A 144179-nucleotide genomic window follows, 5' to 3' on the forward strand; every position below is an offset into this window, starting at 1 on the left:
TTCACAAAATACCTTGATGACCTGTTTCATTTTTTTTTTTTTGGTCACATGCCTTTGTATCCCAACTAGTAGTGTTGATTATAAACAGCAAACTACATTGATGAATTGAGCGTTTTAATATTCCCAGATCTGCCGGGACAAAAGCTTAAATGTTACCCAAGAGGGAGTCAGGCTGTCACTGCAGCAGCACAATAGACGAGCACAGACAAGCAGACAGAATGGAAGATAATCATAGCACCAAACAACCACTATGGCAAAGATACGTCAGATATAGAATTTAAACATAACAATACACCATCCAAAAAAAATATATATATATATATAAATGTACCATCTAAATTAGATGTGCTATTGTGCCTTGCAAGCTGCTCCAGATCTGAGAGAGGAGTTATACAGAGATGTGGAAATATGCTTGCAGCTATTCATGTGTGAGGGTATAGCTGTGAATACCGAAATGGATCTGGATAGCAATAAATATTCTAGTGCAAAATATACATTCCAGCAATCAGCTCTCTTCGATTTAAAGAGGGGATATCTGTCGGTACATACAGTAAATATCCCCTCATAAATATGAGTTACAGTGATTCACATTCCCAAAGGAGATAATTGTTGCTATATACGTTACACAAATATGGCAAGTTGAGATATGTACAGTTAAGGAAAATGTTATAGATATGGGAATTGCTCATGAATAAATAACCAATGAAGCAGACTCCCTGGAGGACTGTCACAGGAACACCTACTTTCACCAGCGCCATGCCGTTAGCAATGGCATCTCACAGCAAGAGGGTCCCGGGTGCGATGCTAGTGCATCGGTGTGTGGAGTTTGCATATTCTCCACATGTGTGTTTGTTGTTTTTTCCACGTACATTCAAAGATATGAAAGTTAGCTGAGCTGGAGTCTCATCACTCATAGGTGTGAACATAGTAAGTTTCTGTGTGTGAAGGCCCTGCGATGGACGCCAGCCTCCTTTGACCCTAAACTGGGTTAAACTCATATATGGACATGTTACCTCCGGCTTGGTCAGGCGTCCCTACAGATACAATTGGCCTTGTCTGCGGGTGGGAAGCCACATGTGGGTATGTGTCCTGGTCGCTGCACTAGCGCCTCCTCTGGTTGGTCGGGGCACCTGTTTGGGGGGGGGACTGGGGGGAATAGCGTGATCCTCCCACAAGCTACGTCCTTCTGGTGAAACTCCTCACTGTCAGGTGAAAAGAAGCAGCTGGGGACTCCACGTGTATCGGAGGACGCATGTGGTAGTCTGCAGCCCTCCCCGGATCGGCAGAGGGGGTGGAGCAGTGACCGGGACGGCTTGGAAGAGTGGGGTAGTTAGCCAAGAACAATTGGGGAGAAAACGGGGAGGGGAGTAAAAATAAATAATTAATAAATAATAATTTAAAAAAAACTTCGTGTATTGAAAATGGATGGATATGGACGTCTACTTTCAGAAGATGTAGGGTGGGACAAGCAAAAAAAAAGCCCCCTTCAAGATGTTTTTTCTTTCCCGCATTGCTACGTTTTGAAATACGTTTGAAAATAGTTGATTTAAATGTAGATTTAACGTTTAGAGTGCAATAAACTGCTTGCAACATCCTGAATGCATTCAAACAAAGCAATACAACGGGTGGCCTACTTCCCTGACGGAGCTGATGTTATGTACTATTTCAGGTGTGTGCCTTCACATAGTGAGGATGTGCCCCTGACTTCTTGGCATTTCCGATACAGGGAGCCAGTGTAAACTGCGGCTCAGAGTAGGTCACCAGCATCATCTCATGCTAGGGCCGCTGTGGCGGCAAACATTTTACCCCTGAATATTTATCAATTTGGGGGATGAGTGGCGGGCTGAAAGGACTCCATGGCTGCCTCAGTTCAACATGAAGAGCATTAGAGGAATTGTTCATGATTGAGTTAAATTTGCAACTCATCCTCCCCTTTGCAGCCAACTGCAGACTGTCTAGACTCAGACCTACAACAGAGATAATTAGACAGCTCTTTAATCCTGTCACAATCCCCTGCCTTGAACCTTCCCAGCACACAACAGCAAAGAAAAGTGGCCACTTCTAACAGTTTGAGCATTTCGAGTAGTCTGTTTATCTGAATGATTTGAATCCAAGAATAGGCGTGCAGTGTGCAGACGTCACCAGTCACGTCCGGTTTGTTTGAGAGGCAGTATGCACCCTATGGGAATCCAGGGGATTTACAGCCTCCGTGTCATGTCCTCTACCTGTTAGTGATAGGGGATAGTGGTGGGTTTTATTAACTCCTTGCTCCATCTGAGGTCCATTGCAGCTCTTTCATCTTACTGACATTGACGTAGGTGTTTTTTTTTGGCACCACACATCGAGGCTCTCAACTGCACTCCTACGCTCCTCATCCTCGTCTTGCTGACGCATCCCACGGAGTGAGGGGTCATCTGAGAACATCTGAAAGTTGCAAGACCCAAAGTTGAAGGTTGCAGCTGAAAGTAGTTTTTTTGTGTGTAGTTAATGAGCGCCTCCATTTCTACAGTTCCACAACTTCATCAGTCAACTAGTCTGTGCAACCCCTGCTTCGAAAGAAGATGCCATGGCCCATTGATAAAAATAGCTTGTCAAATACAGTTTTACACAACACAACCAAAGCCGCTCATATTAATCAGCCCGAAATACATTTCGATGGGCGCTGATTTGCACGCATTAAGACAATGTGTGTATGTGAAACCTACACTGTAAAAATGCCATGTCAAAAACTGAAACAAAATTGAGCATGTCCAAGTAAGAAAGACCCAGATATAAGAAAAATAAAGTGCAGTAAGATATAAGATATCTCAACTAGGTACAATTAAATCATTTGTTAACCCCAGACCAGAAATCCTGAAACAAGTTAAATTGCATTGATTTGAAGATATTCTATGAATAGAATAGAATAGAATAGAATAGAATACTCCTTATTAGTCATTTTGTACATACAAGTGAAATTTATTCTTTGTATTTAACCCATCCTAGCTGTGTAGCTAGGAGCAGTGGGCAGCTGCAGCGCACGGGGACCAACTCCACTTCTTCTTTCCACTGCCTTGCTCAGGGGCACAGACAGGAGTATTAACCCTAACATGCATGTCTTTTTGATGGTGGGAGGAAACCCACGCAGACACATGGAGAACATGCAAACTCCACACAGCAAAGACCTGGGATGGCCTGGGGTTCGAACCCAGGACATTCTTGCTGTTAGGAAACAGTGCTAACCACTGGGCCACCATGCCGCCATTGTCAGCATTTTCCAGTTACTTCTCCTGGGTGGTCTATCCTCCGTCTGTCTAATCCCATATCTAGTCTGAATCATAATTTAAGTTTAATTATGCAAGCATAGGACAAAAACACTTCTCTACAAAATACCTTCTTATTTTACTGGTAACAACGCTCATGCTGAAATTGGGATCTACAACCGTGTGCCATTGACAAGCGTATATGAATGTATTACAGGTTTTTATTCAAACCAGACACTCCACCGGTTGGGGAATATAAGGATCCAACCCTGAAGAGAACAAAACTAAAATGTTAAATCAGCTGGGGCATTGTTTGGCTGAAATGACTACCTCCCTACAGATGGCTCTTGATGGCACATGGATGGAGACCACTGTGCTCTAGCGTGAATTTAGCTGTGGTTGTGTAGCACCAATACTTCTTGGAATGAATGAAGGATATCTAGAAAGAAGAGACAGACTTATTTACATCCAACCATCCATCCATCCATTATCCAAACCGCTTATCCTACTGTCAGGGTTGTGGGGATGCTGGAGCCTATCCCAGAAGTCATTGGGCGGCAGGCGAGGAGACACCCTGTACAGGCCGCCAGACCGTCACAGGGCCGCCACACACACACACACACACACACATGGGTGCGCGCACAAGCACACACACACACACACACACACACACACACACACACACACACACACACGCACACACACACATTCGCGCCCAAATGTGTAGAAAATGCGGTCACTTTATAGCAAGCAAGGTGCATACTTTCAATTGGTTAGGGACTAGACAGACGGAGGATAGACCACTTTGTAACCCAGGAGAAGTAACTGGAATATGCTGACAAAGTAGTGCAGGGACCTCTAAGAGGTGAGAGTTTTACTAGAAGGACACCTGGTTAAAGCTGCAACAGCAGAGAGGCAAGAATATTGAGGAAAGGGAGAACCTTTTTAATTCCAAATGTAGGGCTGAATATACTGTATTACCCCCCCTCCCCAATTGTACTTGGCCAATTAGTGCAGCGACCAGGACACATGCCCACATCCGGCTTCCCACCTGCAGACACGGCCAATTGTGTCTGTAGGACGCCCGACCAAGCCGGAGGTAACACGGGGATTCGAACCGGCGATCCCGTGTTGGTAGGCATCAGACCGCTACGCTACCTGGACGCAGCCATAATTAGTTTTGAGGGTAGCTCGAACAATATCATCTCAAAATAAAATCATATTGGCATAAGCAAAATATGGACCAAAACAAAAATAAAAAAAACAAAACAACTTATAATTAAAGTCATTAATATTATGGTAAACAAATATTGTAAGGAAGGAAGCCCTTCCCGCTTTTCATAACTCTGCTCACGCTTCCCCTGTAAGTTTAATGTGGTGGGAATATAAACCACCTCTGAAATTCCTAAATTAGGATACACACAGGGAACTATTTACTGTATGTGTACAAATTTGTTGATCACATTTATAATTCACATCTCTCAAAGAAAGATCCAGCGTAGTCTAGCATCCCACCAAATCGTTGTATTCAAAATATACCAAACCACCGAGGACCCCATCAAAAGCTTGCATCAAATAACTATCTACTTCAAAAAAAGAGCCAGCGAGAGAAACAGATTTAAAACATCAAATGGATACAGCCTGCAGCATCTTAGAGAGGCCAAAACACTTAACCTCCTCTCTGTGTTGCATTTCACTCTATATTTTCATTATTTTACATTCTGGTGCCCCAGAAGTGTATTTGGTACTAATTGGAGTGGATGTCTAGGGTACCCGTCATCAAATTGAGCAAATTTTTATTTTGGATCCCCCCTTTTTTTTCTCCCCAGTTGTACTTGCCCAATTACCCAACTCTCCGAGCCGTCCCAGTCGCTGCTCCACCCCCTCTGCGGATCCAGGGAGGCCTGCAGACTACCACATGCCTCCTCCAAATACATGTGGACTCGCCAGCCGCTTCTTTTCACCTGGCAATGAGGAGTTTCGCCAGGGGGACATAGCGCATGGAAGGATCACGTTATTCCCCCTCAGTCCCCTCCCCCCAAAACAGGCACCCCAACCGACCAGAGGAGGCGCTAGTGCAGCGACCAGGACACATACTCACATCTGGCTTCCCACCCGCAGGCACGGCCAATTGTGTCTGTAGGGACGCCCGACCAAGCTGGAGGCAACACGGGGATTCGAACGGGCGAGCCCTGTGTTGGTAGGCAACGGGATAGACGACCACACCACCCACACGCCCCCAAATTGAGCATTATTATTGAGCCCCAAAAGTGCATCCGCTCAATATCAATGGAACGGTAATTCATGTAGCCTGCATATAGCCAAATTATCAACCTTAAGAGAAGTTGTTTCAGCAAGTATTTTCAGGTCCAGGAGTATTGTCGTGTTTAGGTCACTCACTTCACCCAAAAAGGAAACGATAAGGTCTCCATCTCTGTCAGGTGTGTTTCAGACTCACCGTGTGCAGAAATAAGAGATCGTCTGGTTTCGGTGTTACGCCTACCATTGCTGCTTATGGCCAGTCCTAAACCGCAGATCTTGGAAGAGTGAAATCTTTACTAGCTGTTCAGCTGGAGCAGGTGTGCAAGAGAATGTACCGTGCATGACAAATGTCCCGACTGTCCCATGTCCTCCTCCATGGTGACCTTTTTCCCTTTGGATTTTATGCACAGGAGATGTCTTTTTTCCCCCTTTTTTTGTTCTCCCACATGCACAACACTATAATGAAGAAGCTTGTGAAAGTCAGCCTGACATCAGAATGAGATAGTTCTGGTTTCAGAAAGGGGCGGCGGCGCTATTTTGTTCTTGAGGTGAACTGTTGGATCTGTTTAATTAAAGGAACAATCCAACAACGCAGATTATCCTTGTCTCTCCTCCATACGTGTGCCTTTCACACTGTCTGCTCACAAGTTTGTGTCGCGGCACTCTGGGATCAGGGCCCGGGAGCGTGACACAGTTTGTATTCAGTCTGTGCAACAACCAGAAAAGCACCAGTCTTGTCTGTCGAAAAGGCAATGATTCCTCTCAGCTGGCATCTTTTGCACACAAATACGATATGCATCTCACTCCGGGATGGGCCACTTTGTAAAGGGAAGATTTGAACAAACCTCTGAGATGCAGTCATGCTCATCCTTTTGCTGCAAGACCCATTTTAAGAAATTCTACCACATACAAAATTCCACTGGTAATTTCTTTCATCTACTCTGTCCTTAACTTACTCTAATTTATAATCTTGTGCCCTCAGTTCAGGACTTTATGTACATCAGTCATGGTCTGCATAGATATCTGAAACCTGACAGTTTAATACCTGGAGGTTTTATACAACTGTGTCCTCCCTTTCTGACTCAAAAAGAGAAATTTACATCATCAGACATTTCTAGATAGTGTGTAAAGGTACAAAATACATGGACAGTATATTCATAGCTGAGAAAGAGTCAGTACTTTGGTGACGAGCCTGTATGAATTTCCCTGGCAGGGCTTTACGCTTCTAGCTTACATTATAGTTCAGAGTTGAGCTTTTTAGCCAAGATCCTCCATGATTGAAATTCCCAATCAGTCATCAATCTACATTATAGACTGGTTTCCTCTTGTCTAGTGGAGGCTAACTGAAACAGATTGAGACAGCTCCTGCACACTGCATCACTAATGGCTGCCAATGAAAGACGTCTCGGTGCTGTTGACCCGTATGTGGAACAGGAGCACGTCCCGGCTCAGAGCGATGTGGGGAACAGCTCAATAGCCTCCTCAGCATCAGTCAACAGTCCATGACATGTTCATCCTATTGACTAAATGTTGCCCAGAAAACAGAATCTAATCAGATGGTTAGGCTCTAGTTCTCCTAATGGTTCCCAAGTACAGCTTAATGTGAACAGCATTCAAAGCTCTGTGCATAGTGATATTGTATATTGTACACAGTGGCAGCATTTACATCTTTTTTTATGATGACGGTTGGCAAGAGCCGAGAAAAAACAAGTCTGCTGTAAAGACTCCCGCACATGAGAATTGACTGACAGCAACAAGGACAGCATACACACTTCTGGCTAGAGCTTCTTTAAGAACCGGAGAGGAGGGCACACAAGACAGAGGCACAAAGTTATTGCGAAGATGCAGAATATTATTTATGCCCTCTACATAGTGAATTGATAATACAAGATCTGTGACATGGTTGGAAAAGGATTACTGAAGCAATTCTTCGGCTGGGCTTGCATGGGCTGATTAAATATATAGCTGCCATGCAGTAAAAGACAGTGACTAGGGTGATTGTTATAGTTCTGGGCTTATAAAAAATGCATGACCAGACTGAATGTTCCTTAAAGCCCCTGTCAGGAATTCTCAAACTTTTTGGGTAAAATAACCCAGCATTACACAGCAACAATCTGATGATGGGAAGATGTTGGTTGAGAGAGACCTACTATTTAAATGACTATTTCCTGCATGTTTGCCTCCACCATCCAAGGGAAACAATTGCAATTTTCAACATTATCTCCATTAGCAACGATGATACTGAGCAGTCTCTGAAACAGCGTCTAAATTGTGTGGTCTTCCGGTGACGTCAGACTGACAGAAAATCGGGAATCACTGTCTTTGTATGACATCCGGTGCCATTCGCTACAGCAGCCGTATGTAGCATTGTTATTCACATCTTCTTATACATGTAACTGTGCTGTTTCGATGTTGTCTTGTACTTCATAGTACTTATATTAGTAATGAATGGACCGGAGACCAAGGCATAACGTTGACCCTTTACTAGGCATATCTTCGAGTCCCAACACTCGCGCATGCGCGCTCATTACATATCAAAACCCGCTCACTACAGACGGAGCCCACCGATAGCACTAAGCCAGGAAGTAGCCGAAGTAAGAAATGTAGTTTTCACATTCACGGCTCGTCCGCCAGTGACGTCACCCCCCCCCCCACACACACACACACAATTTCGGTGGAGTTTCAGGGACGCAGGACTGCTCGGTATCATGGCTGCTTATGGGGGGGGGTTATCTGTACAACTGTATTAAACAGAGACATAATGTTGAGAACTGGGATTGTTCCCCTTTAAGTTAAATTTAGAATCAAACTTGATTATTACCAAACAAGGAGCCTTGGCCATGCCCGGCCTGGAGACTATAGCCTCTGAAATGTTAAAAGTATTGTTCTACTAAAATCCAGTTTAAATCAAGCGTATTGCTAATGATCCCGTTCCCCGTCGGGGTCGAGAGGAAGATGGGGGGGGGGGGGTTGTTCCTTTCTCCTATCGTGCAGGATATCCAGCCTCCAGCCCCTCCTCTGATGCATCGTTTGCATCAGTACTTGGGAACACTTGTCTGCGCGCCACAGCTCATTCATAGAGCCGACTTTACGAGGCGGTGACGTCCGAATCCCGAGGAGTTAAAATGATATGTTTACGGCACATCTGAAATCGGAAACAACGTAGAATGGAGGCAAGCCTCGGCGGCTGCTGCCCTCACAGCCTGGTTGCAAAGTGGATTTTGCTCTTCGCCACAACTTCCATCCTGGCCATAACAAAGGCGGAGGTGAGGTGCATCCCAACATGCCGGCTGCCTTTTATCAAATCTCCTCCGCGCAACCTCACGCCCACGGACTGGGTCGACAACGGCGAGGTAGCAGCAGATGAATTTACGAGATTTACCGAGTCGCCAACTGGTCCCCCAGCCGGGACGGATCACAACATTGCGGGATTTCCTGTGGCTGCAGAAAGTTCGCTTCGTCTGCAGCAACTGCTGGGCGACAACTCCATCTGCGGCGGAGAGCACGCGTTTAACGGCGGGCGAAAACTTTCCCGTCCTGAAGTGTCCGGACCGAGCGTCTCGTCCACAGGGGTCCCTTCCCCACGCGTGGGTAACCTGACAGAGACAAGCAGCAGTTACAGGAGACGCCACATCTTCCTTCACAGAAAAAACAAGGCGCACGTTGACGCGTTAAAGGGGAACAAGACCGGCGCGTTAAAGAAGCGGTGCCGAAAGCGAAAGCGCAGCGCTCCGGTGGCGCAGAGTAAAGGGACTTGGTCAGGATTGCGGTGGGGCAGCGAGGACGTCTCGCCTTCAAGCCAACAGGAGGTTCATCTCACAAGTTCGACCTTCGCACTAACCGGAGATTCGGCTCATAACCAAGCAATGGTGCACTGGTCTGGCCAAAACAGCAGCGTAAGTACAACCCCACGCACCGTGCGCTCCGGCATTACGCACGGCGACCCCGCATAAGACGACACGCTTGTGAAAGTGTCTTTTTGACGCAGCCAGTTTTTGACAACCAGAATTCATGGGGCAGATCATTTTTCTTTGGTAACCTAACCGCTGAATGCTTTGCACAAGTTGAGAAAAAAGGAGATGGACACGATGGGGTTTTTTTTTTTTTTGCTGTGAAGACACTGACGGTCTGCACTGTATGAGGGAGTCGGTCTGAATGCGTGCCGTTCTCCCCAACCTGCCTTCTCCACTGCCCCTCTCTCTATCGCCCACACCCACAACATGCACGCACGCACGCACGCCCACACACTTTTATTTCTCATTCCTGACAAGCGCAGATACACCCACCACACACACACACACACTCACTCACCACACACACATACACACACACACAAACACACACACACACTTTTATTTCTCATCCCTGACAAGCGCACAGATACACCCCCCACACGCCTAAACATATTAGCAATAGATGCAAATACATCCATCTAGACAAACATGTTGATATACACTGTGCTGCGTATGCTCATAGGCCCATGACTAATCATGCATGCATGCTACAGTCAAATCCCTAAGCATGCACCTAGAAACCATGCTTTCATAAGTTTATCTGTTGCATTAGTTGATGTGGCAAGTGTTTTGCTTCGACACGCTAAAAGTAGAAAGAAAGACATTTTTTCCTCGATACGTTTTAAACTGGATATTTGTTGAATTTGCTTAGACACAACCCATGCAAGGTGATTCAAATGCTCAAAATCAGAACTTATTATTAACTGAAAATGTGTCATCATCAACAATCTGTGGGACTTTTTATTTATGAGCAGCTGCATGCAGCCCCAGTCACTACTCTGAGACATATTTTTGATTTTTTTTTTTTTGCTTTTCGCGTTTTGGTGCTACAGATAGAATTAAAAGGAGAAGAATGTACCACTGGGTTTAGGAATAATCTTACATTGAAAGTGAAACTATGCAATTAGCAGTGTACTTATTTAACATCAATCTATATCTAGGCAACTATCTCTACATCTATACATTATTTATAAGTCTATAAAACAGGTGCCAGATCCTAACAGGTTTTAACATGACAGGTGTAACAGAACCTAACACTTTAGCATCACAAAACCATCCTCTGTATGTGTTTGCTCTCAGCTCAGCCAATTAATGTTCTGAAATACCATTATTATAGCAAAGGAAAGCAGAGGCCATTCACTGCAGCCTTCATATATCACCACCTGCCGTTTACATGCTGGGTTGAAGTGTGATGTGTTGTTCAGTAAGAACCAGGTTTTGTGTCCAAGAATGCGTTAACAATTTTAGTAGTTACACATCCCCCGGGTAATCAGCCGGACACACTGTAGCCCTCACTTTTACACAGATGCAAGTGGCAGCCTTCAGACTATGTAAAAACACCATGAGGGATGATTTGTAAAATGTGCAGCTCAACCTTCTCCCGCTTTTCTATTCTGAACAACCAGCGGTGGTGAGCTCACTGTTAGCTTGCATCCTCTGTGACTTCAGCACATTGTGAGGATAGAGGTGATATCACACCTCGGTATTCTGCAGTGTAGAGGCTGCTAGCTTTTTGCAGGAACAGGTTTTTTTTGTAATGTTTCTTTTTTTGGGTGGTGCCCTGCATTCTTCAACCCAACGAGGTATATTTGCTGGATGCTGTTTGTAAGACCAGCCATCGTTCATTACAACCACTTGACCATGACTCCCATTCTGATTCTCTTGTCTTTGGGAATGGCTAATATTGGCTTTGAGACATTGTTGGAGGTCTTTGAGGTCACTAAGAAAAAGAGTTATCTAATTTTGTGCTGATGCAGGGCCGCCGGAGGCACCATCGCAAGCCGATTCCTCAGGTTTATGGGGAATGTCTTCCTGCCTGCATCCGTATTGTAATTTCATGGCTTGAAGGGAACCGAGATGGGCCTAGTGGCTCAGCTGGGGCTGTATTAGTATAGATTCACTGGTGCAGTTTGGTGTCCATTTTGGCCCAAAATTATGCCTGTGCCAACGCCAGACGCAGGTGCGATGAGCTGTTTTCGTGCAGTGATCTAGAGGAGGACACATGGGAACGTCTATCTAAATGTGTTACCCTATGCATTTCCATGCATCCATCCATTATCCAAACCGCTTATCCTGCTCTCAGGGTCACGGGGATGCTGGAGCCTATCCCAGCAGTCATTGGGCGGCAGGCGGGGAGACACCCTGGACAGGCCACCAGGTCATCACAGCCCCCCCCCCACACACACACACACACATTTCGTCTAATTGAAATAAATCACTAAACCAATAGCAACAAGTGCAACCATCTTAATATGTTAATCAGAAAAAATGTCTGTGGAAAAATCAGCCTATCTTGGCAAAGTGAATGTCTGTCTGGTCCAATAGGATGTATCCACAGTTAGAAATGTCTAGTGCCCGACATCTAGTTGGGCTCTAATGAAATTGGGTTATAGGGGGTTATAGGGGTGAAATTGACTCCTGTGCCCCGGAATGCCTGTGGTGATTCTGGAAGTTAATTTCAATATCAATCATATGAGCGATACTGGAGGAGATCTTTTTTTTTTTAACTGAACCACCGGATCAGGACAGAGTGAACTCCACTCCCATGTCAGGATCAAAACTATTGTGTCAATTTTCAATCTCTGTAGGGTTGTGCGTGGCGTGAGAATACCAAAATCATTTGAATTGACTGCTGAATATTGATTTTCTGGCATGCAATTTAGAATATATTTTGCTTTCTTACAATCTATAGGGATGGAGTACATGATCGGATGAGGGAAAGAATTTACCACCGCTGAATTTCATACATCCAAGATAACCAGGGAGGAATGCAGAACTGACTGTTCTAGTTGGCTTCCCTCTTCATGTATCGTGAAAAAGACAATAAGATGTGGCACAGCACATTTAAAGGCTATGGAGGAGTTGATTTGATCGGCCAAGCCGAAGCCCACCCTAACTCCATCTGGTTATAATATATTCATCCCAATCCAACCTCTTTGTCAACTACGCCATACTGCACCAAGGTTACGTTTCCGTCTCTGGTCACCAAATTACCAAAAACATATTGGACACGTCCAAGTGCACCAGCACGCTGCACTTTCAACTGCATCTGAACTTGCACCCAGTTAAACGAAAACAGTGCCCATTGTGTGAACGAAATCGTTTCTCTTTATATGTGTTTAATTTTTTCCTGTTATCTTTTTGTATGCAGGAAGGGGTGCAATGGCTTCAGTAAGGGGATAGAATTAAGTTTAATGCGCAACGCTAATTTCTTACTTCACACATGACCAACAGATTTCAGAAAGGGGCGCTGAAGGAGTGAAAAGTAGTTTCAAAGGACCCATCCTGTTCACAGTGGGTGCAACTCTTCGGCTGTGCTGAAAAACATGCCCACTTTATGTTTAATCTTGCCTGCATTGATCAGACCCCCCTTAGTTCACAGTCAAGGCTCCAGGCTCAGCAGGATAGGAAGGCTTTGCTGATGAACTAACTACCCAACACTGTCACTTTAACTAAAGAAGCAAATGATATCCAAAAGAGCGGGGAGCCAGTCGAGAGGACTTCTCAGATAAGCTGTAACTACATGGCTCTTTTTCAGTACATGAGCATGCCAAAATGTCAGACAGCATCTAGTCTTCTTGATGACTGCAATATGGTTTGTTTGCTGTCCATTGAAAATGCTGGATACTTGCTACCCAGAGATGAAAAATCCTGGCTGCTGAAGTAAGGTGGCCAGATTTTCAGTCCCAACCCAGGACGCAACGCAAGACTGGCAATGTGTTTATGTGTAAATCCTGTGCGTGCACACGCATGGCAATCAAATGCATAATGTGCATAATTATTTCAAAATCCAGTTAATTAGCAGTCACACATCAGTTTGTTTCCCTTCATTTGTATATAGCTTATCGCCATTTACGGTTTAGTATCAGAGCATTTTTAACGTTTTAATTGCATTAGCTATAGGCTGTGAATAATCCCAAATAACATCATTAAAAATGCATAGAAAAATCTACCTGCAGCGCTATGGTAAAGAAGAAATGGATGACAAAATGTTTAAAGTAAAACAATAATCAGAAGAAGGGCCTGCGTATCAGCCATGGTAGTCTTCAGTAACATTAAATGGGGATCCATCAGGCAAATACTTTGATATTTGTCTGACAAATGATGTTGTTGACGGGGCAGGCAGAGAAATTATGGTGGAGCATGCCGCTAGCCAACACAGACGATATTGTGTCGCTACATTCTGACTTTCACCCGCTCAACTTTTGCCTGATATCAGACAGAACTGTAGGCTCATTACACTCCATTTCCATCTTGTCTGACATGGCCTCCACTCTAACCGATTTCTGTGGGAGAGGGGGATTCGATTTTCCCCAACCAATCACTAGAGACCAACGTATCCGCCTGAATCTAACATCATTTTAAGTCGATACTGATGTGTAGCCATGCCAACATACTGGTTTTGCCGGGGGGGTTATGCGTGGAGCAAAGTAAAAACAATGACGTTCAACGATATTGAGAAGACATGGCGTCTAACGCTTGACAACAGCGTTAGTCTTGCCCATGGCGCTGATTGGCTAATCATTAGTTGGATAATCACTTTTTCAACTGAGAAACTGCTGTTTCACGCCAGGATGCCAGACGAAAAGAATCAGTCATCTTGGTGGAGTGGGCGGATTCATTGTTCTGGACCCAGGCACACAACCTCGGAGCATTTTACATCCACATGGAGCCAGCCCAAGGTAGTTTGGGGCCCTAGGTGAGTTATATTTTGGGCCACACACAGGGTTGGTCCAGAGGGGGAGTAACCAGAAAGATACTCCCAGGATTCAAAGCGATTTTGAATTTCTAGGCTAAAAAGTCATTTCCTGCTATGTGGAGCCTTAAAATGTGGCTACAAGAAGGTGTCTATTAAAGCTGGGTTAGGTCGGTTTTTATGGCATCATTGGGCAACAATTCCATTAATAACCTTTCAGCATGTTGTAAGTCAAGTGGTCTTGGAGGAAACTAGATCTCCACACCTCCTCTTGGCTCTGTATTCAGGCTTTAAAAAAGTCCAGCCCGGTACGGAAGATTTTAGCCAATCACGGGTCATTTCGAAGAGAGGGCATTCCTACTGGCTGTTCTATAAATGCAGATGCACATGTACACGATCAATTCACATCCACCCTGCCCAGCCGGTCACTTGTGGTTGTAGCCCTAACCCTAAAAAACCAACCACCGGACCAACTCGAAATGGATGCTTCACATGAACAATATTAGTGTAACTAAGAGACTCGGTGAAAAAAATATCAACTACGATACAAGTTTCATGAGTTTCGCTTTGACATTTCCCGGTTGTACTTGAGCGTAAGGGGCTGAAGAGCGATGCAGAGGTCATTTGGTGGGAGGGATTTAGCAGAGTGATAGGAGGCAACAGAGAGAGCGAGGCGGAAGGATTTGCATTGGAATGTTCAATGTTGCCTACTGCAGCTTTACTGCAGGTATCCCCACCCTTATAAACAATACAGGTTATACCTGCAGTCAGTTGAGACTGAAGAGGTCACCTAGATGAATGATGAAACGTTTCTCTCTCAATAAATGTGTCCAGATGAACAGATTCAACTTTCTGTGATTTTCTTATCTGGATTATTGAGCATGCATAAAGACCTTCAGTCAATAGTTTCTGGCACATCCATTAGCAGCGATAATTTGGGATTAACCACTAATTAGACTCTCAAATCTCTTTAGAGGGATAATTTCTGCCCACTCCTCCTTACAGAACTCAGCCAGTTGATTGATGTCTGAGGGGTATCTGTCATGAACTGCCCACTTCCAGTCCTGCCACAGCATCTCAATTGGATTTAGGTTGGGACTTTGACTTGGCCAATCCAAAACACAAATCTTTTTTCTTCTGAGCCATTCTTCAATAGATTTGATTGAAAGCTTTGGGTTGTCTTGTTGGAGGGCCAATTTTCGGCCCAGGTTTAGCTCATTGACTGATGGCCTGACATCCTGTTCAAGAATCTCCTGGTATACCTCAGAATCCATGGTGGAGTCGTTCAGGCCCAGAAGAGGAAAAGCAGCCCAAGATCTTGACATTCCCATCACCATGCTTGAGTTGGGATACGATTTTTTTTTTAATGCTTGGTAGAGTTGAGTTGTCACCAAACATAGCAGTTTTGATTGTGACTGGAAAGGTCAATTCTGGACTCATATGTCCAGAGAATGGACTTCCAAAATCCTTCAGGTTTATCCAGGTAGTCTCTGTTGAAGTTAAGATAGCAGAGGTTTCTTCCTAGCAACCCCCCCCCCTTGAATTCCATTTCAATCCAATGTTCTTGTTGTTGAAGCATGAATAGTTACCTCAGATGCAGCAAGGGAAGTCGGCAAATCTGTAGATGTTATGTTCGGTTGGCTTTTACCTGATTTATTATTCCCAGAAAGTTGAATCAGTTCATATGGACACGTTTAGTGGGAGAAACGTTTCGTCACTCATCTAAGTGACTTCATGTCTCAGCTGACTGCAGGTATCCCCACCCTTATAAACAATACAGTGGCATAATGCTCAAAACCTGCACAGTTGCATCACAACTGAAACCAGCAATTGGTTTCATATGTAAATTGCCGAGACCATTAATTAGAGTTAAAATGGCCATGTGTACTATTCACAGAGGATTAGAAAACAGTTGCAATGACAACATTGTAAGATGGCGACAGATGCATTCTTCATCTTCTGTAAGTAATACTCCTAGCCATTTTAACTCTAAATAATGGTCACAGCAATTCGTACAGGAAACCGATCGCTGTTTTCGGTTGTGATGCAACTGCCAGTTTTGGTCGTTGTATATAAGGGTGGTTTATTGTTTATAAAGGTGGGGATACCTGTAGTCAGCTGAGACTGACGAAGTCAGTTAGATGAGTGATGAAACATTTCTCCCACTAAAAGTTGTGTCCAGATGAACTGATTCAACTTTCTGGGATTTCCTTACCTCAATTATTGAGCTTGCATCAAGACTGATTTACTGTTGTTCTTGTGGCTCATGGGGATATTTTGGAAGGATGTCCACTTCTTGGCCGAGTTGCTCTCATGCTAAATGCTCTCCATTTGTAAGTTATTTGCCTCACAGTGGACTAACGAAGCTCTAATCTTTTTGAGATGATTTTATAGGCTTCCCCAGACTGATGTGCTCCCATTACCCTCTTCCTGATGTCCTCTGATCTCCTTTCCTCTCGGCATGGTGTGCTTTGCATTCACCTGAATGGGTAACACCAAACTGACCAAGTTTCTTATCTCCATTTATTAGATTCCTGTCCAAACTCTTCATGAAGATCTCTCCTTTGATTGGCTCATTTGGTACTACCCAATTATTTACCCACCTGATTCTACTTACTTACTTGATTTAACCAGTGTATCTTGAGGGGCACTTATTTTTGGACCTGCACAAATTCCTTTTTAATTTTGTTTTTCTACTACATGCACGATTACCTCTAAACCAACATACGGGACTAGTAACCTGGTATGTCAGCTCAATAAGACCGGTTCTGATTAAATGAAGATTTCAAGGTAAAAACTAAAAAAGAAAAGAAAAAAAAGATCTATAATTGCACAAGGGGTTCACATACTTTCAAACAGCACTGTATCAAAAATACATGTCTGTGTTGTTACTTGTCAGGCCAGTTTTCTGAGGAACAGTTTATAGTGATGTTTCCCCTTCTTCGCCATTTCGCTCTCTCAGAAAGTAAGTTACAATAGTCAGCCTGTCTTACTGAATCAACAAAGCTGAAGAGAGCCAGAGAGTTGCATGGACTCAGTATAGCAAAATATTCACAACAAATGTTGACACTGGCTGTACACAACATTTAGTCTCAAGGACTTTTTTTCGTGTAGTCAGTCAGTACCTCGTGTAGGAGATAATCAATGGAAATTAGCACGGCATGGCAACTTAGACTTTCATACAATCGATATTTATTTTGTCTTTTACTTTGGGAGAGGTTAACATTCTTTTCTAGAGTCTGCTGTGTGATGTGAACTAATGGTGAATGTCACGTTGAAAAGAAAACACACAGCCCTCAAAAATCAGACTTTTTGGGCAACCAGGTAAAGTAGCGGTTTACTCAACCAACACGGGGATCTCGGTTCGAATCCCCGTGTTACCTCCGGCTTGGTCGGGCGTTCCTACAGACTACCACATGCCTCCTCCGATACATGTGGAGTCGCCAGCCACTTTTATTCACCTGACAGTGAGGAGTTTCGCCAGGAGGACGTAGCACGTGGGAGGATCACGGTATTCCTCCCAGTTGCCCATTCCCCCTGAACAGGCACCCCGACCGACCAGAGGAGGTGCAAGTGCAGCGACCAGGACACATACCCACACCCGGCTTCCCACCCGCAGACATGGCCAATTGTGTCTGTAGGGACGCCCAACCAAGCCGAAGGTAACACGGGGATTCGAACAGGCGATCCCCATGTTGGTAGGCAACGGAATAGACCGCTACGCTACCCGGACGCCCCTATACAGTAGTGTTCTACAGACATACCATGACGAAGAGGTGTTGTAATCCTGTATGTGTTTATTGCAAAGCACTCGGGAAAATGGTCATGTGGGTAAAGGGTTTGCTTCCAGGTGGTTCTGGATGAGGTTTTGGTTTGTGTGTGGCTTGGAGGGGGGAAGGAGAAGGAGGGGGTTGCAATTTGTGTTGTGCAAAACCCCTACCTCTCTAAATGCTCATGCACAGCCCTGCACAACAGGATACACATGATTTTTGTCTAGCCATATTCGATTGTTAAATTGCTTGATAGTTAATGGATGAGTTGACCTGTAATCCATGAGAGAACCAGCAGCTCTGACTTCAAACATCCAAGCTGCACCTCAACTTCTGCTCTGTAAGAAACCATCGCCTTTGTTAATCAAGTGACATAAAAGTGATGTGGCAGACAAAAGCCTCTGTATATTACACTTTTAACAGAGACAGGAAGGAAGCATGCTCAAGTGCATCCATACAGGCGTTTTGATTTGGGCCTCAGTTGCAAAGGCTATCCCATTAAACAGGAATGTATCCTTGCTTTTGCGAAGGTGAACATGAGCATGATAGTTAATGCCTCCTGCTTCACTTTTTCCAATGCAGAAATTACCTCAATCAATCAGTTTTTTGGCAGTGTGATCATTTTCTTTAGACCATTTATTCTCACACTGACATCTAATTGTGCCAATTTTTTTTTTTTGCAAACATGTTCTCTTACCCCCCTTTTATGCATTACAATCCTCAGATTTGGTGTTTCAGAAAGCAAGCGCTAATTTGAATCTCGTTTAAATAGAAAATGGAAATAATACCCATGAATACGAAAGTGGCGAGGCAGTTCACTACTGTACCCTAAAGTAAAGTAGATAACGACACACGACACATTACATGACACATTCATTTCACAGCTATAGCTACTGACTGCTTTCTTGCCTCCGCTAATGTCTTCTGATGGTGTATGCTTGATGATTATACCACATCTGGAGAGCCGAAAACTCAGTCAAGATGAGAAGTAGGCCTAACACAAGAATTACCAAGCTGACAGGAGCTATAACATGTGACTAAAACCTTTATGACGTATACTGAATCAGTTATGGCATATCTACAGACTGTCTATAGCTGTGTAATGAATGTGTCGTGTAATATAGTTAACATAAATCATTACTGTAAAATGAATATATAATATATATAATTTATATATATAATATACATATAATAATAATAAAACTAATAATAATAGTATATATAATTGATGTAATTTATGTAATACTATATACAAATCAGGTACACCAAAACAAAAATTTGTCAAGTTGATTGTGCTTTCCTGGCTTACCTTCTCTATTTCTGTATTAAATCATATCGTTAATATTCTGGTCAGTTACTTCAGTTACTATTGCTTTTATGGAATCATCCATCTGTTTAATTGTGCTGGCTAAATGTGATGACAGTTTTATTGATGAGGTTACTTAATTCCAATAGCTGATAAGGCTGGATCGGGGTGTTGGTGTGGATGGGAATGAATTGTAATATGTATGCTGTCTTGCCTTCAATTTGTCTCTCTCAGGTGGTCTTCATCCCTCTCTAATAGAGTACTCCCCTCTGTCTTGGCAACCCTATGTCTTTTCCTCTGCATACCTTCATTTCACTCTGGTAATCTCTACAACCTGAGCCCCTTAAGTCTCCATTAAGCCCCTATTCATTTCTCAATAACGATCAGTCATCCCAGCACATTTTACCTCCAAGGCCTGAGATTTGCACAGGATTTGGGGCTTGGAAATCAATTTGCACATTCTTGTATTTCAAGTAATCCTACTTGGAGATGTTTTAAGGCCAGCTAGCTGTGACTCGTGTACCACATATTAACTAAAGTTAAATGTCTTACAGCTACGTAGACTCTGAGGGGAGGTTTGACACTTTATGTGGTGGAACTATGCAATGAGGGCCCTGATGATGGCCATTGATTTCAAAATGTTAGCAGCTTCAGTGAGGGTGATATGCTACATTGGCTCCAAAAACCCATCAACTCCAGAAACCCAACATTCTGGAAAATAAACAAAATAAATATTATATCATTGTATTGATGCATTAAATATTTACAGCCTGCCACGAAGCTTCACCTTACATTCTGAATGTCTGTCAGAACACATGAACGTTTTCCAGCTGGCATTACAGTGGATGCAAATTATATCCGACTTCAAAACTGGAACCTTCCCAAGGAAATGCATAAAGTTAATTGCCTACAGGAGAGGGAGGAAGTTATTTGTCCTACTTTCCAAACTGCTATGGTTTTTTTCCCCTACCCATTGTTTGTGACAATGTCCAGCACCCTTCGATTTTTGGAGGGTATGAAGGCCATTCTACAAGAAAATCTCTGCAACCTAATCTGGACACCTATTTATTGCCACGGTTTTCACAAACTACACAGATCATCCCTGAATCAACTCTTAACAATTAATCCTTTTTTCAGTTTTCGATTACATAAGCCCGGACACAGAAATTCCTCACTTTGACCAAAAGGCTCAAATAATTAACAAAATATAGTGGGGTGAAATTGCATTTTATGTGAATTTATTTTGGTCATCCTGTCACAGCTGGTGCAAGCAGCATAAAAGGAATTCAGGGGAAGGACCCAAATGCTGTTGACTGAGGCAGGCTGATACAGTTCAATGATTTGATACACAAAATGGTGGCACAAAGGCTTGCGGGGATGGTGAGACAGGCAAGAATCAAAACCGGAAAAGGAAGTCCAGGCAAACAAGTCAGACAAGGAGCAAAAAAGAATCAAAAGTCCAGTAAACAGGCAAGCTTCAAAACAGGCAGGTAACAGGGCTCAGATAACAGCGGCTAGAGAGCAAGACATGAAGCACACAGCAGCTTTACAATCTGACAAAGACCCCCGGCAGTGGAGCGGTGTGAGCAGTGAGGGGCTGATGAGGGAAGGAGTGACAGGTGAGGAGTGACAGGTGAGGAATGGGCGGAGCTGGCCAGGTAACTGCAGCACTGATGAGAAATGGGAACAGGTGTGTTTATTTTGTTGTTTGTTTGTTTATTTGTTTATTAACGTCAACATTTTTTTAAATGTATAATAAAAGAAAACAAAAGAGAAAAAAATCAAAACAAGCAAGCAATATCATCATCAAACATTTGTTTTAAATCTCGGCAGTTCGAAAAGGAGTTGGCAGAAGTTTAAAAAAAAAATTCTAGTCCTTCCCCCTTTTTCTATTTTAGTATTTCAACAGTGAACTGTGTGATTTAAATGAAAACTCAGTCATCTCCCACCAGTGACCATGACGTCTATATAGTAAACCACACAAACATCATTCATTCAACACAAGAACAAAGCAAGTGAAGAGCAACATCAAAACAACTCAAGAACAGCTCACACAAGATGTCCCAGCCCCATCCCATGTCTGTTCAACATATTATTTTTAAAGTCTTTTAAATTTGATTATTGATTCACATGTTTTCATTACATCACTGTAATTATTCCATATCTTGACACCTTTGGTTGACACAATGGTATTTTGCATTTGTCCTTACCGGGTTTTGTTTAAACGTACATATTCCTCTCAGGTCATAATTACTTTCCCTCAACTGGAACAACCCCTGGACACTGTTGGGTACTTTATGATTTAACACTTTGTACATGATTTGAGCAGTTTTAAAGTCCACCAGATCTTTGAATTTAGTGTTTAGTTTGATAAAGAGTTGGTTTGTTGGTTCTCTGCAGTTGGCTTTGTTTACTATCCTTATGGCTCTTTTTTGAATAATAAAGACTTCCTCCTTTCCCAGTGTGTTGCTGGGAAAGGAGGGAAAGTCCGAGGGCATCTGATGGACTGCTTGAGAATGTCAGGTATAGGAAGTATGGTGTGTGTGTGTGTGTGCGCTTGTCTGTGTGCGTGCGTGTGTGTGTGTGTGTGTGTGTGTGTGTGTGTGTGTGTGTGTGTGTGTGTTTGTGTGTGTGTGTGCCCTGTGATGGCCTGGCAGCCTGTCCAGGGTGTCTCCCCGCCTGCCGCCCAATGACTGCTGGAATAGGCTCCAGCATCCCCATGAACCTGAGAGCAGGATAAGCAGTTTGGATGATGGATGGATGGATGGATAGTTCATGACTCAGTCGGTGCATAAAATTTGGTAATGATTGATTCAAATGGGCATGGCTTATTACAACAAATCTAAATTTCAAGACATTTCACATTCCAAACGTCAAAAAATGAGAACAAAATCAACCGCACACCCTACAGAGCTAAAACAAAAGTTCAGCACATCCACTGATGTGTGACAAAAGTGTCTCACGACAAACTATGGTCTATTCAGAAGTCTGCCATTCTATATTTTCCAAAATATTTAAAATCAACATCTATATCTCCACCACTCTTCATTAAAATGCAACCAAAATTGACTCAGAGGTTGTTCAGATGCTCAATATCACATGTTTTAAATGGTGCTCAGATATGCCAAATGATGAGTCTGCAGAGATATTCAGTGTCTTACTGTAATTAGTGCTAAATTAATATTTTCTATTGTCGTAGCGGGGTTGAAGAGACAAATACAGCTGAACACAAGCAGTTGTTTCTCACTCTCATTCACTGTAAGATTTTCTATACACATTGTTTTCCATTATGCAATCATTTAAGGACAATAGATATAAACTGCAATTGAACTGAGTTTTATGCAGGAAAAACAACTTGTGTTTATGGGGTTTGTGTGTGTGTATGTGTGTGTGTGTGTGTGTGTGTGTGTGTGTGTGTGTGTGTGTGTGTGTGTGTGTGCGCATGCAAAATCAACCCCAGGCGTAAGAGCCAAGCTTCTGGCCAAGCAAAATGTACAAGGCCTCAGGAGAGGTTAACTAAAACACACCTTGTGGACCGTTACATGCACTTAACCTTGTGAACTGACTGAATATATCAAACAGTATAAATGCTTTTGGTTGGGTGGGCGGGACAGGTCACTGTCACACTGATGTCAGGGAATAACATGAGTGGGTCAAATGGGCAATCAAGCTATGCAGTATGAGGCAACTGAGGCTGTGTGTGTGTGTGTGTGTGTGTGTGTGTGTGTGTGTGCGCACGCGCGCGCGCGTCTTGTTTTGTGGAATTGATCTTGAAAATCTGGCCCACAACTCTTTCAAGATCCCTACATGGTGGTTTGTCACAGGCTGTGGGGCTGGAATGATTTGAAGGACATCACCAAACAGGTACCAGAGGATATTATCCTGAGATGGCCAGATGAATCGCTTTAGCCCAGCATGATGCATACGTTTCACTTGGACCCGTGTTTCATCTGTGAAAGGATGATGCCTGGATACAGCTCTTCATCATAGTATCTGAGCATGCACCACTGCCCAACCAGCTCTGGGCTTCCCTACTGGATTTCATTTTCTGGTTGTGGCTGTGGATTCCCTTCACTGGCTGGCTGTGGTGCAGCACTGGCCGAAACTGAAACACTGCAGTTAAGCCGCTTCTGTGTTGCGCACACCTGTAGCTGACACCACAACGTATCAGCTCTCCTGGAGCCAGAGTAATAACCTGGTGGATTCTCATCTGCTTTGGCTTGTTTTTTCCCTTGTGGTCTACACACTCTCTACACATGCAGCTCTTTGCTGGACGAGTTGCAGCACACCTTGTCTACCAAGCTTTCAAGATTGGCAGTCTCAATAAGGTTTAGCTGATTGAGCTTCACAGCCACAAAGTTCAAATTTTCTTGCAACTTACACATGCATGCGTTTTGTTCTGAGATCGTTGGATTAACGACCCCCAAAAAGTCGAAGATGGCAAAACAGAGAATATGAGATGTTTTCATCCTGTGAAGATTTTTTCAGTGCGTTCACCAGGAAACTTTTATGCATCTTGACTTTGTTCCTGGTGAGTGTTTGTTTGGTCCCTGTTGTGATTCTACTCACATCATCTCTTACATAAAACATCTTCACTCTTTTCTTGAATTCATCAGTGTTGGTCTTCTTCCTTTCAAAGTCAAGACTCTCCTTATGTTGTTAATGCTTACTCAAAAACTCTAGGGAATCCTCAGCAGACCTGTACCCTGTATTTCTGGACAATTCTCCCTGTTGTCACTTTTGCAATTAGTTGTCTTTCCCTTTCTTTAGTGACCTGCTGATATTTGTTGCTGATGTCTGTAATCAGTGATTGGTGATACAGCAACGTCCTCCTGATTCTGGGGTTCACGGGACAATTTGCTGTTAGCTCATTCACAGCACGGTGGCGCAGTGGTTAGCACTGTTGACTCACAGCAAGAAGGTCCTGGGTTTGAACCCCAGGGTTTTCCAAACTTGGGGTTCATCCAAGGTCGTCCTCTGCGTGGAGTTCGCATGTTCTCCCCGTGTCTGCGGTGGTTTTTCTCCGGGTGCTCCGGTTTCCCCCACCATCAAAAAGACAAGCATGTTAGGATTAATACTCCTGTCTGTGCCCCTGACCGAGGCATGGCAAGACAAACTGGAGTTGGTCCCCGGGCGCTGCACAGCAGCTGCCCACTGCTCCTAGCTACACAGCCAGGATGGGTTAAGTGCAGACCGTAATTTCCCCACAGGGATTAATAAAGTATATCAAAATCAAAAGTCAGCGTCCAGGTAGCGTAGCGGTCTATTCCATTGCCTACCAACATGGGGGTCGCCGGTTCGAATCCCTGTGATATCTTCGGCTTAGTCAGGCGTCCCTACAGACACAATTGGCCGTGTCTGCGGTTGGGAAGCCGGTTGTGGGTATGTGTCCTGGCCCCTGCACTAGCACCTCCTCTGGTTAGTTGGGGCGCCTGTTTGGGGCAGAGGGGGAACTGGGGGGGACGTAGCACGTGGGACGTGATCGTCCCACGTGCTACGTCCCCCTGGTGAAACTCCTCACCGTCAGGGGAAAAGAAGCGGCTGGCGACTCCACATGTATCGGAGGAGGCATGTGGTAGCCTGAAGCCTTCCCCGGATCAGCAGAGGGAGTGGAGCAGCAACCGGGACGGCTCGGAAGAGTGGGGTAATTGGCTGGATACAATTGGGGAGAAAAAAAAAGGGGGGGGATAAAAAAATTCCCCTTTGATCATGCTGAATTGGAGTGCTTCTTTAAACGTTGGCACCTGTTTATCCAGTCTTTCCTGAAGTTGTTCTATTTTCTCCTTCAACGTGTTTTTTTCTCCTCCACGTTGTTTACCGACACAATCAATAAATTAGTCAACACCTCTGTGATGGCTGCAGGCTGCCAAAAACGGCCAGCAGCCATCAACTGGATTCTTTTTCAGTCAGTAAAACTATCACATACAACCTCAACAACTAATAGCACTTGTTCTGTACTAGTTTTCTACACTCAACCTAGTCGTTTTCTAACATCCCTAACGGCTCACAGCTCTTGCCTTGAAGATGCTGGCCATGGGTACTGCTCTGGGGCATGATCTGGACTTTGTGGATGAGTGGTTAAGTTCCTCGGGGCTTCCCTCCTCTCCTTGGTTCTTTTGCAAGCTGCTCCCCACCTTTTACGCTTCTGTTGCTGTTCTCTTCCCTTTTTTCCCCATCTACATGTTTCCTCCATCTCTGGCGTTCACTCTGCAGGTATTTCTCCCTTCTTTCAGGATCGGCATTTAGGCACGCACGATACTGCCTCTCTGCCGCTGCTGACATTATGGACTCACATATATGTCTGTAGATGTTTAAATTGATATTCAATCAATCAATTATGTAATTCTAATAAGCTTATGACTGTATTCATAAAGGGATAAGATACACTTCACTAACACACACACACATACACACACACACCTTTAACATGGACATTATTACATTCAACACTGCATGTGGTGTAAGAATGTTATAAGAATGTTGATCGGTATGGCTCAGGAGGTACAGCGGGTCATCTAGTAATCGGAAGATTGCTGGTTCGATCCCCGGCTCATGCGGAGAGCGTGTCAAAGTGTCCTTGAGCGAGACATTGCACCCTTAACTGCTCCTGGTGAGCAGGTTGGTGCCTTGCATGGCAGCCTCTGCCATCAGTGTATGAATATGGGTGAATGTGAGGCATACAGTGTAAAGCCCTTTGAGTGGTCAGTAAACTAGAAAAGTGCTATATGAATGCAGTCCATCTACCATTTACCATATAATAATTCATTTAACTAAGACGGACATACACTTTATTATTTGTCATTGATGAAACATTTCTCTCAATAAATGTTGTGTCCAGATGAACTGATTCATCCAACTTCCTGTGACTAAATATTTGGGGTATGTTGGGTTGAGAGCACATATTTACTGGATTGATGAGATGACGCTATCACGAACAATGTATTTTCTCTTACTATAAGTCATGATACAATGCAACAAATAAAATGCAATGACAAGAGTGGTGAGTGAACGACTTGCTACACAGCTTTTTAAAATGTTTTGTCAGCGGTGCACTGCTGGAATCTCCACATGATTCAGAGCTACACTTTAGTATTGACTGTAGAGCCTACAGTTTGCATTACCACAAAGTTAACATTAAATTCTTCTGGTGGTTTAATAGATCCGAGTTGTTTTCGTAGCATCGGCCATTGAAGTTATAAACTCACTGAACCTCTAAAACTCTTGTGGTAATACCATATTGTGGTCTCCCTCTCCCCTATGTATGTGGTATGTACAGCACGTGTACATGTATTTACTGTATGTGAGGCAAAAGGTGAGAACAAATCTCCTCTTGTAGGATAATTAAGTATCTAAGTATGTTATCAGGCATCATTCAAGTAGATAGGATCCTACTGTAGAGCATCCGGGTAGCGTAGCAGTCTATTCCATTGCCTACCAACACAGGGATCGCTAGTTCGAATCCCCGTGTTACCTCCGGCTTGGTCGGGTGTCCCTACAGACATAACTGGCCGTGTCTGTGGGTGGGAAGCCGGATGTGGGTATGTGTCCTGGTCGCTGCACTAGCACCTCCTCTGGTTGGTCGGGGCACCTGTTTGGGGGGGGGGGGGGGGATAGCATGATCCTCCCACGTGCTATGTACTCCTGGCGAAACGCCTCACTGTCAGGTGAAAAGAAGCAGCTAGCGACTCCACACGTATTGGAGGAGGCATGTGGTAGTCTGCAGCCCTCCCCGGATTGGCAGAGGGGGTGGAGCAGTAACCGGGACGGCTCGGAAGAGTGGGGAAATTGGCTGGATACAATTGGGAGAAGAAAAAAAAAAGGGGGGGGGGATCCAAAATAAAAAAAATAAAAATAAAAAAAATGATCTTACTGTTTCAATGTAGGTGTGGTTTCACAATATCCTGAGGTCTGAAGATGGCAATGCTTTCTGCAGTTTTTATCATTTGGTGGTGTGGTATCAACTGAACAATGGTTGGTGCAAAGGCTACAAAACCCCCCTTGTATCTCACAGACGACGTGAAATAGAGTTCGATTTCCCATGGTGCAGTGAAAGCATGCTTTTGGACCAGCTGAAATCTGTAGTCTCTACGTATCCTGTTGCTGATATAAAAAAAAAAAAAAACTTCCAAGTTAAATGGATCTGTATGTAAACATGAACTGTAACACTTTGATTTAGATGAGAATATACATGCTGAGGAAAACTGCTTCCCTTTTCAAATCAAACAGAGGCAAATAGACCTGTCCGCAAAGAGCCATTACCATCTGAGGCAATTTACAAGACATCTTGAAATTTACAGCCTCTCATTCTTATTAACCGAGGCCGGTACAAGCCCGGCATAACTATGGACTTTTTTATGACCCCCTTCAAAGAAAAAACAAAACAAAAAAACTCACGTTATTTACGAGGCAGGCATTACTGGGCCCAGTATGACTGATAGATTCATTGTTTACATATTAACTCATTTATTTATAGACCGGTTGTTGTTTTCAGAATGGGAGAGACCTCTGCTGAGTGGATGAACGCGTTTCTTCTGACAGGAAATGTGCGCCACTCTCACCCAAGTAACACACGGGACAGTTACCTGATATGAAACCTGAGATTTAAAGCCATGCCTTTTAGGATATTTGAAAGAAATGAGCATGGATGTTTCGGCCCCATCGTTTCAGAGGTGCAGCCAACACCCCACTGCAAACCGATGATGCAATCCTTTCAAGCCACAAATCTTTTTGATTTTTTTTCGTAGGTGATCCTCATGCTGACAAAATACTTTGACTTCAACACTGGCAGAGTAACTGAGAGTTCTCTATGGAGGTAAGACTGATTTTCATCACCATAAAGAATTTAGCCGTAATCCCTTCCCAGGATGGGAGTACGGGAGCTGCTTGGAGACATATGCAGAGACTTAGATAATGACTGCTCACACCATCTGCACGTTTCCCACCTGCACAATTTACTGCTTTGACAGACAAGCTAGCAAACAACAGATGGCATTTTAAAAATGTGTCCCTCTGGAAATCCTGAAACCTACAAATATTTGCTTTCCAACGCTGGATTAAAACATTTAACATAGGCCTTTTTATGCCAGCTTGTCTCCAAGATGTCATCAAGGAAGTGAGACCAATATAAATTGTATTTTCGATGGCAGCATATAATAACATATAACACTTGAATACAGTTGTCATGGTTCCCTAACCAAGCACATCACACAGGCTATTGTTGTTTATTCCAGTAATTAAAAACATCTCCATTCAGCTAGCAAATTGCCTCATGACTTTTGTTGCTGTAATTTTATGCTTCCCTGAGACACCTAATGACACTATTAGTGTTGCAAATAGTAGACAGAAGTTCCATTTCCTTCTCCACCATCCCATTTAATTTGTCATATAATTTCATTTCAGGTCAACAGACTATGGGACCACATATGAGAAACTCAATGAAAAGGTTGGGCTAAAAACAATACTGAGCTACCTGTATGTGAGTCCAAACAACAAAAGAAAGGTAAGTGGCTGAATAAGTATCATACATGTGCCAGCATGAGACAATTTAAAACCCTTCTATAGCCACTGTCTCTTATTCACATTGACTTGGACAAAAATGTGGCTTTTGGGGGGGCGTCCGGGTGGCATAGCAGTCTATTCCGTTGCCTACCAACACGGGGATCACCGGTTCGAATCCCCGTGTTACCTCCGGCTTGGTCGGGCGTCCTTACAGACACAATTGGCCGTGTTTGCGGATGGGAAGCCGGGTGTGGGTATGTGTGCTGGTCGCTGCACTAGTGCCTCCCCTGGTCGGTCGGGGCGCCTGCTCAGGGCGGAGGGGGAACTGGGGGCAATAGCGTGATCCTCCCACGCACTATGTCCCTCTGGCCAAACTCCTCACTGTCGGGTGAAAAGAAGCTGGCGACTCCGCATGTATCAGAGGAGGCATGTGGTAGTCTGCCGCCCTCCCCAGATCGGCAGAGGGGGTGGAGCAGCGACCGGGACAGCCCGGAAAAATAGAGTAATTCGCCAAGTACAATTGGGAGGGGAAAAAAAGGGGGGGGACCTTCTCTAGCCACTGTCTCTTATTCACATTGACTTGGCTTTTTTTTTTTTAAATCAGCTTCACTGGTAACGCTCAAGATGTTTTACGTTTCATGTGTGGTCACACTAACGTGCCTGTAAAGCTATCTTTCACGCACTAAAACCCATGTAATTGTCACTTCAATTACTGAGCTTTCGGGGCAGAAAGACCTTCATCAGGGCATTTACCCACTCAGGAACACACCATCCTCATGAAAGCATGTGCTCAGCTCCCACAGATGCCATCGCTATATGTCTGTTTTAATGCAGTAAATTGCACAAGCGCACCTAAGCCCTGTGGAACAGATGCTGTCAAGGCGAGCCGCTAATTCCCCCAGCTTCTGTCTCGTCTCATCATAGATCATGTTACTGACCGACCCGGAGGTGGAGAGTAGTCTGCTCATTAGCCTTGACGAGGGGGCTTCCTATCAGAAACACAGCTTAGCCTTCGACATCCTCAGCCTCCTCTTCCATCCCGAGCAGGAGGACTGGATCCTAGCTTACAGCCATGACCAAAAGGTAACACGGAAAAGATCAAATCAAATCCAAACAGTGAGAACTCCTAATATGACCAAAGTGTTTTCGGGGGATATTAACAAATTTGACTTCCTTTGTGATAAACACTTGTTGGTATTACAATCTTGGTTAGGTCCTTCCTGTAGATGTTACCGTCCACTGTGTGTATCCATCTGTTGTGTAACATGCATGCTGGACCAAGATCAAAATAACTATCTTACACAGTCAGCGTTTTGTAGAACAGGCAGTCATCATAGCTGAAACCCATTACTTTGCCTAAGATGGTGTAGGAAAAACTACTTAACAGCTTTTCAACAGCAGTTAAATGCTTCACAGATGGAAGCTAAAAATGTGTAAAAATCAGATCTTAAGAGCTTTTAAGATTTAAGGAGAAACTTGAGGAACACTAGACAGTACAGCATACAAAACAACATGAGACAAAATAAAACCCAGGAAACAAGGAGTCTTAAGCTGTTGTCAAAAGATCTCAGTTGCTTCTAATAATTTAACATCACATGGAAAACTGTTCCATGATTTAGGTGCAGAGAACGCTCGGTCCCTTTAACTTCAGCTTAACCCACAAAAGGACAAACGGCTCGATTTAAGGTATCCGAGAGCCTTGCACTGAACATGGGCGGCAATCCCATGATGGTGTGAGGTGCTTTAGCATGCATTGCTTTGCAGATGAATAAAAAGCATTCTGATTCTGAACTTCATTTGCAGCCAGTGAAGAGAGCTAATATGCAGTAATGAGAGTCTTATGTTTGGCATTAGTTGGTAGATGAGCAGCTGGTTTTTGGACAGGTTGGAGTGAAGCCACAGCAGCTTGGCTCAGGCAAGTAAACAAGCAACAGTAATGGTCCAAACACAATGACACAAAAGCATGAATCACTTCCCCTTTTCAGAGAGGGACAGATCAAGTCTGAGTTTGGTACCAACACGGACTTCACTAACAGTGGCATAGGAGCAGAGGCAGCTTCTCATCACAGATCCTAGATGGAATATTTGGTCTTTCCTGAAATATAATATGACTCATATTATTTCTATCATCAGCAAATATCAGCACAATGAACAGCACTAATTAAAACATAGTGAACCATAAAACTAGGCTTACACTTGTAGACCTCAACAAATTATGCACTGATTACAGCAAATCTATTAAGGACACTTGAAGACGGTAGATGTCAGCAGACCTGCTGTGTATCTACTACTTTTCTTTCTGAATTAAATTAAATCTTGCATGCTTTGAGTTGCTGGTGTTGTTCATATTTCTGAATGATGGAGGTCAAAATTTAAGTAGTATTATACATAGCACCTTCAAGCAAACCATGAAGACTGGTAGTAAAACTGCAGGAATGGGTCCCAGATGAGACAGGGGACAGTCGAAAACAGAGACATGCACCAAAAAAACTAAAACAAAAAACGAACACACACACACACACACACACACACACACACACACACACACACACACACACACACACACACACACACACACACACACACACACACACACACACACACACACACACACACACACACACACACAGCCACCCACACTTAATTATTCTCAGTGAGAACCTAGCTGTCCGCTTTACTCAACACTGCAGACATCAAACTCTGCATCCCCAGCCGGCCATTGGAGGACTGAAGTTTCACCCAGAAAAACAGCCAAGAGCTGAAAATTGAGATAAATGGTACAATGGGGTAAGATCAGAGCTCGGTTGACAATCATCAATGGGTTTGAAATTAAGATGCTCCGTAGGAAGTTTTCCTTCAGGTTAATCCCGTATGTTTTTGAAAATTAAAGTGGCATTTGTTTTCCCCGTGTCTGGCTTTGGGATTTGAAACTCACAAGTTTTGTTTTGCACTTCCCGCCTAATGACTGTCATTTCTTAAATACTCCCAGCCTGTAAAGATAAGCCAAATTGATGTCGGTAATCATAAAATGTAGAGATTAGGACGTCGCTGCTAAAGAATGTAACTGCTTAAATATTATGGCAAAATGACTTGTTTTTAAAATGCTTGGATGAAAGTCTAATTTTGCAATGAAAGAAATGATGGCATTATATAAAAACATTACTCATCGTCAGCGTGGCTGGTCTCCCACTGTGCCATCCTTTCTCTGTGGCACACTGCATCAACGCTTCTGTTTTATTTTTGTATTCAGAGGAATTGCTTTGGAGCTTACTCGGGGCCTCAGCCCTGTTTGTAAGTTAGACATTGATGCAATGCAACAACCAAAACATCATTCAATATGCTAGCAACTTGATTGTCAATTGTCACAAACTCGACAGCTGTTTGAGCATACTGTTTGACATCAAATCAGCAAAGATTTTTACTGGTTATTCTATTTGACTTTTTTTTTTGAACGCAACTGAGTGATATATTCCTCTTCTATTTCAGCTCTATGTCTCTGTTGAATTTGGGAGGCGATGGCAACTCGTGCATGACAGCGTTGTCCCTAACAGATTCTACTGGTGAGATTAGTAGCCACTCCCTTGCAAACACATCATGTATCTTTCTGGGACTGAGGGACTTACCGCAGTATTATCTTGTGTTTTTCTGTCGATTAACGGCAAGGTGAATAATTGAAACATGATGAATTATGCATTAATAGCATGCATGTGCATGTATCTTTTGTTTGACAAACAGTATCATCATGGCACAGTACCTTCGCTATACAATTCCCAAGCCATATTAACAATGTTGGCTGTACATATGTATGTTAGATATTGCTATTACTTTGCTGTATATTTATTCTATGTGTTTAAATTAAGTGATAATGTGTTCCACAGAGTTATCTCACTCTGTAGTAACATTGCATATACAATATAATATATTATAATATAATATGATGTATATGCATGACTTGATAGGACATTTGAGGGTGAGTAGAGCGAGAGTGGGGAGGAGAGAAAGATTAATCAAGAAGGTTAGAATTGATTTGAATATATTTAATTTGCATCTGATTTACAGACACTGCATATGTATTGAAAAATTATTATCCAGCTGGTCAATGACATTAAAATGAAACATTTATATTATTCTGAAGTCGCTGATTTACTGTATTGCTATAGATTATCTATTGATCTGTCTGTCTGTCTCCCTGTCAGGCACATTCAGGACAATAAGATGTATTATATTTCACCTCCAGAAAAATCAAATGAAATGTTCACTGACTTTCCAATCAAGAACGGATGACAAAACTAGCTTTTAGACAAAATTACAACCAAAGAAAGGCACAGAGGAAGAGTTTTTATCATCCCAATATAAACATTCTTGTTCTCTTGTTAAGGCAGAATTAATAACTTGCTTCAGTGATGTTGAACCAATTTAACCGTGTTTTACCAACGTGCTCTGGTAAAGCTCATGCACTAATAACCCACAATATCTGTAAGAAAGATAAATTGATGAGGTTAAACCTATGTGAGCCATTATTGAAATGTAGATTCCTCATTTTGCTCCTACTAATGCTCAGAGTGGGATCAGCAATGCCTGTCATTTACATTCCATTCATACCCAACGTGCACGTCTTTTGGATTGTGAAACCTTTACAAACACAGGGAGATCATGCACAAGTCCACACATAAGTCAGCAGGGCTAACCACTAAGCCACCATGTGCAAGATGTGCACCTTGGTGCACATTTTGCACATGTGATGGCATCCACACTTTGTAGTGTCCCCATGTTTGTGTGGACCAAGTAGCTGTTTTTGCTGTCCCTCAGAAACATGGCTAAGTGGCTCTAAATCACCTCATCACATGAGTAGCATGGTGAGCATGTAAGTCACAACCTACAACACCAATGACGATGAACCGTAATGACGTCTGAGCCTCCATTTCTTTCCAAGACACTTCTGCATTAGGCGGTCCACATAAGGAGTAACAATCACATGTGTGTAATGGCAAAGCACAGATTTTGTCTCGCTGAAGACAAGCGATCCTAAACAAACATGTCCGGTAGTAAGCATCCCATGTCATAAGAGAATCATTATGACTTAGTGAGGTCTTTGCAAGTGTTTCAGATGCTTTCACCATACCTTGTATGTAGACAGTTATCTTTGCAGATCCGACAAACCTGATGAACATCAGGTAATAACAGTCTTGCACAAGGCATGCACAACAACAGTGGTGTGTTTGCTAGTGCTAAGGGTTCAAACAATGTAAAATAAAGAGGGTATTATTTAAGAGCAAGGCCTGCTGTTCACTGATAGAATGGGATGAAGAATTTGACAGAAAGTCCATTAAAAAAGATGGAGCTGGAAGGCAATTACAGAGTGCTGAGGGAAGCGGGACTAGGGCTTTCTTTATTACTGTAGTTGAGACACTGCCACGGTATGGAAAATGAGAAGAAACCCATCTTCTGTCACAATAGCTGCTATTAATACAACAAGTGGTCATTCCCATCACTCTGCACTTAACTGCTGCCATGAGGGATCTCTATTTAAAGTGAATGAAATTGCTCTCTCCACCTTCTCCATAAGTTATAGGATAGGTCAGTATAGGACTTTAAGGAAAGTTAGTTGTATCGATACTAATGTGAAGTGTAATGAATAGTGGCAACCCTTTTTGTTCTGATAAAATCAAAATGTAAATCTCAATTTGTTGTTTCAGATTTTTCAGATGTTAATGGAAAATACTCATGTAATTATTACTTGTTAACACTTCGGTAATACACCACTAGACTCCATGCATACATTAATTTAGTTGATATTTTATATTTTTAATCGTCTGCCTGTTTGATTACTTAAATTGTGATGGAATTTTGAATGAAGTTGACAGATAATTGTTTAGTGCTTGATTTACATCTTTTGGTAGTATTCTGGCGCCTGAGCGCATAGCGAGACACACACCACCAGATAGATAAACACCTTTAACTTGACTGAAGCAGCACTGGGTAGCTTCAATGAGGATGGAGCATTAAGTGAGCCGTCAACGTGCACTTGTACGTCCATTTATTGAAGATACAGTGTTTCCATGCGGTCAAGTTGTTCATAGTAGTGTGAAACTGTAAATAAATCAATATAAAGTGTCTATCAAATAATGTAAATAAATGTTATGAATACAATGAAATATGAGCAGAAATAATTTCTATAAACATAGATGAACTAGTCTACTCACAAACAAAGCTTTGCCAATACAGGCGGATAGAGCCAGATGAAAAGGTCTTACACCATGCCGCTCTCTAGCTGGCTTGACATTAAACTCTTAAACGATCATGTGACCAACAACAACGTGACTCTAAACAACCAATTAGAACGCAAACATCTAAAACTAACAGGAATGGGCAACATTGTACTTAAACAGAATGAACGCATGTTACGTCACAGGTCGTATTGCATAGTGTAGTATTAAAAACTCCTTAGTTATTTCATAGCCTACTTGAGCAGGGGTCATCTTGTCTCACGCTGGCACACAAGGGAAATTGTTGACTTGCTTTAAACCAGATAATGGCAAAACACTGGTTCACGACTTTCTTTTTTTTTTAAATCGACTTTAAAAAAAATTGCTTCAAACTCTCTGCATTTGGAGGAAACTATATGTTTTGTATGTTGGTGTGTGTGTGTGTGTGTGTGTGTGTGTGTGTGTGTGTGTGTGTGTGTGTGTGTGAGTGTGTGTGTGCGGAGACTTGAAAGGTGTCTGTTTTCACCATTCTTGTGTGGACTGTCCCAACAGAATTCTGCAGGCAATTCTGTTTGAGTACGTTTCTGAATTTCATGATTTGGTTTTCGAGGTTGCACGTGTTATTTTAGTTATTTGCTTGCTCATTAGCTAGCTAACATGGGACTCTCAGATGACGGTTATCGAAACAGAATGTGCTCCTAAATTTTGTATCACAGGGAAAATAGACAGACAGATGATAGATAGATAGATAGATAGATAGATAGATAGATAGATAGATAGATAGATAGATAGATAGATAGATAGATAGATAGATAGATAGATAGATAGATAGATAGATAATTTATAAATATTAGTTATTCTGCCTCAGACATCAGTGGAAGGATAGAATACCTAACTACCTTAAACACGAAGGTTTTTAATCATGTACATTTAACTGTATGGATGCAAGTTATGTGTTTTAGGTGTTTCTAAAATGTCTGCCATGTTGTTTCCAGGTCCAGACTGGGTTTGGACAAAGAACAAGGAATGATCCACTTGGAGATTAGTGTGTCTGATGGACGTGAGTACTTGCACTGTGCGGCCTTGGTTTTATCTGTGGTTGAAACTGACCTTACGTTGCAGACATGAAAACAATAGAGACCTTGTAAAATGCATTTCAAATTTGGAAGGTGTCTGTAAAATCAGGAAACAGGAGGAAAAAAAATCGAACAGCTCATCAAATTATAATTTCCCTCGCTTTCTCTGGAACGCAAAGTATGTGTTAGATTTTTCTGAACCCATTAAGGTTCAGAATATTCCCTGATGAAAAAGGAGCAGACAACAAATCAAATGGCAGTCAGTGCTTGCTGATCACATTATTTCTTTTCAAAAGATGCTTGAGAGGTAACAGCTTTTTTTTTCAGTGCACTTAACCAAACTCCTTTTCCCATCTGAATTGGCCGAATAGAGAACCTCTTCATACGATTACTCTAATTCATTTTTCAAGGGCCAGGCTTCAACTTGCCTCTTTTCTTGGCCACAGTGCAGACAGGGCCACTTCCATAAGGCCTTCAGTGTTAATGCCCTGTCCCTGAGGAGACCAGCTCATTTGGCTGAAGCTAACACACTGGGACAGATCTCTTTGCTTTATCTATTAGTGAGGACAAAAATTAGCCTTCGAAATTTAGCCTCTACTGTCTGCCTGCACGACTGAAATAAGTAATGTTAAACCTTGATTGGGGTACCCTTTCTGTTGTTTGCTTTTCATTGACACAATTTTTACAACCCATTTCATGCTTCACTTCAGGGTCACAGTACATAACTTGTAAGCTGCAGAACTGCTCTGAGACAAACAAGAGCAAGCCTTTCCCTGGGTTCATCATCCCCGACTCCCTGGTGGTTCAAGATGAATATGTTTTCATCCAGGTGGGGTTTTTTTTTATTACAAGGTCTGGCTTCATTAAAATTCAATTAAAAGCTGTAAAATCGCTGCATTGAATCACAACTTGATGTACGCTCCCGTTTTGCAGTAACTAAAAAGGGCCATTACATTTGCAAGGGAGGGGATGGCTTTGAATTGAAATCAGATGATGTCATGTATCACAACCAAAATACTTTGTCTCCAGTTACAACGTCCTAATTAGTAAAACCCCCAGGGGTACTCTTAATCTTCTGTGGTTGAACGTATTTGAATACATATTGCCAGAGGTCAATGCGCTAAGTAAACGTAGCAGTAAATAAACATTTAGATTAAATGTGATTCATTACAAATCCCACTTTACTGCTTTACTAGGTGCCAATGAATGGTCAATCTGTCCATTATGTGTCCTATAAAAGAAATGCTTTCTACCCGATGAAGCTTCCAAAGTATGTCCTGCCAAAGGTGAGATTGCTGAAAGCATGGATTGCTCATGTTGAACATATGCAGTGGATCATATGAAGGAACAACTACATCATTAACAGTGTATTAATACAGCTTCAATATAGTCTCATGCTGCTAAGAAATAGAATATTAACCTTAATTTAGTTTTAATTAGTGATGTCTTTGACTTGAGTATAATCCATTAAAATGTCTTCCCACATTATTGTCCTTATGCAAATGCCTGCAATAATTCACAACGGTAAAGGGAAGGTCACGTTTTTATGGAAGAAAAATTTATTCCAATCAGCTGGTACAGCAGATGAAAAACCAATAATGCAGGTGTTGATATTTACTTTAAATATCAGCTAAGTGATTTGTGTAACGGGAAACAGCCTACAGCAACACTCCACGTCTAGATGTTGTGAGCCAAAAATGCAAGTCATTTCATCATCTGGTAACTGAATTACATTTTGTCTAGTATGACGAATGACAGAATTGCAATTTTAGTTTTGTAATCGTTAACTTCAAGGCTACTTAACTGGAAGGTTTTCCATAACCCTAGACCTTATTTTACTCCGACATACTATTGTTTAGATTACTAACTGATAGAGAGGATGCAGTCTTAACCTTAAGTTACATTGATCCCTCATCATTTCTCTATTCAGGACTTGCAGATAATTAGTACAGATGATAACCAGGTGGTGGCAGCAGTACAAGACTGGCACCAGAACGATTCCTACAACCTGTACATGTCTGAGCCTGGAGGAATCTTCTTCACCTTGGCCCTGGAGAATGTTGTGAGCAGTGGGGGACCTGAGGGCAATATCATGATAGAACTCTATGAGGTATGCAGCAGTGGCGCTAATATGCTCTTGTCCTGTGTTAACCTTTTCTAGGTCATTTAGGCCCGCTGCCAAACCGAGCTTTATAGCACTGGCTTGGTTATGCAATTATGGCAGTTCATGAGAACAGCAAAGCAACCATTTGGACAGAGCTATTCTTGGCCTCTTCATTGTGAAGTTCACATTTGCTCTTAATGTAGACTGCTTGGGAATGGCTTCACCTTAATGGGACAGATGGGGCGTCTGTGTAGTTTGCCCCGTAGCTTCTGAGTGTCTGTCATATCCAGGTCTGCTTGCTCTATCGTTACATTACAGTCACCTGACATAAAATAACAGTCTCACCTATCGTAATCTGCTCAAAGGCAGACACACACATAAAGTGTAAACCTAGCTAGATGTAGTACTTGAATGGCCGGGGCAAAAGCGGTCTTGGGGGCGTCCAAGTAGTGTAGCGATCTAGTCCATTGTCTGCCATCATGGGGATTGCTGGTTCGAATCCCTGTGCTACCTCTGGCTTGGTGGGGCGTCCTACAGACACAATTGGCCGTGTCTGTGGGTGGGAAGCCGGATGTGGGTCTGTGTCCTGGTCGCTGCACTAGTGTCTCCTCTTGTCGGTCGGGGCGCCTGTTCGGGGGGGAGGGGGAATAGCATGATCCTCCCCCGCGCTACGTCCCCCTGATGAAACTCCTCACTGTCATGTGAAAAAAAGCATCTGGTGACTCCAAATGTATCGGAGGAGGTATGTGGTAGTCTGCAGCCCTCCCCGGATCGGCAGAGGTGTTGGAGCAGCGACCGGGACAGCTTGGAATAGTAGGGTAATTGGCCGGATACAATCGGGGAGAAAAAAAAGGGGGGGGGGTCCTTGAAATTTCACTTGGTACATGATGCATCTGTGTTCACAGACATGCTATGAGGTAAAACATTTGTGAGATTAACAAGCAGTGGCTACACAGGGGTGCATTGCCCAAAATCAACCTCAAATACGGCAGGTTGTAAAAACACATTTTTATGTTCTAGCAGCCAAGATAGCCATCATCAATGATTACTCTTACTACTCACTGCTCCAATTGTAGACCAGCTAATTATATCAAAAGGTCACTCCATTTTCGACCAAATTATGCGCACTTTTTGATAGAAAAGCAACAAAACTCCAATCTTCACAGCATGTGGGTTTATGTTTCTCCTTGCTCACAAACACTAAGAGGCAGGAAACATCTCAGAGCTGTGCCATATGTTGTTTTGATTCCACAGAGTCCTACAGATGGTCAAAAATAGTGCTCCCTGTCAGAAAAGCTATCGCATACAGCCATCTTTTACTGTCGATGCTAGGCCTTCAGCTTGAGAAATTTTTGAATAATTTATGATTGGTTTTTTTTACCTCCTTTTATAGTTTCTCCTCTCTCTCGCTCTCTCTCTCGCTCATGTTTGCAGGTAGCTGGGATTAAAGGGGTGTTCCTGTCAAATAAAGTTGTTGAAAACCAAGTGAAAACTTTCATCACGTACAACAAGGGGAGAGACTGGCATCTGCTACATGCTCCCATCACCGACATCCGGGGGAACCAGATTTACTGTGAACAAGTAAGTGGGCCACTAACAGGGGACTGTACTGCTTGTTTTGATGCCCCTTATCTACCCACAACACCTTTTAAAATGCATCACAATTCCCCATGGTCCAGAAGGATTTGCAAATAATTTTCAATGTTTGTTTTGAGCTCCTTGGAGAATCAAATATTTGGGGGTTATCATGTCAGAATATTCCAAAAGCATCTGGTAAATTGTCAATCAAGAAAGGTACTTTTAGTTGACTTTGTAGTACTTTGTTTGTCTGATCATATTTCAGTATATTTTCCTTTCTGGCAAACCTCACCCAAGTGGTATTCCAAGCAGGCCAAAGCAAATGCTAGGAATTACTTTCTAATAATATTCGTCCATGTCTGCATCAGTTCTTACATTTTTGCATTAGGGTTGATAACAGCTGACTCCAGTCGTTCCTGCGACACTGTTTTTTTTTAATTTTTTTTTTAGCCCTTCTGTTCATTACATCTACACCTTCACGTGTCAGAGAACCCTTATACCTCCGGAAACATAGTCAGCAAAGACTCAGCTCCAGGAATTATCATAGCATCAGGTAAGGAGGAGATTTGATATGTATGTTTTATTTATACAGCCAGGTTTTTGTTTACTTGCACCTTTATTAGTTTATTTTTACCACGGGTGCCTCAATCTCTGGTTCCTGACATTTTTATTGCCGTTGTATTTGGTTCTACGTGGTCCGACTGCTTAAAACACTAAAAAAAATCCATAATTCTTTTTTTTGGTTTCTGTACAAATGTTAAAATGTTTTTTTTTTACCTAAAACTAATTTGCACTATGAAATGAAGTGCACTTTAGCTGCACATGTATTGTCTGATGCTGGAATTAATAAATAATAATAAAGCATTGCTGTTCCTCTTTGTCTTACCTGATTAAGTGCTTAATGTTGAAGAGATCTTATCTGGTGTGCCTGTGCTTTTCTTCCTTCTTCAGACAAATAGGAATCATTCTTTTAAAAAACAAATCACTGTTTTTATGCTCTTTGTATTCAGGTGTAGTTGGGCCTGAATTGACCAGCAATAACGTCAGCATATTCATCACATCTGATGCCGGGAACACTTGGAGAGAGGTATAGCACCATCGCCATAAAAAATAAAACATTTTGAACTTTAAAACAATACAACTATATGAAAGACCATGCACTGGATTATTCTGCTGATTTAGGATGACTCTGCAAAGACAGTAATCTTTTGATGAATGATGCATAAAACCGTTGCTTGTTTTTGACTTATTCCCAAGGCAATGTGTGCAGCTTTGTGGACACACGGTTTATTTTGTCTCATAACTTTTGTGTAGAGGGTGGCGGTTCACTTTTCCTTTAATCGGATATTTAAGTATGCATGTTGAAAATATTGCATACAAGCACATAGTTTTTGTTGTCGGACTTTGATTACTTGTACGGACGGAGTGAACCCAGCTCTGTTGGCAGGTCTTTGAGGAAGAGTACAGCGTGCTGTTCCTGAACCAGGGAGGGGCTCTGGTGGCCATTCGACACACACCTCTGCCTGTCAGACACATTTGGTGAGGCTCCCCTACGATCAATTACACCGTATTTTAAAATGTGTGCATCTGCAATACAAAAAGTAGCCTTTAAGCAAATTCCCAGGTTGTAGTTTTCTTATTAAATTTCCCTCTGCATGACTCAACCATCGTCCTCCCCCTCAGGCTGAGTTTTGATGAGGGCCAACACTGGGAGAAATACAGCTTCACCTCTTCACCCATTTATGTTGATGGAGTGCTTGGGGAGCCGGGCGAGGACACCCTAATAATGACGTAAGATATGAGAAAGTCCAGACGAGTCAAAGAGTTTGTTATTGGTGTCTTGTAACATAGCTCCAGAGTTGACTTGTTGATTAATTTGGCCTCCATAAAAAAAACCAAAAAAAACACACATTCTGACCATGTGAACATCAGCTTATGTGTTGCTAGTTTGTTAATTGTGTTATATGATGAACCGAAGTCTAGAAATGACAAAAGTACCAGTTCAGTCAGTAAAAAAGACAGAATATGTTGGGCGTCTGGGTAGCATAGTGGTCTATTCCATTGTCTACCAACACAGGGATCACCGGATCAAATCCCCATGTTACCTCCGGCTTGGTCGGGCGTCCCTACAGACACAATTGGCCGTGTCTATGGGTGGGAGACCGGACTCGGGGGAATAGTGTGATTCTCCCACGCGCTACATCCCCCTGACAAAACGCCTCACTGTCAGGTGAAAAGAAGCAGCTGGTGACTCCACATGTATCGGAGGAGGCATGTGGTAGTCTGCAGCCCTCCCCAGATCGGCAGAGGGGGTGGAGCAGCGACCGGGATGGCTGGAAGAGTGGGGTAATTGGGCAAGTACAATTGGGGAGAAAATAAGACAAAATATTTGGCCTCTTTGTTGAAATGAGAATGAAAAAGCATTGTATGTTTTCTTAAATGAAAACATATTTTTTTCTGATGACTTTTGTGTTTGTGCAGATTATTTGGTCATTTCAGTCACCGTTCAGAGTGGCAGCTGGTCAAAATCGACTTCAGGTCCATCTTCAATAGACGGTGTATGTCTGAAGACTACCGGACATGGCAGTTACATAATGAAGTAAGAGAGGCATGCTGTTGTTACCTGAACATTCAGTTTGCCATTTAATTCAACTTTGCAAATTTCCTTTTCACAAGTCGATATCAGCATTATTCTTTGACCTGAAACGACTATATGTAATGTTTATCTGTTTTTCAAGACAATGATGCAGTGTTTGTTACAGGGTGAAGCCTGCATCATGGGAGTAAAGAGAATTTTTCAAAAACTAAAAGCAGATGCCCGATGTGTCAAAACCAGAGATCAGCATATCTCCCAGATGTCAGACCCCTGCCCGTGTACAGAGGCGGATTTTGAATGGTAAGTATACTGCTGTACAGTTGCTTTTTTCACCATATTAAATCCACAGGGCAACATTTATCTTGTACAAAGTCTGAATTTAATGTATTAAGTCTAACTGCCAAAACATCTCCTGAAAAAAAAATCATTGCCTGATGCGTATCTTTCTGAAATATAAATGATGGTGCTTGCGCAGAATCTACTCCATTTGTCAACAATGGACATAAATTATCCACTCTCAACAACCATCAACCATTTTGGAGGATGGTTTTGTAAATGGTGTATGTTTTATTTGGCAACACAACCCTTCACGTCATCTGCACTACGCAGGTAGCATACCGTATGAGCGTCACAAGTAAACAAGTATCACACAGGTGTGACACCTCAATACCAACAGTAAGCACACAGCACTGACTACTAGACATCATGCAGGTATTCAGTGCTGAGGCCACTCTCTGTTCCTCATAGGTATGTCAGATAGCTGGTCAATTTCAGACACACAGCTCGGTTCTCAGACAAATAGTGTTTTCTTTAGCTGTATTTTATATTTCCGACTTCACCAGAGGTCAATAAACAGTGCTGGCTGGTCAAAGCTGTATAAGCCGAAATTAATCAAAACATCATAGCACTCTTGCTTCCTTTTTTTTTTTTTTTTTTTTTGGATTGTACTGTAGAGCCGAAGGAACGGAGAAGACCGTAGGTTCACACTTTAGCCGTGTAGGCAACTTTCTTTAATCCACGGTAAATCCGAGAGACAACCAAACCACAGCTCGACTGAGCGGAGGTGGCAAGAATCCTCAGAAAACTGGCTGGACAACCATAACTTAACCCTGCGTTAACCTGCCAGGGCAACCATGACTTAACCCTTAGTTCCTGGGTTGAATTCTGTCCCCAATACGTGTCCACCACATGAGCCCCCCCAGAATTCGCCCTAGTAATCGAAGTCAGGCAGGCGCGGGGGGACGACAGGCCGTCCGCGGCGGCTCCGGATAACAGGGGCCGGAGTGTCTCCGGGAGGCATTGACGCGGGCCTGTGGAGGTCGGCCTGAGGAGCAGAAGAGGCAGCTCGGGCCTCCACGGGGGGAGGAGGCGGAGCCGGGGGACGACCGCGACGAGGAGGTTGGGCTAACTCCAACGGCTGCGTCAAGTCCAGGGGTGCGGGTTTAACTCGGTCCACTGAAACATGCTCGGCCGTGCCCCCAAAATCCACCACCAGGTGCTTAGTTCCCCGTTCCAGGACGCGGAAGGGGCCGTCATAAGGGGGTTGCAGAGGGGGGCGGTGTGCGTCGTGACGGATGAACACGTAGTCCGCTGACTGCAGACCTGGGGGCACCTGGGACACCGGCGCGCCGTGTTGGGCGGTAGGGACGGGTGTGAAAGCTCTGACCCCGTCCAGCAAGGAGGCTCGTTGGTCCACAGCTGACCAGGGACGCGTTGCATTGGGCATGAAATCGCCTGGGACTCGCAGCGGCGTGCCGTACACCAGCTCCGCAGAGGAGGCTTGTAGGTCTTCCTTCGGGGCGGTCCGCAGGCCCAGCATGACCCATGGGAGCTTGTCGACCCAGTTGCAGTCCTTGAGAGTAGCCCGAAGCGCAGCCTTCATGGACCGGTGGAAGCGCTCACATAGGCCGTTCGCCTGAGGGTGGTAGGCGGTAGTGCGATGAAGCTTGACGCCCAGAGCCTCACCCACAGCATTCCATAGCTCTGAGGTAAACTGTGGCCCGCGGTCAGATGAAAGGTCGGAAGGCGTACCGAAACGTGAGACCCACGACCCAATAAAAGCCCGGGCCACATCAGCAGACGTCGTGGATGCCAGGGGAACAGCTTCAGGCCAGCGCGTAGTCCTGTCCACCACAGTGAAGAGGTAGGTGAACCCCTGGGAGGGGGGTAGGGGACCAACCAGGTCGACGTGGACATGGTCAAATCGTCTCTCCGGCACTGCGAAGCGTTCCAGGGGCGCCTTAATGTGGCGGTGTATCTTAGCCCGCTGACAGGCAACACACGAGTCGGCCCACGCTTTCACGTCTCTCTTAAGTCCCTCCCACACAAACTTAGCAGAGGTCAGGCGTGGTGGCGTCATTTAGTCGGCGGTAGTCCCCGCATGGGCGCCAACCTCCATCAGGCTTAGCGACGATGTGGAGTGGGGACGCCCACGGGCTGTCAGAGCGGCGGATGATCCCCATGCGTTCCACGCCTGGCTCTGGCGTAGACCGGGGGCCCCTTCGTAGCAATGTGATGCTCCACCCCAGGCTTAGCGGTAGGTGCAGAGAAGGTAGGCTGGGTGAGGTCAGGGAACTCAGCGAGGAGGCGGTTGAACTTGTCTGCCTCTGAGAGAGAGTTGGCTAGACCTGCATAGGCCGCTTCCCTCCGCGTACATGCGAAGGAGGAGAAGGTTAAGGCATCGACCAAGACGGCTGTTCTGAATGTCCACTAGCAAACCGTAAGCGCACAAAAAATCCGCTCCGAGGAGGGGAAGCGTTACATTGGCCATGACGAACTCCCACGTGAAACGTTTTCCACCAAAACACAGTTCTACAGACCGCACGCCGTAGGTGTGGATAGGGCTGCCGTCAGCCGTCGCCAACTGGGGGCCCCGCTCCCCGCCCATGAAGTCGACGTCAGTAGCAGGGAGCACGCTTCTCTGTGCGCCCGTGTCACAAAGAAATCGCCGACCGGAGATGGTGTCGAGGATGAAGAGTAGCCTGCTCGTATCGCCAACACTCATGGCCACTACTGAGTGTTGGCCCTCTCGTTTCCCGTCGGCCTGTAGTTGCAGGGGGAACGGCACCGTTTAGCTTTCGCACCAAATCGAGCGTGGTACATACAGAGTCCAGAGGGCTTGTAGCGGTCTGACGCTGTGGCGCCACCGTCGGGCCACGCCCGCGATGTCGGCGGGGGGCCAGTGAAGGTAGGAGCCAGCACCCCGGTATGGGAGGAACGTTGTGTAGCGACGAAGAATCGGTCAGCCTCCTTTGCCAGCTCACGGGGATCAGTGATGGTGGAGTTAGCGAGCGCAGTCTGGACGTGGGGCGGCATGTTGCGCAGAAACAGCTCCATAAACAGGAAACATGGCTTTTCTTGACCCAGTAGGTTTAACATCCTGCTCATTAGCTCCGATGGTTTGCCATCTCCCAAGCCCTGAATTGCGAAGAGGCGACGTGCTCTCTCCGTTGTTGACAGTTCAAAAGTTTCAAGGAGGAGATGTTTAAGTGCGGCGTATTTACCATCGGCCGGTGGGTCGGTTATGAAACCGCTTATCCTGGAAGCCGTAGCGCACCCCAGCGCTGCCACTACGTAGTAGTACCTGGTCTCGTCTGCTGTTATGTCTCTGAGCGCGAACTGTGCCTCAGCCTGCGCGAACCATGTAGCCGCGGAAGACTCCCAAAACTCCGGCAGTTTCATTGCAACGGCGTTCGTAGCCATAATGTGTGTGGTTTCAGAAAACTTATCCGAAAACCGACGTCGGGGTCACCAGTGTAGAGCCGAAGGAACGGAGAAGACCGTAGGTTCACACTTTAGCCGTGTAGGCAACTTTCTTTAATCCACGGTAAATCCGAGAGACAACCAAACCACAGCTCGACTGAGCGGAGGTGGCAAGAATCCTCAGAAAACTGGCTGGACAACCATAACTTAACCCTGCGTTAACCTGCCAGGGCAACCATGACTTAACCCTTAGTTCCTGGGTTGAATTCTGTCCCCAATACGTGTCCACCACAGTACCTCCTTTTTCTTCCAATTGTATCCGGCCAATTACCCCACTCTTCCCGAGCTGTCCCGGTCGCTGTTCCACCCCCTCTGCTGATCCGGGAGGGCTGCAGAGACAGCTGATACATGTGGAGTCGCCAGCCGCTTCTTTTCACCTGACAGTGAGGAGTTTCGCCAGGGGGACGTAGCGCGTGTAGTGGGAGGATCACGCTATTCCCCCCAGTCCCCCCCCCCCAGAACAGGCGCTCCGATCGACCAGAGGAGGTGCTAGTGCAGCGACAAGGACACATACCCACCAGTGTTTCCCACAGGTCTGAAATAAACTTGCGGCGGTAGCCGGCGGAAAGGGCCGGCACAAAAAATGGTTTACCACATGTGAAAAACAACAAATACGTGTGACCTTTTACACAATATTTTGATTTATCTCAATACTCATATCTGCTGAGTAAATGCATGAAAAATTTGTAGGTTAAACTAAGCTACAGTTAGTCTGTTTCTCTCTGATTGCCATAGCCCGAAGAGAAAACAGTAGCCCCCCCCCCTTATCCGCAGGGAATACGTTCCAAGACCCCCAGCGGATGCCTGAAACCGCGGGTAGTATCGAACCCTATTTAAACAGCGCTAAATGACTAACGGGCGGGTAGCGTATACAGCGTGGATACGCTGGACAAAGGGAGGATTCACGTCCCCGACGCGAGAATTCATCACGCTACTCAGAACGGCACGCAATTTAAAACTTGTCAGTTGTTTTGTTTCTGGAATTTTCCATTTCATATTTTCGGACCGCGGTCGGGTAACTGAAACCGCGGACCACTGGTATCATCTAAGCCAGGACAACTTGGCTGCATGTTGCGCAATGTTAAAGTTCCGAATACACTCGAGTCTTGTAGCTACCAACGCAGCATAGCTGCCGCTTTCTTTCATAGAACTCGAAGCTGCTGCCGGAGTCAGAGAACAGGTACACAACAAGGAGAAAAGGAGTCGCTTTACCTGTGAGTGCTCGTAAAACACCCACGTCCGCCTCCTCTAACGACGTAATACGAAAGGACGTCTTTCTGCGTCTCTTCAGAGCGCGCGCGATTGTCAGTAGACCCTTCTCGCGATAACAGAACGAACAGGTAAGGGAGGGGCAGAGCGAGGGGGAGATTGTTCACTACTTACTCGAGCTGTCTGAATGTTCTCATTCATCCTGGTCATGGTTATCCAAAGGAGTTGAATCAAGTGCAACTGGACTTATCCGTAAAGACGTTTCGCCTCTCATCCAAGAGGCCTCCTCAGTTCGTGCCTTTCCGACTAGACTAGGATAGTTACTCGATCGCGGATGGCGGCGTTCTCTCGGGGGAATAGAAATAAAAAAAAATGAAATGCTAAAATGGGCCGCCATACTTTGGCGACCGTTAATATACCTGGGCGGCCCGCCCAAGTAAAGTCTATGCGTGGGAAACACTGCCCACATCCGGCTTCTCACCCGCAGACACGGCCAGTTTGTGTCTTCAGGGACGCCCGACCAAGCCGGAGGTAACGTGGGGATTCGAACCGGCGATCCCCGTGTTGGTAGGCAACGGAATATACCGCCACACCACCCGGATGCCCCCATGCCCAATCGCAGTGTATTTCTGAGAGACCTTTTCTAATAAAAGTCTGGGACACGCTCCAATTAGAAGGGGTGTCCGGGTGGCGTGGCGGTCTGTTCCGTTGCCTACCATCACGGGGGATCATCGGTTTGAATCCCCGTATTACCTCCGGCTTGGTCGGGCGTCCCTCCCACGCGCTATGTCCCCCTGGCGGAACTCCTCACTGTCAGGTGATAAAAAGACCACATGTATCGGGGGAGGCATGTGGTAGTCTGCAGCCCTTCCCGGATGGGCAGAGGGGGCGGAGCAGCAACCGGGATGGCTCGGAAGAGTGGGGTAATTGGCCAAGTACAATTGGGGAGAAAAAATCCACAAAAACAAACAAACAAATAATAATAATAATGTTAAAGAAGGCAAAAATGAAAGTACGGTGACTGCACATCTCTGCGAGACAAGCGGCGGGGCCATTTAGTCATTGCATAAATATAATTTGCATGAACAGAATACACTTCCTCTTGTGCCTCAGGAGTTTGATGAGCACAAACATCAAATCTCAAATACTGTGGCTTGCCATGTAGTGACAACTTTTCTGGATGTTAACATCTTTCAGTGGTGCATTATGCAAGAGAATTTACTTTTAAAAAAAGAAGTCAGTTATAAAAACTCAACTCAGCTATACTGGCAAAAAAGTAAGAATCGTATAAGTTATCTTCGCTGACCTTGATATGTCAGTCAGTACCCCAGTGTGTCTTTCTCTGTTCTTCCCTGCCAACCCGAACAGTGACTATGGATTTGAGAGGCAGAATGATGGGAGCTGTGGCCCAGCCTTCTGGTTTGTCTCATCGACAGCATCTAGGGATTGCATCACCGGGGATAGTTTCCTCAACACGACAGGGTATGCCAAAGTCACTCATACTGAAAAGAGCGGTTGCATTTTAAAACTCCCTTGAAATTCAGATGCTTTCTGCAAAGAAATAGCTAGAATGTTATCTTATCCATAGCGGATTTAAAGCTGTAAATGTGCCTAAAAATGCATTATTTATCAATGTCTTCTATGGCTATGTGCATGTCTTCGTATGTAGCACATCCATGTATATGTATTCACTAGATGGTGTGTCTCTTTATATTCAACAGGAATGTTGTGTAGTGTCTTTTCACAAAAGTGTATGGTGCTCACCTGTGTCCTTCTTGGTGTGTGTTAAAGATACCGCAAGGCATTGTCAAATAACTGCACTGCGGGATCCCTATTGAGGTATAGCCCCAAGCAGCAGACATGTCCCAGTCGGGCCCCCAGGGGCCTCCAGCTCCTCACCAGTGAAGGAAATCGGGTGGCCACACTGGGAAAGAATGTCACCTTCCTGGTTTTCCTAGAAGAGGTATATACTCTGCCCACTAAACAGTATCGTGTGTTACATGTTGATGGGGGGATTCTGTGTCCAAAGCCTTCCTTTTTTGTTTTGTGTCTGGTGTTTTATGCATACACAGAGACCTATGAGAATGATAATATTAAGGCTTAAGTGCTGGCACATCCAAAATTAATGCACACTGGCAGGATTTTCCAATTGATGCTATTCTTGGCGACATTATGGAAAGCATACTCCCGCTAGGGTGCCGGCAGGAGAATCTTTGATGACGGTAACCAGCAGCATTCTGCAAAGAGAGAAATGCAAATGCTTTGCAATGACAGAAAAGTCATCTTTACTGATGGCGCGTGTGCAATTTTTTTGGATGTTTTCTGATCACAGGGTCTCGGTTCCACCACAAGTGTAACGGTGGACTTTGGCGATGGGACGTCTGTATCATATGCTAACATAAGCTCCATCGAGGATGGGGTCAAGCATGTCTATGATAAAGTGGGTATCTACCAAGTGTCTGCTACGGCCCGCAGCAGTCTGGGCTCTGCCTGGGTGTTCCTCTATCTCCACGTTTCCTGTGAGTCAAGATCTTCTCTGCTGGATGAGCATCCATGAATTGTAATTGTCAGCGGTTGTGTGATGCATAGTCTGAAGATGTCTCAGTGTGTCTGACACAACACTATTGAAATGTCTGCAGAACTGTACACAGACTGGCTGTTTGTCCTTGTTATTCAATACATTGCATATTATTATTTAACAACTACAACCCATACTGCTTGCTGCTGACAAAGGGTTTTATTTTGCCTTTCAGCTGACCCCAACTTTGCTCACATTTTTTACATTTTCCCCTGAAGGTCCACTTGAACAGGTTCATCTCATAGCTCCCTCTGTGGCCACAAAGAACAAAGCAGTTAATCTCACAACGGTGCTGCATCCTAATAGCGTGGGGACAGTCACCTATTATTGGTGGTTCGATAACAAAACTGAGGTCAGGCTTACAAAACTTTCTCTTTAATTACCGTATCAGCTTTCTATTCACTGAAAGACATATCTCATTAACATGCACAAGCTATGTTTTTCTTACACTCTCTCCCTCTCTCTCTCTCTCGCTCTCTCTCTCTCTCTCTCTGCTAGCCCATTGTGACCTTGGAGGGACAGATGTCCTTCATGTTCTCCAAAGAGGGACGTCACACAGTAACTGTTCAGGCCTCAGTCAGCAATGCTGTTCATCAGGACAAAAAGACTATAGAAGTCTATGGTGAGGCGTTTTAGGATGTCCAATAGTTTGCATTTCTCTCATTCTGTTACAAGGGCCCACCTAATTATGAATAGTAAATGTATCAGAGACCAATTTGGAAATGCATAATAAAGGTAACCCAGAGAGGATTTAGAAGTAGTATGAGGTGGTATGTGAATTATACATCTTTCTGTTTCACTACAGAATTTTTCCTATCACATGTTTTGGCTTTCTCTTCTAACTTGGATGAGCTGAACCCTGAGATGTCCGAGTGGAGAGAAGATATCAGCAGAGTGGTGAAGCGCTCCATAGTTCAGGTTAGTCATGTAGCTGCTAGATGCTATTATAATTATCATATATAATGATTTTATATATATTTCCCCCCTTTTCTCCCCAATTGTATCCGGCCAATTACCCCACTCTTCTGAGCCATCCCTGTCTCTGCTCCACCCCCTCTTCCAATCCGGGGAGGGCTGCAGACTACCACATGTCTCCTCTGAAATATGTGGAGTCACCAGCCGCTTCTTTTCACCTGACAGTGAGGAGTTTCGCCAGGGGAACGTAGCATGTTGCCGGCGGCAACACGGGGATTCGAACCAGCGATCCCCCGTGTTGGTAAGCAATGTAATAGACCACCACGCCACCCGGATGCCCCATAATTATTATATTTTGAAAGTAGACTTTATCTTTAAAAAAAACACCATTCAAATTCAGGCTTGTAAGGACCGATTTGCATTATTAGCCTGCAGAGAGAAAGATTCCAGCCCGTGGTCAGCCAGCTGGTGATATTTCAATTTGTAGAGATGTTGTCTTCAAAATATAGTCTGAATATTACATTCCATCACTTGTAGTAGCTTTTCAGCTGTTTTTAACAAGCTGCTCATCCCAACAATCTGACATACAGTAGAGCGGAACCTTCCAGAAGCACAGCTATGACGGCTGCCATTTGCTGAGTAAGCCATTGTTTGCCCTGAGGCGTTTGAGAAAACACCAAAACCTCAGGTGGAGTGAACTTTGTGGTAAAGTTCCCATGATTTCCCCTCACAGACTCTTCAGGGACATCAGAAAAAGCAGCAGCTTATGTAATAGACCTGGATAGTTAGCCCCCCCCCTCGCTCTCTCTTTCTCTCTATATATATTTATTTATTTATCCCCACAGTAGGCCTCGGTATGAAACATTCACTTTGACCTTCGGTCTTGACAGATATTACCATGACTTACACCAAGAAACTGACAGGAGACCTCTGGTTATGGTGCAAATGCTCTTAAAAGCCCTGTCCTTTACCAAAGACTGTCAAATTGAACTTACACGTTTGGCTTGATCTATGCATTATATCCTGACAGTGACTGGTACTTAGGCAAATGATATCTGAAGCAGAAAACCAAGCTTGTTTCGTCTCTCATATAGTACTCTCCCAAGTACAATTGGGGCCAGAGTGTAAAGCTGAGAACAGAGCATACTGGTAAAAATTCTGTAAATTTTGTTTGTTTTTTTTAACGATGTTTTGTTTGTTTGTTTGGTGTTTTGTCCAGGCAACGGGAATCAGTGAAAGTCAGCTCCTGGTCACAGTGCTTCCAGGTTTACCCACCTCAGCAGAGATTTTCATTGTACCCGAGAGCGGCTCAAGAGAGGAAGTCATGGAGGGAAAGTGGGCACACCTAGAGCGGGTACTGTATTGATACCTAACTGAATCAGTGCAGCCTCCCAGCACAATGCCATTTTCCATTATGAATAAATCTAACCTAAGGCGGCCAATGGGATTGCGTTCGTGAGACTTCCTCTTCACTGCGTCTTTCTCTTAACTGTGTGTTGTATCTGTGTAATACTATACGAATGCTACACAGATGCCCTCACTCTGGTCTTTGTCTTTACTGACAGGCTAGCACATGGGTTAGCGCATTAGTTTTTGGTCTAAATTGAGTTTTGTGAATGCTCACTCTGGAGTAAGGCACATGATTGTAGCATCATATCCTTTATATAAATGAATACATGTTGTCGGTCCAATCACGGTTGGATTCCGAATGGGCCTACCGGGCCCTAAGGGGCCCCTAAGCCAGAGCCTCTGCGTGAAGTCACTGTTTTAACTTGGCATTTCTTGTCCCATAGTCAAAGGGCTTAGTCATTCAGGTCAATAACAGAGCTCCAAAAGGCCTACTGAAAAACTGAAGGACACTACAGGTGAATTTATGTCTTAGTTAATATGCCATTGATGTTAATTGTGTGTATTGTGTTTACTGTAAATCCTGTTTTGGTACAGGTGAATTATGGCGGGTGAGGTGGGGTGGGCTTGGGGCTTTCACGTGTCCATGCTCAGGGGCCCATCGTCTCATAATCCACCTATGGGTCCAATGGCTTTACTTAAAGAGTAGCATCACCTCCTTGGTATCGTCTGTGCTCCACCACTTCCTCATCATGGGGGCTGCAATCAGGATGCCTGCTCTGATCAGTGGGGGCAGTGAGACTCATACCTTTTTTTCCATACACTTGGATGTGCAAGCATTCTGGACTGCGCACCTATGGAAGAGTTCAACCAGCAGGGGTGCAGTGTTGGCACATATACTACAGGAAATGCAGATATATAATCATATTTGCACAGAAATGTTGAGACGAAGCAATATATTTGGGTTTTCTGAAAACTTGTGTGCAGTAACTATTGAAACCAGCCAACCAGACCAGAGTAAACCAAAGATTTGTTGGTTTCCACAATTGATTTTTTTTTTAAATTTTGATATACTATATTAATCCCTGTGGGGAAATTTCTTTCTGCATTTAACCCAGCCCAGCTGTATAGCTAGGAGCAGTGGGCGGCCGCCGTACAGCACCCAGGCACCAACTCCAATTCCTCTTGCCATGTTTCGGGCAAGGCAACAGATAGGAGTATTAACCCTAACATGCATGTCTTTTTGATGGTGGGGGAAACCGAAGCACCCAGAGAAAACCCACCGCAGACACGGGGAGAACATGCAAACTCCACACACAGGAAAAACCTGGGATGACCCCCCAAAGGTTGGATAACCCCAGGGTTCGAACCCTGACTTTCTTGCTGTGACCTGACAGTGCTAACCACTTAGCCACTGTGCCGCCCAATGATGGATAAGACATAGAGGACATGAGAGATGTCTACTTTGCAACCTTGTTTTAGTTTGCTGGAAAAAGGGCATAGCACCTTCACAAGATTAGAGGAAGAAACCATGTGATCACTCACAGTATGACAAAAATACATTCATAAACAACATGGCTGTCCTCATATTCTTTGCTACTATATATATATATATATATATATATGTTGTTTTTTTCCGAAACCGTCAATGGTGTTGACTGCTCGACTAATGAGGAGCAGAATATTAACATAGATACAGGAAAAAATATTTTAATGCATAGCAGTACAGGCCTGTTTCATGCGTCTCGCACTCATCAGCTGCTAATGTGCGAGACGCATGAAACAGGCCTGTACTGCTATGCATTCAAATCTTTTTTCCTGTATCCGTGTTGATACATACATATATATATATATATATATATATATATATATATATATATATATATATATATATATATATATATATATATATATATATATAATTACACCGCAAGATTGAGACGGCTTGGACATGTGTGGAGGAGAGATGCTGAGTATATTGGGAGAAGGATGCTGAATATGGAGCTGCCAGGGAAGAGGAGAAGAGGAAGGCCAAAGAGGAGGTTTATGGATGTGGTGAGGGAAGACATGCAGGTGGCTGGTGTGACAGAGGAAGACGCAGAAGACAGGAAGAAATGGAAACGGATGATCCGCTGTGGCGACCCCTAACGGGAGCAGCCGAAAGTATTAGTAGTAGTAGATATATAATTACACCCCAACATTCCACTCCAGTAGAAGTTTTGAGATTCATATAAGGACCTATAATTTTATCAGATTTATTTTTTCCTCACCATTTTTTAGTCGTAACCATGTAATAGTGACTTGAGATGTTAATTCATGTTTTACTTACCTACAGTGTGGGAAAACACATTATTCCTGATCATGCTAATTACATCACAGCGGCTTCATGATTTTTTTTAGAATGGGCTTTTCCTCTTCATTGCTTTGATATTGCATCCATGAAAATTTAACACATTTCTATTGAAGATGTATGAGCATGTTGTCCTTCAAGCCTCCAAAGGAGCAATGCACAATCTCAACACTAGAGAGCAATCTTCTCTCGTGTACGTGCAACTTCGAACTGCAAAGTGGCATCCCTCAACGCCCTGTAGCGTTCTCAGTCCTGCTACCAGCATCCCCATATACCTCAAGGCCTTACTGTCACCTCTAAGAAACTGGGAGATCATTTTTCTCTCAACTGCATAGATGTCATAAACGTTTCAGCTCATCGTGCTTTTTGTTTATTGTAGCTCTCCAGTGTTTTTGCAGCATCGGGATTCCTGAATATTCCGCAGCTCTTTCGATGTTTATCACTTTCCATGGCTTATGAGGCTATGAAATATGGGTAGGGAAACAATAAAGTGGAGGTACTTTATAAATAGCAGGAACACAACACTCTTTTCCCCCCATTGTAACAGATAGTTGATGTATCTTGAGTAAACATAATTCCGTTGGCTCATAGTCAGTCTTGAACTAAGTTAATTGGTGTCTAATTACACTGATGCATCATGTAATTTGCACAATCCAGAAAGGAGACAAAATGCTGGGCAGCCAGCCTGCACTGAGAATTGAAGAGATGTATTTATCTGAAGTCTGTCTCATTACCTGGCAGAACCTCACAGACAATAGGATGATAAATTTGCAGTTCACTGTTGCCAGTCTCTCCACTGAAAGAGTGAGGTTGCAATGTTTATCCGGGGTCTGAGATTGTGTGTGTGTGTGTGTGTGTGTGTGTGTGTGTGAGAGAGAGAGAGAGAGAGAGAGAGAGAGAGAGAGAGAGAGAGAGAGAGAGAGAGAGAGAGAGAGAGAGAGAGAGAGAGAGAGAGAGAGAGAGAGAGAGAGAGAGAGAGAGAGGGAGGCAGTTTATTAAAATGTGTAATAGATTTACTGACCCTGATATGCCACTAGAATAAAAAGTAATTATTCATACAGTGTCGACCAGTCTAATTTTAACCAGTGGAAAATTTTTTAGAAAGAGCGAGTTGGAATTAGCGAGGCATGGCTAAGGACCCAAATGGGCTCTGGGAAGGCATTTTGGTCCCATGTTAAATGACTGCTTCATCTAGGTGTGAAAAGTGAGAAAACTTAGGGCACTTTGGGGAGAAAAATTAAAACAGCAATTTCATATTAGAACATGCTTTGATTTTCAATCGATATTAAGACACAGAACTTTTAAGTGACTTATTGGGCATTTTGCAAACAAGCGTATTAAAGAAAGGTGGGAATAAAAAGTATTCAATTCAATAGAAATAAAAAAAATACTTTTTTGTTTTAAAATGTCATTGTCTTTACCACTTCATAAGCAGGATGCCCTTTTGCCGGATAGGGTTTCCATGGTCACCATAGGCTGGTCTGGTTAGACAGGTTCTGCGGCGATAATTGAATTATAATTCAGTCTTTCCTGTCATATCAACATTTGCTTCTTTAGAAGCAAGCAGAAATTATGATTCATAATTCACGCTGGTGGATGAAATGACTGAGGCTGCAGTATTGATGACTGTGGAATATTGCTTCTCTGCTGTGACTAATACAGGCTTGTTTGCTCTCCCTCCCCTCTCACAGCTTTCTCAGGTCTTGCTAAGTGCTTTTAACCAGGACCTCATCCAGTTCACGCTCAGACCAGGGGTGCAGGTGAATGTGTACACCACACATTTGTCTCCAGGTGTGTCCACCTCACCTGCCGCAATTGCATACATTTTTGGCCTCCTGACATTGCTCTCCCTCAGTCCAGTTGTGAGGGGGAATCATTTCATTTCGTTGCCTCATGTGCTACACTGAGCTAGATGCAGTTTTTTTTGCGAGAATGAACTGAAGTATGGATGTGACATTTTACACAAATTTAACCCAGTCATGACCCCAATTTCCTACTGTTTTCAGGGGATTTAAAGTTTTGACCTTTTAGGGCCATCTGGTTGACGTGGCGGTCTATTCCGTTGCCTACCAACATGGGGCTCGCCAGTTCAAATCCCCGTGTTACCTCCGGCTTGGTCGGTCATCCCTACAGACACAATTGGCCGTGTCTGTGGGTGGGAAGCTGAATTTCGGTATGTGTCCTGGTCGCTGCACTAGCACCTCTTCTAGTCAGTCGGGGCTCCTGTTCAGGGGGGAATAGTGTGATCCTCCCATGCACTATGTCCCCCTGGTGAAACTCCTCAATGTCAGGTGAAAAGAAGCAGCTGGCGACTCCACATGTATCGAAGGAGGCATGTGGTAGTCTGCAGCCCTCCCCGGATTGGCAGAGGGGGTGGAGCAGCGACCAGGACGGCTCGTAAAATAAGGTAATTGGCCAAGTACTATTGGGGAGAAAAAGAGGGGGGGAAAAAGCCACAAAAAAAAGTTTTGACTTTTTAATATCACGTGGAATCTGTGTATAATATGAGAAATAGTCTGATTTATATCATGTAAAACTGTGTGTTTCCTTTTGTTTGAATTGTATTTACATTTCATCCCTCTCGTTCCTTTTCCAAGCCCCTCTTGTGGACAAAAACGACAGTAGCCACAATGGCGCTGCAATCATCATGCTCGTGTCAGTAGTGCTGATTGGCCTGGCTGTCTTTGTGCTATACAAGTTTAAAAGGTACAGTGTCCTGAATTCAATATAACTACTATATGTGAGGTAAGGTAAAAGGGAAACTCTAAGGAAGATACAGTGAAACCAATCAGCAGATATTCAGACTCGCACCGTTGCATCTATTGATGAGATGATAGATTTTTGGCATAATGGCCCCAGTTCGAGTTGTCCCCATTATGTGGGAGTCAGCACCTCACTCCTGGATCTTCAAACTTTCCAAAACTACCCAGACTCAATATATTTTCCAAGTTATGGATGTCTGTGACACAATTATAGCCTAAAGAATAAGACAGTTCTCCTCTGTCTCAATCTGTGGAATATTACTGGGAATGACAGTCTAATCAATTCAGCCAGAATGCTGAATGGGTGTCAGAGTCCTGCAGGTATCAATATTCATCTATCTGACAATGTGAGGGTTGACCTTTTGGAAATGCTAAACACAGTCATTCAGGGTGAGGCATGCTCTGCAGAGTGGCAGGGAAGGTTGAAGAGATAAGTCCTGAGACAACTTATACTATACAGTAAGGTCATGTGATAGAAAAGCATTAAAAAATACCGGATTAGAACAGTAAAATGATCTACCACCGGGAGCTTGTAGCATCCTATAAACTGCAGATAAAAAAATTTTTTAGACTGTATTAAAAAAATGTTTTAGTGAATGTCAAATACTTGCCCAGGGCATATCTGAACGTGTTTCAAATGTCACCACACCGACTGCGAAACAAAATCAGGTGAACCTGAAATTAGCAATGGAGGACTTTATCTAAAAAGCAGGATTGGAATGTATCTGAGGAGATGAAAAATTGATTGAAAACCGAGGTGCACGATACACGATGAATGTTCAAGTGCAGCGCCCATCCAATGTCCTGGGTACTAGCTGTCAAGCTGTTTTCTGCTATCCTCGCTATGCTTAACAGCAGTTTATCATAACTTCTTCGTCGTGAAACAGAACAGATGGTAGGTTCCTACTCCACTGACTTCTTCATCTATACCACAGGAAGATTCCTGGAATCAATACGTACACAGCAGAGCAGCCGGAGAAAGAACAAGAGGTGATCCCGACAGTGACCTCTGTATCCGTCCAAAACGCTGAGGGTGATATCATGACCTCACTGGAGCATGTGGATGTAAAACTGGACTCGCAAACCAGAGGTAGATCATCCATCCCCTCCGTTGTGCTTTGCTAAGTCCCTATGTGTTTGTCAAATTCTGATGGACAATAAAGTAATTTTTTTTTGTCATTGTGTCCTGATCATTAACTGTATTGTGTTCTTAAATGTAGTCTTTTATTTCTATTGGTTTGCAAGGTTGTTTTTTTTTTGTTGCATATTTGCACCTGTTTTTTTATTTATATATATATATATATATATATATATATATATATATATATATATATATATAAGGCAGGATATTAGTATTCACAGGTAGGTGAAGTGCAATGATGTGCAGAACAATGTGAGGGGAATGTCTAAGTTATTTCGTCCCCATAAATTCATTAGCGAAGCAGTGAAAGCATTTTCATCAAGGAATACCTGTATAGTTCTAGTTGATTTATTTCTACCCGCAGCTAAACAATCCGTCCTCTGACTACCCTGCAAGATAGATGTGTCTGCATGCAAAAGTATGCCCGTATGCAAATAGCTACGTAAAATTCCTCCTCTGTCTCTTTTCTTACTTCTCCCTTGCCAGACTACCTGCCATCTCACTCAGACATCAAGCACTCTGATGAAGCGCCCCATGTGTTTTAATGTTGAGAGTCTATGGCCGACTCGAAAGCAATATATCTTCTTTGGCAGTTACTTCCAGCAAGCTATGAAACCGCGGTCTCAGTGAATGGTCTCAAGTGTTTTGCTGCCCATGCATGGACGGAACAGTTCACACGGCGCTGCCTAAAACCCTCTGAGGAGACTGTACAGATTTCTACTTGCTCCTTGAAAAAAGGGAAATTTTTTTGACTGAAATTACTTGTATTTTTGCAAGGATCTTTTTATGTAAATAATATACATCTAAATTGGGGGAGGGGGAGGTGTACAAGTTATTTGTCTCAGTCGGTTGCTGCAATATTTCTGCTCAATGGGGTGAAAACAGTTGAACAAAAGTGATGTAAAATAATATTGTTTCAAAGTATTCTCCTGTCTCTGGTCTTGGGGCTTGTGTTTGTGACGTGTTCTTAGTTTAACTATGTGGAAGTAGCTTATCTGAGTAAGACAGTGAGCGAACCAGTTTCATTAAGCTTTGTCGTACAATCGGTTAATCTTATCACATGAGATTCTGATCAAATGAAACCTTGCAATATCCAGCAGACCAAGGAGGGCTCAGTCCTAGACACAGATCTGTGCATTTCATCATACCTGTCCTGCAAGAACTCCGAATGTTATACAGTATATGTCATAACAACAAAAATAAAATAATAAAATAAAATAACAAAGGAGCAGCTGGTTATAGATAGATGCCAGGCCTTGTTAAGCAAACTAAATCACACAGTTACATTGGGATTACAGTTACATTAACATGAAAAGTAACATGATAAATGTTAGATTAGAAACTGTGCGTGAGCCTTTATATGTCCTCTATCGAACCAAAAACTCACATCTGCGTTTAGTGTTACAGAGTCCACAAATGCATATAAATGTCACACTTTAAATCTGAACTGCCATTATAAGAAATTGTCTCCCCATTATGGTTATTAGACCATGCCTTGTACAGATAGGTTCTGGCATCTGAAAAGACAATAAAATTATTATTATTGTTATTTTTTAGAAAATAGTTCCCAAAGGAGCCACAATGCAGCAATGTTGTATAGTAAGAGCATGCTGCAAACGCGCTACATTGTGTTTTAGTTCATTCACCAGCAGTTGAAGACTTTATTTGCAATAATGTGTTCTCTGTGTCCACATGCAGACTACATATTTGTTTATCTGACCAAAGAAAAAGAGTGAGATCCAGTTATGCTTATTTGAACAAAGTAGAAAGGAATACCCAAGCGCATGGTTTATGTATTTATTTTATTTTTTTCAAGATATGAGGGTGAGAGCTCACTAAATGTCAAGAAAAGGTGACATAAGCATGGCACCACATAGCCAAGCTGCCATGGCACTAAAGCAGGCTTGACACTGCCATATACGTATATATAGTATATGGCTCCCCACCTGCCGCCCAATGACTGCTGGGATAGGCTCCAGCATCCCCGCAACCCTGAGAGCAGGATAAGCGGTTTGGATAATAGATGGATTTATATTTTTTTCTCCTTGATTTTTTATATATTTTTTTGCTTTTACAGTGCTTAATATTGCCTACATATTTGACACAGACTGGACTGCAAGTAACAGTATTTAGCCTGCTGATAGTCATCTTTTCACAGGTTCTCTCTTAGTTTACAGTAATGGGAGACAACATTGCCCTCAGTTTACTTTCAGGTTTGTCTCCAAGGACTGGGTGAGCAGAGGGCTGCAGATCTGCTCGTCTCCTTTGCTGCAGGGACACAGAGATAGAGAAGACATATCTCCTGTCAACAAGGCTCAGCCTACGCACAGCGCCACGGACGTTTTTGGTTGGTCAGCTGCTGGCTCTTTGGGATAAGCCCTGACGTTCTTCTTCATCAAACTTTTGCTTTTAAAGTGTTGTCAGCTTCATATGTCAGTATGACAAATTGACTAAAAACTTCTACAAACTCTCCACCACCCCCCACCCACCCCCAACCCACAGATTGAGCCTGAAGCATAAACTCACACTTCTCATCAGACAGCCCTGTCTCTCAAGACCAATATTGGAAAATCTGTTTTATTCTGTGCTTGTTATTTACGTTACAGTTTTTGCTGACTTTAATTAAGCGACATGTCAATAGGAACGTGTACATATTTGCATGATGTTTTACTCCGTCAAGATATCTGCAGCAACTCTTTGTTAGGAGAAGTATTATATCAAAAATGTGAATTACATCATTTTATGTTTGCCAAAGGCTATACAGCTCATTCAGTACAAATAACGTGATTATTCTGTGGGGTTATTGTCTTTTATGATTTTGTGTTGCACCAGATAACAAGGATGACAGAATAAAGCAGAAACACACTTTACATTTGTGCAGTATGCCTAGTTATGCTTACAATGCACAACACTGAAGACCATCCACCATTGATTTCTGCCGCTTTCCCGTGAAAGCTCTGTCAAAATCCATTCAGTTTACCACAGCATTCTGTTGCATTTGACCTTTGATTTTGTCAATCAACAGATTTAATTAGCAACAGATTTCAGAATCTAGATTTACCACAGTTGATAGTTGGGAAGTCAACTGGATAAAACAGGGTGAAAAATAAGAGGATTCGATGGATGAGGGCATTTTCAATTTCTCATATCTGTCACTTTTCCTACTTTGCCAATAACAAGTGTTTTTTTTTTTAGTATAGCCTATGTGGCGGTGCTGCAATTTGTATAATACCGTGGGGCCAATTCGAGGGACAATGAAAAGCACCAAGTAGCCTGGAGTGATTCTAATGGGCTAGTTCCACAGATCTCCCACTGTGCTGCAAATTAATTATCCCCTCCCCAGGAAATCAGCACACACATGCACACACACGCACGCACGCACGCACACACACACACACACACACACACACACACACACACACACACACACACACACACACACACACACACACACACACACACACACACAAGGAGAGTATTCACAGACATGGTTGCACTTTGAATGAAAAATGTCTCACAATAATAGCCAACGGCAATATTGTGTTAGCCGCAGTGGGAAATTGATGAGCATGTTTCCTTTCATTGAGTGCTGCATTACAACACCTGTCTGCAACGAATCACCCATTTGTGATTGTCACTGTTCAATCTGATTGTGGGCCGAAGAACAAACCAGGGCACTTGGAGGGAGGCCTTGCTGTTAATTCAGAATGAGAGCAGGGGAGAAAGTGGGATTCTCTGGGAGTTGATGACTTTGAGAGTGACGAAGATTGGTGTGTGACGTTAAGGCATTGATGAGCCCCATAAAATGTACAAAAAAAGAGACAAGGTTCCCTGCCCCTCAAGCCCGAAGAGATATTTCACAACATTTACGATGTATGTCTGTTTCATCAGACCCCCCCCCCCTTGCCCTTTTGCCACGACAATATTGGGTGAATCATTTTTTCTGTCTTATGGGGCAAACACGACAAAGCTATTTAATATATTCACTGCTAAAACAATTAGTTTTTCCACCTACCCTTCTGCACGGTGTTTGTACACCTTTATGCTAGTAATAATAAAAAATTACTGAGGTGGAAACTATTAGCAATGACGCACAACTTGAGTGAAAAATAAAACCCCTGTCATAAATAAGGCAACAGCAATGTCAGGCAGGGTAAATCTTGACATGGCCCTCACAGCTTTAGCAATAAAAGACCACCATCGAGCCTTTCTAGCATCGTAATGAACTGGCGCGTCTAGTCGGATGATACATCTGGCCAGTGGCGATTTAATGCAAGAACTTCCCTGGGCTAAAGACCACGGGCCCTGAATTTCAAAGAACCTCTGGATGTCAATCAATAATCCTGTAACGATCACGGATGAATACTCGCTTGCCCTTGGCTAACGGGCCGGACCCTGTAGTGACTGGTTAACGTAGTCGCACGTGGGTTCGCGTCCCGGCTGCGGCGGTTCCCGGCTGCCCCCCCCCCCCGAACAGCGAAATCAGGGGGCAGCCGGGAACCGTCTACACAAAGCGACAACGGCGCCACTGCACTCGGAAACTCATTATTTCCAATGGCTTCTGCCGCGCCACGACGGCATCCACCACGTCGAGCGCAGCGCCGCTAGGCGAGCTCGTGCCCGCGTGGCCAATAGAAATGAGGCAGCCCGCCAGTCAGGCACGGAAGTCAACATGGAGGAAAAGATAAAATTGTAAATCAGATTTCCGTGAATTTAACAACACAAGTTAACGCTTGTATCCAGACCTCGGAAGGAAAGCCCTATCTTGGAAACAAATTTCCAGCAACGAAATGACAAACTTGTCCCACTACAAGTTTTAAAAACTCCGCCTATTTTGTTCTGTCCTCCGCGACTTCCCTGAACACTAGATGTCAAACGTGCGCTGAAGCCAGTGGCGAGTGCTGCTCAAATAGCCACGTGTTTGAAAGGGCCATGAGCCATCTGAAACTTCCGGCCACTGAGAGCGATACTCTGCGGGCACGGGACTTCAAGGAGTTAATCCGGGATTTTGCTGCTAGGAAAACGAGGCGTAGACACTTACAATGAAGGTTAAATCAGTGTTTGATGCTAATGTAACCGGTTATTTTCTTGCTCGGTGCGGGATTCGATACGAGGTGTACTGCACCACAAGGCGACATCACTAACCGCTCGGCTAAAGGGTCAGACCCGTTAGCTAGGGGCTAACGTGTCTTATTAGTAGTTTACACGAATGCTTGTTATCATGGCATTCATATGCTGTGTAGACTTTATGCGGGTTGCAATGCATCTGGTGTGGTCTGTTGTATTGGTGGTAGTGTTTGCAGTGGTGCAGAAACGTATTGCCGATAGTGTTTGTAGTTGCGCTGACATTTTTAAGTGTGTGAACTGTTGGAGAGAGATGTTGGTATTATTTGAAAGATGCGATGAATGCAACTTGATTGATTGGCTGATGAAGTATAAATGAAGTGAATTCATGTGCAGTATGTTTGTTGTGGTGAGGCGTGGCTTAGCAGTATCACTGTATGCAGAGGTGAACTGGTTCGTTATGGTGGTGGATATGTGGTTGTGGAGAGCAGAAGGGGCCCATGGGTTTAGCCAAACCCAGGGGCCTATAACAAGATTAAATGGCGCCTTCATCCGGCAGATTGAGAGGGTAAATTGAGGGTAAGTGCATTTATGACAGGCTTCGCATTTGCTTCAGATAACGTGAAAACAAAGCTTAATGAACCTTTGGTTTCAACCTGTGTGATGACACTGCAGACAATCCAGTCGTTCCTATGCTGACATTCAATGTTGTGTTTTGATTATGGCGAGGAAAAAAAGTTATAATGCTGCATTGTGCCAGTTCTGTTCTGTCATGAACACATAGAAATGAATGTTACTCCGCAACAACAAAGAGATATGCATTGAAGGGAAAATCAGTCAATAAAAAAATACATTTATTTTGAACAATTTGAAAATGGTGATTTGTTCACAGTAAGAAAAATTATTCAAACAAGGTGATTATTGATTGGTTAACTTAAAGTTGGAACTATTTCACAGATCATGCACAATCTGCTCAACCAGGGAATCAGACAACATGATAAAAGATTAGGCGAAACTTTATACTTGTTAAACTTTAATATCACAACGATAAATACTTACTGTAAGATATCATATGTTTTGTGAACTATGAATTAGGGCATGCCATAGTACAAAAGGTGGATTCAGACTGAATTGTGAAACTGGAGAGCATGAAACATATTTTCCACCTGTTCAGTGGCTTAATCTCAGAGTGAAACAAAAAGTACCGTTCTAGCCAAATTAACTGTCCATCTTCTTTTATATACACCTTTTCGATCCTTCCGAGTTTTAAAACAGAGCTTGGTACTGACTTAAACAAAGACATTTGAGTATTTTGTGACAGCATCGCGAAAACAGTCGTGTGAAAATCATCAATCCTCATGTTCTCATTCAAATTTTCTGAGTCCTGTGTATTCAATGTATATACATCTTAAAGAGCTTTTTAAATCAACTTTTCACATGTTAATGCTATTCAGACATGTCAAAAACATGACTTGAAATGGCAGCAGCTATGAGCATTAAATAAACAATTTGCAACAAAACAAACAATCTGAACAACAATTGAAACACCACAATCTGTATTGACTCTGTAATACAGTGCACAGTTTAAACATTGGTACAGTTTGGAAATTCCCTTGTAATCACTCTCTCCATATTTCTTCCAATTCCTCCTAGAAATATACAAACAGATAATGACAGGCTAAATACAGAAACGGACAACTACTGTGGAATCACTAACACAAGTTATATCTTGCTACAATTTAGACAGCTCCTCTAACCAACTACAAGTCCCTAGATGAAGGCTGTTTCATGGCAACTGATTATGCCTAGGTCCAAATTAATGAGTTCGGTCTAAAATAAATTGCTTTTAGATATGTGTGATGATGTGGTTTCAACCTAGCTTTTTTTCAGATAGATGCAAGACTGGCCAAAATGCTTAGATGCAGTCGATTCAGCTCTGGGAACATTTGTACCCCGACCGGAAAAAAAAAAAGGCTACATGGAAGTATACCAAGCCACAGAGTAATCATAATGTCTATTAGCAGTGTGCTAGCAACAGGTCAGGAATCCATTTGGGCCCAAATCTACAGTCCCATGGTGCCCTGAATAAAGAGCTTTGAAGGCAACCTTAACAAGGAGTTCATTTGTTTCAGATCAGCAGGGCCGTGGAAAGGTGGGAACAGTTGAGAGGTGAAGAATGACCATAGTGCTGAGTGACCAGAAAAGAGGCCTGTAGTTCACATATCTGTGTCAGGAGCACTGCACTGCTACTTCTGTCAAACACAACCCACTTGCCTGCAGGGCCCCAGCGGTTTTCCTCTATGTGACTTCATAATGGATGTTGAGGAGTTTACTGGTCAACTTGACATCTATTTGTAATGGAGGCACTTCGGTGCAATACTACGCACTTTTCAAGCCATATTAAGGCTGAAATAAGGTTGTTGCAATTCAGGTCTAATCTAATCTACTAACGGACACTGTGAAAAATGTAGAAAAAAGATCCAAGTGAGGCAAACGCCCAGCAGCACTGCTCTTGATACCTATGAAAACGACTGACATAAGCAGCATTCATACTACCTTACTTTGATATGGGTCTAAATACCATGTAGGATAGAAATATGGGTTATTTGCCTCTCACTGACCATGACATTAAAATGCAACAGTAGTTTCTACACTGAATCAGACAGTTTTCCCTCTTTATTTTTCTCCTTGCAAAACATGAAAATGCATGGCCAGACAGAAAGACCCAAGTAAAAATTCCAGGTATTAGACAGGGCAGGTATTAGACAGGGCGGTTTGCAATGCTATGTGTGGCGTTCATTTGACTTCAAAACTGATCTTTCCCAGTTAGCAAAACTTAGGAATCAGCAAGTCATTCCTAATTCAGTGCTGTTATTGATAAACAAGATGACAAGCATGTATACATTATGTTTACTCTTTTGGAAGTCTAAATCAGGTTTTATTGCAAATACAGCCAAGGGCCCAACAGCAGCAGCATCTTACATGATAATTCATCAGAAACATATGTTATATGTTTAAGCACTGTTGTGTACTATTGTGTTTACACTTCACTCTAGTGACTTGGTCAAATGCATCTCATCCTGAGGCAGCTTGATTTAAATGTTCAGGTTAATCTCTGTCTTCATTGTATCTTGAGTTTATTTTCAACTAATTTTTTTCAATTGAGCCCTATCCGGTTAAATGGCAGTTCATGTTAATATATACATGAATGTCATGTGTAATGATGGTCACATGAGGTTTAACTTGCAAATTTAATTATTCTTAATATCTGTGAACAAGAACTACATCAACTAGACTAAATTTTTAATCTGCAGTTACTTACCTCTGCTGCGACCCTCTTTTTCTATGACCTCCTCCTGAGATGGAAACTCACTGAGTTTGACCTTGGACATGTTGTCATTTTGACCCACTGTGCTGAGGACCTCCGGTTCTTTCTCATGGCTGTCCTCCGCTTGGACGTGGATCCAAGGGATTTTCCTAAAAACAAAGAGAATCCTGACCATCTTTGTTACAGAGGTTTTCAGACACAGATGATCGATATGATAAAAACGGTCTCTTGACTTTGGAAAACGTACCTCTTAAACTTGTAGATGAAAAAGGCCGCTAAACCAACAAACACGACGGAGAGCAGCATCAGCATGGCTGAGCCACTGTGGATGGAGTTTGAATCCACAAGTGGTGCTGTGCAAAACAGACAGACACACACATTAAATTCATGTAAATAAGCCATTTCAACAATATTTAGAATTGCTTAGACCAGTGTGTCAAATATCGCCTTACTTTACTAAACATTACTTCACAGCACAATAAAACAAGGAGATCATTTACACTACCCCGCATCATGAAACACTTTCATGACTTGTTTGAGGTGCTGCTGCCCTATGGGTCATCTCCTCAAGGTGTTAAAGTGAGCCTTTAGGAGGTCCTGCTGGCTCTCCCTAGGGTTTTACATGCAGTTGGTTTATGCTCAGCCATGGATTTTTAAGTGCTGAGGTGCATTATTCAAAGTACTGTCCCTCGCCACCCATCTTTCTCCTATGGAAGGAAGCCTGTGAAGGGTATGACCTTTCTGGATCCTTCTAAAGGCATCCCAGACCTCTGTATGCAGACACGAATGAAGACAGATCAGTTGGTGGATGAAAAGGGTAACGCAATGCCAAGTTGATCGACACATTTTTGCGATATGCTAATAACACACTGACTCCGGCGATCTTCCACAGCGCATACCAAACACCTTCCTTGTCAATCACCTCATCGATTGGCTAATTTTCAAAGAGGTGTGTAAAAGTCTGAGCACTGCAAGCAACAAAATGAAAGCATAGGGAAACACATTTGGATGCCGTGATGTGATTAGAATCGTGCTGAAGAAATTGTGTTATCTATGCTTATCCATATGTGTATCGTTTCAGTCTATAGGTAGTAAAGAATGTCAGATCTGCACATGAGCGATAGCTGCATAATCTTGTGCATATCATCAAAATAAAGGTATATTGCCACAAATGCATACTATATTTTTTTGCCCCTTTTTCTCCCCAGTTGTATCCAGCCATTTACCCCACTCTTCCAAGTCATCCCGGTCACTGCTCCATCCCCTCTGCTGATCCGGGAAGGGCTGCAGACTGCCGTACGTCTCCTCTGATACACGTGGAGTCGCCAGCTGCTTTATTTCACATGACAGTGAGGAGTTTTGCCAGGGGGCCGTAGCGCTCGGGAGGATCACGCTATTCCCCCCAGTTCCCCCTCCCCACTGAACAGGCACCCTGACCAACCAGAGGAGGCGCTAGTGCAGTGACTAGGACACATACCCACATCCAGCTTCCCACCCGCAGACACGGCCAATTGTGTCTGTAGAGACGTCCAACCGAGCCGGAGGTAACATGGGGATTTGAACAGCCGATCCCTGTGTTGGTAGGCAACGGAATAGACCGCTACGCCACCCAGGCACCCTGAATGCATAATAGATTTAAAGAACCCAGCTGGAATAACGTAATCCTTAACTTCTCATACTTTATGTTGTAGCTTTCTACTATAGGCTTTCAAATGCAGCTGCCACGCTGCCCCCAGTCAGAGAGAAAATGGTAAACGTTGCCCCAACTTACCCAAAGTTTGCTGATCGATGTACACTATAATGTGAACATCAGCTTTCAACTCAAACTGAATCAAGCCTTGGTTGAGGGCATTGACAAAAAATCCAGATATCTGTTTTAGGTAATCGAAAGAAAACACATTAGATCACAATAAACAGCAGATGATTCTGTTAAGATTAAATTGCGTGACTACACGAGTGGAAAATCCTCCAACAGAAGCTATATTCTTTAATGAAAGAATGGCAATTTCATTAAACTCATATTTATTCTGCGGTTTTTACCCTATCTAGAGCTTCATTCTTCTTCTTGTGTTCAGACGGCGTGTTTTTGTCTGGCAGAATAAAAAGTTCTGCATTAGTGGGAAGGCCTTGGTCCAGCGATACCAGCAGCTGCTCTTCAGGAAAACCAGACACCTGCAACGACAGGTCATACTATTGAACTTCAATTCAACACTCCCCCACCCTCCCCACTTTTTCTCCCCAATCAAATTTTTTGGCCAACTACCCCACTATTCCGAGCTGTCCTGGTCATTGCTCCACCCCCTCTGCCAATCCAGGGAGGGCTGCAGACTATCACATGTCTCTTCTGATACATGCGGAGTCGCCAGCCACTTCTTTTCACCTGACAGTGATGAGTTTTGCCAGGGGGATGTAGTGTGTGGCAGGATCACGCTATCCCCCCGAACAGGTGCCCGACCAACCAGAGGAGGCACTAGTGTAGCGACCAGGACACATACCCACATCTGGCTTCCAACCCGCAGACATGGCCAATTGTGTCTGCAGGGACGCCTGACCAAGCCGGAGGTAACACGGGGATTCGAACCGCCAATCCCCGTGTTGGTAGGCAACAGAATAGACTGCCACGCCACCCGGATGCCCCTCAACATTCATTTTTAAGTCATATTTGTCTAAAACTGCCAAATACTGTTACTACAAATTAAGCTGTTTGAGTTAAGCAGCTCTTTTAAAGTGAGTTAAATATGAATTCTGTAAACACTGCAGGTGGACATCCATGTCATAGTCTGTGATATGAAATAGTAATGGCCCTGAGAGCCTATGATGGCCAGCGGTGGTTCCTAGAGAGGTCCCAGTGCGAGCTGAACTTCGTGTACCTGTGACAAAGCTTTCTGAACAACACGTCCTATGTCCTCCCGCCACTCAGGGATGTCAGGGTTATGTTCATCAAGAACTGGTGAGAACGACAACGGCAGCGACCTGAAGAACTCTAGGAAAAGACAAGAAATGAGTCTCCCTTTCAGTATGAATGTCTTTCACAATTTGTGTAGTTAAGTGTCTTTTTTCATTTGATGACATGAGACTTGCACTTAATTTGTCTTTTAAGGTTTCATTTTCACATACTGCAACATTTTTCTCATTAAAATAAGTCCATGTCTGACATTAACATAGCAGTTATTGTGATGTGGGCCTAGAGATATCTTGATTCCCCCAGATAGCAAATTGCATATTCCTGTAATGTACATAATACCAATTAAAGGCTTTTGTAAAAATTTCTATCCACCCCCCACTCACCTTTAACAGTTATAACTTTTGAATCCTGCATCACACTGCTGCCAGAAGCAACCTGGACTGTGACCTTGTTTATTCCTTCTCTCAGAAATGTGTGCGAAAGGCTCCCCTCCAAGGTTATAATGGGCTGTTTTTTGAAGGAAAAAAGGGAATTGCACAGAAAAACGACCGTGTTAGCTCCATATGGGGTACTACATACAGCCCTAATTAAATGGCATAATGAGGAGATCTGGGGTGAACACAATCAACATGATAAATAAGTTTGGCCAGCTATTCAGCATGGATATCTTCACCGAGATACAGAGCACCCTTGAGGAGTCGCAGCACATTGAAGCTGACTTGTACAAACACTTTGGCGACTAACATCTTCACAACGCAAACACCTCAAGGGAATCACATCATGGGAGGGAGAATGCGTTTTTACATGTTTCTCCCCAATGAAGACGTAATAATCGAGTGGAATATTTGTATGAGGAGGAGGAGGAGGAGGGAGAGGAGAATCATCTCACCTCGGAGCTGTTTTCAAACCACCAGAAAAAGGTCAATGTTCTGGAATGGCTGGGCCAAACCACAGCGGTAAGATTAGCCTCCTTCCCCCTGATGGCTACAATAGGAGCTGAGAGATATATACGCTCCACTGGACCTGAGGCAGGAAAACCATACACCAGCACACACATTCATATATGCACACAAACAGGCACGCATACAAATATGTGAGTGCAAGCAAGATGTCCACACACACGCACACACACACGCACACATACCAATTACAACTATAGCTAACAGGTATGAAGATATCTGATATCCAACAAATATAAAACAAGCCGGTTGTACAGTACAGCTGCTCTACCGTTACAGCCCACAGGGTAAGGTTTTGTAATTTTGAAGCTTAAATGTAAGTAATGCATAATAATAATACAACACTGATAATATGATAAAAAGGAATTTATTGCTGAGGCGAAGGAGACATTTAGCCAAGATTAGCCTGGATTGTTTTCCGGCAGTTTTGGAATATGAGGTTTACATTCAAGATCACAGAAATTGCAATCCTTTGAATGCAATCTAATAAATAGGGAGTGTTTGGTTTAGTTAGAACATGACTGGTCATAAAGGAGAAGAGTTAAAAGTCATATCTACTGTAGTAGGAGTGAATAATATTTCCGATTCACATACTGGTGATGTGTAAAAACAGGGAGCTGCTGGCAGATCCCTGGCTGTTTTCAGCATAAGCTGCCACGCGGTAAATCCCAGTAGTTCTGTAGCTGTGCTTGATTCCATCATCTGTCCTGCTCACATTGGAGTATGTGATCTTGATGCCATCCCCAAAGTCTAGCTGGATATTGGTCCTCAGTGAGTCTCCCTGTGGACAAAAGGTAAGGCATTGCATCTGTCAAGATGGCTTAAGTCAGGATACTGCCCTTGGTCTAAATAAAAGGAAGTGCAGTCCACCACAGATGAGATCTCATACTAGTATTACCTGTGTCACAAACACCTTGCAAGAAAATGAGAAGGGAATGTGAAAGAAACACGGCCAGCATAGGAAGGGATGAATAAGTGAAGAGATAAGACATAGGTAGGGCTGTGCGATATGACCAAAATCTCATATCACGATAACGATACATATCACGATATAGCACGTTTTCTGTAAATTCGATGCGTAGGTGATCAAAGAGGGTAGTGGTGTTGTAACGTGCATAGATAAGTAGACACGCTGGCCACTGGCTGGCGAATCTCACCCTTTAGTCGGGCGGTTAGCGACGTCTCCTGCGGCGCGGACGATACGGGTTCGCTTCCCGGCCGCGGCAGTTTCTGTGGTTGCGTAACCCCCTCGAATTCGTTGCAGTGTAACGGGGTGCAGCATATTTTGCAAAGTACAGTTTTCTGGTCCATATCAGACTTTTTATACCCAAACCACATCCATACGATAGAAGTAGCCCCTCTTTTAAGTACAAGCTCCTCGTTTTTGTCCTAGCTGGTTGGAGTCCTTCTGTTCGGAATTACCCCGTTCTGCGTTACGTTCACTGTCCTCCATGTTTGTTTATATTGCCTTCATGCAAATTTCCTGCCTGCGTCCGTGCTGTGCAAACAGCGGAAAGGGTCGTCCCAATGACGGGAAATATTCCCGTTACGGCAGCTCTGATGGCCGAGTGGAATAAACCGCTGTTCTTGCAGTCCGCTCGTCATGTGGCTGGGAGGTTCATATCCCAGACTCACCGTAACCGGTCACGGCCAGAGCGTCCACGGGGTAAGGTATTCATTAGGCCACCCTTACCCGGGGATAGTGGGTGTAGATCGGTGTAGTGTTGGGGGACTCGTCGTTCTCCAGCGACCCCTCTGGCCCATCCGGGCGCCTGCAGCCAAGCAACCGAAAGCATTCTCCCTACGTCTCCTTCGCGGCCTGAAGGTAATGCAATCCATGCGAGGCTTCAGCGTGTAAAATAGCGAGCAGCCGACACGAGTTTGAAGGAAGCTGGTGCTACGACTATCTCTTTCCTGTGGAAACGTGAGCCAAGGGAGTTACTCCACAAGATTTCCGGCCATATGCCATTGGGTTAATCGGGTGGGACAAGGGGGAAAAACTAAAAATAAATTTAGAGATATATATAAATCCCGTAAATAAACAATAGAGATTAATATGAAATGATATATGTTTTTCTGTCGTCACACGATATATATTGCCATATATCGCACAGCCCTAGACACAGGTCTGTGAGTCTTCAACGTATTCCTTTCCAAAACTAAAAAAGCCGCACATAGACAGAGGACATCTCAAGAACTCATAAAGAAAGACATTAACTACAACTGCTAATACTATCGGTAACACTAATAGTATAACAATGCTAGGTTAATCTGACTTACAACATCCAGATACACCAAGAAGGTAACATTGCTTCCAACGGTAGCACTGAGCTCTCCTTGGCTGGTGGTCAACCGCAGGCCTCTGGGAGGTCTGGAACGACACGCCTGCCTCCTGGGTGAATACATGTTCTTCCATGCCTCCTTACAATTATTAGACAAAACTTTCCGATACCTTCCAAAAAGAAAGATGAACATGTTCAGTTAATGTACAGTGAGCCGTTTCACACTGGCAGAGTAAACCATTGTGTCTTAAGAGCGTAAATCAACCATGGCATGCTCCTAATAATTTGACCATGTAACACATGATTGAAACATTTTCTCGATTCTCTAGTTGTGCAATATTTTATCGTGATGGATGAGGGGTCGGGGTCACCTACCCTGTACTGTTAAGAAAGGTCTGGCTGGTACTGCAGCTTTTTGTGGCTGCGTTTGGATCAAACCAAAACGCAGGAGAGCACTTCCCATCTGCCTGACGTTCAAACCCATAATCACTGCCAAATAAGAAAGTTCATAAAATTATAAATACTACTATTCAAATAATCTTGGCAACAAGCTTTTGTAGTCAGGCAAATATTCAACAGACAGAGCTTCCTGACACGTTCTAGGCCCGTGACTACAGAGACGCGAGTGTCAGACAAGCAGGATCAAACAGAATTTTAGACAGATGGATAAAAGACATTTAAAATTCATTTAGCAATTCATTCATTATTAATTGAATTCTAATAAATCATTTGACATTATGCAAATTAGCACTACGCATAGTTACTCTAACTCAGCATCTACCATTTGCAAACGATAATTACACCCACTGAATGCATGGACACTGGCTATCCACCGAATATGGAAATATAACTCAAATATTAACCCATCCAAAGCTGAAAAAAGAATGCTAATACAGATGACGAAATGTATGCTAACACCAATAATTGAAGATCAGTTATGTTAGGTGTTCAGGGGTGACATTAGAGAAGTGCTATGAGCTAAAGGAATTGAGAATAAAACCATGTAACAAGTGTGGGGTGCTCATATTTAAGCTGGTAAGGGAAGCTATTACCATTCAAAATCATAGGCTCTGCAGAGGCATGGCTCTGAGGAATAGACTCTGGAGTAATCCTGGGCTAGTATACAACGGTTGCCTGGCCGTCGCTTCATATAGATCTGCTTCTCACCCATCACACATGGTTCGCCCTAACAAAACAGAAAACAACAACAACAACAAAAAACAAAACAAAACAAACAAAAAACTAAATATAATACACTGACTGGTTTAAAGTATCATGAAAGAAAGCGAAAGAAAGTAAGATCCAAAGAAAGAGAAAGAACAGGAACAAGCATCTACTGTGTTTACAGTGACAATAACCAAACATGCATCTCTCGATGTTGACAATAAATCGATCGTGCTCAATATGTCTGCAACCTTGTTGTGTAATTGCCATGTCTGGTAATCTCCATCCATGCATCTCCTACTGAAGATGCCCTTGTAGTCTATCTTGATCAGCTGCCATTCTGACCGATGGCTGAAGTGTCCAAAGAAACTGAAAAAAAGATTAGAAGGAATGCAAAATTCATGAGGGACTATCTGAGGATACAGTCATTTATCTGACATCACAGGATAACAAAGGGACCTGTAATCTGTGGTCTGTGATTCATGTTGATAAACAAGATAATATTCCAAATGGCTGAGTTTGAACTTGTTTCATTCATGAGGGATCAAACACAAATTGAAAACATGAAAAAAAAATCCTTTGTTTATGCCAATTGTACACCTCTTTTCAAGCCTAATATTTGTTTTGTTCCTCCCACACTATTCTCTCTGCTTACGTGATAATGTGTTTCTCCATTTCGGGCTCCATTAAAACTCCATCCACATACAGAGGTGCCAAGGAGAAACTGTGACGATCCCATTTCTTGCCTTCGTCTAGACTTATCCTGCACCGAGTAAATGACAACAATGATCAGCACTTCTAAAGAGGTGTGGAAGGAAGTAAAGATCTATACTTTTACTTTATAGTTTGCTGAATGGTATGAGGTAGTAATAGTCAAATATATACTCATAATATAATTATATAGTGCACTAGTTCAAATTCATTCATCTTGAAGAATTGTTGGAAAACAATGAGCACATGAATCAAAGATAAACAAAATACAAAGAAATGCAACAAAATATTTCAGGTCATCTGCGAAATTATCAACAAAATGTCCGATATTATATATGATGAGGCTCAGCTGACAGGGGAAAAAAAATCTTTATATGCCATGGTTCTGGTCCAGATGATATGCAAAAAAAGAAGAAGAACTCGAAAGAGGTATTCCTTTCATGGTAACGTCCGACATATGTTTATTTGAGAGATTTTAAATTTGCTCTCATTGAGCTCAATGACTTTGGATTGTATTGTACTGTGGGGGGAAATTATAGCGGATAGTGTGAAGAACCTCAAACAGCATGTAGGACCCAGGCTCCCTGATTCTCATCCCATTTTAAACCTGCTCTAGTCCGCATTTACATAAAAGTATTCAGAAATACCCACCAACAGTACAAGACAGTAACTGACACTTTTCCAGTTTTGATGTATTGAGGAAAACTTTTTTTTTCATGGCTACAGTAATGATGCAAACCGAACTCATCAGCATCGCTAAGTGTAAGCTGTAACCGCATGCTAGAGCCAACCCATAACAAAACTGAAATGCCAGCTCTCGAGGCCAGATCTTTCCTCCTAATGCAACCACAACTTCACTGCAATCTTTTACATATGAAAAAAAAAATCAACAATGTGGTTTTGAAAACCAGCTGTGCAGCTTTTATACAAGTGCGGCACTTACCATAAGTGTCTTATCGGTGCTGTTGCATGTAGGACTGCCAGCAAAGCACCCCCATCGTCAAGAAACCAGATGTGGTGCTCCTCCTCAAAAATCTGCATAAACATTTAAAAACATCAAACATATTTGCTCCACTAATAACAGAACACATTCACCAAGAATGCACATCATCTGTTGGGTGTAGTAAATAAAGCCAAGTGTAGATTGCAGGCCAGATGGGCCTCACCTGTCTCCAGCTATTCCCTGCATCAGATGATATAAACATTCCAAGGTTAGTGGAGGACAACTCCGTTCCAATATTCCCTGAGAACAAAAACCCAAATAAATTGGTATATATATTTGCATAGTAAAGCGCAGCAAACTCTGAAGCTATAAAATACCTATGTGCAAGCATTATCTGATAAAAATTTGCATTATTAGTCCAAGCTACTGCAGATGTCCTCTTTCTCGATTGGAGGACAACTTTGTTACTCAATGCTACCCTAACGTTTCTTTTAATTAAGGAGTTAAGGGTCAAATTTTTCACCCACATATCCAATAACCTTGACAGGAAGAGGGTAATGTGATATTAATGTTGTATTTTGGTGGTTGCGCTGCTGCAATATAATTACTCAAACGGTCATAAATAGTTCATACTATGTGAAATTAGACACTAAAGTGCTACTAAAACAAATCCCATAAATATATTTCTTTTTAGCGATCATACCTGTAGCCACAATGATCCCTGGTACAGAGTCTTTGCTAGATATGCGTCCAGAGGTGTAGGGGTTCTCTGACATCTCCAGATGCAGATGCAGTGAACATAACGGCTGTCAACAAAATGGATTTCAATCAAGCCCAGGTTGAGACAATGCAAATCAGGCAGATCTTAACAGATGCAATTATAATTGGCTTTGCCTTCAAACTGTTTCCTCCTCTGTGAAAGAAGTGCCGCCAATTTCTGAGAACATTTATGAAACAAAGATGCTTTTCCCCTGATCTCTACTGCCAGCAAAATGAAAATGGCTGAGAGGACAAGAAGGGCATTTGAATTGTTTCATTCTAAAGCAAACAAGGCATGTAATTAAAATTCCCCAGAGATGCACTGATAAATCTGGCAAAATTGATTCAAATCATTTTCAGTCATCTCTCACAGGCAAGCACTTTGAAAAACATCAATAAGAGCGTTCGAACGGCGAAGGCGGGAGGGGCCTTGGAGGCACACTAGGGCATAATGGTCACTTGTGTAACAGTGAACAATATCTCGAAGTTCAGTACAAACCGAGCAACACTAATTATTTCCCATCTTGATTTATGCAAACGGGTTTACAGCACTGGTTAGGTTAGGTTAAGTGAATATCAAACACATCTGACATATAACAACATGGGGAACTTAGTGTAATTCAGTGTAATGTAATATTCATTAGGCCGGTGCTGATGGTGGCTACAGGTAGTAAATTGAAATTCCCGAGGTTAATAGAAAGTCAGAACAACCTTAAACTAAACGTGACAACCCTCGGTGCCACTCATATAAGCCAGACCTTTAAATAAGAATATTCCAGCCGAGCATTTCCTTGATCATTTTGGAAACTAAAAAAAAAGCAAACTGGTGTTAAAATGGGCCCCTATGCAAATGTGGCTCTAAATTAACGATTATCCGAACCGGATTCTTTAAAAAGCACCACAAGGTTGTCGAAAGCTTAATTTCCCATGACAAGAACATTCTCTCCAGCTCACCAGAATGCAGTGAAGTTTATTTCCAGCCACATCAACGGCAGGAGCTGGCAGAAGAGCCCACGTTTGCCCCTTATTGTATGTGATAAAAGTCTTTATTTGATGATCCACCTGTTTGTTGGCCAGATACATGCCATTTATACCCTCCACCTGTCAAAGTTGAACATTAAAAAGCACAAAATAAATAATAAAGTTTTGCATGATACAACAGAGAAAAATAACACTTAACATTTTTTTCCCCAGCTTGAATTATTATTATTGTTTTTTTTTGGGGGGGGGGTTGGATTTTCCCCCCCTTTCCTTCCAATTGTACTTGGCCCATTAGCTCACTCTTCCAAGCCATGCCGGTCGCTGCTCCATCCTCTCTGCTGATCAGGGGAGGGCTGCAGACTACCACGTGCCTCCTCCGATACATGTGGAGTCGCCAGCCACTTCTTTTCACCTGACAGTGAGGGGTTTCACCAGGGGGACGTAGCATGTGGGAGGATCACGCTGTTCCCCCCCAGTTCCCCTTCTCCCCAAGAACAGGTGCTCCGACTGACCACAGGAGGCACTAGAGCAGCGACCAGGACACATACCCACATCCGGCTTCCCACCCGCAGACACGGCCAATTGTGTCTGTAGAGACGCCCGACCAAGCCGGAGGTAACACAGGGATTTGAACCTGGATCCCCATGTTGGTAGGCAACGGAATAGACTGCCATGCCCAGACGCCCCACATCAGAATTTTTTTCCCAGCTTTAATTATTATTTTTGAATTATGATAATCAGAGCAGTTTAGACAAATGACAAAAAGTGCCTTTTTGCTGTAAATTTTATAACTTTTGCTCTGAAAGAGTCACTGTGAAGAGACTCCAAACGTCCGTCCCCAGGACCAACTGTCCACCTTATAAAAGTCGACTAGTAGGTTGCCGGCAGGTCCCCTGCTTGTCCGTAGATTCTCCAGGGAGATGGTGAAGTAGACTCCAGGCGAGTCTGAGATGTACAGGCTGTAGGTATTGTTCTGATTCCACTCCTGAACTGCTGCAAACACCTGCTTCTCATCAGTACTGATGATATGCATGTCCTGTTAGGATGTGGTGAGAGAGAGAGAGAGAGAGAGAGAGAGAGAGAGAGAGAGAGAGAGAGAGAGAGAGAGAGAGAGAGAGAGAGAGAGAGAGAGAGAGAGAGAGAGAGAGAGAAAGAGAGAGAGAGAGAGATTAAAAAAACAAAACGAGATTCATGCTTATTAGGGCTGGGCAGAAAAAAATTCAACAACGTTTATCGTTTTTAAATGGTGCTGAAATGGCAATAAAATTCAGCTAGTGTGAAATCGTGATACACAATTTTGTTGTCTAAATTTGTGATAACAAGGATCTATTACCCAAAATTTCTCACAAAATGAGGTGTGAAGGAGTGTTAGTTCAAAAACTAGTTTGAGTCTGACATAATACTTTTCATCATCATACTGTTCAATGTGATGCACCTCAGTTGGGCTCTTTAACGTGGTATTTTTGCGTATGTAAGCACATGTTGTGATGGTTGTTGTGATAATGATGTTTTCCATATCACCCAGCACTACTTCTTATTACTATTCCTCCAGCTGTCATTGTCTCAGGGGTCATTTTGTGACGTTGATGCTTACCTTGGGCAGACAATATTTCGGTAATTTCATCCGCTTGAATGATTCTCTCATGTAAGATACAAAGTAGCTGGCTCGTCCTGACTTGGTCACCTTTACCATGAAGTCAAAGAAACAACTCAAGTTAGAACTCCAATAAAACACTATATCTAAATAATCCCTGGTAGAAGTCTTACATTTCTTTTTTTGGATTATCCCCCCCCCCTTTTTTCCCCTCCCTAATTGCACTCCAATCGCCCCACTCCTCCGAGCTGTCCCGGTCGCTGCTGCACCCCCTCTGCCAATCCGGGGAGGGCTGCAGACTCCCACATGCCACCTCCGGTACATGTGGAGTCGCCAGCTCCCTCTTTTCACCTGACAGTGATGAGTTTCACCAGGGAGACATAGCGCGTGGGAGGATCACGCAATTCCCCCCAGTCCCCCCTGAACAGGCGCCCCGACCGACTCGAGGAGGTGCTGGTGCAGCGACCAGGACACACTCACATCCGGCTTCCCTCTCGCAGACACGGCCAATTGTGTCTGTTGAGACGTCCGACCAAGCCGAAGGTAACACGGGGATTCGAACGGGTGATCTCCGTGTCGGTAGGCAACGGAATAGACCGCCACGCCACCCCCCTGATGCCCCAGAAGTCTTACATTTCTGCACAGTTTACCAGGAGTAGAGGACAAAGCAGTTGATAGCCCTCAGTTAGGTTCATTAGTCTGATGTTTTATATTGTCATTTGATCGGTCTGAAAGGCCTAAAACATGTTCCACGCGTGACTGAGTCGATGCAAACGGTACCACAGAGTGGGGATGGGACCACGGAGTGGGGATGGGAGGTTTTATGCGAGACAAGAAGGGAAGGGGCTGCCGTCTCCCTGAATGTATTCGTGTTGGAAAAGAGGAAACGAAGTCGAGCAGTTCCTTGAGGAGGTACATTAATTCACAACAAATGACTGGCTAATAAAATACACTCCGCAGTGTGCAAAGCTGAGTAAAATAACAAGCAACACAAAAATGATTCTCATTATCTCCATTTAGCCTAAAGCCAACAGACAGTGGAAATCATGTTGGCTTTATCTTCATTGGGTCTTGAAGACCTTAATGCAGTACCACTTTCACATGCACTCACGGGCATAGCGACACTACTTGATTGCTTATTTTCTAATCAACTAGAGGTATGGTGTTTGTCCCCCCAACACACTACATTAGGGCACTAATGGAATAATCTATTGAAAATCAATGAGCTGCATTTTCCCAGGCCACGTTTCTGAGGATGTTGCACTTGGCTGTTCCCCCTCTCCCAAGAGACTTCGGAGGTGTTGAAGACTGCTTATTTCGTTGTAGCCCAATCGATAACCTCATTACTCTTTGTCAAGTTAAATCCAACTGCCCTGAGCAATGAAAGTCACGAGAAAGTCATCTCTGCCACCGCAGCAGCTCCTTGCAGACACACCAGCTGTGTCCGGCTATTTTCAACGGTGTCTTCCTTGTGCCCGCCCCTACCCGCGTCCAATCTCAGCTAAACTAAATTCAGTTCAGACATGTTACCGAATCACAGTTTTTGAGTCATACAGCGATCCATTTTCAATCTTAGATTGAAGCCGTTCCAATCAAGTCTCTGGATTAAATGTGTTCAAAGTAAAACTGGGTCAACACGAAAGCATTGCTGCCTGCCGGAGCATCACGTTATATCAGTAAAAGTAAATATATGAATAAATCAATCAGAAATAGCAAACTTGTGACGATGAAGGACTTGTGGCATTACTCACTCCAAAGCTTGAACCTAAAAAAAAACCATCCCCATTTGATTTGGTTGATAATGAAATTTACTTGAGCTTCGAGCCTCGCAGCACTGAAAATTTGTATTAAGACTGAACATTGTAGCGAGAAAATTCCTCAGCTGTTGACTGGAATCAATGACGGCAGAGGACACCTGAAATTACATCTTTAATAATGACACGGACTGCCACTGTCTAATGGGAGTCAAAGTCAACGTGAACGATAATAAGGACACCAAGCTGTCTATTCACAGTTTTCCTTCCATGTACTCTCAGCTGACAAACATTGCCTTCAGGTGGGGGTTTCTCAGTGAACACACGAAGGGTTGTGTTCACTGAGAAATGATGCATGTCTTGACATGAACAGGACAAAAGCATAATCAAATCGCTGTGGGGAACAGGTGGGCTTTGGAAAACCATGATATGTAACCTCCGATGGAAACACATCAATTGGGTGCACAAGTAACAAACAAGAAAAGCAAGTTCACTGATACAGCGGCCTTTCTGTGAAAAGGTGAAAAAAAAACTGACCCGACATGACAAATAAGCTAGCAGGCTTGCAAATCTGGGGGAAAACATAAAAGTATTACGATACAAACCTGAGTAAAGACATATTCGTCCTGCACAACCAGGGAGTTGGTGTCTACGTGTCCGGGGAAGAGGTACTGTCTGTTGGCTTCAGTACATCGTTGGGCAGGGCACTTTACATACTGGGCACCTTAGAAATAGCAAAGGAAACCAATTGCCAGTAAATTGCAATCTCATGCCTCAACACAGCACACTACTTTTAGCTTCTCAGTATGCTAGGTGCACCTTAAGTACACAATTTTGAAATCACCTTAGGTTTGGGTAATCACTAGCCTGGGAAGCAGACGAATTCGCAAATGCTAAGTACACAAATAATGCAAAAAAATAAAAAAATCTAATTTTGGGGTCTCTCACATGAGAAAGTATAGTGTATCTTTTTACAGCCCAAACACCTTCTCAGATTTCTGGACCAAGACATATCGAATGTCACACAATGAGACACAAAGCAAGAGCATAATATGCCATTCAACTGAATTGTATGCAAATTCAGATAGCTTTTTTGCATTACAAGAGAATAGCAAGTTTTGCCCTAGTGGAAAAAAAAACCTGTTATTGGTTTGAACGGATATAGTCTGCTGTTTTAAAAGGAGAGTTGAGTTTCTTCTATGGCTCACTAGGGACAGATTAAGGAGAAGAAACATCGATCAACCCACTATAACTCTCCCTTTTTGTCAGGAGACTCCCATCTACTTTACAAGACTTCTGGGACTAATCTCAGCGGCCAAACTGGTCTCATCTTCCCAGTGACCTCGCTCTAAATGAGAGACAAGGGGTCCTGTGGGTCCTGCTACAGCGGCAAACTGCAGTATAGCACTCACGGCCTTTCTCAATGCGTGTCTCTATGTGGACCACATCCGATTCTCTATCCAGTCCCATTACCGCCCTTGAAAAAAGAAGAGGAGGAGGAGAGGATGAAGAATAGCAGAAATAGATTGGATAGGGAGAAAGTGGAGGGAAGGTGGTGAAATAGGGAAGAAGAGAGGGAGAAGCAGGAATGAGGGAGGGATGTCACGATTGTGGATGGACAGCACTATTCTGTGAAACACAACAATGTCTTGATCTCCGATAAATCAGTCAGCGGACAAAAAATGGTGCCACCACTGGCAAATTGTCTCGGTTCATACAAGTCAAAGGAAAACTCAAAGGGAGGAAAGGGGTACACATTCACAAAAAATAAAAAAAATAAAAAATGTAGATCTCCAATTTCAAGATATTTCCCTCAGCAGTTATCATTCATGTCTTTGACAGGGTGTTATGTCATAGTGTTGCATTTTGATTTTTTTTTCAAACATTGCACATAAATCACTGGTTTCCAGGGGCATCTATATTGTGTTATCCAGGGCGCTGCCACATAGCTACCATGCTGCCTCTTTTTTTCCTCAAATGTCTCACTACTCATGCATGGGGAGAAGATATCCTGCAAACAACATCCTCACATTTTGAGCTCAAAAGGTACTTGGGCATGACACATACCATGACAAGCACAAATAATCAGGCTCACATCAGTATGCACTTGTGCCCTGTGCCCATGCATTCAAGATTGCCGAATGACAGCAGTGACAAAAACAGCATGTTGTATTTACTCGACAGGAGAAAAAAAAAAGGGGGGAGCCCGCAACTCAGTCAGGCTTATGTGAGATTGCTATAATCAGTTTAGTACTCCTGTGCTTGATTATTTTCGGAAGATCTAGTTTTACAGGGGAACACTGGATCCATTTGATAGCATAAGGCTGTGAACAATTACTCAAATAACAACCAATCAGTGAGAAAAACTGAGGTTCAAAAATAGAATCCATAGAAACACACCAGTAGAATCTCCCTGGCATCACACTGTTGTGGACAAGCAGCCATTTCCTCCCAAAGTCCACTGAACTGTACAACTGCAAAATAAAATAAGTCGAAATATCAACAGTGTGTTGAAAACATCAGGGGAGATATTGTCAACATGCTTATAAAAACATCCTCAGCAAAGGTGATTTTAAAAAAAATGCAAAGTAGATCAGGTTTAATATTTAATCTTCTCTTTTTTTCCCCCAACAACAAAACAAAAGGATTGATTCTGGATTCACTCAAAGGCCTTTGCTACCTTGCTGTCGTGACTGTAAGCCAGTATCCAGTTCTCCTGTGCTGGGTGGAAGAGCAGACTCTGGATATAGAAGTTAATGGGATGCTTCTCAAAGCTGGCCCCTTCATCTGAACTGATGAGAACAGCGCTCTCTATCTCTGGGTCGCTAAGCATCATTATCTAAAGCGCAGAGAGCCAGCGGAGAGATACAGTATTAGAGGAAGGAGAGAGGGAGAGAGAGAGAGAGAGTACATAGATAGACAGAATAGACAACTTTCCTTGAAATGTTTACACACTGTCATTTTGCCGCAGAACTGATATTAATGTTTCATATTGGGTGCGAACAAAAGTAATTTAAATCAAGCCTATTGAAGATGACAAAGAAATAAAGCGATAGAGGTGTCGTTTACCTTCCTCTTGTTGGTTGGGCAGACATAAAGATAACTTAAAACTGTCCTTGAACCCACTTTGTCATTGAGCTTGGTGTAAGTGCTTCCATAATCCACAGACCTAGGAAAAAGCGGGGTAAAAAAAAAAATTTTTTTTACATTACTGCCAAATAAAAAATATAAATTCTGTTTTTTAAATTTTTATATATATATCCAGGAGCTAATATGAATGCTGACTTTAAATGGTAGATATATCAATTTTTTAACTTTCTAGTAGAAAACACACTGCAAGATTATTTCAGGAACGATGCTCTGTCCTTTTTACCACAACGTTATTGACTGAATACATTGAGGAAAGCATATCAGAATATCCTTTCCTCTAGCTAGTGCATAGCTAAGATTGGCATTCTCATCCTCACCTATCATCAAGATCAATTAGCTGTTATCCCTTAATTGGCATACATGTAAAATTGCTTAAATATTCCAGTTCATTTGTCGTGACAAGCTCTTGCTGCTGCACCACAAGCTTGCAGAGAAAAGGTGACAGTCCATTTTTATTTTTTTTTGTGGATTTTTCTCTCCAATTGTATCCGGCCAATTACCCCACTCTTCCAAGCCATCCCAGTCACTGCTCCACCCCCTCTGCCGATCCAGGGAGGGCTGCAGACTACCACATGCCTCCTCAAAAACATGTGGAGTCGCCAGCTGCTTCACACTATACCCCCCAGCCCCCCCTGAACAGGCACCCTGACTGACCAGAGGAGGCGCTAGTGCAGTGATCAGGACACATACCCACATCCGGCTTCCCACCTGCAGACACAGCTAATTGTGTCTGCAGGGACGCCCAACCAAGCCGGAGGTAACACGGGGATTCGAACCGGCGATCCCCGTGTTGGTAGGCAACGGAATAGACCGCTACTCTACCCAGATGCCCAGGTGACAGTGCGTTTGGCCGTGTGGGTAAGTTGAGTGTGGATCGTGTAATATTTTATGACAAATAAGCCATAATTCATGGAAATCATTACCTAAACAATATTTACAGGGATTAAAAAGGAGCAGTTACACTTGCCACAGTGTGCAAAATTACCCAAAAGGCACAAACAAATGAGAAACATGAAAAGATACTTGCTCTTCTAAGCATTGTCGGTCCGCTACCATTCCCACACTCCATGACAAGAGTAGACGTGTTTGCCTCTGCATCCTTCATGCTAACATTTGTCCCCGCCATAAACATCCAATCTACTCTCAGTTCTACCTTAGTGCCTTCAAATGTAATTTCACTGCATAATTGGATGGATACTCGGTGTCTGCTATCATTGCCTGTGCATTAAGCTGAAACATCCCATTTGCTGTTGACAACCCTTTCAAAGGCTTACCCCAAAAACCTATTCGTATTTATGCTTATGTATTTTTCTTTTTTCATCCAACATATCTGTCTTCAATTAGGGCTGAGGAGGACAGCCTTTTAAAAGGAGCTATTACAACGTTGAGTTGGTTTAGCTGTTAAGACAGCCGTCTTTTCAGAACATGAATTAACTTGACGATGCTTGTTAGACAGCTCAAGTAAAGGCACCCGTTGATCCTCACTTTGCATTCTGCCACCACAAGTGGCTTGGGGCTATAGTCAGAACTCATTTGTTGGGTTATTCCCAAAAATCATTCACTCCCATGTGTTCTCATAATATCAGAGTCATTTTTGTTTTCTAATATCCATCATAAGACATTTTATGTACCCCCAGAGGTACGCTCCAATTTACCTGTGGTGCCATTGTTAACCAGGCACCTTGATGATGGAAGGCCTCCTCCACAGAGGATGGGATTTCAAAATGTGTCAAGTGGAGTGTAAATCCTGGTGGCCCCTCTAGTCAAACAGATTTTAATTTGAAGCTGTGTGGTTGGCAAACTGATGGTCTCTTTGTCACACATATTTTAAAATGAAATTAGTTTTGTGTAGGCTTCAGAAAAGGTGTGAGAGAAAAAAAAAGACACAGCATACTGATTGGGCTCCATGGTATTTTCCCTAATGAATTCCATTCTTATTTACGGTGTGACGGGGCATTGTAATTCACCCGTCACCGTAAAGTGAACAGTTTGGCTATGGCTGTGACAATTGCACGTCAGTTGCCAGTGAAATGAAAGGTTAGTGATGCCTTTCTATCAAAACCTGCATTCGGGTAACTTCTAAGTCAAGAAGGCATGTCCTCTAAACCTGAACAAAAACACCTCCATCCAGATTTGTATTCATATCCTTTCAAAAAGGTATCCTTGCAGATGATGAAGAAAAAGAGGTTGCGCTTGGTCCAAAATAGTGTTCCCTCCTTAAAATTCCTCTATCCTTGCAACCTTATCAAGCAAAGAGGAGTGTGCTCCGGCGCGGGCGGCTTCAAATTGTTTTATTAAAACATATTTCATATGGGCTCCCTCTATAACTTAGTTGTTCACAACCAAGTGAGGGAGAATGCTATAAATCATACTTACTGTATACTGCATTCTCTATGAATATATTATTTTTCGACTGTATCAAGGGCTCTGCTTTTGCATTTTTACACAGTTTTCCATCCCGGTGGTATAACTTCACTTTTCTTCCTGGGTGGAGAGGGCAAAACGGGAAAATAATTATTCAACTCCTTACCGCCACAGAGAGCTTTCAGTAACGGCCCCCAAATTGAAGTCGTACAGTTTGGTCAAGATCAGGATCACCTACACCAAAACAAGAGATATTATTTTCAATTAGAGGCCATGCAAAGATATGCATTAATATTCATCTCACACATGAAGCACCCTCATCACCTGTTTACGTCTAACATTGTGGAATAAGAGCTATTTGTCTGGTGCATAACTCAACCAGTAAATATCACATATGTATGACATCCCAATGACAAGTGATCCTCATGTTGTCAAGCGATGCCGGGCGACTGGTGGCGGTGATCTGAAAAAGCTGTGTGGGCTGTCAAGAGTCTAGATATCTTGTGGAACAATACTTACATGACAGCAAAACCTTGGACTTGTTCAGCGAACAACAAAATGAAAGATATACATACAATAGCTGCCCCCTCCCCCTTCTCTCTCTTTCTCTCTCTCTCTCTCTCTCTCTCTCTCTCTCTCTCTCTCTCTCTCTCTCTCTCTCCAATTTTCGCTCTTTTATGTCCAAAAGAGTGGAATCAATGAGGCCCTAAAACACCAACAAGGCTGCTTTGAACTGCACTAATCTTGCATGAGGTGTTGCATCAAGTCACTGAGGATTTCCATTGGAAGAAGTCTAGTTTCAAATCTAGTTGCAAAGGCACTTGGCTAAATGCTTTTTTTGTGTTCGCTTACTGTAGTTGCACAAATGTTTCTGCAAATAAAAAACGCCGGCCATAAAAACCTGCTCAGTGAAAGAGGGCAGCAAGAAAGCGCATTATTATCACTCCAGTGACATTACGACTTCCAGTGGGGATGCATATAACTCAGAATAGTAGGAAGAGGGTGGGATGTGGGGGGGGGGGTGGCAAATTACTACCCAGTGCAAAAGAGGGAGGGGGGAAAAGCACAGCATAATATGATGAATTAAAAAACTATCTGAGAGATAGGTTGAAAGCTCAATTACAATGAGTTTAAGCGCATTAACCTTATGGGACCCATGCAATGCGTCATTAAACTGAAAAAGCCACACAAGAGCCGGTGGAACAATGGTTCGCCTCTGAGCCTGCTTGGAAAATGTTAAAAACCCAATTGACCCACAATTTAGCCGTCAGCCGGTCACTGTGCATGGGCAGGACTATCTGCATCACAGGTTAATTAACCAATCACACATAGAGATAACCATTTGCATAACTAAATGCACCATGTCTGCAAGGACTAACACCAGAGTCAGAATCAATTTGGAGTATGGACTTCGCTAAATGGCTCTGATGTAAGACTTAATTGCCTTCTTTGAAAAACAGATAGGAAGGGAAAACTGTCAAACTGTTAATCATTAGTCTCTTCAATTCTCTTTGGCTTCCAACAATGAGTCAGTATCATGGGACATTATAATATGGTGTACTTTATTAAATCTACAACCTATTTGATCAGTGTCATCCTGGAATAGCTCGTTCTCAATAAAAGGGCTCCAAATTCCAAGCATTTTCAGACAAAGTGAATAATGGATTGAATTTAGTATCAACAGTTGCATGGCTATCGATCTATGGAAGTCTGTTTTTTTTAATGCATTACCTTCATTGGCATCATTTTGCAACTACAATGAAATTTAACAAAATGTTTGCTTAGTGTGGGTGGGAGATGGTGAATAAAAATAGCACAAGATGGGATATCTTGTCAACACTTCAAAGATGTTTCAGTACCCTAAGCTCCCTGATAACTACAGAGGAAGAAGTGGGTCTCATCGGTTTGAATGGAGCCATTGGAGAGCCATGTTCGACAGTGCAAGCACTGCATTAACGATGTTGTTTTTGTGTCTTTCCAAGCCAACCCACAGATTTGGATCAGTGACAGTCTACCTCAGGGACCGGTGGACCGGCGAGGCAGATGAACGTGCGGATGATTTATCCCTAAGTGGATGCATCAAGAGTTATCACCGCAGACAATGTGTTCACAAATCTCAAACATTGTTGATAGGCCGGCTCGAGTCAATAGAGCACAACTGTTGTCCATGCAAATGCTGAGACCACGAAGGGGAAAACAGACTATAGTTTGCACACTGGATATATGGTTTAAACAGTATTAGGATTTGCCAACTGAAGTTACGCATACAAAAATCCAAAGTACTTTATGGTGCAATACCGAGACCAAACAAACAAGAATGGCAGCGGGAATTTCTTTGAACCCTCTAGGTAAATACAATTTTCCATGCATATCATCAGTCACTTGCATACATGAAATTAAGTAAGGACCCTGGAAGGCCAAAAGCAGTCCATTTATTCATGTTTATGTTTTATTGATGTGAGGAAAAAGAGTTTTGCCCCGGGAAAGTCAACCAATCATTTTTTCAGATTGGCTCTCACCCTCTGTTGAGTTGGGTTCAGTCATCCCCTTTATCGTCAACATTATATTCTTGTCCTTTTTCCTTTAAACTCCTTTAATTGACTCTCCAAGTGCTCAATTTTGCTGTGGAAGAGTAGTTTTTGAATACGCCGTTCTTCATTAAGACTCAGAGCAGATGGAGACAAGAAAGAAAATAAAAGGTGTGCTGCATCATGGCGAGGTGCTAGTTGGACATGTCATTTTTGTTTTTCTTTGAGGTGGTTGAAAAGACAGCCTTCATAGAAACAGATGTGTTTCAGCATCAGCATCTTTTTGAGATATTGGCAATGCACATACACCGATCAGCCAAAACATTTAAACCACTGACAGGCAAGTGAACAACATCGATTATCTCATTACAATGGCACCTGTCAAGGGGTGGGGTGTATTAGGCAGTAAGTGAACAGTCAGTTCTTGAAGTTGATGTGTTGGAAAGCAGGAAAAATGAGAAAGCACAAGTATCTGAGCGACTTTGACAAGGGCCAAATTGTGATGGCTAGACGACTGGGTCAGAACATCTTGTGGGATGTTCCCAGTATGTAGTGGTCAGTACCCACCTAAAGTGGTCCAAGCCCATCTGGTCCGATCCCACAGAAGAGCTACTGTAGCTCAAATTGCTGAAAAAGTTAATGCTGGCTATGATAGACAGGTGTCACAACACACAGTGCATCTCAGCTTGCTGTGTATTGGGCTGTGTAACCGCAGACCGGTCAGCATGCCCATGATGACCCCTGTCCACCGCATGTGAGTGTCAGAACTGGACTATGGAGCAATGGAAGAAGCTGGCCTAGTCGGATGAACCACGTTTTCTTTTACATCATGTAGACAGCCGGGTGTGTGTGTGTGTGTGCGTGTGCGTGTGCGTGTGCATTGTTTACCTGGGTAAGAGATGGCACCAGGACGCACTATGGGAAGAAGGCAAGCCGGTGGAGGCAGTGTGATGCTGTGGGCAAAGTTCTGCTGGGAAACCTTGGGTCCTGGTAACCATGCGGATGTTACTCTGACATGTTAACACCTACCTAAACATCGTTGCAGACCAAGTTACACCCCTTCATGGCAACGGTATTCCCTGATGACAGTGGCGGCCTCAGGTGGTTTTCATGTTTTGGCTGATCGGTGTATATCACAACCTCACATCCTCCCACACACTCCATTCACATGATCATGTATGCATGCATGCATGTGTGCTCATGTAGCGAGTGAAAACACCAACATATGCAGACACACATACGACATTTCTTGCATGAATCCATTCTTAAGAATTTCAAATCAGTGCTATATTAACATTAACATTATGAACATGTTAAACATTCCTTTGAATGCACATGGCAACACCAAGTCGATAGCAGACGATGCTCTACAAAGCTCTCAGTTAGTTAGAAATGATCATTGTACAGCAACAATGGATGAACACCGCTGCACATCAACGCCAGTCACAGTCACGCAGCTTCACTGTGACGTTCACGTCCCACCTACTGCTTGCTTTGTCCCTCGCGAAGCATTATTAAGATGGCACCCCTCAAATATTATTCCTCTCTAATTGGGTAGGCAAAGGGGAAACTAGGACCATTACACTAAACAGAGTACTGCACACCTTCAGGTTTTTCTTCTTCTTCTTCTTCTTCTTTTGCTGCTTAGAAGTTACACATCATGGAATTTCTTTTAGAAATAAGAGACTGCACGCACTTTCATGTAGATCTGGTTTTTGAACCTTAGAGGAGGAGGCACAACAGCAAAATCTAAATTAATTTCTAAGGGAACCCCAAGTTGGTATCAGTGAACGATCTAATGTTCTGCGTGATGCCGTGGCTGATGGCTCATAGAAGAGACACGCTGAGTTACAGTGACACACATCCCTATAGGCCCAGTTACTTTTGCCATCCTCTGTCAAGTTCAATGTGAAAATAATCCAATTTTACATTTTCATGAATACTCGTGAGCTTTTATATATTCTGCATGATAAACCTTATGGCATAAGCTATCTTTTCACAGATCGCCCTTAATTTCAGAGATAGTTATCTACCCTCAACCTAACCATAATACCAAGGTACCGGAATAGCCCTATGTATTAAAAACCTGTTTTGTTTTGGGTTTTTTTGCATATAAAGACTTTGCTCTTCTTTTTATTTAGAACCCACTGGACAGTAACTAGTGCGACTAAGTGTGTGTGTGTGTGTGTGTGTGTGTGTGTGTGTGTGTGTGGGTGTGTGTGAGAGCCCTTTTTGCTTACGCACCTGACTGTATTTTGTACCAAAAGGAAGGACAAGATACACTACAATGAAGCCGTGTATCGTGTGACTGTGTCATAATGTGGGTGCATTTACAGAGGACCCTGAAATGGTAATGGCGGACTGCATTTCTATGGCGCCTTTCTAGCTACAACAGGCGCTCAAAGCACTTTACAATCAATGTATGCCTCACATTCACTCATGCACACACACACTCATACACCGAAGGCAGTGTCAGCCACGCAAGGCAACAACCAGCTCTTCGGGAGCAGTTTAGATGTCTTGCTCAAGTGCACCTCAACGTTTTTTCAAGGAGGAGCTGAGGATCGAACCGGCAACCCTCCAAGTTACCAGACGGCCTGCTCCACCTCCTGAGCCACTGTTGCCCAAAGAATGTGATATCCAATTTTGATTTGTCATTTGTTTTCACACCTGTCCCAAGCAGCAAAATGCCACAATAAATCATCCTCCACTATAGCGAGTTTGAAAAAAGAGGCAGAAGGAAAAGAAGAAGACTAAAACGTGTCATAACGCTACGGAATGACCAGTAATGACCAATTAATGTAGAGCCAGTAGGGGGGCTTAACTGATCTAAACCGGTGGTTCTCAATCAGGTCCTCGGATATACTTTGTGTACACAAGTACATGACAGAAATGACAAGAAATTGTTCCTGATTCCTGATACCAGCAGTACTACTGGGTCTCTGTTCTACCAGATATTCAATTACGTTCACCTGGGGCATCCGGGTAGTGTAGCGGTCTATTCCGTTGCCTACCAACACAGGGATCGTTGGTTCGAATCCCTGTGTTACTTCCGGCTTGGCCGGGCATCCCTCCAGACACAATTGGCTGTGTCTCTGGGTGGGAAGCCGGATGTGGGTATGTGTCCTGGTCACTGCACTAGCGCCTCCTCTGGTCGGTTGGGGCGCCTGTTCGGGGGGAATAGCATGATCCTCCCACGCACTATGTCCCCCTGGCGAAACTCCTCACTGTCTGGTGAAAAGAAGTGGCTGGCGACTCCACATGTAGCAGAGGAGGCATGTGGTACTTTGTAGCCCTCCCCGGATTGGCAGAGGAGGTGGAGCAGTGACTGGAACGGCTCGGAAGAGTGGGGTAATTGGCCGGATACAATTGGGGAGAAAAAAAGGGGGGGAAATCCAAAACCAAAAAAAAAAAGGCAGAGTGAAAAGTGTCGTAACGCCAAAGAATGAACAATAATGACAAATTAACGCAGAGCCAGCAGGGGGGCTTAACTGATCTAAACCAGTGGTTCTCAATCAGGTCCTCGGATACCACCAGTACTGCCGGTTTTCTGTTCTACCAGATATTTAATTATGTTCCAGTTCTTATCAGGGAGGTTTGAGACTCAAAACAACAGGTGACTATCATGAACTAATTTGCAGAATAGAAAGCTTATTTGTTTTGATGGTATGTTTATTTACATTCTGAACTTCCGTAGGAGCTGTAAGAAAAAATAAAAAATAAAAACAAGGGCAATAAAAAGGGAGTATTTTGATAAAATACTGTGTTTTCATTCACTCAATCAATTAATCCGCCCTCTAGAGTGTCTAGCCACCCGTGGAGTCCACTCCTTTTCTAATTGCCCTTGGAGGTCAAAATGTAGCCAGTCAAGCGAGTGACAACCTGAAGGTTTGGGTCCATTTCAGAAGCTCAATGTGACTGAGGAAAAGCCAGTTTTTAACTCAAATTTCTGACAAATACCCAAGGAAAATCCTCAGTATCATGGTCATCTCAGTCATACTTTGGCTGTTCAAAACAAGCTTAAAACTCAAGAGAACAAAGTGCAGCCACCAGTCTGAAGACGTAGTTTGCAACACTTTTGTGTTTCTCATATGAATAAGGATTAATATATTCATGCATCCATTAGAAATGATTTAAAGCAAACACCTGCAGAGAAAAGAAATATTGGTTGCAAATTTGCATACATTTCTTTAAGGCTTGACAGCGAGGGCAAAATGAAAATGCATTTCAAGTGGGTGTGAGCTTAAATCACAAAATCTTGATAGTGGTTCTTTGAGGACATTTTCAAAAGTGACGCATTTTAACAAGAGAGACAACCGTCTTTTAAGAGAAATAATATGGTTGTAGAAGGGCTTCACTCTCCCTTCATCTTATCCGAGGGCTAAATTGATTGTACTTTTTCCGGGAGAAAAGCTACTCTGGGGATGCTTTTTTTTTTCATCAAGTAAGCAGCAGTGAAGGATCCTACGTGCATTAGTCAGCTCTATATGTTTGCCCATCTTTTGGCTAACTAAGTCTGGGCAATACAGCTTTGATGCTTCAAGCTTGAGAGGTTTCGGCAATCAATTCAGTCCATTTCCAGGCAAAAATAATGAAATGGACTACAAGTCGAAAGGTTTTACTTGCAACATGGCCTTACTGTGAAAAGATTGTGTGGAGATGTCGCGTCTCTCCTGCTAACGGTAATACACGCCATAATTAACTTGTCTAATGTGATGCCCCCATTAGTTAGTGGACAAAACAGACTGCGATTGGTCTGCTCGAGTAGTTGTGCAAAAAGCCAGCGCAATCCGTTCAAGACGCCAACCTGCTCTTCAGGAGCAGCTGGGGTTCAGTGCCTTGCTCAAGGACACTTCGGCACACTCTCTGGAGGAGCCGGGGATCGAACCAGTGACCTTCCGATTACTAGACGACCCGCTCCACCTCCTGAGCCATGCCGCCCCGGCGTGGAACTTAATTTGTGATTTATGAATTTGGCTGGGGAAATAAAATCAAGTTAGCCTAATATCTATCACCATCTTGTTGTGTCTTGAGAGAATATTTTTGTCATGATATTCATATATTAAAGCAACCATGCTGTATCGCTGATGAACTCATTGCTATTTACATAATTGATGTGCCAGAAGTGGGCTTGAAATTATAGTGCAGCTAAGCAGGAGCAAATCACAACCTTTCGTTTTAAAGATTCAAGGAGTACAAAAAAAAATACATATATACATATACACACACACACACACACACACATATATATATATATATATACATACACACACACACACACACACACACACACACACACACACACACACACACACACACACATGTTGGTCCATGCCACCCATTGAGGGAAGATTGTATTTGTTCAGCATCCAATCCTAAATGTGGAGACTTTCCAATAACACAGCCGGTGTGTTGTGCCGTAGGTTGAGTCTTTTGTAGCTCACAAGATGGGAAAACCACTTCCCCACAGCTAATACATTTGTGTCACAGTGAATTGCCGAGTCAAACTGTTATTCAAGTTGACTGCCACCTGAGCAACTCCAGTCATCTTTAAACATGATAGTAACTGCTGGGCTGCTTCAGGCGGTGAATTGCTTCAAGACCTGCAGAGCTTCATAGACTAATGTTCAGATGTTGGGCTCGTCTGCTTCGCCCGATATTGGCAGAAACGGAACAAAAACTTCAGCGTCTGCACTTATGACACTTAGTGTATTGTGTTGATAAAATAACGCCACAATGGGAGTCTGTTCTACCTGAGGAGAAAAAAAGTGGTCGTCTTGATACTAAAATTAGGTCTTGACGAGAACTCAACTCCAAATTTTAGTTTTACGCTTTCCTCAATCAGAAAATGCATAAATCTATTTTCATAACCCAATCAGAGCCATGGTATCTGTCTACATTATCATGCTGTGACAGTTATTAAACTAATTAATCACATGCAAACCTGTCAAATAAGATTCCATGCCTGCTTCATCACCGTGATTAAATCTGCAACATAAAAGTTAATGTGTGTGTGTGTGTGTGCGTGTGTGTGTGTGTGTGTGTGTGTGTGTATGTGTGTGTGTGTGTGTAAGTGTGTGTGTGTGTGCATACATACATATGTACGTACGCGTATGTATCCGCAGTATAGGAGCGTGTGTGTGGGGGGGTTGAGACCGAGGGAGACTAAGAGAACAAGAGTGATGGAGACAGACGGGAGGAGGTGGAGAAAAATCTTGAGAGTGTGCCTTAACATACAACTGAAGGAAAGGCTTATTTTGTACTTAAAATGCACTTTGTACGGCAAAACTACAGTCTGAGTGCTGAGGAAGTGCCGAGAGCCTATGTTGATGTGATGCATTATGGTCCCCGAGCACAAATGATTCATGAAAAAGGCACACATGCATGTCATTTAGAGGAGCAAAAACTGGGATTTTGCTAAATAATTGCTAGACGGAGGATGCAGCTTGTATTGGATGTGTTATGAAATACAACTAATGCAAAGAAATGGAGAAAAAAAAACATTGGAAGAATGACAGTGTTTCTGCTGAGCTGTGCCAGCATTACCAACCTAACCTAAAGCAGCAGAGGCTTTGCTGAGACCAGTAACTACCATTACAACCAGTAACTACCATTACAACCAGTAACTACCATTATGACCAGTAACGACCATTACAACCAGTAACGACCATTACGACCAGTAACTACCATTACAACCAGTAACGACCATTACAACCAGTAACTACCATTACGACCGGTAACGACCATTACAACCAGTAACTACCATTACGACCAGTAACTACCATTACGACCAGTAACGACCATTACGACCAGTAACTACCATTATGACCAGTAACGACCATTGCATCTCTAGTGCTGTACACAGGCTCACCACAGTTTCCATCAACATCCTACAGCCGCATCGCCGGACAGTACACTGCTAAAGGCTTGAGCAAGGTCTGCATTAATAAACAGACGTACAGGGCTGACGCCTGAGGGCCCAAACACACAATGCACGAAAAGGGCTGGAGGAAAAAACAAATATCGCCCTTAATATTTGCCATTAGCATCAATTACAGCTCACGCACTGCCCATATGAAATCAAGTTTCGCTTTTAATCGAATGCTTACATGCTAGCCGCCCTCGTTTTGGGAGGGTCATGGCAGCAACTGTTGACATGCACAGAAACTTCTGGGACAGATGCCCCTGCGGTACACAGACGGCACAAATTGCTAAAGTTAAATCACAAGCCAGCTCGTGAATCAGCTTATGTAAAATGGAGGGTTCAATTTCAGAAACTGGAGCGTAACATTATCGACGGGTCGAGTCTCTCGATAAGAGAGTTTTGAATAAAGGTGTACCAACAGAGGGTTACTATTTGCAAGGATATTTCAAGGTGAAACGATATATTTCAATAATTGTTTTAAAATAATATCAGTAATTGTGAGCCAAAGAACATAAATGTTGACTGTAAAGCCATGCGTGTGAAGCATGCAAAGAAAAATGTTTTCTTCAAAAAATTTAATAGAAATAAACATAGAGATGACTGATATTTTCCATTAAACTCCCCCCTACATGTTGCATCATAGCACCTCAACCACACTTTCCCCGGCTTTTATTTATGCACAGTTTTTCCCACACCCACAAACTCTGGTCAAACACCTCTGCGGATTGGGAGCCCACTCCATTTGATTTCATGGATCAAGGAGTTTCTTTGCAACCAACTCCATCACGCTAAACAGAGCAGCTCGCTGTCTCTCTAATGAACCAATTCGCTGCACAGGTGTCCCCCAGGGCTGTGTCATTTCCCCTTTTTATTGTCTATTTATAACAATGTGATTATGTGCAACAATAACGGCCTCATTCTGATTAATTGCACCAACGACAGGAGGACCGACTGAGTCCCTGTCTCTAGCAGCAAAACGGCGATGCTGGAGTGCCACTGGACCAGGTTTGATTCTTGGTAAGTCGGACTCAGCCCAATACTAGAAATGCGGGGACATTTACTTCAGACGTATCAGGAAGTAGTCACTTCACGTCGTCTTGCCCCTGGACTGACCTGAGCCTCTCCTCAGGGATACTGTATAAAAGAAGGCACAATTTACCTCTGTGTCAGGAAAACCCACGGGATATATTCTCGGTAATGGAGCAAAGTAAACAAACAAGAGGAAGGAAAAAAAATACCGACTGCATTACATGGTCTCCGAGACACAGATAAAAGAGGAAAATAAACAACCCAAGTTATTACCACGGCCCTGAAGACACCGTATCAATATATGTTAACATTGAAAATTCTCCCTGGAACTCGGACACCAGGCGATAAGATTCAAATCTCTGACAGCAGATGACAGAGAATCAATGAGAGAATAGATGGAGCGCTAACTTTTGGACCCGGGGCAATATGATCATTTGGACGTGCATGAACAATATGTTTAACTGTACAGTTACAACATCTGGGTAGTGCGGGATGCTTTGCTATCAGGAGGCCAAGTTTTCCATTTCACTGCTTCCTGCACGGTTGTAATCTGGATGGCATAAGAAAACATAAGAATAGCCTACTATATACAAACAAAGTGACTTAAAGTGGCTGCTGATCCCATTTAAATGAATCAGGCTGGCTTTAGCATTCACTCAGATATAAATCCAGCACGGTCCAAGCTTTGATAGCCAAATGCCATCAACTCACTTTTATAAAAATCTACATCGTAAAGCTTGATTTTAGACCCTGCAAAACGAGCGCCACTTCCGTGTAAATCTGAAATACTGTCTGGCTAGCCGGAACGAAATGCACGCCAGCGGTGCTCAGTGGCACCAAATATGAGACAAGGGCCAACTGGGAAAACACACCACAAACGGACAAACTGAACAGTCTGCAGCCATTCAGTGCTGATGTGCAAATCAGACTTTACAAAACTGCCCCATGATGTCCCACAGGTAGGATTGTGGTAGATGCATGTTGTATATTTCAGTTAAGACCACCAACAAATACATGCACCGTGTCAAGACAGAGCCACGATGTCTCCAATGTATCACATAGCAAATTCAAGGCTAAAAAAACCCCAAAATAAAATAAAAAAAATCTAGAAACTGAAGGATGTCAACCGTCTGGTAAGAAATACATCAGCTATCTTTATCTGCATCATTTCTAACTCCAGCTACTACATGTGCCCTTGTGCCCTGCAAATGAAGGTGAGCTGTATAATCTGAGGTATTAACGTGAGTACTCTCCCACTTCTGCAAAATTCAGTTTTGCACACATTTCCAGGTTCTTTGTGTGTGATTATTGCAAGTGCCTACAAACCATGACGGTTGCATGCTGCACCCTATGTACCGTATGAGATGCAATAGGCTGTGTGTCGGACAGTAGGACCACGTCTATCTGTGTGTGTGTGTGTGTGTGTGTGTGTTTGTGTTTGTGTGAGAGAGAGAGAGCGAGAGAGAGAGAGAGAGAGAGAGAGAGAGAGAGAGAGAGAGAGAGAGAGAGAGAGAGAGAGAGAGGAGAGAGAGAGAGAGAGAGAGAGAGAGAGAGAGAGAGAGAGAGAGAGAGAGGGGAAGAGGAAGAGGGTCGCTAGCCAGAGGGCACTCTTCAGCTTAAGAGGGTCACCGATATGATGTTTGGCTCGTATCAAAGACAATGACACATTCATTTCCACTGATGAACGAGGAAACTGTTTGGTACGATACCGACAAACAAAAGGTATTGTAACGCTGTATTCATCCAGGCAATTAGACCCCTATCAACAAACTCAACAAGCCAAATGTCAAAGACAGCGGCATAATTCATTTGCCGAAAGGTCAGGCTGGGTCTCATCAGTGTCACATCATGGGCCAAATTGGGCGCAATCGCATTTAAATGTATCTGAGGCACCTTTGTGAGAGATTGAAAGCCCCCCCCGTCAATAAATAATTAATGTGTTTTGGTTAATACCTAACGGTATATTCAAATTGCATGGCCTTTTCCATAGTTCAATGTCAAATAAACTGACCCTGGGGGTTGGCTCTCAATTAAAAACTTACAGAGCTTGGGATAAAGTTCATTATAATATTTTCGAGAGGGGGGAAAAAAAAACAAATCGACTGTGATTATGCAAAACCAATAGGAGAGATCCTGCAGGTGTGCAAATATGCATCATGCCTTCATGTGTGCAGGCACGACAGCGTATAGCCTATATCGTAGCGATAGGGGGGAGAATAAAAATGGAAATGAGAGCCTTTTTGTTTTTGTGTGTGCAACCAAGTGTTTATTAGATGAGTGTCACCAACTGGGTAACTTTGAATGAAACAAGTTGGTTTGAGAGGAACAGAAGCCTTCCTTGCGTGCGTAATGATGTGCCACGGATTAAAAGCCCATGTAAAATCAGCTAGAGGTGGCTGTTATTATGGTTACTGGCTCTCTCTCTCTCTCTCTCTCTCTCTCTCTCTCTCTCTCTCTCTCTCTCCTCTCCTCTCTCTCTCTCTCTCTCTCTCTCTCTCTCTCTCTCTCTCTCTCTCTCTCTCTATATATATATATATATATATATATATATATATATATATATATATATATATATAGTGTGATGATTCCTCATTGGGGGTGGAGGGTGGGGGTGGAAGAAATGTGGTGTGTGTGTGTGTTTGGCTTTTCCACGCCAGGAACTTACGCTGCTGTTGTGTCCAGACCAGTGGACCATCGCCTGGTTGTGCGCCGAGTCTCCGGACAGGGCGAAACGCGGAGGTGTCCAGATGTGGCTCGCTCTGCCTGGACCCAGACGCCCTGGCATCTGCCCCCGGCGCGCCGATATTCGACTCTGGAGTTGTAGACCTCCCGGAGCACTTTCCACATACTTCTCCCCTGACGGTGCCGTCCCCCCCGTGCTCTTATCCAACATTACGGCGAACGCTGCGCCCGCGCTGCGCGCCCTCCTCTTCCTCGGGTCTCCCAACGTGTCCTCCGGCGCCGTGTTTGCGGTACGCGTCCGGCCGTCCGCGCCGGCGTCGTCCTCGTACTTTTTACGGGGTGCCAGGAGACCCCCGGATGCGTCTCCGGCGGGCCGCCGCCGGCCGCGCCTGGCTCCGCGTCCTTACCCGCGTTCGCCCTGAAAGTCCGTCCGCGTCCGCCGGCTATACTTCGCATCCGCAGCATCGACAGTAACGTGTTCCGCTTCCAAACCACTTAGCAAAGCGGTCTTGGCGGTTTTCCGCGGAGACTTCGGCTGCAGCCGGTGTACGTGTTGCGCCCGTCTCCGGCGGCGTTGTTTCCACCCGGCGGAGTCTGTCGTACGTGGTCGGGGAACTTATTTCTGCCCGTGCCACAAACTTGGCTGAGAAGTGGTGCAACACGAAAGCGAAGAGAGAAAGAGCGGGAATGAGCACAAGCGCGCCATCGTGTCCCCCAAATAAATCCAGTAGTGCTGCTGCTGCTGCTGCTGCTGCTGCTGCTGCTGAGGAAGATGGCAACGGTTTGGGGAAAAAAACAAAAAACAATCTAAACTGCTTGAGAGCGCCGAGCCACTGGACTTGAGATGTGTTCAGCGCATCAGCATCACAGCCGGGAATCCATTCGGCAGACCCGCTCGCGTCCAGGAATGTGTCAAAGTGAGGAACCCAATTGGGGAGCGGAGGCGCCGCGCACCAAGCGCACGCGCCCGACGGAGAGTGACTGCGGGGATGGTTTGAGCTCGGCGCTCTCCAGCTAAACCAAAACCAAAAGCCGGGATTTCAAAGTATTCGGCTGAAACCAAACGTTGGGCACGTTGAGTACCAATGTTAGACACAGGTATGGTCTGTAACCGGTGGTACTTGACTTCTTATCTCCGTCAAGCGAACTCCTTTTGGGTCAATCCAAAGGAGACTTCCACGCCACTTTACTCGGCGCCATTGACTGCAGTAGTGGGCTGGTATTTCGTAGGATCCTGGTCCACCATCATAACAGGCACCAATTTGGCTTTCAGAGAGTAGGGGGAAAAAGGCAATTGGAAATCTATGTAGTCACTCCTTTCAGTCCAAACCTAATCAGAATTGACATCAGCACTTAATTCTTCTTCATGAGTACACGTTGCATGGTGGTGTCATAGGCACTGCCCTGCAGCGCCATTTGCCACATCCCAAAACTGATGCAGGCCCACATGTATTGAATCAAGACATACTTGTCGCTGAAATCCCTAGGAGGTGTAAATATCACGACCTTCTTTACATTCTTCTTGAAAATCTGTTAAAATGAAGTATTTTGTCAGAAGAATTCGCAGCTTTATTGTCAGAGACAGGGAGGCGTTGACTGGGCTGCTAACACCCTGCAGCACTGGGCTGCTATGACACCCTGCAGCATTGGTCATTTTTTTTCTCCAAAACAGCCCAGATAAGGTGGGGCACCAAGTCGTTTTATGATATTTTTACTTTTATATACATTAATTTTGGTGCCACAAAGCAAAATTTGAACCTCAAACAAACCCATTTTAATCTCTTACCATCACGTATAACCAATATAAATACTTTAATGAACAGGTTAACACAGGTCTCCTGTGTTACTTTTTGAGAAATGGCCCCTAATGCCGATCAATATGCTATTTGGAAGGTATTACTTTCAATTAGTGGAGCTAAATGAACCCTAAAACAGTCTAATCCCTCATTGTCAATTCATGCAAAATCATACCACAGTCTTTTGGATGATTTTTGGTTTTTTTTGCATAGAGAAAAAATGGCATCTTACATTGTGAGAAGGAGCCCAATGCATATTATATGTGCATCAGCTACCAGCCTCAGAACAAGAATAGAATAATGAGGACAATCATTGCCAGTTTGGATAACAAGCACCACTCAAAGAAGCAAACCACCTATGTTCATTTAACATTAGGGAAGAAGACAAAAAGAACAAGAGCTATCACTCCATCCTGTCAAGGTTGGATCCTTATAGGACGAGGAGGAGTGCGGTTTTAACTTGGATGCGCCATAAACACATAATGCATCCCCGCTATTAAGTATGCAACATAACCTGAGCCATCGATTCTTTATTCTGCATCTGACTTGCTACTTATTCGACAGCAGAACAATTTGTTTGGACACCAGTAAAACCCTCACAGGGGCAGTAAAATTCCTGCAATTTATGACTACTGTGGATGATCTCTAAACAGGAAAATCATACATCGCCACCTAAGTTGTAAAAGTGAGAGAAAACACAGGAAATAATAATAAAAAAAACAACAACAACACTCAGCGTCCTTGAGAGCTGAATGCATATAAAACCAAGCACAAAACCGTCTTCTGGGTGGAAAACATGAAAGAAGAGAGTGACATTGAGTCGGCTCATTGCTGAAAACAACGCTGTGCTGATCTTGCACACATCCTCAGACAACGCACTAAAAAAAAAAAGACATGATCAGATGGCTACCCAGTGGCACCAGCCTGAAAGGGCTCACTTCTTGGTCACTGGCACGGCTGTACAAACAAATTGAGATTCATACAACTGAAGGCTCGAGGCAGCAGGTGCTACAGTTCCAGCTCTCCACAGGCCATTCCCACAAGAACGTTTCCACAGTGAGGGAATAATTGGACTGATCACATTCTGTTTACCCATTATGCTGCTAAAATGAGGTGGGTTAGTCCCAAACACACCCTGGCAGACCATAGTAGCAGAGGGATCCTCCTCCATCAATGACATCTTTTAATCTGTACTAACCTTGGGTCCGACCCGGGAGTGTTGCGTGCACGTGTGCTAGTGTGTGGGAGGGTGTAGGGGTTGCTTCGTGCAGGAACATATGTCTGCGGGGGGGTTAACATGAAAGTGAGATGATTTCATGTGTCTGTGCTAACTGTTTTGTGCATACTGTAGGCATGCAGATGTATATCTATCTGTGTGTATGCGTGTGTGTGTGTGTGTGTGTGTGTGTACCAGATCTAGATTCTTCTAAATCCTAGACTATAACAAGGGACAAATGCTTCTCTTCCAGGATTGTGCACCTTTCACTGCATACATCCGAGACAGTTAAGAGACAGAATGAGAGGAAAACAAAATGGGAAAGGGGTGAGCCCAAGGCTGTGTGGATTGGTGTGGCTTATTCAATTTCCCTCCTCAGTGTAAGTCATTAGCCAGATTATCAGATCTAATTGTCTCATCCTGGTGGCGCATAACTTAGACAATTCATTCCGTGAAAACAGTCCCCTCCTGTTCTGGAGACAGAGAGCCAAACCAGAAGCTTTCAGAACAAAATCCGATTTGTGCATCCGCCGTCTGCACCCCAAGCTTGTTAGTTGGAGCACTCCAGTGATCCCGGTGGAGCAGACGAACAGGCAGTTGCAGGAACCATAATGGCCATCGCCCAGACAGTTTGCACTCCCATGCAGGGGATAAACAACAAGGTGCACTCCCGACTAGGCTGAAACCTGCCATTAAAAAGAAAAACATATTTTATTACGGATGACGGGACACTTATTCCTCACCTCCTTTATAGTCTGAATAAAAAGGGTATTTTAAAATCACAGTGGGAGGAGCATTTAAAGACAATTTTCTCATGACATGGAACAGCCTTGACGCTGGCAGTAAAAAGATTCTCATTGATGAATCACGGTTAGCCTTAGGGTCACCTCTTTAATAGGCTTACTCGTTTGCATTTTTTTTTTGTCACAAGATGAGAAAAAAAGTGCTTGCCCCGAACAGACAAAATATCCAATTGTGAAAGTATAATATGGCAGCAGAGCAAAAAATAAGAAATAAAAATAAAAGTTTTTATCCTAATGTTAACTGTTGCTGTCAATAAGGCATAAAAAAGAAGAAGCATACAACTTTTCACTGCTCTTTTAATGCGATTGCTTGAAAATCCATCATGAATCCTCCCAAGTGACTATGAATCCACCTCCAAATGGCGATTTCGAACTAATTTTCCTCCGAATGTGTCACTTCACACCAGTAAGTAATCAGGACTAACAGATATGATAATACAATTATAAAGCAGGCCTTCTCAACTCTAATGAACACGTTTGTTTATTGCCACTTGAGAGCAAACACCATCTGCTATCAAAGGGAAATTCTTTGACCCACTTAGAATATACAAGACGCAGATACGGCTCTATCAGATCTGTCTCTTAAAGAGGAATGCCACTTGTGTTTTTGGATTTACTTGTGCAATCCGCTAATTCCTCTCAACGCTCTCGGGCAGCCCGGCCTGTGTTAGTGAGCCTCTTTTACTAATTGACCTTAAGTGACCTTGGCGTCGTCTGGGGTTGTGATTCTCACTGAGACCACCCATTTGATAGGTCAACGCTCACCTGGCACAGTACGGTTCTCTTGAGCCACCATGGTGGGCACACTTATGCTTGCGTCGGCCATATTTTTTTCGATCCTGCAGCTGTGGAGCTCCTTGTCGAAGGTGTCTGGTGTCAAAGGTGTCTGGTCCGGGAGAGCTGGCGTTGAATCGGCTGAGGGAGCCTGGTCTGCTGCATCCAGTGGGCCCAAGGACCACGGCCCTGCTGGAGCTGCGCCCGGACAGGAAACACTGAGGGCAGTCAGACAGGATGTGGAGGCGGGGCAGGCTAAGCTAACTTCTAGCCCATGCGGACCAGCAGTCCCGACAGTCATCCTGGCTGGCATTCATCCTCCTTGACAGAGGAAGTTTTGGACTGTGTTGTTAACTGTGTTATTTTGCTTTGTTCTGTTTTTGTGCTTTCGGTGGTGTCATCTTTGGGAAATTTTGAATATGTGTTTTTGTCTTTTGTGTTGCAACTGCTGTGGGCTGAGAGAAACGAAATGTCCCTTCTTTTGTGTACGCAAGTACAGGACTGAAATGACAACACATTGTTCCTGAATCCTGAATCCGGTGGTCAGGATCTCTAGTTCCAGACACATTTACTGCATGAAGAAATTAATAAATTGTTGGGGGGGTGGTGATTGCAGTGCCCCAAGGGTGTTATTTTAAGAATGAATTCAGTTACTGTAATATGTAGCTCATTACGTTTCCGTCAATACGTCCTGGAAAATAATTAATTATCGAAATAGTCAAAGTGCGAGCTCGATTTCTCTGGAAAAAAGTCCAGCCTACATTTCAGCACGTCGTCGTATTAATACATGTTGGTTTTGATGTCTGGTCTTAATGACAAGATGTTCATGTTTAAGAAACTACCGATTGAACCATCCTATAAGCCACATTAAGAGGATGACATATTCAAACGTGAGCTGTCAAAATAAATGGTTTAACGCATGCAAGACGGAGTCGGGCAGCAGTGGGAAAACACACAGCAACAGAAACATACAGCGTAACCCGCAATCACACTGTGATCTGCATGACAACAAGTCCATCCAAATAACAAAAGGCTCCTCTCATTACCATTGATATGATGTTGAGACAGATTTATAGCGGTATAACGGGCCAAATTAAACGACCCAAGTACGTGTGCGGAATGGCTATAAGAGAGGAACTGATATAAAAAAAAAAGAAAAAAAGAAAAAGGGTACCACCACTCCCATCTCCCCACCCCCAGCATCATAAACAAGTAATGGTTATATCAGTTTACTGTTGTACTATACTTTATGCTGACAAGAGAATAGCCGGAGGAAAGAAATGTCTTCCCTATTATAGGTTTTGCACCACATTTACACATATATCGTAAAGCTAACTCAGATCCTCAGACCCGAGGCGCTGCACACAAACTGAGAGGAAAATCAATACTTTTTAAAACCCCTGGCAAGGTTTCTGAGATTTCTTTAAATGAGCACTTTAGAACTCGGCCAAAGGTGATGTGTTCTTCTTGCTCCTTTGCTTTTTGGTTGTATAGCCGAGCAATTGCTTACTATGACCCCCCCACCCACCCACCCCCCGTCTAACACACACACACACACACACACACACACACACACACACACACAGAGGAGAGAGAGACACACACACACACGCACGCACGCACGCGCGCTTCTGCTTCTCTCCTATTCCTGATTTCTTGGCCTCTGTCTCTCTTTCAAGTGCACCCCCCCCAGCCACCCTGTATCGCTGTGTCTCCCTTTTACTTTTCTTTTTTTTTACTCCTGCTCTTTTCCCTTCTCACCCCTTTTGAAGTGTAAGGCAGCTCAAAACACAACCCGCTTCTTTTTGGACAGCCAAGTGGAACTGACTCAGAGAAAGTGGCTCAAACTCGATTACAGCCGCTAATCAAACATCTACATGGGCCAGCATGGCGTGATGGGAAACATAATTTTGTTCCAGCCTCTCGCCAAGCTACTCGTGTTATATGCACGTCTAGTATACTGCACTAGGAGTTAGTGCAGCATTATAAACTCCTTTCTCCGTGAAGAGCCGCAGGAAACACGAATGAAAGCAAAAATAGCAAATATTTGCCAAATGCTAAGACGTATTTAATGGAGCAATATGTTTACATTTGCGCTGTTTAATTTGTTCAGGATCTCTCAGTTTTGGACCCCTTTCCAATCCAGCACCAGTTTGCAAGGATCCTACACCTTCGTATTGTAGCAAGCAAAGTTAATGTCTGCATGTTATGTAGGGATGTCCCGATCCGATCCACGGCATCGAGCCGATACGGGCCCGGAATGCTGGATGAGATATCGTAGGGGAGAGAAAAAAATATGACCCGATACCTACCCGATGGCTTAAACCATCGCCTAAATACCTGTAAATTAGCACTTCCTGTGCTGTGCTGTGCGACATCCGGTTGAGCGGAGTAGCGTGTCAGGTGATAACAGTAGTAGCCATATGGCGGTTAATTAGTGTCAGAACCCGCGGACATATAATCCAGGTGCATGCACGCGATACGAGCGCACAGAACAGTAACTGCGAGCGGGAAGCATCCTCGCAAGAGAGCGTCTGTGCTCCGCGTACAGAGATGCGGTCCTGCAAGCACGGGGCTCGGGGGCTGTGATGAACGTGAGCTCGACCCTCCCTACGTGCTCGCAACTTACGTGAGCTCGCCCGGCAAGCTGATGTTGGAGACTTTGGAAGCGGGGATGGAATAGACAGCGGCTGATGTCTCCACTCCTTTGATTGGTCACCTTGAATACTGACCATGACCTCTGATTGGCTGTTTGGCTTAATCACTGACAGTCGAAGACAGGCAGGTGTCTGAGAGAACAATCATGTTGGAGCAAGTAAGTCTTACACTAATAATAATAATAATAATAATAATAATAATACATTTTATTCGTGGGCGCCTTTCAGAGAACTCAAGGACACCTTACAGAACACAGTAAAAAACAAGCAGCACTGTATCAAACAGCATAAAATCAAAACAAAGCAGGGTAGACAATAAAAAGTTAACACAACATATAAGTTTAAAATCAACATCTGCACAAAACTCAATGAAGCGTGGATCAGACTGAATATGCCGATTTGAAAAGGTACGTCTGGAGATGGGATTTAAAGGTTGAAAGACAGTCAACGTTGCGAATTTCTTGTGGGAGAGAGTTCCATAGGCGGGGGGGCAGAACGACTGAAGGCTCTAGTTCCCATGGTAGTCAAGCGGGCCGATGGTGTAGTGAATTGGAGAGCAGAAGAGGATCTGAGAGTGCGGGAGGGCGTGTGGATATGAAGGAGTTCAGAAAGATATGAAGGAGCTAAGTTATTAAGGGTCTTAAAGGTGAAGAGCAGGATCTTGAAGTCAATATGGTATTTAACAGGGAGCCATTGAAGTTGCTGAAGAACAGGAGTGATATGATCTATGGAAGGAGTTCTGTTAATGATACGGGCAGCTGAATTCTGGACCAACTGACGCTTATGAAGACACTTGAGGGGAAGACCAAATAGGATAGAATTACAGTAGTCAATACAGGATGTAACCAGGGTGTGAGTGAGTATGGCTGTGCTTTTAAGGTATAAGTGACGGCCGAAAACGATTAATATTGCATAGGTGGAAGTATGCAGACCGAGTGACATTGTTGATATGGGCTTCAAAAGATAATGTGCTGCCCAGGATGACTGTTAGAAGTGATAGGGGTTATAGTTGCCTTTTTCCCCTCTTCTTTTCTTGCTTACTTGGACTGGTTTTCATTGAGAAATGATTGGAGGTGTGGTTAAGCAGGGTTTATAAGAGGACATCACTATGAGGTGCATGTGTGTCTCCTGGAGTTTGTTAATGGCGGGAGGTTGCATAAATGCCTCAGGATACAGCACTTTGAAAACGTGGTACAGGTTCACACCATTCCAGCTTTGAAGGACTTGGAAGAAAACCAAGTTTCTTTTATTTTTGAGGATCCATCCACTATCAACCTAAACTGAACTAAACTACCAAGACAGTGTCCGCCGCTTACGGAAGCCAAGACTCACGTGGCCGAGGCCTTGTCGGAGAGACCTACTAACTGCTAGCCTGCTACCTCAGTAAGCTAGCTCACCTCCGTTTTTTCTCTCGTCTTGGAAATCAGTCCTTCTTCTTGTTTTTTCCCTCGTTTCCATCTTTTCTACACACTCCAGGTTAGGACTAGTATTGCATGTTTAACCTTTAACCCCTAGACCCGACTAGTCCGTAACAATGACACCCAGACTCTTAACCTGGGGTGATGGGGGGGGGAACTATAGAATTGTCAATAGTAGGAGAAAAACTATCAGTTTTTGCCAAAGTAGATTTAGTGCCAACTAGGAGGACCTCATTTTTATCTCTATTAAGTTTGAGGACGTGGTATGAAAACCAGGATTTAATTTCTAGTAAGCAGTCAGAAAGGGAAGTGAGTGGAAGAGTGGAGGTAGGTTTGGTGGATAGATAAAGCTGGGTGTCATCCACGTAGCAGTGAAATTGAATGCCAAATTTCCTGAAATTGTGGCCAAGAGGTAGTAGGTAAATAATAAAGGTAAATAATAAATAGGAGGGGTCCCAATACAGAGCCCTGGGCAACACCGGTAGTAACAGGAAAGGACTGAGATCTCAAAATTTTTAAGTTGGACAAACTGAGTGCGGCCAGAGAGATATGATCTAAACCAGTCAAGGGGAGTGCCAGTTATTCCAATGGAAGCTAATCTTTCTAGGAGGATGTGTGAGATTGTATCAAAGGCTGCACTCAGATCAAGGAGGACAAGTATGGTTAAGAGCCCAGAGTCAGCTGCCATCAAAAGATCAATAGTGATTTTCAACGAGGCTGTCTCCGTACTGTGCATGGGGTGAAAACCAGACTGGAATTGTTCAAACAGATTGTTGTTAGTCAAGTGAGCGTGTACCTGAGATGCGACTGTTCTTTCAAGTGTTTTAGAAAGAAATGGTAAATTTGAGATTGGGCTAAAATTATTCAAATTGTTGGGGTCTGCACCAGGTTTCTTGAGTATTGGAGTTATTGCAGCTGTTTTGAGAGATGAGGGAACAAGACCAGAGGTAAGGGAGGAATGTATAGTATCAGTTATTAAAGAGGATAGAGAAGGTAGACAAGCTTTTACTAAATGAGTAGGAAGGGAGTCTAACTGACAGGTAGATGATTTGGTCTTGGTTTAAAACTAGATAGTGAAGAAGAGAGGGGAACATGGAAGTTAAGTTAATGTCTTTCAGAGATCCCATTTTAATATTGTTTAAGGTCTGATTTCGTTTACTGTATGCACTATAATACTCTGTCAAACAATATTAAAATGGGTTGCAGTCTTTCATTGAATAAAGGGCGTAGGTCCACAACCAACTGTTGTTGTGAATTATATACTGAGGAAGTATTGGCTTGTTCTCCATTTGAGTGTAATGTTTTTAGGTTGCAAATTGGCCATCATGAGCAAAGTGCCTCATATATATTTTATTATTACTATATGTTATTATTATTATTATTATTATTATCATTTATTCAAGAGTAAAACAAAAGATCGGATTGCTACAGTATCTGGGTTTCGTGGCGGTCTATTCTGTTGTCTACCAACTCGAGGATCGTCGGTTCGAATTCCTGTGTTACCTCCGGCTTGGTTGGGCGTCCCTACAGACAATTGGCCATGTCTGCAGGTGGGAAGCCGGATGTGGGTATGCGTCCTGGTCGCTGCACTAGCGCCTCTTTTGGTCGGTCAGGGCACCTGGTCAGGGGCGAGGGGGAACTGGGGGGAATAGCATGATCCTCCCATGCGCTACGTCCTCCTGGCGAAACTCCTTATTGTGAGGAGGCGGCTGGCGACTCCACATGTATTGGAGGCACGTGGTAGTCTGCAGCACTCCGCGGATCGGCAGAGGGGGTGGAGCAGCGACCAGGAAAGTTCGGAAGATTAGCGTAATTGGCCAAGTACAATTGGAGGGAAAAATGGGTAAAAAATCCAAAAATAAAAATAAAAGATATCAGATTGCTATCGGCAGAGATCCAAACTGTGGTATCGGTATCGGAAGTGGAAAAGTGGTATCGGGACATCTCTGTTCCATGTGAATTATGTCTAACTGAATTATTCAACCCAATTTCCCCTTCAGGGTGAATAAAGTGTTCTGATTCTAATTATGATGTTTTCATGAATGTAGAAGAGTACAATTTCAAAGCTGGCATTGAGATGGCAAAAGCGGGTTAGGAAAGGAGAGCTGAATCTCAACACAGTGTCAAGGTGTTTACCTGAATTTAACCCATACACAAGTTGGTGTCAGATTACTAATTTTGCACATTCTTGGGTAGACCAATGCTCTCATATAGCAGACACTTTTATCCAAAGTGATTTATAAGACAGTTAGCTATTAGCAGATATATTGTCAATCTACAGGCCCCTCAGATCACTGTACTGAAACCATATCCTTGTCAAGGGTGCATGTCATGTCAACTGCAAATAGAGCAGGTGTGCAACAGGTAGCTCAATAATGGTGTGAATAATACAATAAAAATTAGCTGGACAATGCCATACACTTTATGGAAGTTTTTGGGGTTTTTTTTAGGCCCTTCTTGAATGATGGAAGCAAGACTGCAGCCCTGCTGAAACATGGGAATTTACTCCATGATTTTTGGGACCAGGTGAGAGAAAACTCTGGATCTACACCTCAGCCCTTTTGATGAGGACATAGACAAAATCCTTTCAGACGCAGAACAAAGAGGGCGAGTGGAGGTTTAAAGGCTCTATTTTCATGCTGGTGCAGAGCCGGAGGAGGTGTGAAACACAGGCTGATTGATGGTTTCCTCGAGCACGAGGTGAATTTTTTCCCACCAGCATCCGTTTAGTTTGAGTGTCCGGACTCTAAATGTACAATCTGTTCACTAAAAGCCCTAAAAGGTTCCCACAGTGCAACTGAAAATGTACTGTCCAATGCATGGACACTGGTTTATGAACACTACATTTGGTTTCGCTGGTCTATTGTTTTGTTTTGCTTGTCTATTTTTTGCATCTCATGTAAAGTGTCTTTGAGTATTTAGAAAAGTGCTGTTAAAGCTAATCTATTATTATTATTATTATTATTATGAGCTAAAAATACCACAATTTAATGCTAACCTCTTCTCCACTCTCTGCCTGTGCACTGTTTTCACTTTGCACGTGATGGGAGGAGAAGAAGAGCAGAAGCCACAAAATTATGATCCAGTAGTGTCTGAAATCACCGTTTGTTGCTCCCTACAGAACACACTGTTCAGTGTTTCTTATGTAGGGAATTGTGAATGAGTGAGCAAGGGAGCGATTCTGGCCACAGCTGCTGTCAAAAAAATTTGATACTTACCATTGGAGGGACTATTGTGAAGGTAAGACTCAGGCTATGACTGAATATGCTCAAACGGGTGTTTGTTGATTTTGTAAAATGTTATAGGGCCCAGAAAGAGCCAGAATTTTGTCATGGCTGCTTTCTCTGTGTGCTTGCAAAAGACCTCAATGTATTGAGATCCTGTGCGGTTTAGGCTGATGTTAGTATGATGTCTCCTTGCTGTGTGGGTGGCCTCCCCCTTTACAGTCGATCTACCCCCTTAATTGGTGTTCCGGGACCTCATGATTTACAAATCAAGCACTAGCCAAATATGGTCCAACATGTTATGTTACTCATGTTATGCTCATTAGGCTCATTCAGAGTTGTTTACTGAGCTCCTAATAGATGAGGTCTGTACATGTTTGATCAATGATAATTTGTCCTCCTGCGCAAACAAATTTGCAGGTTACAATCCATAATGTACATTTTATGACACAGCACATACAGTGCTATTAAAATGAGCTGAGAATATGGAGCACAGTCCATATTCTTTTGATTATCTACTCTGGAATATTTTTTAATAATTTATTTACCGTCTTTTGCTGGAAACACCAATCACCCAAGGTGTCAGAATTTATACACTAGCCACCACCATTTTGAGATTTACACTGGTAGCATCAACATCGTTATCCTATCTGGAATGGTTCATTAACTTTCATACCCCTTGACAGTGGTGAGTTGATGGCGATGCCTTATGTGCCATAGCTTTATTTTTCCACTCCAATAACCACCTATCATATTCACAAGTGGTAAATCCCATAATACTGTGAAGAAGAAAAGTGTATGGGGGTTATATTAGATTATCTAAAAGGAGAATTCAAAGATTTTCTGTTTATCTATGACAGGGATAGCACATGAAAAACACCTGCAGTTGTTCCTGATCGTTTCTGCTTCTCTGGGGCGGCAGTGAAACCATGTTTTGTTTTTTGTTTTTTGGGGGATTTTTTTCCCAATTTTCCCCCCTAGTCATACCCGGCCAATTGCCCCATTCTTCGGAGCCGTCCTGGTCGCTGCTCCACCCCCTCTGCCGATCCGGGGAGGGCTGCAGACTACCACATGCCTCCTCCAATACATGTGGAGTCGCCAGCCGCTTCTTTTCACCTGACAGTGAGGAGTTTCACCGGAGGACGTTGCGCATGGGAGGGTCACGCTATTCCCCCCCAGTTCCCCCTCCCCCCTTAACAGGAGCCCTGACCAACCGGAGGGGGTGCTAGTGCAGTGACCAGGACACATACCCACATCCGGCTTCCCACCTGCAGACACAGCCAATTGTGTCTCTAGGGACGCCCGACCAAGCCGAAGGTAACACGGGGATTCGAACCGGCGATCCCCGTGTTGGTAGGCAACGGAATAGACCACTACGCTACCCGGACGCCTTGAAACCGAGTTTGTTTGTTTTTTTTCCTTCCCCCTAAGGACACCAAGCGATGTATCGTGACATCATTTGGCAGCTGGAAAACCTAAATACAGCCTAGCGGGGTTTCTGATACTCTAATCTACTCTAAACATCCTCATTCTCCCGGCGAAGCTACGTTTGCGGTGGTGGGAAAGACGTCCCACAACACCAGCGCAGAGGATTTTACACATGACGATACCGAGGCTGCCGCTCAGCATGCTGGGACTACGAGCAGACGCTGGGGGAAAGACTGGGAGCAAGAGAACAGATTCCTCCTGCAGTACAGTGAGGACTCTTTACTGCTTCAATCGACCACACTACTCGTCAGTACTGATTGCACATACAGTAAAGAATCTGTGAGATTTCCCTTGAAAGTTTACAATTTTTTTTCCACAAAAGACGAAGCAAATCAAAGGCACTGACTCTCAAAACCTCATTCTCAGAGGTCACTGGTGAAAGTCACTTTGATTACATGGCATAATTGGTCGTCGGCTGCGTGGGCACACGACAACTATTTTTGCTTCGGTCCCTTTGCCCTAAATAGCCAGTAAAATATACATTAGAAATCGGTTTCAACATGTCTTTAATATTCCCACGTAGTATATCAAACATATTTCAAACACTGAGCTATTAAAGAATATGAATAAATAAAGAAACACTTTTAATTGGGTGTTTCACCAAAGTGCCCCACATTACCCAAGCGAAGCTATCAGAGTAAAGAATAATTCATAATGTTGAGCTCTTCGGGGTAGGGAGATGAACATGGCCTAAAATACAGTGGGCATTCATAATTTCCAAAGCTTAAACGGCCTTCTGTAGGGCCAGAGGCTAAGTTTTATCTGGAATGACACCAGTTTTACTCTTAACATCCCCCGTAGTATTGTCGAGTCCGACGCTGCGCGTTTTTACATTGCACTGAGAGGAAAATATATCGGCACAGCAGCGCAATATTTGCAGCGCCGCAAAATCAGCAAAGATAATATCTATTCACAGCCATTTACACAGTCACTTCTCATCGTATCAAGTGTGACGGAGGTTGTTTAATGGAGGTAAATGATGGGAAAGAGCGGCGTAAGGCTTCCGTTGCAGAATTCCGGCTCACGCTGTGCTCTCTTTCCCCTGCATAGACCTTCCCTCTGAGACTAAATTAAAGGCTCTTCCTCCTGTGCCCTTGCTCACACTCCTCTCCCTCCCTGCTTGTGGCTTATACACCACAATGAGATGGAAATGTGGCATAGTTAGCTGGGACTCCTGCCTGGGCCTGTGGAGAGGAGCGAAGGCGTGTGCGACGTATTTTCACTGACTCCTTGCTGTTCTGAGAACGGCTGCAGAGGACAGTTATGACAGCTTTCCACTGAGAGCACAGGAATCCATCTTCCTTCAACAGGAGTTCGATCCCAGTTCAGTCACTCGTCTCCTTTTTTTCCCCTTCCTTTTCCTCTTTCTAGAGCTTTGGCAATTCTGACATTCTAGCGGTCTAAACAGGGTTTCCGAGGATGAGAAGGGTGCAAAACATTACCTTTAAAAAGATTGCCTGGCAGATGCAATTACTCAGCCTCATCATGGACTTGATATTGCAAAATGTGGCCTCTGCATGTTCTTAGCATTTACAGCAAGATATTAGAGAGCTGCTGTTTCATCTGTCATCCCCTCTAATCATATTTTCATGCTGCTTTTGACAGCTCTTACAATTCAAAGGTACTTCCTGTGGACAAATCTGAGATCAAAGAGAGAAGATAAGATGTTTTTGTCTTGGTTTACTTCATCTCAGTGTGCTCTAGTTAATTTGCGGGGGAAACATCTTTTGTACTTTCTGTGAGCTTTGTGAGGTGTGTGTGTGTGTGTTTACATGCATGTGTGTGTGTTTATATGCATGTGTCTGTATGTGTGTGTGTGTGTGTGTGTGTGTGTGTGTGATGATGGGTCAGTTCATTTTAGATTGATACACAAAAATAAACATACCTTAAAATGGGTGGATGGCCTTGCTTGCACAGCATGTGCTGAGACAGAGGATCATCTGAACAGCAGTTTATGCATAAAGCAGAGCTGCAAGACAGAATTTATAAGCCAGAAATTAAAATTCTCCAAAAACAATAATTAAAAAACAATAGCAAAGGATTCCTTCTGTGTTTGCTGCGAGACATTCTGTAGGCACAAGGCATATTTTAATTTCTTCTCATAATCTCTCTGAAACAGATGACATTCTTGTTCCCCCGATATTGTCTAGCTCTGGGAAAGAAAACAAAAATATTCATATGGTATTGCAAATATGAGTGCATATATAAGTGAAAGAGTAAAAAGTAACCGTGACCGGTCAACCACAAGGCAGCAGGGCAGACAGGTCCCTATCTTAAGGCTGTGTACATTGAAAAAAAAGGAGGTTCCCTCTAAGTATGAGATGAGGCCACAAAAGGGCTTAACTGTGACTTCTGCGGTGGATATGGGAACCAAGAGATCGTACATATGAACATGGTGCAAGGATAAGTAGCAAGTTGGGCGGCACGGTGGCGCAGTGGTTAGCATTGCCGCCTCACAGCAAGAAGGTCCTGGGTTTGAACCCTGGGATTGTCCAACCATGGGGGTCATCCCAGGTTGTCCTCTGTGTGGAGTTTGCATGTTCTCCCCGTGTCTGCGGTGGGTTTTCTCCGGGTGCTCCGGTTTCCCCCACCATTAAAAAGACATGCATGTTAGGGTTAGTACTCATGTCTGTGCCCCTGACCGAGGCATGGCAAGACGAACTGGAGTTGGTCCCCGGGTGCTGCACGGTGGCGGCCCACTGCTCCTAGCTACACAGCTAGGATGGCTTAAATGCAGAGCATAATTTCTCCATGGGGATCAATAAAGTATCTCAAAATAAAATAAAAAACCAAAAAGTTAAATGAAGGACCAAAGCACAGATGTTCAATAGGGGTTGTATTCTTGCACAACTTCACCTGCTAGCATGGTGCATGGAATCCAGTAAAAATGCACCAAGTGAGAATTAAGTAATTCCAACCACATTCGCAGTACTGAGATCCAACAACTTCTATTGTTAAAACCCACACATCAGAACTGCAAACGGTGGCTGGAGATACTTGATTCTCACAATGTGTAAGTCAGTTTTTTACAGGTAGCTAGAGCTGTCATAACTGTTGAATATAAAATGTAGTTCAGACCTTTGCGATGTGATTGACCGAAGAAAGATAAAGTTAACGCTTATGCTGTCAGCTGAACCAGATCAACATTTGGTTTGAGTGACCTTGCGATCACGTAAATGCGCGGCAATACGAAGGCACCAGATTTAGAATATCATGGAGGAGGAGTAGACCCTGTCAACACTCAAGTCTCGCTTCACCACTGCTCACCCATCAAACCACAGCGGCTCTCTCTCACTCTCTTTCAGGCTTATATAAGCTGACTTCTGCTACCTTGTTCTGAACTTTTACACCTTCTATCACCGGCAACCCATTTCTACTTTCTCTTTCTGTCTTTCTTTCACTCTCTCTCTGTCTCTCCATGTCTCTCCTGCATGCACCAGCAAGATTTGGATACCCCCTTGCATTATGGATGGGGAAAATAAACAGAAAGCACAAGCCATTGATATGACACGCTTGTGAGATCACAAGACGGAGGAGATTAGAATGGTCAAACAGAGCTTAAACAGGATACAACGAAAAGAGAGACCGGAGAGAAGGTCCTAAAAACCCGGTTCATTTTCCCTGATGCTTCCCTCCGCATGTCGTCTGGTCACCAATTACATTAAGCTACCTCTCCTACTCTGGCTGGGAGTCTATTAAAACAAAACAGGCCTTAGCAATCTAATAGAGGGCTTATGAATGTGTTGTTGTGATAATTATTTCTCTCAATGAGGGTGATGGCTCCTTCATCAAACACAGCCTGGCTCCAAAGGATCTCCCTTTGCACCACTAAATTAAAAAAGCAGTGCATGCTACATTGTCATGCAGTGCAGTTTTATGCTTATGTGAATAATCACTCCCAAGGTTGGAAAGGGGCAAAGTACTCACTTGTCTATTAAATGGCCCCTAACTTTATAGCTCAGGTAGTTCCTTTGATTTCAAAATTTAACAGAGCTTCAACAGAGCATTTGCCTGCATGCTAATGCAAACTTGCACCTTGAAATATTGAGCCTTTTCCCAGGCACAAGATAAATGTGATATTAAGACACCATAGATCTTCTGCTTTTAACAGGTTTGAGTATGGTACAGGTTGCAAAATGAGGCTCTACATTTGGTTTAACAAACAAGAAGATGGCCTTTGGTTCGCTGACAAGTTAATCTGAATCATTCAAGTGGACGTTGAAAACTAATGTTCATTCAAACATTTCTTGCATAATGAGCCAATGAGCAAAGTATATAATCACTTGTTCCAAAGCTAATGTTCTCCAAAACATTGGGGATTTCGCATCTGGGTAGCATAGCGGTCTATTCCGTTGCCTACCAACACAGGGATCGCCGGTTCGAATCCCCGTGTTACCTCCAGCTTGGTTGGGCATCCCTACAGACACAATTGGCCGTGTCTGCGGGTGGGAAGCCGGATGTGGGTATGTGTCCTGGTCGCTGCACTAGCGTCTCCTCTGGTTGGTCGGGACGTCTGATCAGGGGGGAGGAGGAACTGGGTGGAATAGCGTGATCCTCCCACGCGCTACGTCCCCCTGGTGAAACTCCTCACTGTCAGGTGAAAAGAAGCAGCAGATGACTCCACATGTATTGGAGGAGACGTGTGGTAGTCTGCAACCCTCCCCGGAACAACAGAGCAGGTGGAGTAGCGACCGAGTGGGGTGATTAGCCAGGTACAATTGGGGATAAAAAGGGGGGAAATCCCCCCCCCCAAGAAAAAAAATTGGTGATTTCCCATCCCAGAATGTTAATTCATTGATGATGTGTAACTGGGTGTTTTACAGGTGCATGTTTTGCTGTGTTAGGTAAGCCATAGTAATGCTGTGAAGAATGGACTGACAAAGTGCAACACCTTTTCAGCAGAGTTTACGTATTTCTGACCAGTTCAATCTTGCCCGACTTGTATTAAACAGGAAAAGTGAAGTTCCCTGCATGGCTTTACGCACGCTCAATAATCCAGGTGAGGAAATGACAGAAAGTTGAATCAGTTCATCCGAACACGACGTTTACGTTCTCTGGATATTTCTCAACACCAAGTAATACAGGACATCCCCAAAACATGGTGGACAACACCAAGCATTATCCAGCATATTTCTGTAGGAGGTACATGAAACCTTTCCCACCGCACTGGAGGCCTGTGGCGTCAGAGGGTTCTGGTTAATGATAAGTTCCCCAGGAAAGTCCAAAGCCCGGGGAGAAAATTACACACAGCCAGACAGCAACACCATGGCCAAACTGAAAGCGATAATTCTGTACGCCAGGCCAAAGTAAAGCTATGAATACATCAGTGTCTCAGGTTACCATTTTCGTGATTGTCCAAGTGGATCTAGAGCTCATACATTATACACTACTGATACGGATAGAGTAGGGTGTGACCCCTATTTACCAAATATGGCATCGACGTGATGAATCACAAAAGCTCGAGATATGACAGCAATCAGCAAGACACCACAACTAGTGTCTGTCGAGGAGGGGCAATTCAATCTTTCCCACATCGCACTCCTCTTTGGCTCAGTGAATATCTCATCTAATATCAGAGGTTACATTTCCACTCTGCAACCGATTTTAACGTGACAAAGTTCAGGTTCTCCAGTTGCGATTGCTGTCCCCATACTAAGCGGTGTCAGACAGCTTGCAGCTTTCTTATGGTGTGAAACAAGTTAAATGTACATGTTGTTCTGCTGTTTTTGCAGTGTTCATTTATATTTTTATTTATTTTTTGGAATTTCCCCCCTTTTTCTCCCCAATTGTATCCGGCCAATTACCCTTCTCTTCCGAGCCATCCCACCTTCTCCCCGAACAGCCGCCCCAACCGACCAGAGGAGGCGCTAGTGCAGCGACCAGGACACATACCCACATCCGGCTTCCCACTCGCAGACACGGCCGGTTGTGTCTGTAGGGACGCCTGACCAATCTGGAGGTAACACTGGGATTCGAACCAGCGATCCCCGTGTTGGTGAAACCACAGTAAAAACACTTCCAAGGTCGAACCAGAAAAGGCCAAGAAGCAGCGCTATACAGAAGATCACACACAGGCTGAGGAAGAATATTAGCGTCTCTGCTGGCAAATCCACGTCATCTCAACTCGGTGAGAGTCTGCGGGAGGCCTAAGCGGACAGATTGTTTCTTTGTTGCCTCAGCTCAGCATCTCACAGTTGCCCAAAACCAGTATCATGGTCCAGAATGCTGTGTAAAATGGTTTTGGCTGGCTAAGACACTCGGGCCCATTTTTGAAGCACCAAGCGCTGCGCCGCCTGTCAGCTGCATGATGGATAACACTCAGGGGCCCTCAAATGCATCAACTTTTCCAAAGTTGGATAAAGATGAATTCCAGTTCTCATTTATGCATAATTCATTATCATTATTCTTTCTATCCTGTCACTTCGCAATGTGTTCGAGTTCAAGGGCAAAGATGAAATGATAGTACAAAGGGGGTTGGATAACTCACAATGGTAAAATGGCATTATATCTCTTCCTTAATGTTTAATCAACGCTGTCACTGAGCCCACACAAGGCTCAGTCAGACTCTTCAATTTCAATAACTCGGCTCGACTGTGTGTGTGTGTGTGTGTGTGTGTGTGTGTGTGTGTGTGTGTGTGTGTGTGTGTGTGTGTGTGTGTGTGTGTGTGTGTGTGTGTGTGTGTGTGTGTGTGTGTGTGTGTGTGTGTGTGTGTGCGTGCGTGTGCGTGTGTGGCCATCTTAGTAGCATCCTTCACAAAAAAATGTCCTAGAAAATTCTTGTTCTGTTAGTATATTTTCAGGGGCAGAATATGAGCCGAAAATCACCAATTAAAACGTCAGGGCTGGGACCAGCAGTCAGGACAATGGCAGACTTTCATCACATTGATGCAATATGTTCCACATACATATTTCATAATTGCTTTACCAATTAATTGAATTAATTTCTTGCTCTGATCCACTGTAGCTTTTCCAAACCTGGTCTCAGTCACTGGCCCTGACAAAGAACTAGACCAGTATAAAATCTTACAATGTGCTACTTGATTTTTTTCTGTGTGGTATAAATAGCTAAAAATATACTTTATAATCATGAACTGACTCCCAGTGGTTGTCACTTCCAGTGACCTTTCGGCGGTCGCCACGTTGAGGGTGTGAAATGATAAAGACATGTAAATGACGACTCCAGCCTTGGCTCTGAGCTGCTGCTGTTGCTGCTGCTGCACCCTGCGGAGCAGCGCTCACAATATGCACGTCTCGTCTCCTACAATAAGGTATATTTCAGATGCGATTAATTGAGGAGCTGCAGTTAGTAGACTTGTGCTATTGTTATCGCAGAAACATCCCTTTAAAACGGAGTTAAAATCCCTCGACTCGTGGCGCGGAATCATTAAGGATGTTCCCGCATCTTTGATTTCCGGTGCCGCGGCTTTGATGCCAGCGTTGCGTAGCCGCGCGTAGCCTTGACACCGTTTGTGATCGGGGGGGGGGGGGGATTAGGAAAGAAAAACGGTACAAGTTCAGTGTATGAAGCGGGTCTCTGAATGCGCCGTATCTCTTTGTTGCACACTTTGGAGATGGCCAAGTAGGTAGTCATTACATCTGACAAGGAAACATCCCCATCATTTCCCTTTCAAAGCGTTCCGCCGAACACGAAAACAAACAATCCGGGGTATTACCATACACACGGCATTATGGGAAGAGAGGGGGGGATTATGCTCTCTTGACAAGTCCCCTATTTAGTGGCGCGCATTAGAGCACATTAGGGCTCTTTATTTACCGTCCCTCCAGACATTAAGAAACACTGCGGCTCAGGGCGCGCGCCAGATCTGCGTCTGCGTGATGTGTGTTTAAGATTCTGGGCCGCGAGGGGCTGCGGGTTTCATTCCAAATGACATGATTGCCAATTTTAGGGGTACACGTGTAAACAACACCATCTTAGTCCTCGAAGCCACACGTGATCAATGATTCCACATCATGTTCCACATCATGCCTCCCATCATCCCTCCCACCCCCCTCCCCCAATAACGGTCAATGATAATGAAATCCCAGCATGTGTGAGGTTTACCATGCATGACATTCTCCCACGGTGCTCATAGGCAAAGACTGTCTGTGTGTGCGGGGGGGGGGGGGGGGCGTTCACCAGGCGTATCCCCTACATTGCGTCTGTTTAATGTCATGTAAAGTACATCCCTCGGAGTGGAAGCAAATTATCTGCTACCAGATGAAGTGCCCCTGGCAGCAGACCACTTTCGTGGTAACAGATATTGCTGGGGTGTTCAGTCAGCAGTCAGGAGTGTAATAGGAGTGAAATGCTATCCCGTGCTCTCTAATAGCCTAACTCTCCCTCAATCCCAAACACGGGCGGCCTCGGTGTCCATGAGCGAAGGTGATTCCTCCTCCCATGTCATCAGGACCATGGCCACAGATCTTCAGCAGATGTCACTGCAGCATACCAAAATAGGCTGGGTATAATGATCCTGGGACGGCTCCAATGTGTGTGTGTGTGTGTGTGTGTGTGTGTGTGTGTATGAACTGTGAATGTTGTATGGCTGGGGAGGAGATGTTCTCCCCTGCACCCCAGGCAATTTGTGTCCTGAGTCAGGACCTTTGCGGATCGGGCTGCTTGATCTGGCTGTCAGTTCTGCAGCGTGCTCTCGTGGTTAACGCCGGCGTCCGTGAGCCGCTCTGGCCTATTGACCGAGGCAGCTGTGCCACCCCGTATTGGCCAGCACTGCCAGGTTTCCATTCGGTCTCCCATCTCGGAATTACGGGGATACTTCCGCTCAGGAAATAAGAACATGTCAACATTGATAAATGTCAAAATAATATTGTTTTCTTTTGTAGGATTTGTGTGTGTGTGTGTGTGTTTGTGTGTGTGTGTGTGTGTGTGTGTATGTATGTGCAACAACTTGCGTCTCCGTGTCTACGTCGACCTGCGTCAGTGTGCCTGAATGTGTATGTGCATATGCATGTGTGTGTGTGTGTGTGTGTATGTGCAACAACGTGCGTCTCCGTGTCTACGTCGACCTGCGTCAGTGTGCCTGAATGTGTATGTGCATATGCATGTGTGTGTGTGTGTGTGTGTGTGTGTGTGTGTGTGTGTGTGTGTGTGTGTGTGTGTGTGTGTGTGTAGCTCGACTTGGAAATTTCACCGTTAGTTTGATACTATAAATGACACAAACTCCGCTTTGACAATCAGACATATGCTACAAAAAAACATGACCATAGATACTTATCCTCACATGACATATTTCCATCTTTCATAAGGTTGAGCTTTTTTTTTTGAGGGGGGGGGGTTCCCCCTTTTTCTCCTTCTTCGTCACTGCTCCACCCCCTCTGCCAATCCGGAGAGGGCTCTGATACATGTGAAGTCGCCAGCCGCTTCTCTTCACCTGACAGTGAGGCATTTCACCAGGGGGATGTAGCGCGTGGGAGGATCACGCTATTCCCCCCAGTTCCCCCTCCCCCCTGAACAGGTGCCCTGACCGACCAGAGGAGGCGCTAGTGCAGCGACCAGGACACATACCTATGTCTGGCTTCCCACCTGCAGACACGGCCAGGTGTGTCTGTAGGGACGCCCAACCAAGCCGGAGGCAACACGGGGATTCGAACCGGCGATCCTAGTGTTGGTAGGCAATGGAATAGACCACCACGCGACCCGGACACCCAAGGTGGTGCTTTGAGAGATTCCAAAAACATTCAATTTTACACAGAGGAGAAAAATATTGCATGTTGTCCCCAGCCAATGACTTCCAGTTGAGTCAGTAACCTACTTTTTAGGGACGGGATCAGCAGCAAAGCTCATCCCTCCTTTTTTTATGGAGTGTTCTGAGGTCCTTTCCCAAAATCAGAAAACTTTCCCATCAGTCACATCAACCGAGTGGGCAGAGTGAAGCTGAGAAAATTGAATTGGTGAGTCAAGCATTCTCATACTGGGGACATGTCGGTGCAACAGCGAGCCTGCAGAATCAAGATAGCATATTGCAAATTAGACAGGGTGGTGTTTGGAAAAGGATAATACGAGAAGGAAGTCATACTGTAATGTGACCAGATCAAGTCCTGTCACTAATCACACATTCAAACAAACACAGAGAATGAAACATTCAAACGGGGAAATGGAAACCATCTGAAATGTGGCACAGACGCAAGGATTCCCGCACCCCTTCGGAGCGGGAGCGATGCCTTGAGGAGAGGAAGGCCGGATCCCACATGTTCCATACATCACAGAGTATATCCACACTCGAGACGGTGGAAGATGTCAGTCATAATCCACAATGATGAAACAAGTGCTTCAGCACAACTGCAGCGGTCGTCGTTATACTGTAATTATGCCGATTAGGCGACACCAACCTTCTATTATTTCCCCGCAGCACCTCGGCTGCTAAACGCTTTTAGGCTCTGTTGATTTCTGCAACGATATGTTGGTGCACCGGGGTAACACAATATACACTTAGCCTACAAGATGACATGTGTTAAGTCGTAATAAATACACACAGTTGCCTTTCAAATATTAAAGTGCATCCTGCAGGGGAAAGACCCGATGAAATGAGCTTCAGAATTAAATTGAATTAAATTAACATAAATATCTCCGTTTCACAGTTAAATCTATCGGTATCACGTTGTTTACGTCTCAGATTCGGATTGTGTGCGTGTGTGTGTGTGTGTGTGTGTGTTTTCACATCTCTTCCATGTTCATGGGGAGTTCAAATAACATCTGTTGTAACATACTAAAACAATCCAAATAACCAACCACTTTGAATTTTGATGAAATGTATCATTTTGACAATCCCATGGTTCTGTCCTGTTTTCTATTATCTCTGTGTCAGCCCCATGTGTCTTCTCTCTCTCTCACACACACACACCATACTTTCCCTCCTCTCCCAGCGACACACCTGTTGCCATGTCTCATCAATGCTGCAGTTACCTGGCCAGCTCCGCCCACTCCTCACCTGTCACTCCTCACCTGTCACTCATCAGCCCCTCACTGCTCACACCGCTCCACTGCCGGGGGTCTTGGTCAGATTGTAAAGCTGCTGTGTGCTTTGTGTCTTGCTCTCTAGCCGCTGTTATCTGAGCCCTGTTACCTGCCTGTTTTGAAGCTTGCCTGTTTACTGGACTTCTGATTCTTTTTTGGTCCTTGTCTGACTTGTTTGCCTGGACTTCCTTTTCTGGTTTTGATTCTTGCCTGTCTCGCCATTCCCACAAGCCTTTGTGCCACCATTTTGTGTATCAAATCATTGAACTGTATCAGCCTGCCTCAGTCAACAGCATTTGGGTCCTTCCCCTGAATTCCTCTTATGCTGCTTGCACCAGCTGTGACAAGATGATTTTAGAAAACTATTTTGGGGCGTCCGGGTAGCGTAGTGGTCTATTCCGTTGCCTACCAACACGGGGATCGCCGGTTCGAACCCCCGAGTTACCTCCGGCTTGGTCGGGCGTCCCTACAGACACAATGGGCCGTGGCTGCGGGTGGGAAGCCGGATGTGCGTATGTGTCCTGGTCGCTGCACTAGTGCCTCCTCTGGTCGGTCGGGGCGCGTTTGGGGCGGGGGGGGGGGACTGGGGGGAATAGCGTGATCCTCCCACGTGCTACGTTCCCCAGGTGAAACTGCTCACTGTCAGGTGAAAAGAAGCGGCTGGTGACTCCACATGTTTGGGAGGAGGCATGTGGTAGTCTGCAGCCCTCCCCCGGAGCGGCAGAGGGGGCGGAGCAGCGACTGGGACGGCTTGGAAGGGTGGGGTAATTGGCCGGATATAACTGAGGAGAAAAGGGGGGATTATTCTGATACACTGCCGTCCACATGCAAACCAGCCAAGAACATTCAACAGATATTTCTTGGCTGTGACGTGTTTGTTTTTTGTTTTTTAATAGATGCGCAATATACTTAATTATTTTCCCCATTAACCTTGCTACACCCAAGGTAATCAGGCCTTTAGGGAATTCCTTTTGGAGTCGACATTAACAGGTTGCAACCTGTGCATTTGTTCGCGTGTATTCAATTTCATGAACAATTGCATTTCGGTTGCCAAAATAGCAAAGTGCAACATGCCACAGTTTTGATTTCTCTCCCATCACTCGTATGCAACGCCATCAAATCATGTCTGGGGGGGAATAGCTGGGGCCTAGGCTGTGCTCCGTAGACACGAGAAGGAGGAAACTGCGTAGAGAATAGAGGCAATATTGCCCAGCGAATGCACTGTAGACTGACATTTTGATTTCTCTCCTGCAAGTTTGATGTTAATGATTTGGCTTCCAATGTGGGACCTTCAGAGTTTGAGCCGTATGAGTGCAATTTCCGTCTTGGGGGATGAAAGCGCATCGATTGCCCTCTGATGTTTTTTATGGGGGGGGCTTCTTTCATCTAGACGGACAAATTATTGAACTGCATTCACCATTAATGCCGGGCTGATTTTGTACGACTGTATAAGGGGGACCCCAACAAACATTCGCTGTGCCGTACTTGCACAGTGCAGCTGCTGTACTACAACAAAAGGCTCTTGTTGTTTGGAGCTAATGTGTGCACAGCAGAAAGCAGTGTGATGCTTTCGTTCTCTACACACGAGCCAGCGAATATTGGTTACAGAGAGCTGGCACACCAGGCACACTAGGTAGGCGCAGAAAAGAACTTGCTATTCTGTGTAATTGATTAATACTGCAATTAGACTTTGTAATAGGAAAACCCCTCTGTATTCACATTGGGGAGCGTTAACCCCACTGGTTTGCAGAGGGGTGGATTTTGCTGGAAGCTTGGCTGCCTTTATGAATTCTCTCTCAGTGTGTTTGGATTATGGACTCATCCACAGCTGCCCGTCTACTGCTCTGATGGGGTTTATGCTCGGGTAAAGAGCTAAAATGAGCTCAAGCGACTCCCATTAAGTCCAAACCTTGCTGAACTGACCCATACCAGACACAGAGGCCCACAACTAAACATAGAAAAACATCTAGACAAAACCTGCTCACAAGGGCAACACACACATGCAATAAAAGTCTCTGTATTTCATTTGTGCAGCTTGCCAGTCAACATATTTTGATACAAATGGCGGCATAGCAGTTTAAAACAAGCCGTTTTGGCATGCCTGTAATGCTGTCCAGTTATCTTTTATAGCAATAGTATTCTGCATCTCTAAAATGACACAGGTATGTCAAGGTGCAAAATGCATTATCACAAGCAACACTGCTCCCCAAAAGTGAGGTGGCTTCTCTAGTTTAGGGTATATTGGCTTTTGCAAAATGGCGGACCTAACGAGTGTGCACCCTCTCAGATTGTCTTCATCATAAAGAACATACATAATGGATGGCAAAAGAGACCGGAAAAAATAGGTACACACTACCCGTCTTAATGCTGGAGAATTAACAAACACCGTAGCTCAATTATATAAGTAAGCACCCGGTCATAAAGAATAAATAGCCTTCATAGACTTTTATGCCTCTTAAATTATGAACAAGTGGCCATTTCACAAATGAGATGGATTGGCTGGAATGAGCATTGACAAATCAGGGCGATTCTGTCGGCCTCACAAACGTCCCATCCTGTTTCTGCCGCGAGGCTGAAAAATTCCATCGGGACTTAAGTTGGCAACTCAAACACTCGGAGATATTTACTACATAACATAAAACTGCAGAGTCTGCACATATTCCTAAGCAGAGGACATTGACCTCTGCTCTTTTTACTTAATTTGCTGTCAGACTATAAATATGGAAGACGGGGAACTCACCTTGTGCTCCGACCTGGTGCAGCAGGCAGGAGGTGAGCTCGAGGCCAAGGGTGAATTGGGAAGTCAGTAGTGTTTGCACGACAGTGGTATAAGTACGAGCTCATATGCATGTGGAGAGGTCCAATTAGGTCCTTCTTCACAATACACAGCTGCACAAAAACAGGCCCAGCTGGTGGAGATGGCACCGGTTTTTCAAAAGCAATGAAGATAATCAACATAGCATAGTTCACAAAAAAAAAATTAAAAGATATTTCCACTTGCCGTTTCTCCCTTGCTTATCTGAGATCATTTCGCCCCTTCCGAATCCATTCTTTGGTGGATTGACGAAAGGGAGGAAAAACTGATTCTAACACAGGCCTTAACAGAGACTACACAAACAACACACCCACAGGACACTTGCATCTCATCCAATCCAATTTGCGGTTTTGTTCTTTTGTCTGTTCGGTCTTTTCTTTGTATCTCCTTTTTTCCCTCCCCCAGCTAAGACCCACAATCCCCTCAGATCTCAAGAGGCTTAATCAGTGTCTGTGTCAGACTACTTCACAGCAGTCTTTGGCCACAGCGGATATTATCCATCTTTTCCCTCTAACAAATCTGTCAATCCACTCAACGGGAAATGAAACTTCTCATTTTGCAGACTAGCAAACAGTTTGTCTGGAACAATGAGGAGGCCGAACACGAGGAGGCCGAACACCAAGACGTCGACATGAAATAAGTAGCCAGGTGAGCCCCGAGGTTACCTGAGCGTTCCAGCCTGCATAAACGGGAATCATCAGGCTCAAATTCACACCGTACAAAAAAAGAGAAAGCAACCCACAGAGAGCTTGCTTTGATATGACACAATTTGCATAAACTCTCCCAACTATGCTGTTAATAAGTGATCTGCACCCAGGGAATCATTGGTGCATGGAAGATTAGCATATTCCAGACAACATACCCATTGATATCACTCTCTGCCTCTGTGTGTTTGTGTGTGTGGGTATATATATATATATATATATTATATATATATTATATACATACATATGTAAAGAGAGAGAGAGAGAGAGAGAGAGAGAGAGAGAGAGAGAGAGAGAGAGAGAGGGGTGCGCTTATAAAAAAGTGGGATTGCAGGGGGAATTAGAGGGACAGCAGGGGGATATGAGGAGAAAAGTTGCCGAACAGAAATGTTTTTTTATTACTATTATTATTATTTCAGCGACAAGCAGTGATCGTTGTAGAACTACTGCTCTTTAAAGCCGCCTCGCTGGTATCTGTGTTATTTCACAGTGCCCCCTAGTGGTCACATACGGTTTAACGCCACAATGGTGGTGGAACAGGTAGGGAACGGGAACGTGACCACATGCGAAGACGCTCGCAGATGTCCGCGCGGCTCAGGGCCAAAGCGTGAGTAGTAGAGATATATGAGAGCCAACCTTTATTTAGAAGAGGTCTGAAAAGATAACAGCTCTAAAAATGTAAGTGGCACGTGCCTTTTACTGTGTTGCTGCACTGTAGGCTGCAGTAACTGTTACCAATATAGAAATATATACATACTGTCTTCAAACAGGCTGGAACCGCGTTCATATACAACATGTAGGACCATGTGTACAGGTACCCATTTATTAATCAGTCCACTAAGTCTGCTGCCATTGGAGATCAAATAATTTACTTTCACACTAGGGGGGGCTAGATCATAGGAAGCAAGCTAATTTAAGATTGATTACAAACAGCAATGTCTGTTTTACAGTATTATTCAAGGCTTCTATTCTATAGAGCTCATATTGTGTTGAAAAGGCTATTTTAATGTTCTGTCTCTCTCTCTCTCTCTCCCTCTCTCTCTCTCTCTTTACTCTTCGTTCGTAATCAGAATGACAAAAAGACAAGTTTCTAATGCCTTTAAGTCCAGAGCAGTTAAGAAACAATTATGTCAGTGCCAGTTGAATCACAGATTACCAATTTGGGTCAGATAAATCCCTTCCCATCACCCTGCCCTTGAGAGAGAGAACTTCTTCTGGAAAATTAAACAAAGAGGACGCAGAAGATTTGGGGCAGTGGTTCCACACTTCAATGCCTGGGATTAGCAGAAAAGCCAGTTAATTTGCAGCAACTTTAATTTGCATGAATTTGAAAAGACAGAGACTAATTGGTATTAGATAGTTGCGTGTTGATTGGGAGGAAACCCGAGAGTATTGACAGGTGTTGGAAGGCTGCCGTCTATTGTGTGATTGCCCTCGGAGGAAAGCAAACTTTCAGTAGTTGGTAGAGTGGATGCCATAATGAGAACCACATTTAATCAGAACAGATTAAAATCTATTAAATTATTATAGCATTGCAAATTGTCCTTTTGTTCCATCCCCAATTTTTATTTTTTTGCAAGTGTGGAAAGGGGCTTTTGTTCTGTTGCTGAGGCATCTTGACCTTAGTTGTCATTTCACACATACACACTGTGTGTATGTGTGTGTGTGTGTGTGAGAGAGAGAGAGAGAGAGAGCGAGAGAGAGAGAGAGAGAGAGAGAGAGAGAGAGAGAGAGAGAGAGAGAGAGAGAGAGAGAGAGAAAGAAAGAAATGCACCTCAACACGATTGGGAAATTTGATGTTATTTTAACTTTTTACCTTTCACAATTGTAAGTAAAAGGAAAACCACAGGTGGCAACTTTACCTATGGATCTATTCTGCAAGTAATATAAAGGTTCATGAATTTTATTAAAAAATTATTTTTATATTATTTGGGCGGCACGGTGGCGCAGTGGTTAGTGCGGTTGCCTCACAGAAAGAAGGTCCTGGGTTTGAGCCACAGGGTAGTCCAACCTTGGGGGTCGTCCCGGGTCGCCCTCTGTGTGGAGTTTGCATGTTCTCCCCGTGTCTGCGTGGGTTTCCTCCGGGGGCTCCGGTTTCCTCCCACAGTCCAAAGACATGTAGTTCAGGTGAATCGGCCATACTAAAAAAATTGTCCCTAGGTATGAATGTGTGTATGAATGTGTGTGTGTGTGTGTGTGTGTGTGTGTGTGGGCCCTGTGATGGCCTGGCGGCCTGTCCAGGGTGTCACCCTGCCTGCCGCCCAATGACTGCTGGGATAGGCTCCAGCATCTCCGCGACCCTGAGAGCAGGATAAGAGGTTTGGACAATGGATGGATGGAGGAATTTTATCAAATTCATTTCTTTTATCAATTACTGGTGCAATGTTGATGGAACCAATCCATGGTTGAGGGTGTGGAGCTGAACAGCTTCTAAACCTGCAAGCATCCTCCCAGCCTACACATGTATCACTATGTTATCCCATGTGAGTCTCCTGGTTTGCAGTTTCATATTCTGATGTCAGATGGGTACCAGTTTCTAAATATGATGCCCCTATGAAACAGTAAAACATTTAAGAAAATATTATTTCCACTACCACTCATAAAATCAGAATCCAAATCGTTCGGGCCTTATAATGTGAACCATAACTTGGGCTATGAATGTTCAACATGTACCCAACTGTAAAAATCAAAGTGTAAAATGCAAAATGAACTTCTAGTGGCCGAACTCCTACGAGTGTGTGTGTGTGTGTGTGTTTGTGTGTGTGTCAGCTGCAGCAGATGGTTTTGGTCAGCAGATCACAGTGAGCTTTCTGTCCAAGGCCATCGGGTCTCTTCAGACCAGTTTCCCTGACAACTGAGAGTGACACCTCAAACGTGACTTGGGCTGTCCCCCCCCCCCCCCGGCAGTCAGCTTTCACTGTCAGAGACGGGATCTGAGTGGAACGAGAGAAAGAGCAGCGGGGAAAATGGCTTGCATTTGCTTTCCTACAGAGGCAGAGAGGCTTGATTGTGTTTGGTATTTTCCGTCGACCTTCGCTGGACAGAATGAAGGCTCTGGGGCGGCTTCCTGCTTTCTGTCAGTTGCTTCAGACAGATGCCTGCTGTTGATTTTGATTTATTTATTCTCCATCCTCCCCCTTTCTAGAAGTGTCTAGGGGGGGCCTGTGCTCAGAGCATGCATGTGTGCATGTGTGTGTGTGTGTGTGTGTTTGTGTGTGCGCACGTGTGCACGCACGTGAGTAAATACAGATGTGTTGAGAACCAAAATCTTTCGTGAATAGACAGTCAAGGAAAACGTTGTTCAACACAGCGCTGAAAGCCATCTTTCTCTGCATCTGCATTGCCATCTACACAATCCTTCGAAAAAAAAATCTCACCAGTGTTCATAATGTGGTGCGTTATGGAGGCTTCATGTCACATACTGTAAAATCAGATCACAATCAAAGGCGGTAGAATACTTGCGTTACCTTTCAACATCGGTTCATTCTCGAAAGAAACGATCAGCAAGCTAAATAAGTAAAGCACTTCCAGCGCTTGGAAAAGGGCTTACAAATGAAACCCATTTTACGCATTGTTAAGTGGATGCAAAGTATCGTCCTCCATGGAGCTGTCACAATCTGCCTCCTTTGAAATGGAATACACACAAACAGAGTACGGCAACATGTAGGTCGGTGCCCCGTGCGCTCTGCTCAGTAGGTGGGGTGGGATACATTCGCCCAGGGCTCATGAATGTACCAAGAAACAGCTCATTAATATTTGAGTGACCCCTACGAGGTCATGTCATGACCTGCCAGTCCAGACATTCAGAATCTCTTTAGCATGGAAGAGCCTTATTAGCAAAGTCAAACAGCAGCCAAACCCAGTGTAGTGTGCACATAAGTGTGTTTAACCAGTTACTCAACACACCGACTAAGTAAAGTTAATACACGTTAGGTTAAGAAAGAAGACCCGAAAAGACAAAATGATACCGAGGAAATTTGCTTCATATATCAATATGCGGGCAACACGGTGGCACAGTTGTTAGCACGGTTGCCTCACAGCAAGAAGGTCCTGGGTTCGAGCCCTGGGGTCGTCCAACCTTCAGGGTCATCCCAGGTCTTCCTCTGTGTGGAGTTTGCATGTTCTCCCCGTGTCTGCGTGGGTTTCCTCCCACAGTCCAGAGGCATGTAGGTCAGGTGAATCCGCCATACTAAATTGTCCCTAGGTGTGAATGTGTGTGTGTGTGTGTGTGTGTGGGCCCTGTGATGGACTGGCGGCCTGTCCAGGGTGTCTCCCCGCCTGTTGCCTAATGACTGCTGGGATAGGCTCCAGCATTCCTGTGACCCTGGGAGCAGGATGAGCGATTTGGATAATGGATGGATGGATATCGATATGCAGTCAATGCTATGCAATGCCGTCTTTTGGGCTGGTATCAAAGGTTCATCTAAAATAACCATCTTCGTTTTACTGACAGTGTGGACTTCAGAGAATCTATGGGACAATTTTAGACAGAGAGTTGCATCATAGGATATACAAGCACAGGCACATACATGTAAATAACACGTGTGCACACGCACACACACACACACACACACACACACACACACACACACACACACACACACACACACACACACACACACACACACACATTCATATGTGATCCTAAAACATTACGTTCCTTTGAGCGAAAAGGATGAGAAAAAGAAGATGGAAAAGGGTGAAATCGCGGATACAAGTGACTAAAATGAGTTTCCTCCGTAGGGTGTCTGGGCTCAGCCTTCGAGATAGGGTGAGGAGCTTGGACATCTGGAGGGAGCTCGGAGTAGAGCTGCTGCTCCTTCGCATCGAAAGGAGCCAGTTGAGGTGATTCGGGCATCTGATTAGGATACCTCCTGAGTGCCTTTCTTTGGAGGTTTTCCAGGCACAGCCAACTGGGAGGAGACCCCGGGGTAGACCCAGAACCCGCTGGAGGGACTACATGTCCAATCTAGCCTGGGAACGCCTTGGGATCCCCCAGGAGGAGCTGGAGGGCGTTGCTGAGGAGAGGGACGTCCTACTTAGCTTGCTGCCACCGCAACCCGACCCCGGAGAAGCGGCTGAAGTTGGTTGAATGAATGAATGAATGAGCGGAAAGGCAACTGAGCGTAAACTCCCATTAGTCAGCCATTTTTACAGAGATTTGCTGGAATTTGGAGAGCGATGAAAAAAAGGGGAGGCAACAAGTCTGGAAATTTGATAGTCATGGATGTTAAAATTCTCTACTACTACTACTTTCGGCTGCTCCCGTTAGGGGTTGCCACAGCGGATCATCCGTTTCCATTTCTTCCTGTCTTCTGCGTCTTCCTCTGTCACACCAGCAACCTGCATGTCTTCCCTCACCACATCCATAAACCTCCTCTTTGGCCTTCCTCTTCTCCTCTTCCCTGGCAGCTCCATATTCAGCATCCTTCTCCCAATATACTCAGCATCTCTCCTCCACACATGTCCAAGCCATCTCAATCTTGCCTCTCTTGCTTTCTCTCCAAACCGTCCAACCTGAGCAGTCCCTCTAATATAATCGTTCCTAATCCTGTCCTTCTTCGTTACTCCCAGTGAAAATCTTAGCATCTTCAACTCTGCCACCTCCAGCTCCGCCTCCTGTCTTTTCGTCAGTGCCACTGTCTCCAAACCATATAACATAGCTGGTCTCACAACCATCTTGTAAACCTTCCCTTTAACTCTTGCTGATACCCTTTTGTCGCAAATCACTCCTGACACACTTCTCCACCCACTCCAACCTGCCTGCACTCTCTTTTTCACCTCTCTACTGCACTCCCCGTTACTTTGGACAGTTGACCCCAAGTATTTAAACTCAAATGCCTATGTCACCTCCACTCCTTGCATCCTGACCATTCCACTGTCCTCCCTCTCATTCACGCATAGGTATTCCGTCTTGCTCCTACTGACTTTCATTCCTCTTCTCTCCAGTGCATACCTCCACCTCTCCAGGCTCTCCTCGACCTGCACCCTACTCTCGCTACAGATCACAATGTCATCCGCGAACATCATCGTCCATGGAGACTCCTGCCTGATCTTGTCCGTCAACCTGTCCATCACCATTGCAAACAAGAAAGAGCTAAGAGCCGATCCTTGATGTAACCCGACCTCCACCTTGAACCCATCTGTCATTCCAACCGCACACCTCACCATTGTCACACTTCCCTCATACGTATCCTGCACCACTCCTATATACTTCTCTGCAACTCCTGACTTCCTCATACAATACCACACCTCCTCTCTCGGCACTCTGTCATAAGCTTTCTCTAAATCTACAAAGACACAATGCAACTCTTTCTGGCCTTCTCTATACTTCTCAATCAACATTCTCAAAGCAAACATCGCATCTGTGGTGCTCTTTCGTGGCATGAAACCATACTGCTGCTCGCTGATCATCACCTCTCCTCTTAACCTAGCTTCTATTACTCTTTCCCAAATCTTCATGCTGTGGCTGATCAACTTTATACCTCTGTAGTTGTTACAGTTCTGCACATCGCCCTTGTTCTTGAAAATCGGTACCAGTATGCTTCTTCTCCACTCCTCAGGCATCCTCTCACTTTCCAGGATTGTGTTAAACAATCTAGTTAAAAACTCCACTGCCATCTCTCCTAAACATCTCCATGCCTCCACAGGTATGTCATCAGGACCAACTGCCTTTCCACTCTTCATCCTCTTCATAGCTGCCCTCACTTCCTCCTTACTAATCCGCTGAACTTCCTGATTCACTATCCCTACATCATCCAACCTTCTCTCTCTCTCATTTTCTTCCTTCATCAGCCCCTCAAAGTATTCCTTCCACCTTCTTAGCACACTCTCCTCGCTTGTCAGCACATTTCCATCTCTATCCTTGATCGCCCTAACTTGCTGCACATCCTTTGCAGCTTGGTCCCTCTGTCTAGCCAATCGGTACAAGTCCTTTTCTCCTTCCTTAGTGTCTAATCTGTCATACAACTCACCATACGCCTTTTCCTTTGCCTTTGCCACCTCTCTCTTTGCTTTACGCTGCATCTCCTTGTACTCCTGTCTACTTTCTTCATCTCTCTTACTATCCCACTTCTTCTTTGCCAACCTTTTCCTCTGTATAATTTGCTGTACTTCCTCATTCCACCACCAAGTCTCCTTGTCTTCCTTCCTCTGTCCTGATGACACACCAGTTCATCACAGAAAAAAAAAAAACAAATAAAAAAACCACAAATAACATTTTCTTCGCTATTTTTTGTGGCCTCATGCTCACATGTAATATGTTCGTCATGTTTCATAGGCAAGCCGGGACAGATATCAAAGAATCTTAGACTCTTCTCAAGTTACTAAGGTTTTCTCATAAGAGCTAATTGTCTTTTTAAAAAAAAAAATAGCTCGCTGCTCGAGGTTGCAACTACATCAGTGCAGGGAAATAATGCAACACCCCAGTTAAAAAAAAAGGTTTTGATCAAGGGACTATTACTCTGAAGATCTTTGATGACAATGAAATGATAATGATGATAATCACCATCATCATTATCATCGTTCATGTGAAATATGCACTACCATTGAATACAATAACTCTTTGTTTTGGCGTCATATATCAAACAGGATGGAGAAAAAACAAAATTTGCCCGAAGCTCTGGGGGCAGACCATCAGAGAGGCGGTCAAAACTGCGATGTTCACCAAGAAACACCTTCTATTTGCAATGAATGGGAGGCCAATTCTGAGGAAGCTATGAGAGAAAACGGGGGGAATTCTGTGAAGATGTACCAACACCTCATCTGCCCCTGAACAGCCAACTCATACCGCTATCGGCAAAACCCCTTTCGCAAGTATAGTAGGTCTTCAACAACAACATTCAAGGTTACAAGGGGTAAATTCGTCTGAGTGGGAAGGTTTGGTGCCCGGCAGGCGTCTCCAGATAGTTTCAGAAAGTGCAGAATAGTTTTGCTTTTTTCCTATATTAGTGAACTGTTGAACATGCCTGGGTGACATGAGCAGAGGGCCAGTTGCGCTGTATGCTCACTCCATTAGCTCCTCCGTCATGCCCGGCTCTCCTTGCTCCGTCTTCTCTGCTTGTGATTTATGTAGGAATGGAAAGATTGCGGTGTTGCAATTCGTCTCCTCTCTGTATGTCACCCGAGCACCGCGTGTATTCAAGCTGGCAGCCAGAACACACCAACACCCGAGGCAGAGGTTCAAACAGTATGTTTACAGTAAATACACTGGTAGCCTCCACCCCTAAAGCTAGTACACAGTAAAGTCACAGGTAGATTTTAATCACTGTGTAGATGTACACAGAGCGAGTGGGGCTGAGTTTTATAAGGCGTTTTATAGGACCATCAGCAGAAACCCTCCCTCCACCCGGCCTGTATGCCTGCCCCAGTATTGATAGGAAGATCTTGAATTGAATGTACAAGTAATCTATTCTAAACCCTTTGCCAAAAAAATTTATTCGTACAGCAATGTGGCACTAAATGCAGAAAAATCAATGTAAAATGACACTGGATGTGTTGATATTACATAAGACTCACCATATTTCCCCAAAGTGTAATGACAGACATCGCCAGAAAATTGTTGCAGATGTGGCAGAAATTACGTTGTGGAAAAGATGACTGTGGACGATCATTGTGTTTTTTTTCTGATATTAAGTTGTTTTTAATTATTAAATCTTATTTGCTTGTTGGGCGGTTAACTTGCAATTAACTTAATACAGCTTATCAACAATCAACAATACCCAGCACTTCTCCAAATATGTAACTAAATCCAGAACGATATTTCCTAATCCAAAAATAACAGACTTTAATTTACACTGTTGTCCAAATATAAACACATAATTTAAAAAACGGGTGGCATGGTGATGGGGCAGCACAGTGGCACAGTGGTTAGTGCAGTCACCTCACAGCAAGAAGGTCCTGGGTTCAAGCCGTGGGGTAGTCCAACCTTTGGGGTTGTCCTGAGTCGTCCTCTGTGTGGTTTGGCATGTTCTCCCTGTGTCTGGGTGGGTTTCCTCCCACAGTCAAAGACATGTCGGTCAGGTGAATCAGCCATGCTAAATTGTCCCTAGGTGTGACTGTGTGTGTGTGTGTGTGTGTGTGTGTGTGTGTGTGTGTGTGTGTGTGTGTGTGTGTGTGTGTGTGATGGCCTGGCGGCCTGCCCAGGGTGTCTCCCCGCCTGCCATGCGATGACCGCTGGGATAGGCTTCAGCATTCCTGCAACCCTGAGAGTGGGATAAGCAGTTTGGATAATGGATGGATTTCAAAAATATAATCCCGCCCATGGATGAAGGCATGTTGGTACACCAGGGCGGCCACTTTTTGACCAAAGTCACATGTCAAATGGAAGATGGAGATGAACACTTAGCTCCGACAGCATGTACTGTACAATGTAATATGAAAATGTAGTGCGACCAGAGGAGACGGGGGAATCGTTGTCATGTGGGTCTGTTGGTACATTGCTAATATATTGATCACTAAGCCCGCATAACCGTCAATGTGTCCGTGAAGTTCAACAGCAAACTGTGCGTCTGCTTGATCTAAAACAATCCATCTTTGTTATTTTTTGGTCAAGCTTACACATCTCTGAGGTGAGAACAAGTTCTCCATGCCCTACGGTGAATTTTTAACATGTACACCTTGTTTTGATACACACTTGCCGATTCAGGAAACCCAAAAAGCATGAATGCTGTTGAGTTGAAAGAACAAAAACAGCAAATATTTAATTATTTATTTTTTATCCCCCCCCCCTTTCTCCACAATTGCATCTGGACAATTACCCCACTCTTCTGAGCTGTCCCGGGTTTGTTGGGTAAGGACTAAATCGTTGTAGAGGAGACTGGGATGGTTCTCATTCTTTTAACTCTTGTGTGTCATTATTAGCATCAGCACATCATACGGGACACTGCAAAAAAGCTTTTAAATCTTGTGTAAAAATGGATTTCCTTTTTCTGTTGTGTCATCCACGAAAAGATTGTTAACGATCGGAGACACTGACACTTTATGACCATATGAGTTCAATTTCTTAACATCACATGTGTGAAACCAACCCCAAAATCAATGGTGACTTTTCCAACAATGCTTGTTTAAAATGATCTTACAGCTTGAGCTCGCCACAGATGTGCCATCAAAATATTGCTGTTTTGGGGCATCTGGGTAGCGTAGCAGTCTATTCCGTTGCCTACCAACACGGGGATCGCTGGGTCGAATCCCTGTGTTGGTAGGCAACGGAATAGAGGTCGAAGCCCCGTGTTACCTCCGGCTTAGTCGGGTGTCCCTACAGACACAATTGGCTGTGCCTGTGGGGGGGAAGCCGGATGTGGGTGTGTGTCCTGGTTGCTGCACTAGTGCCTCCTTTGGTAAGTCAGGGTGCCTCTTGGAGGGGGGGGGGACTGGGGGGGGGATACCGTGATCGTCCCACGCCCTATGTCCCCCTGGTGAAACTCCTCACTGTCAGGTAAAAAGAAGCGGCTGGCGACTCCACATGTATAGGAGGAGACATGTGGTAGTCTGCAGCCCTCCCCAGATTGGCAGGGGGGGTGGAGCAGTGACCGGGTCAGCTCAGAAGAGTGGGGTAATTGGCCAAATTCAATTGGGGAAAAATCCCCCCCCCCAAAAAAAGAAAAAAAAATTTTTTTCATATATACATGCAAGATTGAAAAAAAAATGTCCTCAATCAAACAAAGTATTGACTCAAATAGCAGGGCAGAAGTATCTTTAAATACCTCTGGTATTTTCAAATACTAAATATACAGCAATTAAAGTGTCAGGCTATTTGTATTCTGTTCACATGTTATTTCGTATCAACCCCCAATTAAAGAGATGAAGTCATAAACTGCAGTGGCGTCTGCAGGAGCCACTAACTTATTGGTTGTTTCTAGTGAGTAAATGGACGCACTCACATCTGTTTGATGTGCACTATTGTCACTATAACATTATGAGTTTACGTAAGCACTTTAATTATGCATTATGCTAGGGCTGAACAGACCACCTTAAATATTTATTGATTCCAAATGTCATATTTCATTATAAACAGGCTTCATTCACGGTTAGTTTACTCCGCTCGAGTTAACATTCGGACAGGTTTGCAGTCAGTCTCAAGTCCAGCAATGATTAACAAGCTCTATATTGGCGCACGTTTAAACAGTTTATAATACAGTGCTAACAAGCATAGAAAGATTGTAAACAGGGGTACTGCACTCCAGTATATTCCCCTTCTTCACAGCAATGCCGATGTGTTTAAGCAGCTCTATGCTAAATAAAAACTGCATTGCCTCACTGTGACTGGATGTAGACTGTTTTGTAGCAAAACATTTTATCATCCTGACATCTGTGATGTGATTGCGATCCAGTCACAAAGTCAAAGCTGCAGAAGGTAGCATCCAAAATTGTTGTGATTTTGGAAAATTGTGTAGAAATCACAATTTGGCTAAGACTATTACAGAGAACTTAGTTTTCTGGCCTTTATTTCCTGTTCATGCTTATTCACTTCCTGCTTAATTAAAATGATGCTATCTTAATGGGAAATTTGGCCGGTTCTTTTGTGGATGTCCAGTCAGTGTTGATGGAGAATGTAGTCAAATGACGCAATAAATTCCTCAGTGTGCACTATATTGACTGAGAAACTGAGCTCTCATGGTCGCAGAGCCATGCCAACAGTGCCTAGATGTACCAGGATGCATTGCACGCAAACTTTTGACACAAAACCCCCAAATCCTTCCAAAACCCACCCAGCTCATGGAGTTGGGTGTTTCTTGTCGCTCTCTGTACAAAGAATGCCGACTTAAAATCTTCACTCCTTCATCAGTAAACCAAAAAACAACATAAATTGAATTGGATTAGTTTTATCGATAACAAACATGCCTTGAACATATGCATGCCCTGAAAAATGCCCTGATCATATACTGTCATGTTAGCACCTATTGTAAACACAAATACACTAGTATGTAGGTGGCGTTGTGGTCAATTCCGTCGCCTACCAACACGTGGATCGCCAGTTCGAATCCCTGTGTTATCGCTGGCTTGGTCAGCGTCCCTACAGACACAATTGGCCATGTCTGCAGGTGGGAAGCCGGATGTGGGTATGTGTCCTGGTCGCTGCACTAGCGCCTCCTCTAGTCATTCGGGGCGCCTGTTTGGGGGGAAGGGGGAACTGGGGGGAATAGCGTGATCCTCCCACATGCTATGTACCCCTGGCGAAACTCCTCACTGTCAGGTGAGAAGAAGTGGCTGGCAACTCCACATGTATCGGAGGAGGCATGTGGTAGTCTACAGCCCTCCCGGGATCAGCAGAGGGGGTGGAGCAGTGACCAGGATGGCTCGGAAGAGTGGGGTAGTTGGTCAAGTACAATTCGGGAGAAAAATTGGGGAAAAAAAAGGCAACCCCCCCTACCCCCCACCCCCAAAAAAAAACACTGTGCAAGTTAACTAAGTGAAGACAACAATTAACGTAAGAGTGACGATACACTGGCAACTTTTTGGCCAATATAGGGCAATGTGCTTGCCAACAGGAAATTTAGAGAGACATGGGAAAATATACTATAGAATATTCTGGGTAACAAGAGGCTGCTGTTATATTCAGTGAGCCGACAACAAAACTGAAGGTCCACACAGTAGTTCGATGTGACATAAAAAATCTCTTTAGATCACAATAGACTCACACATAAAGCTGTCAACTGTCATAAAATACTACTACACAGTACTCACTTACACAACATTTTCCCCCTCCTATATAAATCTGTAAGGCAAAGATGTGAAGTGTTCAGTTATCATAATTCAACCGGGAGCTAAACAGTGCTCAATTATTATAACTCAACCTAACACAGGCTAACACACCTGAGAGGAACAGACCTAGGTATGGAAAGAGGTTTCAAAGTCCTTAAGGTGGCCAGGGCGAGTCCGTACCCGTGTAGACCGACCCTCAATCTTGATGACTGGTTCTGGTTCCTGAGGCTCAGGTGAAAGGTCGGGTGTGGGTTGTACCAGCAATGGCTCAGACCAGCCGGCTGCTGTAGTGGAATTGGGAGGAGACTCAGGAATATAAACTGGAGGAGGTGCAGGTACTTTCCTGAGGCAACTGGCATGCCAACGTGAATCGTCACTCAGTCTGAATGTGGCAGCCCCCAGTTTGCGTGTGACTTGCAGGGGCTGAGACCAGCATGTGCTCATTATATTGGCTCACTGGGGCTGACACGTTCGCATCCAGTTCGACACCTCAATGTGAGGCTTCATTGCCCTACGTGCACTGTCAAAGCGTTGCTTCATCTCCCTCTGGTGCCTAGCCACAGCCTGGTTTGCTTGGGCCCACCGAGCTGTGTGTGCTGCCATGCCCTGGGCCCTCAGCCTATCCAGTGGGAGCTCCATCTCACATCCCAAAATTAGGGCTGCCGAAGAGGTGCTAGTGGTAGAATGCTGACTCGCCCTATAGCGCATCAGCGTTTGATTCAGAGCAGTCTGGAACGAGCACCCCTGGAACAGGTGTGCTCTAATGCCATTCTTAAGAGTCTGATTAAAACGCTCTACCGCTCCATTGGCCTGAGGGTGAAAGTAGGCAGTGCAGAAGTGCTTAATGCCTCTGCTGCGGAGGTAGAAAGAGAATTCTGCAGAGGTTAGCTGCAGCCCATTGTCTGTGGAAATTGGCAAGGGCAGACCCCATCTTGCAAAAAAGCTGTCAAGGACATCGATAATGGCCTAGTCGTAACTGTTCTCACTGGAACAACCTCCGGACACTTTGAATGGAGATCGTACACCACCACCAAGAACCGCTGATGATGAGGGACCCCTTGCCCATGTACTTAGGTGCAGATGTCCAACTGGAGATGGTCCCAGGGACGAGGTGGCCATGCTAAAAATTGTAAGGGCGGTGCAGCTGGTGGCCCAGTTTTGCCACTGAGGAGGCATGCAGCGCAATCCCTGGCCAGTGCTTCAATGTCATGGTCGATGCCTAGCCACCACATCAAGTCTCTGCATCGCTGTTTGAGCTTCACTATGCCCAAGTGACCCTCATGCGCCATGGATAAAACACATGCATGCAGGCCACTTGGGACCACAGTGTAAAGCCCCCAAGAGACACAGACAGCTTCCCAGCAGGAGAGCTCGTGTTTGATTCTAGCATAAGGTGCCAGTTCGGCAGGCACTTGTGATGGCCATCCATCACGTATGTACATGCAGAGTTTTGCTAGTATAGGGTCCTGTTCCGATGCCTGTTTGAGCTCATCCAATGTGATGACTGGCTGGGGGGGCATGTACAACATTTTTATGAACTCTGCTTCACCATCCTCCAGTGAAACAGCCAGAGTAGGGGCATCAATAGAGCAGAAGAGGAGGTCTGCTACCACATTATCCCTCCCCAGAGTGAACTTCAGCACGTAGTTATACTGTCTGAGACGGTCGGCCCACCTGTGTAGCCGCAAGGGCTTGTGGCCTGAGCCTTAGGCCGACAGCAGCATGGTGAGTGCCTGGTGGTCGGTCCAGAGCGTGAACTGACGTCCGTACAGGTAAAGATGCCATCATTCACATGCCCAGACGCAAGCCAGTGCCTCCCATTCACCCACTGAGTACTGTTGCTCTGTGGGAGTCAGGGCCCTGGAGGCGAAGGCGACGGGTCTCTTGACACCGAGAGAGTATGGCCCCCACTGCTCCGGCAGGGACATCGCAGGTGACCATAGTAGGGCATGACAGGACAAAATGAGCCAGCACAGGTGCAGTGGTGAGTTGGTTCTTTAGCCTGCAGACTGCCACTGAACATGCAGCTGTCCAGGTCCATGGCACGTCCTTCCTGATGAGTTGGCAGAGGGGCGCTGTGGTCTGGGAATACTCAGGCAGAAAACGGAGGTAATAGGCCGTCATACCCAAGAATGAAGCCACCTGGGAGGCTGACGCTGGCTCCGGGATGCGGTGGATGGCCTCAGTGTTCGACATGAGTGGAGAAATGCCCTAGCTGAGACATGAAACCCCACGAACTCGACATGTGGTGCTGAAAAGGTGCACTTTCCACTGTTCAAGGTCAGGTTGTGGCACAGCAGGGCACTGAACACCCTGTGGAGACGCACACCATGAGTGTGTTAGTCAATGTCATGGACGACTACACTGCCACCCCAGGTATTCCGGCGAGGACAGTCGACATGATTTTTTGGAAGCAGCTGGAAACACAGCTTAGACCAAAAGGCATGTGCATGTACCTGAATATGCAAGCGTGCATTACAAACGCCATAAGAGCCCTGCTGTCTCAAACAGAAGTCGCCGATTTAGAATCCCCCTCACAGGCGCGGATCTACAGGGTGGCAAGGGGTGGCAGCTGCCACCTCTGGGACAGTCTTGCCACCCCTTTGCCACCCAGGAAAAAAATCTCTAGATCCGCCGCTGCTCAGGTATTACACATATGTGACTGACTCCGCAACCGCGGTAACAGAACTGGACCCGAATGACTGTATAAAATGTGGATCCGAACCCATACAGGGGTCGGGTCCTTGGTCTACTCAGCAGCTTAGGTTCTGGATGGTCCCCCGCTGGCCATATCGTCTTGCTCGGCTAATGCAGCAGGAGCCTCAGCCTCTCTCCGCTGCATTCATTTCTTCGGTCGTATACTCTCGCCCAAGTAAATACGGTTGAATATCCGAGTCAGCCAACACACTGTAAAATGTACCCTCGTCCATGAGATTCCCTGCACTCATATTTTGGGGTCCCGTTTTCGCTGTTGGAAACGTAGAAGGCGAAGAGAACCAGGAAGTTGTTGTTGTTGTTGTTGTTTTTTGTGTTTTTTTTGAGCGGCATCTAGACTAGAGCACACCCCCTTGGCGGAGGCGCATGCGAAGACTAGAAATCCAAGCTGGACTTCGTCCTTGTCACCAACTACATCACTGACGCGTCAAATGACGACGCTGGTGCCGGAAGAACAACAGATTTTGCAACTAAGTCGTTATTTCTCATCACTGAGGTTAATGGAGAAGAATGCTATGGAACTCTGTGACTTGAGAGAAGAACTTGAACTTGCAATAAACCCCTAGGACTCCTCTCCCTTTCATTTATGTATTTAATTTCATTTATATAATTTTCTTCATTTTCTTTATTTTTACATCCCCCTCTTTCTTTTGCTTAATGTGTTTGTCGTATGTAGAATTTAAACGTTTCAAGAAGGAAAAAAAACTACATCCCAGAGACACAGAGAACGTTGGCAACAACTGCAGGCATTCTTCTTACTACTCCAATTCAGATAAATAAGAAATAAGGCTGAAAATCGTCGAAGTGGCCCTTTAAGAAAGGACACGCTGCACCGGCTCCATCTGCTTTGTTGCTTTACACCCATATGGAATGGATCACACTCAATTTGAACTGCTCTAAATGGTAGTGATCCAAGAATACAAGAGAAGCTACTGCAAAGAGGACTGAAAAATTAAGTAAATCCTATTTTTCTCACAATTACGTCTCTTCCTCAGTAGTTTTGGTATTACTGCTGGAATGCAAAAGCTACGACACAATTTATAGCAACAACTTAGATCATCATCACCCATTTCAAAATACTGGAAACACCAGAGAAAACCAATCTATGATGTTTTCAATTTCTGAAAAATAAAATTATCCAATGAATATGTTTTTAGTAAACCAAGTCAAGCACTTATATTAATGGTGTTTCTTTGATGGTTAGGAATTCCTCCTCTTTGGTTTGGATATCTTTCAAAACCCATAAACACTGAAGATCGCTAACGAAGAATAAATAATAAATTATGCCGTTTAGCATATTTGTCTGACATCCCTGCTATTTTTTAATCTTGATGTCACCCTCATGCCCTGTTGATGAGACAA

At 44.0% G+C, this 144179-nt stretch overlaps 2 protein-coding genes across 2 annotated transcripts; one reads left to right on the forward strand and one right to left on the reverse strand.

Moving 5' to 3' along the window:
• Positions 1–8671: 8671 nt before the first annotated feature.
• Positions 8672–58956, forward strand: LOC130122484 (VPS10 domain-containing receptor SorCS1-like). Its single transcript, XM_056291417.1, has 27 exons — positions 8672–9400; positions 28034–28101; positions 28689–28788; positions 29712–29870; positions 32274–32347; positions 35989–36053; positions 36780–36898; positions 37266–37355; positions 38000–38179; positions 39608–39754; positions 40202–40304; positions 40762–40838; positions 41199–41290; positions 41435–41542; positions 42233–42350; positions 42514–42647; positions 48687–48800; positions 49110–49281; positions 49651–49837; positions 50115–50248; positions 50395–50518; positions 50702–50814; positions 52031–52165; positions 56200–56299; positions 57106–57214; positions 58206–58360; positions 58898–58956. The coding sequence occupies exons 1-27, from the start codon at positions 8672–8674 to the stop codon at positions 58954–58956; spliced, it is 3765 nt and encodes a 1254-aa protein (XP_056147392.1).
• A 6103-nt stretch (positions 58957–65059) lies between these two features.
• On the reverse strand, positions 65060–104144 carry sorcs3b (sortilin related VPS10 domain containing receptor 3b). The gene is given in 30 exon segments (XM_056291418.1): positions 65060–65124; positions 66798–66952; positions 67051–67156; positions 68575–68674; positions 68844–68975; positions 69674–69786; positions 70092–70215; positions 70598–70731; positions 71262–71448; positions 72948–73119; positions 73325–73438; positions 74002–74135; positions 74365–74482; positions 74769–74876; positions 75768–75859; positions 75991–76067; positions 76471–76573; positions 77481–77627; positions 78364–78543; positions 79102–79191; positions 81461–81579; positions 82268–82332; positions 83256–83329; positions 83536–83694; positions 83925–84024; positions 86536–86603; positions 99517–99582; positions 99584–99663; positions 100084–100176; positions 104114–104144. Coding segments are annotated over 30 exon segments (3306 nt in total).
• Positions 104145–144179: the final 40035 nt, after the last annotated feature.

This window comes from Lampris incognitus, chromosome 13 (assembly GCF_029633865.1).
Source record: "Lampris incognitus isolate fLamInc1 chromosome 13, fLamInc1.hap2, whole genome shotgun sequence".
Classification (NCBI taxonomy): domain Eukaryota; kingdom Metazoa; phylum Chordata; class Actinopteri; order Lampriformes; family Lampridae; genus Lampris; species Lampris incognitus.

Bases quoted from the DNA above. Each gene is read 5' to 3' on its own strand.
- LOC130122484 (XM_056291417.1), top strand. From the start codon at position 8,672: ATGGAGGCAAGCCTCGGCGGCTGCTGCCCTCACAGCCTGGTTGCAAAG. The intron at 42,351-42,513 runs GTAAGAGAGGCA...TGTTTGTTACAG, and splicing joins CATGGCAGTTACATAATGAA to GGTGAAGCCTGCATCATGGG. The intron at 42,648-48,686 runs GTAAGTATACTG...CAACCCGAACAG, and splicing joins ACAGAGGCGGATTTTGAATG to TGACTATGGATTTGAGAGGC.